This window comes from Musa acuminata, chromosome BXJ3-6 (genome assembly GCF_036884655.1).
Source record: "Musa acuminata AAA Group cultivar baxijiao chromosome BXJ3-6, Cavendish_Baxijiao_AAA, whole genome shotgun sequence".
Taxonomy (NCBI): Eukaryota; Viridiplantae; Streptophyta; class Magnoliopsida; order Zingiberales; family Musaceae; genus Musa; species Musa acuminata.
The window spans coordinates 41054859-41156836 of NC_088354.1; the positions used below are offsets into that span (position 1 = coordinate 41054859).

The 101978-nt window shown below is 40.6% G+C and overlaps 15 protein-coding genes and 1 long non-coding RNA gene across 41 annotated transcripts; 6 read left to right on the top strand and 10 right to left on the bottom strand.

Moving 5' to 3' along the window:
• Positions 1–1729: 1729 nt before the first annotated feature.
• LOC103990242 (putative disease resistance protein RGA3) lies at positions 1730–5125 on the bottom strand. Its single transcript, XM_065156848.1, has one exon. The coding sequence runs from the start codon at positions 5123–5125 to the stop codon at positions 1730–1732; it is 3396 nt and encodes a 1131-aa protein (XP_065012920.1).
• A 1219-nt stretch (positions 5126–6344) lies between these two features.
• Positions 6345–8489, bottom strand: LOC135639650 (plant cysteine oxidase 2-like). The gene is made up of 5 exons (XM_065153502.1): positions 8115–8489; positions 7516–7628; positions 7268–7415; positions 6985–7191; positions 6345–6719 (listed from the first exon to the last, which is right to left on the bottom strand). Exons 1-5 carry the CDS (start codon positions 8344–8346, stop codon positions 6586–6588), a joined length of 834 nt encoding a protein of 277 aa, XP_065009574.1. The 5' UTR covers positions 8347–8489; the 3' UTR covers positions 6345–6585.
• A 3485-nt stretch (positions 8490–11974) lies between these two features.
• On the bottom strand, positions 11975–18077 carry LOC103990009 (V-type proton ATPase subunit d2). The gene is made up of 10 exons (XM_009409015.3): positions 17787–18077; positions 16112–16232; positions 15828–15935; positions 15652–15754; positions 15420–15500; positions 15135–15220; positions 14890–14949; positions 14751–14799; positions 13241–13375; positions 11975–12318 (listed from the first exon to the last, which is right to left on the bottom strand). Exons 1-10 carry the CDS (start codon positions 17965–17967, stop codon positions 12187–12189), a joined length of 1056 nt encoding a protein of 351 aa, XP_009407290.2. The 5' UTR covers positions 17968–18077; the 3' UTR covers positions 11975–12186.
• Positions 18078–18368: 291 nt separating this feature from the next.
• Positions 18369–22283, top strand: LOC135640262 (tRNase Z TRZ1-like). Of its 3 annotated transcripts, XM_065154547.1 has the most exons (10): positions 18392–18498; positions 18645–18682; positions 18783–19077; positions 19587–19749; positions 19822–19892; positions 19973–20068; positions 20232–20345; positions 21269–21337; positions 21432–21506; positions 22032–22283. In XM_065154547.1, exons 3-10 carry the CDS (start codon positions 18835–18837, stop codon positions 22104–22106), a joined length of 906 nt encoding a protein of 301 aa, XP_065010619.1. In that variant the 5' UTR covers positions 18392–18498; positions 18645–18682; positions 18783–18834; the 3' UTR covers positions 22107–22283. The 3 variants fall into 3 exon arrangements, with proteins under 3 accessions (XP_065010618.1, XP_065010621.1, XP_065010619.1); XM_065154546.1 differs by lacking the exon at positions 18645–18682 and having other exon boundaries at positions 18369–18498; XM_065154549.1 differs by lacking the exons at positions 18645–18682; positions 19973–20068 and having other exon boundaries at positions 18369–18498.
• Positions 22284–28884: 6601 nt separating this feature from the next.
• Positions 28885–31361, top strand: LOC135639926 (hypersensitive-induced response protein-like protein 1). Its single transcript, XM_065153947.1, has 5 exons — positions 28885–29042; positions 29944–30144; positions 30369–30489; positions 30566–30754; positions 30820–31361. Exons 2-5 carry the CDS (start codon positions 29956–29958, stop codon positions 31176–31178), a joined length of 858 nt encoding a protein of 285 aa, XP_065010019.1. The 5' UTR covers positions 28885–29042; positions 29944–29955; the 3' UTR covers positions 31179–31361.
• A 1415-nt stretch (positions 31362–32776) lies between these two features.
• On the bottom strand, positions 32777–36753 carry LOC135641827 (hypersensitive-induced response protein 1-like). 2 transcript variants are annotated; one of them, XM_065157582.1, is made up of 6 exons: positions 36516–36753; positions 35369–35559; positions 34829–34949; positions 33715–33806; positions 33549–33645; positions 32777–33427 (listed from the first exon to the last, which is right to left on the bottom strand). In XM_065157582.1, exons 2-6 carry the CDS (start codon positions 35555–35557, stop codon positions 33069–33071), a joined length of 858 nt encoding a protein of 285 aa, XP_065013654.1. In that variant the 5' UTR covers positions 35558–35559; positions 36516–36753; the 3' UTR covers positions 32777–33068. The 2 variants fall into 2 exon arrangements, with proteins under 2 accessions (XP_065013654.1, XP_065013653.1); XM_065157581.1 differs by having other exon boundaries at positions 35369–35563; positions 36516–36749.
• A 157-nt stretch (positions 36754–36910) lies between these two features.
• LOC135581635 (cytokinin riboside 5'-monophosphate phosphoribohydrolase LOG-like) lies at positions 36911–40706 on the bottom strand. Of its 2 annotated transcripts, XM_065157583.1 has the most exons (7): positions 40429–40686; positions 39862–39959; positions 39672–39702; positions 38649–38751; positions 38470–38540; positions 37726–37869; positions 36923–37326 (listed from the first exon to the last, which is right to left on the bottom strand). In XM_065157583.1, the coding sequence occupies exons 1-7, from the start codon at positions 40576–40578 to the stop codon at positions 37252–37254; spliced, it is 672 nt and encodes a 223-aa protein (XP_065013655.1). In that variant the 5' UTR covers positions 40579–40686; the 3' UTR covers positions 36923–37251. The 2 variants fall into 2 exon arrangements, with proteins under 2 accessions (XP_065013656.1, XP_065013655.1); XM_065157584.1 differs by lacking the exons at positions 39672–39702; positions 39862–39959 and having other exon boundaries at positions 36911–37326; positions 40429–40706.
• An 855-nt stretch (positions 40707–41561) lies between these two features.
• LOC103990004 (tryptophan aminotransferase-related protein 4) lies at positions 41562–44120 on the top strand. The gene is made up of 5 exons (XM_009409003.3): positions 41562–42044; positions 42199–42496; positions 42713–42978; positions 43384–43670; positions 43758–44120. Exons 1-5 carry the CDS (start codon positions 41743–41745, stop codon positions 43964–43966), a joined length of 1362 nt encoding a protein of 453 aa, XP_009407278.2. The 5' UTR covers positions 41562–41742; the 3' UTR covers positions 43967–44120.
• On the bottom strand, positions 41928–46080 carry LOC135640228 (uncharacterized). The gene is made up of 5 exons (XR_010497211.1): positions 44277–46080; positions 43415–43970; positions 42777–43149; positions 42191–42505; positions 41928–42065 (listed from the first exon to the last, which is right to left on the bottom strand). It is a non-coding gene; the product is annotated as an uncharacterized LOC135640228 (long non-coding RNA).
• Positions 46081–48825: 2745 nt separating this feature from the next.
• Positions 48826–55065, bottom strand: LOC135641760 (brassinosteroid LRR receptor kinase BRI1-like). 4 transcript variants are annotated; one of them, XM_065157452.1, is made up of 4 exons: positions 51538–55065; positions 49245–49491; positions 49039–49155; positions 48826–48964 (listed from the first exon to the last, which is right to left on the bottom strand). In XM_065157452.1, the coding sequence occupies exon 1, from the start codon at positions 54967–54969 to the stop codon at positions 51598–51600; it is 3372 nt and encodes a 1123-aa protein (XP_065013524.1). In that variant the 5' UTR covers positions 54970–55065; the 3' UTR covers positions 48826–48964; positions 49039–49155; positions 49245–49491; positions 51538–51597. The 4 variants fall into 4 exon arrangements, with proteins under 4 accessions (XP_065013524.1, XP_065013526.1, XP_065013525.1 ...); XM_065157453.1 differs by having other exon boundaries at positions 48875–48953; XM_065157454.1 differs by lacking the exon at positions 49245–49491.
• Positions 55066–56157: 1092 nt separating this feature from the next.
• On the bottom strand, positions 56158–60245 carry LOC135641761 (uncharacterized). Its single transcript, XM_065157456.1, has 3 exons — positions 59921–60245; positions 58473–58553; positions 56158–56806 (listed from the first exon to the last, which is right to left on the bottom strand). The coding sequence occupies exons 1-3, from the start codon at positions 60080–60082 to the stop codon at positions 56411–56413; spliced, it is 639 nt and encodes a 212-aa protein (XP_065013528.1). The 5' UTR covers positions 60083–60245; the 3' UTR covers positions 56158–56410.
• A 10467-nt stretch (positions 60246–70712) lies between these two features.
• Positions 70713–75527, top strand: LOC103990000 (uncharacterized). Of its 7 annotated transcripts, XR_010497407.1 has the most exons (5): positions 70713–70880; positions 72206–72860; positions 74409–74531; positions 75206–75270; positions 75389–75527. XR_010497407.1 is itself a non-coding variant. In XM_009408996.3 (4 exons), exons 3-4 carry the CDS (start codon positions 72325–72327, stop codon positions 74476–74478), a joined length of 606 nt encoding a protein of 201 aa, XP_009407271.2. In that variant the 5' UTR covers positions 70713–70880; positions 70972–71209; positions 72206–72324; the 3' UTR covers positions 74479–74845. The 7 variants fall into 7 exon arrangements, 5 of the variants coding, with proteins under 5 accessions (XP_009407271.2, XP_065011341.1, XP_009407269.2 ...); XR_010497406.1 differs by lacking the exon at positions 75389–75527 and having other exon boundaries at positions 75206–75344; XM_009408996.3 differs by lacking the exons at positions 75206–75270; positions 75389–75527 and adding an exon at positions 70972–71209 and having other exon boundaries at positions 74409–74845.
• A 297-nt stretch (positions 75528–75824) lies between these two features.
• LOC135586143 (light-harvesting complex-like protein OHP2, chloroplastic) lies at positions 75825–77503 on the top strand. 2 transcript variants are annotated; one of them, XM_065155272.1, is made up of 4 exons: positions 75825–76027; positions 76172–76265; positions 77153–77306; positions 77396–77503. In XM_065155272.1, the coding sequence occupies exons 1-3, from the start codon at positions 75897–75899 to the stop codon at positions 77255–77257; spliced, it is 330 nt and encodes a 109-aa protein (XP_065011344.1). In that variant the 5' UTR covers positions 75825–75896; the 3' UTR covers positions 77258–77306; positions 77396–77503. The 2 variants fall into 2 exon arrangements, with proteins under 2 accessions (XP_065011344.1, XP_065011345.1); XM_065155273.1 differs by having other exon boundaries at positions 76172–76256.
• LOC108953177 (squamosa promoter-binding-like protein 12) lies at positions 76566–86791 on the bottom strand. 8 transcript variants are annotated; one of them, XM_065155261.1, is made up of 9 exons: positions 85707–86791; positions 85048–85616; positions 84889–84973; positions 84126–84800; positions 83619–83755; positions 81550–81810; positions 80467–80726; positions 80243–80382; positions 76566–77410 (listed from the first exon to the last, which is right to left on the bottom strand). In XM_065155261.1, the coding sequence occupies exons 4-7, from the start codon at positions 84791–84793 to the stop codon at positions 80476–80478; spliced, it is 1317 nt and encodes a 438-aa protein (XP_065011333.1). In that variant the 5' UTR covers positions 84794–84800; positions 84889–84973; positions 85048–85616; positions 85707–86791; the 3' UTR covers positions 76566–77410; positions 80243–80382; positions 80467–80475. The 8 variants fall into 8 exon arrangements, with proteins under 8 accessions (XP_065011333.1, XP_065011334.1, XP_065011339.1 ...); XM_065155262.1 differs by having other exon boundaries at positions 76566–76819; positions 76930–77410; positions 85048–86791; XM_065155267.1 differs by having other exon boundaries at positions 84126–84555; positions 84640–84700; positions 85048–86790.
• Positions 86792–88075: 1284 nt separating this feature from the next.
• LOC135640619 (4-coumarate--CoA ligase-like 1) lies at positions 88076–90482 on the bottom strand. Its single transcript, XM_065155274.1, has 6 exons — positions 89922–90482; positions 89266–89847; positions 88783–88981; positions 88572–88717; positions 88440–88507; positions 88076–88364 (listed from the first exon to the last, which is right to left on the bottom strand). The coding sequence occupies exons 1-6, from the start codon at positions 90336–90338 to the stop codon at positions 88148–88150; spliced, it is 1629 nt and encodes a 542-aa protein (XP_065011346.1). The 5' UTR covers positions 90339–90482; the 3' UTR covers positions 88076–88147.
• A 1328-nt stretch (positions 90483–91810) lies between these two features.
• LOC103989996 (uncharacterized) lies at positions 91811–101101 on the top strand. Of its 5 annotated transcripts, none has more exons than XM_009408984.3 (4): positions 91811–91950; positions 95356–95512; positions 95837–97663; positions 100738–101101. In XM_009408984.3, the coding sequence occupies exons 3-4, from the start codon at positions 95860–95862 to the stop codon at positions 101025–101027; spliced, it is 2094 nt and encodes a 697-aa protein (XP_009407259.2). In that variant the 5' UTR covers positions 91811–91950; positions 95356–95512; positions 95837–95859; the 3' UTR covers positions 101028–101101. The 5 variants fall into 5 exon arrangements, with proteins under 5 accessions (XP_009407259.2, XP_009407261.2, XP_009407262.2 ...); XM_009408987.3 differs by having other exon boundaries at positions 91814–91950; positions 95414–95512; XM_009408986.3 differs by lacking the exon at positions 95356–95512.
• Positions 101102–101978: the final 877 nt, after the last annotated feature.

Genomic DNA, 101978 nt, shown 5'->3' on the forward strand with positions numbered 1-101978 from the left:
ATGATATCCCCAACCGTTGGTCTGATGTTAAAGAAAGCTAATATATTGGTCTTGACATCCTATTCTATTGATTATTGTACTTGTGCATTCTTTAGTGCAATTGATATTTCTTCCTAGTTATTTTTATTTTTTTAAAAATAAAATTAATTCTCATATGGTAATTTTTTTAGTATTTATTTTTTATTTTTATTTTACTAAAAAAGAAATCTATTATTGCTTCTACAAAAATTGCCCCTAGCATCAAACACATGCCTTCATATACTTGCACCCAACTAAGAATGGGTCACCAGTATCACTTCTAATAACAAAATCAATATTTCTCTCACATTAACTCTTTAATAGAGTCATCACAATTCAACTTAACCACCCCACCTGAGGGCAGGTTCAAGAAATATAATATGAAATTTTTTTTATGCATAATGCAATCAAGTAATTTGACCTCGTCATTAGGGAGGATTGCTGCTATTGTTCTATATAAAATCTTACAAAGAAAGGAGATAACTTAATTAAAAATCATATCATTTCTTACACATCAAATATACCAAAGGCCAATAATCAAAGCATCTATCTAAGCCATCCTCATCAAGCCATTTACGACTCACTCGATCCACACAGAAGGAAAAGTTCACCTCAAATTTGGCTTCAAAGAGATGCCATAAAGAAATAGAGAAGGGACATCGAAAGAAACCATGATGGATGGATTCAACAACAAAATCACAGAAAGGGCAAGAATCATGTATGCAAATATCAAATCGAGATAAAAGATTAAAAAAAAAAAGGTAGTGTAAAAACTTCCGAGTTCAAGTTTTACCGATCATATGGTTTTGATGAAGAGTTTTTTCATGCGATTGTTTGTCTACAATGGAGGTGATTCGACTTGTCTTATGGAGTTCGTTGATATCATAAGCATAATCAATGGAACTAAGCTTGTTAGAGTATGAGATTGAAGGTTGGTGGTGCTCCCTCCACCGTGTGGCTATTTCTGTAAAGCAAAACAAATGTAGAAGGTTTTCGACGATACTACTTAGATGTTTGTCTAAGCTAATTTGAAGTCTTGTAAGCACTACAACTCCAAGATCCCTAGGTGAGAAGGCAGTGAGGGGACTAATTGCGAGAGTCGTATGTGTTGATCACCGTGGGGAGTCATTCTTATAGTGCATCTTGAAAGGAGAGTCAAAGGGGATTCCTTTTTCGTGGCATGACGATCAGGCATCCTCTGATCGCAGGAGGAATGCCTTTCTCCAAGGTTTGTATTGGTGTGATCTGCAGTTTACGTGTGTTGAGTGATCCAATCATATCCCACATTAGATTGTGCCAATTATCCTGTCAAACCGAATCATGACACATGGCCGATCACAAACTTTTGGATCTTGAGAAGCCTACATCGGTGACGGCCGTGCAATCCATCTCTTCGTGGGCGATTTGATTTTGACCGTTGATTGTAAAAAGGTCAATGCAGGGAGAGAGAGAGAGAGTGTGTGTGTGGTTTATTCCACAGGTAATCTACACAAGAAAATAAATTTGAATAGACATTTTAAGGATCTTATCAAGATCCTATTTAAATAAAAATAACATACACTTCCCTAATGCACCTAAACGATGCATTGAGAAAAAAAAATAAAATAACAATCAAATGACTACTCAAATAAGGGTAGCTTTCCACAATCTTAAGAATCTTGAAGGTTGGTTTCGTGGAATCAACAGCACCAGCAGCAACAGCCGGATTAGTTCATCGTCGTTGCAGCAAAGGGCAGCCTTCGATGATTAATTCTAAACGAGACGGTATTCCTCTGGAACGGAGGGAAGGTAGATCTTCCAACCACTTTGGCAGACTCTTCATGTTGCTGCAGCTAATGATCTGTAGGCTTCGAAGGGAACTGAGCTGCTTCATCTCCTCCGGCAAACATGTCAAATTCTGGCATGCGGAGATCTGTAGCTCCTCCAGGGAGGTCAAGCCCCAGAATCCCTGGCACGTCGTCGAGGATGCCCCAAGATCTTGACACAAGGAAACCGAGAGCTTCGTCACATTCCTAGCCATGTTTCTGAGATCTGCTGAGCTGTAGAGCTTCTCGTTGTTCATCCACATTGTCAATGTCGTAATGGATGGGATAGAATAGCTGGGCGGCTCAAGTTTGGGGCACTGTATAAATGTCAAGCGAGCAAGACGAGGGAACAAACCATGTCTGTCTTCCATAGGCATCAGCCATCCCGTCAAGTTTGACATTCGAGAGAGAGTGAGACTCTCCAGCGAGGGAAATGTGCCGGTCTCGCCATAGAAGGAGTCGTCCAGCTCGGCCACCGCATCCATACCACTGATCTTGACTACCTTGAGAAGTGGTAATTGCCCAAGTGGGGGCAGACCACATCTTTTCAGGTTGAATAATCTGATATCCAACAGTGATGTGCGATAAGTCAGTTCGTTAGTCATCCAAGAAGGTAACTGTTTACCCGTGTACAGGATCAACTTCAGTGACCTCAAGCTTGCGTTCGGTCGAAGGGCTTCGAGCACATTCTCCTGCGGCTGCTGCTTCATTTCATCTGGATGTTCTTCTGAATCGAAGCGTTCCCAACGGAGCGTCAATGCCTCAAGTTTCTCTTTTTCCTCTAGCTTTACTTGTCTTGCCACTTCCGGATCCTCCAACTCGTTGAGCTTATCCAACCAAAGCTCACCTTCAAGATCAGAGAGCGGCTGGAGCTCCGTGACGCTTCGCCCGAGCTCATCACTCGCCACGAATCTCGGCAAACTCTTGAGGCTTGACATTCGTCCGATACCGAGAGGCATGCGAGTCAAGGAGGGACAGCGGAGCAGGTTCAAAAGCTTGAGACTCTTCATCACGCTGTCCAGGTTGTCAGGCAACTCCTCCAGGAAATGGCACCCTTCAAGGTCCAGCTTCTCCAAGCACAGGAGCTTTCTGATTGATCCGGGAAGCCTCCGAATTCTCTGACAGTCCGCCAGTACCAAGGCCTTCAACGTCCAAAGCTTGCCTACGGATCCAGGAAGTGACTTCAAGTCGATTTGTGAAAGGTTGAGGTGCTCCAGTCGGAAAAGTTTGCCGACCCATTCCAGCGAACTTCCTGCAAGCAAGGAACAAGCTTCAAGGTCCAACTTCTCCAAGTACCGAAGCCGGGTGATCGATTTGGGAAGTCTGCGGAGCTTCTGGCAGTGAGAGAGCTTCAAGATCCTCAGTTCGGGAAGGTCACCGATCCATTCAGGGAGTGTTTCGGTGTCGCTGTGTGAAACGTTGAGGTAAACCAGATTGCAATGCGCTCCAACCCCACGAAACAATTTTCCGAATGTGATTCCACGTACATGCAACACTCGGAGGAGTGTGAAAGTTGCGAACTCGATACCTTCAGCATCGTCCGTCACCTCGCGCTTCTCATTTGATGATGCAGTTAGTAGCAGCAGTGTGCGCAGCAGCCATGGGGAGCCTTTAAGGAGCACGTCCATCGGAAACTCTGGTGACCTCGGATCACAAACGCATGACAAGTGCTGGCAGATCGAAGGGAAGCCTTTCGTTTCAAAAAGCGTCGAACCAAAGAATTCAGGCGTCAGCGTCGAGTGGACACTGCTGGAACCGACGTGCTGTGCAAAGTAGGGGAGAAGGTCTGGCATTTTGTATGCCACCCTGCGAGGCGTGCTTTCACCGTCATGTTCATCCTGCGGCTCGCAGAGGACGAAGGCGCCTTCCTGCACGAAAGCTTTGACGTAGGTATCGGCTTCATCCAATGATATCGAGTTCTCCGCAGCCCACAGGTCGACCATCTCCTCCCTACGAAAACGGTAATCTTCCGGGAACAGCGACAGGAATGTGAAGCAATCACGGAGTATGTCCGGCGATAGCGGACTACGTGCGCCACCGTGGATCAATCTTTCATACACCTGCTTTATGTCGGAACAAAGTCTAGGAATATCTCCACTAGGTGGAGTGGATGAAGTGTACCAAATACTTTGCGTTGCGGTGCAGCGAATCTTCATAGCTAGGATGATCAATGACAACGGATGCCCACGGCATACGGCGCCGACCCAGGAACGGTGCTCCAGATAATCTGGCAGCATAAAATATGCATGTTCTTGGAACAGCAGCCAACTATCTAAGTGTGACAAGCCACCCAAACTGAAGGAATGATGTTCGATGAGCATGGTCGATTGAAGTGCAGTGTTGGTTGTGGTTATGATCACCGTGCTTCCTCCATGCAGGCACGCCTCCTGTAAGGCCTGCATCAGCCGTTGCCACAAATCCGGACGAGCTATGTTGTTGATGTCAAGTAGAACAATCAAAAATCTCATTCCAATTAGTGATTCCCGGATTCGATGCACTGCCGAATCGAACAGAAATGGTTCCCCATCATCGACCCTATCCGTGATCGGAGGTGCTACCTCTTCTCCTACTATGAGACTTGTTGCGATCTTGAGCTCCGTAACTGGCAGATAGCGAAAACGATTCCAACCATTCGTTGCTGCTTCACAAGAGTAGTATCGGTCTACTAGCATTGCAGCCTCGAAATTTTCCCTCTGACCGTCGTAAATGACTCGGGCCAAGGTCGACTTGCCTGACCCCGCTATGGCAACGATCAGGATGGCAACCAAAGGTCCACCATGATGATCGAGCAGTTCATTGATCTTTGTTTTATCATCCTTTCTTCCGCGAAAGGTTGCAGGCATTGGGAAAGGAACCTCAACGACTTGCGCCGAGTCTACTTCGGAGAACACCTTCCCGGCCAACATGACAAGGTCGTCGAACACCTTCACCGTTGCTCTCAATCTGCGGTCTGCAGCAAAGCGGAACACCGACGTGATGCGGAGCAAGAACTCGCGCGCTGCGTTCGCCACCACCGGTGCCTTCGTCTCCCGTGGCAGCCGCCTAAGCTTCAGCTTGTGCAGCAAGTCCTCCGCACGCAGGATTGCCTCTTGCAGCTTCTTCAGCCACTTCTCCACCTCCTCTTTCTTGTCAGCTGCTTGTTGCTTCTCGGGATAGGCACAGACTCGGTGGATGACGCAGAGGCGTTCCACCAGGGATGACAACCGGCGAGAAAGGCGCAGACGCAGCATCGATTCCGTCGCTGCGAGGGCGGCCGCCTTCGTTTTCAGCCGCCGCAGCTCTGTTGCTAACATTGCCGCCATATGTGGATCTCTCCGTCCTCACAAAGTACGTCCACCACGACGCTCACTATGGCAATTAGGGATGCCGAGATAGATATGGGTAGGGATGATCGGTTTCTCTTTTTCTTGGATCAAGAAAACGATGGAGTAGAGAAGAGGATTTGGAATCCCCTCCTTTGCTTTTCTTCCGACAAAGTGACGAGAATTGCGTGCATCAAAGGAACATCGAGATGTACATAAATATCATCATTCAATTTTATTTGTTTGCATTCAATACTAAAAGAACAATTATCATAGACAAATCACAAGTCAAAAGAACGTGAACATATGTGACCGTAATCATCATCATAAAATGAATCTTAATCCAATTAAGTTGACATAGAAGATTTGTGAAAGTGGACCTATATGATTTGTGAAATTGAGTATTTGGGTTGGTCTGAATCAATAGCTTAAGATAATTAACTCAATTAAACTAATATTTATTGGAATTAAAATCAATTCAATTATGTTCGAATTGGTTAACCGAACCGAAAAATAATAATTTTAGTTGAAATTATTTATAACTTTCGAAGCCAAACCATTTACGAATTGATTTGGACCGAACTAATTTTAGACCAGTTTAGTTCTAGTTTGATTCAATTTGAACACCCTACAAAAGATTTGAGTGGGTTCAATTTCATCCAAGAGAAGAATATTTGCCTAAGAATACCATAACATGAAGGGGCAAAGGCAATGAATTTGAGATTGGGTTTGGGTATACATGTGCAACTTTAACGTGAATTTTGAGAAATAGATTTGAGTGCTTATGCAATTGTCGTAGAATGATACGAGTATTTGATAAATAATAGATAAAAAATTATAAATTTTTATTTTTTAATTTAAATTATATTTAAATTATATTTTTATTTTGATAAAAAAATTATATTTTATTTAAATTAATAAAAAAAATAAATAATAAATAAATAAATGTTATCTTAAAATTTCTTGGTATGGCCATAATCATATAAATGAATATATAATAATTTTTAGAAAATAAATAAATAAAAAATTTATCTTATAAAAAAAAATCATGTTGATTTCTTTCTAAATCATATTGACAATCTTATGATTTTAGACAATATCATAGGATACTTTAAAAACTACATTAGCATCCTACAAATGCTAATACTACAATTAGGTAACATTGGAACATTTATAATGCAACATTCAGGCCAAATATGATTTGAAAAAAAAAATACCAAATATCAATTCACATTTGAAATATACATTGCTTACCCTCTTATCATTTATGTTTATAGCAAGTGAATAAACAAGTTTATATTCATGTTTATGCCTTGAAATCATGTGCTAAATAAAACATTGCTAGATACTTGCTCTTGAGCTTTTTGTTCACATACGTGATGGATTTGCATCGTCAACACATCAATTTGACATCTCAAACACATGATCTTCATCCTCTAGCGAATCTCTCAAATTGCATATCAATAATATCCCACAATTTTGGGACCCTTGTATTCTTCACCACGAACTTTGAAATCATCAGGTTTCCCCTGCCTCTCTTCCAGCCAAGCATACCGATCGTTATCGGCCGGCGCAGCCGATGCTGCTGCATTGCCTGAAATCGAAAAGAACAAACGCATGAAGAACTTGTAAGCGATCACATGTCTTCCAAGTGATTTCATACTTCTTTGGGTAGAAATGGCTTCAAGGATTTCACTATGTTTCAACTCATACAAAAACTTTTGGTTTGAATCTAGTTTGAAGATCTAAGTAGCCTCCAAAGTTGTTCTCGATTTTGTACTCAGATGAGCATGATTCGAATTGTTCTAGATTTTTGAAGTAATATAATTGTTTTTCCGAGGAAAAAATAAAGAACATACCAGGAAAATTCGAGCACAAGACTTCAGTGTAGTACTTGCAATCCCTGCCTTCAGGCCCATTGTAAGGTGGTCCGAGGACATCCAGCACCGCGCAGGGGGTCACTGCAGTGAAACAATGCATGTTACCTCCGGCCGCAGGATAAAGTATGGAGGTCTCACAAGGCGCGTTCATGACGGAATCAGTGTTCAGCTTCGCCAAACAGGCTCCTGGAATGGAAGAAGGAATGATGATTCGACGACGAGCAAGATCAGGCTGCACAGAACACGACCACATCAACCTCACCATTAGATGATCTGATTTGCTTGCTGGAATCGACCCAGTCGTAGGACCTGATGTGCATCGATCCGAAGAGAAGCTTGCTGAAGACAGTCATGCCTGGGTGATTGTGGAGTGGAATGACAGCCGCTTGAGGGAGGCAAAAGATGCCAATCTGCAAAATGCAGTCAAGCATTTGGTCTCAGAAGGCTGCATCTGCAATCCGACGCATTCGTTGATTGCAAGATTTGAAGTTGTTCGTGTTGTCGGGATACCGAAAACTTGGGGCACTGATGAAGGTGCAGATATGTCACCGGAGGAGTTCCCTTGAAGTCCTGGAAAAATGGCAGGTTTGGATGCAGGCCAACATCTGCCGGTTTCATGCCATCTGCATGAGAAGAAGACAACAAGCTCAGCAAGAGGTGTGACCCTGCTAACATATGCTACCTCAGAAGATGCTGCAAGAACAGCCATGACAGCGTTTTAGATTGAATTCCACATTGCCACAGAGGAGAAGAAGAAGAAGGATATGCTTGGCAATCTAAAACGTCTCGAGCTGACAAGCATCTTTACTCTCAAAGTTCCATGAATCATGGACATGAGGAATCTAAGATGCCTGGCGCTTCACCTTGCCATGGCCTGAGCCATCTACTTTGACCATTACAAGAAAGCTGATGGCTCAAGAACTCAAACAGCACATATCTGAAGGTTCAGGAAAGCAAAAGAAGTGATCTTTTTCCCCAAACAAAACTAAGATTCATGGGAATCGCACAGATTAGCATCAGAACAAAAATCCCATGCAGGAAATCCTCTTGAACTCGGTCAGAACACAAATCTCACGCAAGACAACCGAAGCTTGGTGGGGCGGTGGTACCGAGAAAGGACCGGAGGTGCCCTACGTCGCCCGGCAAGGGGACAACCCCCGGCCCGCTGTCGGCGAAGACCTCCTTGCACGTCTCCCACAGCCTCTGCACGACCGTCGGCATCGGCTCCGCCAGGGCCTTCTTCTGCTGCCTCTTGCTCTTCTTCCTGGAACAGCACCTGTTCTTCTCCTTGGCCACTTCGCCGCTGCCCTTCTGCTTCGCCAGTTCGCCGTCAATCCTCATAAAGATTGGAACTTTACGAGAATAGGGATTCCAACAACTTGAGGAATGGGAAAAAGAAGTGATCTTGGCGCAACCAGAGGACAAAGAAACAGAGCAAGACACAGCTGCAGAGTATGTGTTCTAATTTCTATGCAGAACTCAGAGGAGAAATCTTTGTGTTCTCTGTGCTTCCTTCTTGGTGGCTCTTCCACAGGAGGAAGAAGGTGATGGAGATCCAAGAATGGCTTGGTGGTATCAGACGAAGAAGAAGAAGGTAAGAAGAGCTTTTCTTGCATGCTATTATTTTCTGGGTGAGGTATCCAGGGACCTCGACAACAAGGGAGATTCTCCAGTTTCCTGTGGGCTACTCCAAACAGCTATTTGGATTGTTATCCCCTTCTCGTTTGTATTAGTGCCACGATCGTGATGTTGGTGATTGGATGGCAGTGTAGTAGTTGACATCCCTTTACCTCCAACCAAAAATCTTCTTGTTAGCATTCTTGGCAAGCACTCGAAAGAAGGAACAATAGCTCGTAAAAGATGAACAGTATATGGCCAGTTTAATGCTAGCAAATATGATCAATCTGCTGGTCATAGATTTCAAAGAAATACTGCCGCTGAATTATTTGAATGATTTTGTCGATATAATGGATCGATTACTTTTTTGGTCCACCGAGTCAAATTGTTGAATGAAACATAGAATTCAAAATCAAATGTACTATAAAAAATGTTGTATATCCACACCAAATTATTAGAGTCACAAATCAGATTAACAGGTTTATGGGAATGTACGAAAAAGAAATAGATTCCACCACCCTTGTCTGCCAGTTCATCTCAAAGCTACTACCATGGATGACTTGTTCCAGTTGGACTTCCAAGATAGGCCTCATTCATCGACTGAACTAGAAAACAAATGATCCAAAAAGACTCAAAAAGTCACCAATCTTTCGTGTTTGTCTTAGAGATTTGACACCTTAATGTAAGGCAGTGATGCATCCATAAAATATTTGTGCTTGATGCAGCTAAAGCTATCCCTTCTCTGACCAAATCTGGCATGAAAGGAATCTAAATTCCCATTTCCAGATCAGTCAACCAGGTTAGATTTTGCCCCACCTATCATTGCTGCCATTAGGCCTAAGAGCTACCCTATGGCACACAGAAATATGATGCACTTGTTAGGCCTTTGAAGCTAAATGGATAGAGAGAAGTCATATTGGGTCAATCTTTGGCTGTTTGTTGCAATCCTACCAACTCATCGAGAGAGAGAGAGAGAGGAAGGAAGGATGAGTGCACCAAAACAAAAGGTTTCTTCTTGCAGTGTATGGCAGGACAAAATGAACCATAACATACAGCACATACTTGCAGCAACTTCCTACCATAGATGTTTTGAGTGATGACCCAAGTATTGCTACAGCAGGAGAATATGACATCAAGCTAAACCAGAGGCAAAAGGCTCAATAACAGGAGGTGGCTGCTCTCTGCATTATGCTGACCTATCTACAAAGTGCACATTCTCCATTTGAGGATCCTTCTGATTGAGTAATATATTTTGATATGGTAAAATCATAATTGTGATTTCTTAGTACTAATGTTGATTTTGATCTTCTAATGTAAGGATTTAGGTTGTGACTCTTTGTTGAAGGCGATGTGAGTATTACTCGTAAAAAATGCATCAGGATTAAGCTTGGCGAAATCATTTCGATGCTCAAGTTAGTATAGATCCGAGTCGAAGTATGCCCTCCTATAATTGGAGAGGTTCATTGCTTTTATAAGATTATGCTCATAACAGTGAAGAGTTACTGAGAGAGTCAATAAGATCATGGGAGGTGCATCGATTATAATCATCAGGATAACCTGACCTGACCACCAAACTAGTATGCATTTGTTGGATAAAAATCCCTGCAAAGATCTGCACTATTTAGGCTGCAACTCCTCAGTTGGAAACCTCTTTGAGAGTCTGTGGGCATGGCCTGTAGTTTCCTCTCCCTCTCGCATTAGTAACCTTATTCTACGATGCTTCGACTTCGAACAGTGAAAACAGGTCATTCCACTCGACACACACAGAATGAGAATTGCTCGTAAGAGTGTGAAACTTTGCTACGTAACAACGTTTGTTCGCTTATGCTTTCATATAGCAGATAACATTCACAGCTTTTATGGTGTTGACGGGAACATGCCATCATCCAAATGCATGTAAGGAGAGCAAGTGGATCGTAAAGTTCCATGACTTGTACTTGGCAACTTATCAAGCTACCTGCCATTCATGGTAAGGGAATCATTTTCATCGATCGAAATGGAGCCCATCAGCAGTGGATGCAGCAACAGAACAAACACCCCCTGAACAATAGCAGACTGTCCCTTAGCACAAAACCACGACCGAAATGAGTGCGTTTGTACGTGGATAATTTGGATTCCAGTTTGAGAGAAAGTTTGATCTGCTTGTGAGATAAAAACTGTATTTATTGATCTTTCTCGGATCTTACTGCAATAATAGTTTTATTTTTTTTAGGACTTTTGTGAATAATATACATATTGGATGTAATAAGTATGTGCTTAGAAGTAGGATTATTGTGCTTCATCATAGTCCACCTAGGCAGCCATCCTACACATAAGGTCAAAATTTCGATGATCCGAGTCCACGTTTAAAGGCAAGGAGGAAACCCGAACGAAATGATAGAATAAAAATAATTTCTTGATTACCGAGATAACTTTTATTAGATAGTTGAATACCTATGTTCAACGTCTTTTAAAATATGACTGACATAATAGATTGATTGTTTAATTGTCTATCTCCGAGGATTAATTTTGAGTTAAAAGCAAATATATTTAGAAATTTTTTTTGACTTTGGGGTATGGAGATGAATTTCTCCTCAAAGATATTTTGGCATTGGAAGCATTCCTATTTCCATTAGAAATCTTCACAAACTTTTTCAGCCCTCAGACATTTGTCTCCCAACTTGATAGGAAATGGCTGAAGCCTACCATCCTGCTGATTAACTTTTGCACCTCCTTTAGCTAGTGGCCACACGGATCACAAGAAATGTTGGGAATGTAAAGAGGAGACCACCATCTGAAGCTGCACCTCGTGGAGTCTCAGTGCATTCATCTATTTCAATGCTTGCCAGCAGAAAAATGTGATGACAGAAGTAAGAGCAAGAAGGAAATCTTTGATGGAGATTTGGCTCAGTTGCTGCTACAAGTGAAGTTTAGCTTGTCAAATCTCGAGTGTTCAGAATTAGCAGCAGATGAAGAGATTCTGAACCATGACATGCACATCAAAGAGCGGAAAGCAGATTCTCAAAATTTAAGAATCGAAACTACCGATTCCGGAATCGGGATCATGTCTAAGAGTTGATGAGAATGAAGCCTTTGGCTTTCTATCTAATTGCAATGCTAACAAAGAAATCAATAATTTAAAGTTGGAAGTAGAATCGTAGTAAGTGCCTTGAGGTTAATACAGCAGCTACATCATTGTGACAGATGCATCCGCTCAGGACTACTAGCAACCCAGCTGTTATGATTATAATCTGATACCACCATGATGTATGCATCTGCCAAGAAAAGTTTTGTGGGAAAAAGCTTGGAGCTAATGCTGCAGCTACATCATTATTAGCAAGCCAGAATTTTACAAGATTCACTTCACTTGGAATGGAGCAGAACTTCCCATTTCCATTAAGAAGTTTATGACTTACAACTTCTTGTTTGGTTTAATTGGTGCGATCACACATTATTCTGATCATCGATAACATATCATTGTTTAAGGTTACAGGCAAAAGGGAGAACGAGATTATATATCAGAAACAACTGATGAGAGGAACATATCCAGACTTGTGATTGAGTTTCCATTTCAACATGCAGCACTCAGAAAATGAAGACCACACTGTCATGGATTCTGGACTTCTGATTCTGTGCCACACATTCAGAGATCCACATAAGGTTCCGTATCTCCTGCTCCCTCAGTCTCATATAAGCAAAGAAGACAGCATAGTGAAACTGCATCATCATTGCAAGAGTCAGTCAGGGCTTGTCATGGAAGTTTGGAGAATGAACATTGTAAACAGAATAAGCATTAAGCATTCTGCATCTGATGTGATTTTTTGCAAGATACAGAAAGAAAGAAAGAAAACTTAAATTTTCAATTGATGTTGTTAAGGAGAATGCTGTATGGAATGCAGTACTTGCATGCTTCACCACAGGAGTTGAGTTGAGGTTTAAGCAAATAAGATTTCAATAGCTACTACTAAACAAGAAACTGATATGAGAATGGGCAACAAAAGCAGCATTTTTTTCTTTGTAGCAGAAAGATACCGTGACTAAGCTCCAAGACACCATGGTGGCGCTCTAACGACGACATACCGTTCAGAAATTCTTAGATTTGGGAATCCAATAGGGGAGTTGCTAAGCTAAATGTGTCTACACTAGTGGGAGAGCATGCTATTCATTGCAGGTTGAGAAAAAGTAGGTGGTGCCTATTCAAATCTATGCAGTATAATGTCTTGCTGTGAATAAAAAACCATGGGTTTAGCCAAAAAGTATCAGAGGAAACCGACATCCCTTGGTGGTAAGTGAGAAAAAGGAAGTTTTAGGTGAGAATGCAACACATCAGAAGAAAGAGAGCGGAGAAGATTTAAATTGCTAATTATGAATAATAATCATCAGAATTAGGCCATAGTTACAGTTATATTATAGTCAGTTAGCAAAAGAAAAAAAAAAAAAGCAAAGGTCACATATAAGCTACTTTCATCATCTAGCTTCAGCGTACAGAAGTATCACAGTTAAGTTTCTTCAAGCATGGCCCTGGTCTTTTACAATGCACAAACATCTGTTATCAAATGGAACACATACAGCAACTATTACCAATAACAGCTGCAGGAACTGAATGTATCAACACATCAATGAAATTTGTGATCATTACCTGCTGTTCAAAAGCCAAGCAGAGTCTCTTCACTTCCTCTTCATAAAATGCTTTGTCCAGCATCTGGCTTTCTCCATAAGATATCTTGGCAAAAATTGACTGATATGGTGGATATTTCTCCATCACAGCACGGACCTGAACCACCAATAAGAGTATCAACATGTTGTCAGGACAACAAATTACAAACAAAAATTTCTAATTATTCTCTGCAAGATGAGAATCATAACCAAAATCATTGTACCAGTACCATGAAAAAAATATTATGTCATAATAACCTACCAGAACCTTTTGTTTAATTTGGTCTTAGAAATGTGAAGGCATAGAAACAACAATGAAAAAAGAAAACTGAAAAATAAGATAATGGGTCTCTTTTCTTGAACTTTTCTTCAGCCTAATAAAGTACCAAGAGGAATATGGACAAAGAAGAGCTTGAGAGTCAAAGTTCCAACAGTTTGGATTCAGTTGAATGAATCATCTTCCATCATTAAGCTCTACATGGGACAATCTTATTATTAGTAGAACTAGGAGCCATCAAGATTCTTTTAATTTATGTACTAAAGTCTTTTTAGGTTTCCATCTACCTCTCCTAGCATACTAATCTAATCTAAATCTAAACATCCTCATCTTGACAACATCAACTTTTGACTATGTAATTGTCAAACTACCCAACATTCTAGCTCATATAGCAAAACTGAGCATTATAAAATTCTTCCCGAGGGACATGATGATCAAACAATACTGTAGATGCCACTCCAGTTTAGTCAATTAAACAATATCATCATTAATTCCTCTTCTCAGTGAAAAATAGATCCAGAATTATGAAAATTCTAGTTTCTGGGATTTCTTGTTGCTCCATTAACTTGAATTTAACTAAAATTCTAGTTAAATTTTAGACATTTAGTCTTGATCCACTTGGCCTAAACCCCTTTAAAGTCTAAAGATTGTTTTAAACTCCAGTTTAAAGTTTAATCAAACTTATGGTCAAAACAAAACAATACCATAAGCAAACAAAACACACCATAATAGTTCATCCTGAATATGTCCCACTATAGAAAAGCAGGGGTTTGCAGATGTTCCTTGACGCAGCTCTATAGGAATAGGAAACTCATAATGAACCTATCCGTCATGTCTTTAATCACATCAACGTATTGCTAGGAGCCCTTTTCTTATTTCAGGATCACTACCTATAATCAACAAAAGTTGTATGCCAAATTTTCTTCTAGCTACAATTTTTTCATCGATTATCTCAAGAATGAAATAACTCCTAAACTAGCACCCGCTTCAACCATAACCATTTCTAGTTTTCTGTAGACATGGTAGATAAATGGAACAGTCAATTTCTTAAGGACAGACAAGCTACAGGAAAGAAGTGTTCTTTTCGAGTGAAGTAAACTCATGAAAAAACTTGGAAGCATGGAACAACCTTCACAATACAAAAGATAAAATGCTCATGAAGTATGTGGTTCTACTAATGTATGTATGTATGCTGGAAGATATTACACTATCCTACCTGGTCAATATCCTCGCTGATAGCAAGTTCTTCATGACCATAAGGATATCTGTAGAGGAAAAAGCTTACCTATGAGACGAGAGCAAACAGCATTTACAAGCTAAATCTGATTATACAATAAAAGGATGATAAAACATACAACAAGCCAAAGTTTGAATAAAGCTTCCGACGATCATCTCTAGTCAATTCAGTGCCAATGCTGTAAAGCCATGTCATATATTAGTTAAGAAAAAAAAGATATTCTTATGCAAGTTTAGTGCTGTGGAATAAAAAAGTTCTCGAAACATCTTCAAAAAATCACTGATCAAATGAAGCTCAAGACAATCACTGAAATGAACAGTATGTTCAACATTTTAAAAAATCATGAGGTTTTGTTTTGCTCACCTATTTATAGTGATATTGACAGCTCTCCTATCAGCTTCAAAGGCAAGAAGGTCAGACATGATCTCAGCAGTTGCTCCACCTAGTTTCTGTTTCAAAGTGATGCTTTACATCAAGAGCAATAAACAACAATGTTTTTCCATTATTGAGGTTATAGTCAATTGATTAAGCAGGAGAAAGGAAAGAAGGCAACTGAGTTTTTTGTATCATTTTGAGTGTCGCGATAAAATAATTCTTCTAAATACAAAAGAAAAAGGTTGTAGTCACTAGTCAATCACAATTGTTTACCTGGCAGAAGTTGTAAAAATCCTCAAGGTATGCTTTGTATAGGGTATTCCTCATAATTTCAATATTCATGTCATCCAAGTCCTAACAAAAATTGTGAATAGAAAAAAAATGACATAAGAAACTAGTCTTGGTGCATTAGTTAAACCTTTTCCAGTCATCAAAGTTCTCTGGATATTTTCACCTTACAAGAAAACCAAGGTGGACAAAAGAATAATTCTGATAAAATTAGTACCTCTGAGGTGATACACTCTGAGAAATATGGGGCCAATGGTGTATCAACAAGAACCAATCTGTAAAGCTCACGCATATTCTGGGCAACTGCAAGAGTTGCAATACTGTGGAAGAGGTGTAAAAGGTCACCAACACTAAAATTATGATCATCGTTGGATAGAAACAGAGTGGACATACCTGTCAAACATTCCCAATGGATGACATTTCTCCAAAAGTTCCTGAACATCTCTCTCATGCAATGTGCCAGTGACAATAAGAACAACATTATCAATCATATAGCCGTATCTGTGAGGAACAACAGGTGAGTTATTTTTATATCAAGGTCTAAACAATATGGAACCAACACAAAGATAATCTTGCAAAGCAAAAAAAATACAACATTGTCAACAAAGAGGAATGGCAATAAATAAATCTGTCAAAAAAGTGCATAGAGTAAGAAAGTTCTTAAGAGTAACACCTACGTTATATATTCCAAGAAGGTTGACAAGGGCTCTGTTGCTTGACATAGCATGTGCTTGTATTCATCTACCAGCTTAAGAGTACATTTCTCCACAACTGTAGTTGTATGTAAAGGAGATGGCTCTGCAAACAATTGAAGGACCAAATAAGATGATTCAAGTAATATATAGAACTAGTATAAAATATAACTCGGACTTATTTCACTAAATTATGTAGCATGCAAATAGAAGTGTTTGCAGATTTTCGAATAAAAGTCATCAAGGCATTCAGTAAATTTCTTTTTCAACTCAACAAAGGATTGAGGTGTCAAACGTGTCATAAATGCCATTTACCTGCCATCTAAACTGGCCAATACTGCTGTGTATCTATGCCTTGTTGTGTTCTCATGGGTACTGCAGTGTATCAATCAATATCATCCATACCATGATGAATTAAGCCGAAACAATCTGTTTTATTAGATGCAGATTGAACCTGGTAGATAGCTGAAACAATATCATCCTTGTATGTTCTCATATGTTGGTTTTCCTTTATTTTCTTCTTTTTCTTTGTCTTCACTATCATGACCTGACTCAATTAAATAAATCGATCCAAAAATTTAAAGTGTTGACCCACATGGCACAAAATGCTAGCCCAAGTTAATGTAGTCTATCTATCCCTATAAACCATCAAACTAGATGGATCTACTAAAATTATTTTGGGCATAAGCATTCTGCCACATGTTTATAGGCTAAACAAATTAATGGGTCAATTCATCATCAAGTTCGGTTTTGATAAATGATATCAAAATGGACCTAGTAATATGCTTGGTGAATAAGCCTAAGCAATTAACCACTATCCAACGATGAGACTGAAGGAAAATTAAGATATGGAGACACCACAGGACGTCACATATCACCTATATGCATTAAGCTTGGACCTTGATGAGAATTGAAAACATCAGCATTTGAATGGGGGGGGGGGGGGGGGGGGTGTGGGGGGTAGTCCCACATCAAAATTGGGAGAAAATTATGTTGGTTTACAAGGTTAGATGGATCTACCATTACTAACTTAGGCGAAGGGCTTTCTGCTAGATTATGATAGGCTCGTTTAACTAAATATCAAATTTCCCATCAATCTGAATTGTGATGTTACCCTTTTTTTCATACATTCATTACATATCCTACAAAAAAGAATGGTTCTGTTCAATTTTAGTCCATTCTTTAAAAAAGGGAATCAACAAGATTTGCATCTGATGTGCAAAAGTCTCTTCTCATAAATAAAGGGCACACAAAGTCAAAACTCATGCTTTGCATTTCGTCATGCAATAAACACTAGAAACTTTATTAATCACAAGTATTTTAAGAGAAATGTAATCACAAATTAATCAAAAGAAAGAAAAGAAATGACAACAAAGTCAAGTTGTTCCCAATTTCTTATACGAACACACATCAGAGCAGAGATCTGAACCAGATTTGTACGCAGTATTATTCTTCTACCCAGTTACACGGGACCTGTAAACATACCGATCATTTGGTTCAGTTATACCTTCTGGCGACAAGAGGATGAAATCATGTGCAACACTGATCGCCCCTCGTTGCCAAAATTGCAACTTTATAACGGAAACAGCTAAATCAAACAACATAAGAGGAAAACTGCGGTTGAATTGGATCGGGAGAGGAAATGGAAAAGGGATTTCACCGTTCTGGAGGTAGGGACCGTACTCGGTGGCAGAAAGGTGCATCTTTATGTCATCGAGGGTCTCGCACTGGCAGAGGTTGTTGTAGTCAGAGGCGGTGAGGAGGCCCGATCGGTGGCCGCGGACGATGGCCTCCAGGTACCCTCCATGGATGTTGAACGTGAGGGCCTCGAACCCGTACATCGCCCCCTCCCGTCGTTCCGATGGATTCCACCGCCAATTGATCGGATCTCAGACGAGATCGAAGCCGAGAAGAAGACAATTGCGGAGAGAGGAGAGAGGGAGGGCAAAGAAAGGCCGGGTATTATTTTGTCGCGAATGGAACAGGTACGACAAGTGTTACGACTTTTAGCGTGGCACACATCTAGTGGAGCAGTGAGGTATTCGGTGGGGGCGAGTGTTTCGTTGTGCGGACACGTCTAATACTCGTATCTCACAAAACACGACTTAAGTAACATTTCTCTTCGGCACGTGAATTGTGGATTATAAAATAACGACGGAGTCACGTGACTTACGGTTTACAACATTTTTCGGCTAATTTGGACCGGTCCGATCTCTTTGCAAGACACTATGGCCCGGTTCGGCTTATATTACACCAATAACTTTTGTCCTGGCGAGTGTTGAGCTCGGCCTCCTTCAGACTTCCGACATCCCTTTAGTCGCTCCTTGTCTCCGTCCTTCCCTTGGCGACGGCGTCGAGCTCGCTCCCATGAGGTATCTCTCTACTTCTTCGATTCTTCGGTTTCTTCTCCGCTGGACCGTGGTCGAACCATACCTTTCTCTTCTCTTTTTTACATGCGGCGTTGTTAGGGTTATGATTGTTTCTTGAACTATTGAACTTAGTTTTGTTCATCTTCTAGTTGCTGAAGACGATTCTTCCTAAAAATCATCACAAAGGGTAATCTTGGTGTGTCTGGACACCCCGTTTCTTCTTTGTTTACGAAGACACTGGTAAAAATCGCTTTTTTTCTTTCTTTTTTTCTCTTCAAACCTGGCAGAGACGCAAAGAGGATAAAATTTTGGAGCCAATCTGCATAGAGAGAGACTGCGATGGGGAGTCGGAGAAGCACTAAAGAGACTAGCGAAGCAGCTAGTGATCCGGCTTCCTCGGTTTCAAGGGAAAAGAAGTCGATGCTGGTTGAAGGATATCCGGTCGAGGGGCTGTCGATCGGAGGGCAGGAGACTTGCGTCATATTTCCCTCGCTCAAGATAGCGTTTGACATCGGTAGATGCCCGCAGCGAGCAATCTCCCAGGATTTTCTGTTCATTAGCCATGGCCATATGGACCACATCGTAAGCATACAACGGCATTGTGGTGGGTTTGTAGTTATTGGTAGAATGATTATTTGATACTGGTTTCTGTTGTGTCATCATTTGGCATCCCACAAGAAAGCAAATAGCTTGTTGCCTTCACAGAACCTACAGTCTTGCTAACCTTGTCCTGGACAAGATCCCAAATTCACATTAGTGCTTCCTGAGGTCATATTCCATATGCAACAACCAGAACAAGAACTATCACACCCTCCACAAGCTTTTGAACCCTACAGCACCTTCAGTACTCAATTCATGGATTTCTACTTAATTCATGGAATTCCAAATGTGGTCAATCATATACCTGTTGGTGAGGCAGCTACTACCTTGTAAACGATTTTTTCATGTTTTGTATGCTCTTAAGAATACAATTGGGACAAGAATGTTATTCATAAAACCCTTCATTTCATGGACTTTTAATGGATTTAGTTCTATATGGCATTTTGACATTTGCAGATATAACTTTTGTCTAACCATCTTATTTTTATCAGGGAGGACTACCAATGTATGTCGCCACTCGAGGTTTGTATAGTATGAAACCTCCAACTATCTTTGTCCCAAGGTCTATAAAAGAGCATGTGGAAAAACTTTTCGAGGTACACAGGGCAATGGACCAATCGGAACTGAAACACAATCTAATTGGTCTTAATGTGGGTAAGTATCTATCCAGAAACATATCATGTGGAGATGGCTACATTTTTTGTTATAATAAGATTTATCTTGCAGGAGAGGAGTTTCAACTGAGAAACGATCTTAAAGTCAGAGCATTTAAGACTTACCATGTCGTACCTAGCCAGGCTAGAACATCTTGAACTTTTTATTATGCTGTATACAATAAATAAGTAAAAAAAGTATCTTTGTTCTCTAAAATTTGCAGGGATATGTTATCTATTCTTTCAAACGAAAACTTAAGGCAGAATTTTGTGGCCTTTCTGGAGATGAGATTAAGAAATTACGAGTCTCAGGAGTTGAGGTCTGTTTTGGTGGACATCAATAATAATGATTCACATATATTAATAGAATGATAAATAGTGGATGATGCACAACATTTATCATAACTCAAGTTTATTCTGATAATTCTCTCATCATAAGTTTGATTTCGTGATGTTTCTTTTAATATGTTGTATGAAATGCAGATTACTTACCCAATAGCAACTCCTGAAATAGCCTTTACTGGAGATACCATGTCAGATTTTGTTATTGACCCTGATAATGCTGATGTCCTAAAAGCACGGATTCTTGTCATGGAGGTAATAATTCTATGAGTCATGAATGGAATCACTCATCAGAATCACTCTTGCAAGTTTATTTTGAGCTTCCTACATACTAGAAATTAGTGATATGTTTAGGTACTCTATAAGTGCATGTCAGCTATTAACTTTGATTTTTTGAGTATTCTGATAAGTATTTGTTTATAAACATATCCTGTTTAAACAAACAATTCTTTTTACAAAATTTAATTAGGAACAAATTAAGATTTTAATTAATTTTGTTCACTTAAAATTTCAGGTTGGTCATAAGGCTTCTAATGTTATCTTGATATTTTAAAATCATAACCATTTTTGCAACTTTTAAAGGGTGTATTTCTATTTTGCAATCAGTAGCATTTCATAACATCTTTTGAATGCTGCAATAAAAACATATAGCAAGGTGTGGTAGCCTTGTTGGTGTGCAATTGATTTTGCGTCGAATGAATGTACTCTGTTTATCGAACCATAAATATATGAGAAATAAATAAGTAGCAAGGTGCAACTGTGTGTAATCCATGTACAACATAAATACAATTCATATTCAGACCTGAACGTGCACAGACATACACATGTGGAGATTATCATATCGTTTCCATAACAAGCAACTTTTCTGCATAAAGTGCTGCATTGCCTCCTCATTTTGACTAGCTTCCTCTTCAGGGATCTGTTAAAATAATTGTTATTGTTCCATTTCTTCAAGGCAAAACTGTAATACTGAGGAGTTGCGTAATTTTAGTTCCTACGTAAATGTTTCTTCTTTTTTCTGTTTTGTTCATTGTTACTTGTATTTAGGCATCAGTAGTGTATTGCTGACTATTATTTAACTTAAGTACATCTGATGATTATTCCATTCTTATAGACTGAACATACCTACATATGCATAATGAACTTTCACTTGACCCTAATCACTGTGTAATTTCCAGAGTACTTTTGTTGATAACGCAATGCCAGTGCAACATGCTAGGGATTATGGCCACACCCATTTGTCTGAGGTTAGCATAAAACTGTCAAATTTTGTCATATTGAGCATAACCTTTTAGCTTTACATTTTTGGACTTTCCTGTCAATTATTGTGCTGTTTTACAGATTGCAAGTTATGGTGATCGATTCCAGAACAAAGCAATCATTCTCATCCATTTTTCAGCTCGTTATTATAGAGAGGTAAGTGAATCTATTTAAACCTTGCCTGAATCTATCTGCTCAAGGTTAATTCCTTGGTTCCAATGAATGAACTATTGCAGTTTCAGTTCTTAAGATTTTTGATCCAGGTTATCTTAGATTTCTCTACTTTGACCCCTGAAAGTTCAAAACATAAATCCATGCTGTTCATGTATGAATATGCCATAATAGTTCTCCTTATAAGAAAACTATTCTTCATTCTTGCAGCTTCAGATTTTGAGGTGTTCATTCTTAATGTCAGTAACAATGCTGTCTATTGAAATATGTTCTTTAATGATGCATCTTCAAAGCTTATGTTTTTCAATTATATTCATGTCAGTTGTTGACCGTAATGTTCCAAAACCATGATGTTTTGTTCATTGCTTTGACAATCAATTTTGTGCTTCCTTATCTTTCTAATGAAGATATATCATAATCGAATGTTTTCGAGTACAGTGTCTTTGACAATTATAGCTTTGCATGTTTTCCCTCTATGCTTAATATTATTTGTTGATTATGGTTTTTCAGGAGATTGAGGCAGCTATCGCCAAATTGCCTCCATCCTTTGCAGGTCGGGTATTTGCCTTGGCAAATGGGATCTAATTTTCTTTTTAGCAAAGGATTATACATAGCACTTGTAGAATTTGCCTCTAAATCTCTGGAAATTTTCAGATTTTTGTGCTTTTTAACCTTTATAATTCTTTTTGTCCTGTTACACATATGGATAATAAAATGCAAAATGTTATACGTATGGATAATAAAATGCGAAACGTTATCCTTCTTGCTCTTCTTGATAAACTCTGTTTGTACATCATGAACTAATTCTTACGAGTATATATGCGAGAGCGCAACTACTATGACACGTTTATTTTGAGCCAATTATGACATACTCAATGAAATATGTACTGCAGCATCTTCAAACCATTCTTTCATCGAACATTCTTTTGGTATACTATGTGACCATAGGATACGGTATGATCGAGATTATAGATTTATTTTTATTTTATTTAAACTTTATTTCATCATTCATAATAATCATATAAAGGATAAGAAAAAAAAAAGTCTAGTTCTCTTTGCAAAAAAAAGAAGAATATAAATCTAGTTTTTTTGTGCAGATTGATGTTAAGTTTTATGGATTGAATTGCGGAGTACATATAAGTTTTGTGGCGGAGTATATATATTTTGAATGACATCAAAAAGGTATATATAACCTAATCTTGATCTATTTTTATTTGATTTTATATTTTTGATATTAATATTTTTTTTTCATAATAGCATGATTATGATTTTACATTAGCAATTGATATTAGAGCTCATGTTTTGAAATAAAAAACATTGGATTGTAAAAGTATATAGATATGTTTTGTATTAAGCTCTATTTATCTCATCCACTCTAGTTGTTTACTTACGGGCGATGAAGGTCTCATTGTCAACATAGATGAAGTCGCGAATGATAACGTGTTGCTTGGTTTTGGTCGACATGGGCAGTTTGTTGTCGGCAATAATATTATGCAGGTAGTGGAAGGTAGTGGCCCATCATGGTCGTCGACCCTACTATGGGCAATGACTATGCAGGTGGCAACGCTACTATCATTGATAGCTACTGTGTACAATGACGAAGGGGCAACAGTGCTATGGAGGGTAGTGATTTTCCTTTGTTGTCAGTCTTGTCATGGGTAGTGACTCCACAAAGCAATGATGATGTTGCATGTGGTGGTATAGAAGGGTGGCAACTCTGTTAGGCACGGTGACATGCAAGGCTACTCGGTGTCACGGTGGTAGTTTATGACAGTTGAGTATGAGGGTCATTGGGTGTCGTAATAAGAGAAGAGCCATAGCTCTGTTAAGGGCGATGGATGTAAGGCTCGGTGGGGCGAAAGTGTCACTATTGTGGCCTTAAGGGTTGTGGGTTGTAGCTGATAGTGCAGCGTTGGACGTCACGATACGATGCTACAGGCAGCGTCGTCGATAGTACCTCAGGCTTAGGTGCATGGATGGTTGAAGACAATGCCATTGGGCGATAGCGGTACCACGAAGAAGCTGGTAGTCGTATCGGTGAGAGGCAATGTGTGTCGATTGTGAGTAGAGGTGAAGCCATCGTGAGGAAAGCGGGTTTTGGGCAAAGGGATTGGTAAAAAATCAAATTTGACCTAATTTAATTTTGACTTAGTCAACTTTCCTAATTAATTTTGACCTAATCAACTATCCCAATTTAATTTTGACCTGATTAACTGTTCCAATTCAATTTTGATTTGTTTAAAGTTCTATTTTGATCGATCAAACATAAGTTTGACTTGGTCAAATATATAGAAATTGGTTTTGACCCAATTTTAACCTACCTCAATCAAATGCTTGACCAAAAGCTCAATTTTGACCGTGTTTGGGATTTGATCCGGATTTTGATTTTGACTCCCATCAAAATATAATTTTGATCTAAGTCAATCTTAATTTTGATCGAACCCTATTTTGATCAGCTCCCGCTCAATTTGACTGTTTGATTGATTGGGTTAGTTGTTGGGCCTAACTATGGATAGTCCAATTAATTAGGGTTAAAAATATAAATTATATATTTTTTTATTTTTTTATATGAAATATTGATAATTTTTTATTATTTATGATATTTAAATTTAAATTATTATTTTTCGATATTTATTTAGTTATTCTGATGCATATATTTAAAAATTATGTTATAATATTTATTTTTCGTATAAAAGTATGGTTTATGTTTTATCATTATTATAATCATCGTGAGTTTTTTTATGCTAATTAATATTTAATAATTATTATAACTATTATTAAACTATTTTTATATAAATTATATTAATAAAAATATATTGAATATTATTTAACTTATATGCTTAAGTTTTATCTAATCAGTAATTATTAAAGTGGTCTAAGATTATAAGCTTATGAGGTGTGTATTATAATAAATATTTTATCATTTATATGATATTTTAAATTATCTTTTATAATATTGGATTGGTTTTGTAGCTATCAAATGGTCTAAATGACAATAAAAAATATTCATAATAACATAAATAATTACGAGCTTTAGATAATCTTAAAAGAATATCTATTTCGAATAATTATGTGATTAAGTGACATTACATTATTTTAGATATCCTTTTAGTTTAAGATTGTATATCTAAAGATAATAATAATTTTGAATGAAAATTGAATATGTCAATATATCAGCCAAGATGAAATATGGATAATATTAATGGGTTATCATATTTTTAAAACTTAAATTATTAATATTATTTTATATTTTATAGTGGTATCTCCTTTATGCATTCATATACTTTTAATATCTTTGTATTCTTTTGTTAAAATTATTTAGAATGGTTAGAACATAAACAGTTCATATTAAGTGAATTAGATGTTGAAAGACTTCTAGACCTAACTGATGAAAAATATTATGGAATAAATTAATAAAATTAATACTTGAGAAAAATCTAATAAATTCAATCTAATATTTATAAGATTAAACCGATGACCTATCGTCACCGTGTCGAGTGGGGGAGTGACTTGGCCCTCTTCCTCCACATTGATGCGGTGATCAGTTGGCGTACCAGAATATTTCCTATCAAGAAAGATTTTAGAAGTTCTCATCAATCATTCATTGTAAGCGTATTCTATATTGTAGAGTGATAAATAGTTCAAGTCATTGCTGCAGATAAAACGCATACAGCTCGTAAAACCCGACTCATTTGAATCATATCAGGAAATGACGAGTGGAAACGAAGACCACAAGCCATGAACGACGTGGGCGATCAGTTGTGTGATGGGGAATGCATTCTTGGCCCAACGTAATCCACATAAAACCCCGGTTGCCTGGCTTGGAACAGCACCTGATGTCGCCTCATTCTTCACCTCGATGTCTTATGCACCCTCCACATTAACCTTCTCATGAAAACCCTGAACAAGAGATAAAGATTACAGTGAGATGATCCACAAGGTATTGATCTTGTTGCCAGAGTACGATGCAAAGGATTTGCACCAACCACATCGAAGCCATCATCCGAATCTTCTGGGTTGTTTCGTAGATGGCGGCCACCGTGCAATGGGATAGAGAGAGCTAACAGGAGGATGAAGAATACAGCAACAGAAGACATATCTTGCTGCGCTATGTGGGAGAGAGAGAGAGAGAGAGAACTGAAACTATTTGTGGATGATGGCATCAAAAGCAGCCTTGCATGTGGAGCGGAGAGGAGATATGAAGAGTGCACTGCTCTGCCTGGCACTTGGACTACCCTTCTGATGAGAGAACTAGTTTTGCTGATGCCAAACCAGCAAAACGATAACACGAACATGTCTGAGCTGCGACACGAGGAGAGAGAGAGAGAGAGAGAGAGAGAGAGAGACGTTCCGGTGGTTTGCTAACGTCTCTTCTCTCTCTCTCCTCGTGTCGCAGCTCGGACATGTTCGTGTTATCCTTTTGCTGGTTTGGCATCAGCAAAACTAGTTCTCTCATCAGAAGGGTAGTCCAAGTGCCAGGCAGAGCAGTGCACTCTTCATATCTCCTCTCCGCTCCACATGCAAGGCTGCTTTTGATGCCATCATCCACAAATAGTTTCAGTTCTCTCTCCCACATAGCGCAGCAAGATATGTCTTCTGTTGCTGTATTCTTCATCCTCCTGTTAGCTCTCTCTATCCCATTGCACGGTGGCCGCCATCTACGAAACAACCCAGAAGATTCGGATGATGGCTTCGATGTGGTTGGTGCAAATCCTTTGCATCGTACTCTGGCAACAAGATCAATACCTTGTGGATCATCTCACTGTAATCTTTATCTCTTATTCAGGGTTTTCATGAGAAGGTTAATGTGGAGGGTGCACAAGACATCGAGGTGAAGAATGAGGCGACATCAGGTGCTGTTCCAAGCCGGTCGCTCGTCATGGCTTCATGGGATGTGCCTCGTGGTGGTGGACAACCGAGGCAACCGGGGTTTTATGTGGATTATGTTGGGCCAAGAACGCATTCCCCATCCCACAACTGATACGCCCACGTCCTTCATGGCTTGTTGTCTTCGTTTCCACTCGACATTTCCTGATATGATTCAAATGAGTCGGGTTTTACTAGCTGTATGCGTTTTGTCTGCTGCAATGATTTAGAAACTCTTTATCACTCTACAATATAGAGTAATTATTGATAAAGATTTTTTTGGTAACCAGATCAGCCACCAGCTAATCACCATCGAGGCGTTCACATAGAGGATGAGGGCAGAGTCACTCCCCCACTCGACAACAGCGTGAGAGCAATAATGGCCTATTGGCCCTCATGGACAACAAGTGCACGAGAGATTGTTCAGGTTAATCTTAGTGACCTCTATGAATAATGGTTCTCGGATGGTTGTTTAGGCCCGTTCCCTCTTAATCGGCTTTCATTGACAATAATTCGTAGGAGTTTGTTTAGACCTATCGTCCTCATAGATAAAACACCAAAGGCAGGGCATTACAATGGTTACAAACGGTCTCCTCAAATGTCTAGGTTAGCAAGTCCACTTATTGTATTTTTTTAAGAAATAATCTTAATAGTAATAACTCTTATAATCACTTATCCTAGACTCTCTATTTTTTTCTATAAATAAACAGGATTTATCGCTCTTATAGATAAAACATCAAAGGGAGAGCATTATAGACAGTCTCCACAGTCGCCTAGGTTAGGAAGTTCACTTGTTGTATTTTCTTATGAGATAATTTTAATAGGAATAACTATCATAATCATTTATTCTAGATCTTTTATTTTTTTATATAAATAAACAGGACTATATACAATACGATATGATCGAGATTATAAATTTATTATTATTTTTCTTTAATCTCTATTCCACTACTAATAGTAGTATCGTAAAAAATAGAAAGAGATGATAAGAAAAGTTAAGTTTTCTTGATAAAATGATGTACTGCATTTAATGAATGAAGTGCGTTTTACAAATCAAATAAAGATATTATGAATAATAACAAAATGTGCTAATCTTAATATATTATTATTTAATTTTATATTTTAATATTAATTTATTTCATATAATAGTATAATTATAATTTTATTACTAATATCCTCTTTGAAGCTGTTTGCATTAGTCTCTGACTCATTTTCTCATCAATTTGGTTATTCTCTTCCTCGGCATATATTTATTATTAATTTAATTGTTTTGATATGTGTAAATCCATCAAGTGGAGATCTATTTGGAATTTAGCTTTGCATCTTAATCACTTGAATCTTTAATCTTCTCATGTTACCTTTAGTGTTTCGTCGAAATTATCATGCTACTTAATATGCTAAGAATATATATATATATATACACACAGGATGAATCCATGTGTGCTACTCTCTTTGCTGCACGATGAAGAACATGGAACAGGAAAACTAACCGCCCGGGCCAGTAGAAACCGCCTTTTGCCGCTTCCGCTACAGGTGGATGGAGGGTTTCCCTGTTCCCGATCTCGAGCGGAACAGCTCAGCTGCAGTCGTCCCCTCCCCCAACGTTACGTCACCGCTGCTCTTTGAGCTCGTCATTGATATTGGAGTGCTCGGCACGACAACGGGTAAAAGAGAAATAGAAAGATTATAGTAAAAGGTCAATCAGATGAGCCCCTGTTCTACAGTTATCTCCATCTATCTTATATCTAATGTTCTTATATCGGAGAAGATAGTAATGTTATATATAATTTGATACATGAATAATGGAATTGTCATATCATTATCAATCGCTCTATGAGCATGATTGTCAACCGAGTGTACAACGTGATCGACACGATGATGCTAACCACAATGACTAATATTTTGAATGACTTTCTGATGACTCCTCATATTTGGATAATATCTCATAATTCCATGAAATCATCTTACAAAATAACTCTGGACGAAGACCAATCTCTCTTATTCTCTCCTAATCCTCGTTACTATATTTAACTTAAAATGAATGGCTGACAAACTGTTATGAACAGAAAGTGGGGGGAAAAAAATTAATGTAGACATAAAGAAGTTGCAGCGGAATTGTATGGACGTTTCATATGATGCATGCTTGCTTGCGTTGCAAGTGTCAACCGTCTCGGTTGTCATTCTCAATAGAAAATTCTGCGTTCACCAGAGCAACCTCTCATGCTTATCCATTTACATGACCTTCTTCTCGAGTCACGCCCTACCTTAGTGGCAATTATATATATACATATATATATAACGTAATTATCTGATCTGTTGATTCTTTTAATAGAAGAACTCAGTCAGAAGGATTCGATTGGATGGAACAGCCAAAACGTCCATCTCTCTGGTGCAGTTTCTGCGCATTTTCCAGCGTCAAACTCGATAATTCCATGATAGTTTTCTTTGAAGAACTATGCATACAGCTCATCATCCTCTATCCAATATCACATCCAGGTTGACTTGACTTTAGTGCTCTAACAATTGATTCGAAATTGCTACTTGCATCCGCTCTTGCAATCCTCTCATCTATATATCTCTCTGTGTTTGTACGTCTCCCTTGTCAACTGGCGTTCTCTTTGTTCAGTTGTCATCTCCTTGTTGATCGAAGCTGCTGTAAGTTGTGTTTCTTCAATTTCTGATGATGATGAGTTCCAAATTCGATTCCATTAAATTAGAGAAAAGCATGATTTTGTTATATAAAGTGCTAAGATGTATATGGACTTACTTATTTTCCTATGTTTGTGGATCTATAATTTGATTGGGAATCATATATAATAGTAAAATATAATGTTTCTCTGCTAATTCTTTTGAACTCTTTTATTCGAGGTATTCTAACATTTTATGAGAGTATGGAAGATGTTTCTACTCATTTGAGATTTTTAAGTTACCATGAAGATGAGTATATCATTTTTTTTTTCTGTATAAGAGTTGAATCATATTAAAGCATATACATATGAATTTTTGAAAAAAAAGGCACTTTTTTTCTTTTTTTTTTCTAGGAAAATATATATTTTCAAAATTTTCTAGCAATAATTTTTTTCCTAATACTTGGAATACCTTTTTTTTTTCTTTTTCTAATCGATAGACTGTGTGTTATACTGTTATAATATTTTTAGCAATACTAAAAAAATGTAACATAGTGTTTTTGTACTATATTATGGTGTTTTTGATATGTTAAAAAATATAAAAAAATACTATAACATAATGTAAAAATATTATAACCAACTCGATTTACCCTAATGACTGATTAATGCGAAAATAGGTTTCTTTACTTTACTCGAAAAGTAAAAAGAAAAGAGTGTTTTCAGAAATTATAATATATAAATATATATGTATATATATGCATATATATATAAATATATATGTATATATATATATATATATATATATATATATATATATATATATATATATATATATATATATATATGTATATATGTATATATATCTGTATTAAACCATATATTGGAGTCTACTGGAGCTCGGCCCTTAACAGATCACCGTGTGACGGCAGGGGGGATAAGCCATGGGTCAAATGCTTTGCTGCGTTCAAGTAGGGCAATCTACAGTTGCAATCAAGGAATCATTTGGGAAGTATGATGATGTGCTTCAACCAGGATGCCACTGCTTGCCTTGGGTTTTCGGAAAGAGAATAGCCGGCCGGCTGTCACTCCGGATGAAACAGCTGGATGTGAAGTGTGAGACGAAGACAAAGGTTCGTCCTCTCTCTGCTACTGCTATAAGTCCAACCTGCAGGCATGTTGTTTGAAGAAATTCCGCAACGGTTTTTGATGATGGAGATCGTAGGTAACTCTGAGGTTGGAGGTGGCAAAAACCTTCTGAAGTGCCATAGAGATGTGGAATTTAACATGTTCATGTGATTACGGCCTCTTCCTCTCTGTTGGCTTGTTGGTTTCTATGATCATTTTTCCTTTGCAGGACAATGTGTTCGTCAATGTGGTTGCTTCCATCCAATACCGTGCTCTGCCTGACAAAGCAAATGATGCCTTTTACAAGCTTAGCAACACCCAGTCTCAGATCCAAGCTTATGTGTTCGATGGTATGACCTCGGCATCAGCTTCCCTTTCTTAAGCTAAGAGCTACACTTCACAGCCTTCTTCTTGTCATGTCGCCAGTGATCAGAGCCAGCGTGCCGAAGCTCAACCTGGACGACGCTTTCGAGCAGAAGAACGAGATAGCCCGAGCCGTGGAAGAGGAACTCGAGAAGGCCATGTCTGCCTACGGTTTCGAAATCGTGCAGACTCTCATCGTCGACATCGAGCCAGACGAACATGTGAAACGAGCCATGAACGAGATCAACGCAGGTAAGCTCGTTTTTCGGTTCTGCTTTACCTGTTCGATGAAATGCACCACTGAAACGTAACCGCAGCTGCGAGGTTGAGGGTGGCGGCGAACGAGAAGGCCGAAGCCGAGAAGATCGTGCAGATCAAGAGGGCGGAAGGGGAGGCGGAAGCCAAGTACTTGTCGGGGGTAGGTATCGCCCGGCAGCGCCAGGCGATCGTGGACGGGCTGAGAGACAGCGTGCTGGGTTTCTCGGTGAACGTGCCGGGGACGACTCCGAAGGATGTGTTGGACATGGTGCTCATCACGCAGTACTTCGACACCATGAAGGAGATCGGCGCCAGCTCCAAGTCTACGTCTGTGTTCATCCCCCACGGGCCGGGTGCTGTGCGTGACATCGCCGCGCAGGTCCGAGATGGGCTGCTGCAAGCAGCTCCCCTCCAGTGAGCTACCGCTGCCTGCTTGATACTTTGTGATGTGTAGATAAGTACGTGAGAGATGGAGGAATAGTGTTCAGTTCGTCTTTTATCGCCGTGCTGTGTGTGTGCGTTGTTCTTTCAGAACAAGCGATGAACTCAAATAATTTGGAAATACTCGTACTCAAATAATTTGGAAATAATTTCAGAACAAGCGATGTATTAGAAATTGATGGCATAAATGTCGTGATAAATATGGCTTATCAAAATAAATTATGCCTAAATACACTATAATTAACGAGGGTAACTTTTAGGTCCTGCCTTTGCCTCGTCGATCGTTCTTCTCCACCTCATGCATAGTCACCTTGAACTTGATAATCTTGCCCGTCGATCGTAACTCTTGCCTATTGCTCTCCTCCTCTCCTTTTAGTCATCTGTGCATTCGTGCATAGGCTGGTAGGCAACGCTAACACCCTCTCCCTTGTCATCTATGCCTCCGCACATGGGCTAGCTTCGTCAATTATCCTCTTCTTTGGCGGCCTATATCTTTAAGCATGGGTTAGCAACGCTACTTGTACCTTAGCTCATAAGTCAGCATTGTTGGCCACACCTTTTCAAATTCACAACGACGGCCGATGAGTGGGTGAAAGACTATACTTAAACAAAAACAGAATCTACTTGATTAAAATATATCTTTAATAATAGTAATAATAATATTAATGTGAGCGTTAGTTATCTCCCTTAGGCGTTAAAAAAAAAAAAACATGCAACACAGAGCAAAACAAGCTCAAGTTTGTGGACAGCAAATTGCTATCTCCGGGTCTAAAGCCTAGTCATTCTTGCATCTCTCTTGGACAAGCTTGTTTTGCGTAGCGAAGGCTTCATTCCTTCAGCCAAGCAGGAAGAGATAAAGGTCTTCTCTGTGCCTATAAATTGTGCTGGTCTTGGGGTTTGGCTTCATCGAAGAGCTGCAGTTCATCTCCTTGAGATAAAAAGGTCAGTCACCACTTCGCTGACATTGCTTGAGCTACTCCTGGATTTTGCTTGAGACTCGGGAATCTTCCCCATTTTGTTGCAGATGGCAGATCAAGCGGACGTGAATGGACGTGTTGAGGAGCCCGAAAAGAAAGAGAAGGACAAGAAGAAGAAGGATAAAGAAAAGAGTGCTGATTCCAAGGAAAAGACACAAGATCCAGCCAAGCTGAGGATGAAGCTAGAGAAGCTAGATGCCAAGATTGATGCCTTGAAAGCCAAGAAGGAAGAGATCATAAAGCAGCTGTTTGAGCTTGAGGGAGCTGCCAATAACTAGCATGCAAGAACAGTGCATGTCCCACCATGTTGAGGATGGTGGACGGATGTGCAATGTCAACTTTCTATCTAATTGTTTGTGTTGCGTTTCTTTTGTTCTTTGCTTGTGTTGAAACTTCTTTCAAGTGTAAAAAGCCTTCCACAAATGGAATAGGCAAATTTTGGGAACAGGAAGCAAACCTGCCAGTGCAACAGCCCCAGGGTAATATCATAAGAAAACAAGATCACCTCTCCACAGAATTGTTGAACATAATCACCATTAAGGTGGTCATTGTAAACAGTACACATGGCTTCATAAGCAATTGTAATTCAAACAAAATCTTAGAGAAACAAAATCCCTACAAGTAGAGCATTTATATTCAGCAGCAAATTTCTTGGTAGCATAGGTTCACAAAACACTACTTAACCATATACACTAAGAGCACCTACACAACCAAATATTGTTCTTTACAGCAATTCATCTTTTCTGACACCATATCCGACTACTGATACCTGCATATTATACCTTCGATTCCATCTATACCGAATAAGATGCTACTTTAGAAGACAACTGATAATACAAACAATACCAATCTAAACTGCTGACTCCAATGCCATCCCTTATTTCTTCTGTTCAATGGATGGCGCTACCTTGGAGAAGGCCATCTCTAACTTGGGCAGCAATGTCCCTCACAGCCCCAGGACCATGGGGAATGAACACAGAAGAGGATTTCGAGGAGGCCCCGATCTCCTTCATTGTGTCGAAATACTGTGTCACCAGAACCATGTCCATGACATCCTTAGCTGTGGTTCCTGGCACGTTGACAGAGAAGGCAAGCACGCTGTCCCTCAGGCCATCCACAATGGCCTGGCGTTGCCGTGCTATACCCAAGCCAGACAAGTACTTAGATTCTGCTTCTCCTTCAGCCCGCTTAATCTGCAGTATCTTCTCCGCTTCAGCTTTTTCATTTGCTGCAACTCTCATTCTAGAAGCTGTTGCAATGGGTTAAAACATACATGTAAACCAACAGCACTTACTTTGGAAAACTACGAAAGAACGTATTACAATAGGTTCAAAGCATCTATTTTGACTATGATAACAATCTATACTTGCCTGCATTGATCTCATTCATTGCTTTCTTCACATGATTATCAGGCTCGATATCCACGATTAGTGTTTGAACAATTTTGTAACCATATGATGACATTGCCTGGTCACAGAGACAGAATGCTGAAGAAATGGTAAAAACATAGAGTACAGCAGTAGACAAACCAATTACCTTTCCAAGCTCATCTTCAACAGCTCTAGCGATATCATTCTTCTGCTCAAACACATCATCCAAATTCAGCTTTGGAACACTAGCCCTGATGACTGAAGAAGTGGTACAAAATGTCTGTTAGGCACCTGGTATGTATGGTCCTGTGTTTCACTATGCACATGAGAAGCGGGGTCCATGTATCTCCAATAAAACCAGTTCTATGGATGGTCCCAAGTCCAATAATATTACAAGATTCACATTTTAGAGGATCCAAGAGTAGCAGGTAAAAGCAAAGAATAAAGTCCATCTGACTGTAGTAGCAAGAAAATAAAAAATGATTCCAGTTACATGTTTCTGTTTTCTAACAGAGGATTGCAGACATGAATGTCTCGATCTAAGAAAACAAGTATTGGACATTGGAAAAGCAAGAATCAATCAGGTGTAATCCTAGGTAAAGCAGAGCTTTGAAAGCTTCATCTTGTAAGGAACATGACCATTTTAAAATTTAAATTTTTTGTTCAATAACATCCTAATAGAAATTTACCCTTTTCAGTGGTGGCCTTCCGATCAGAATATCAATGAAAAGAGTGGCATGCATAATGTATAGTACTAATATAGGTGGAGAATATTTTTTGAAGGGCCTAGCATCAAGTAATTCAAGATGTGGTCCACCGGCCATCTCAATCTTATACGGAGCTTTGAAAATCACAAAAGCTTTTGTCCAATATTAATATATAAATATGGATGCAACATATTTAGCAACAGCAACAATGCTAAATATTATGGAAACAGCCTCCCTATCTGAACGTCGATCTTCCCTAGACACCACATCGGCAGAGACATTGTGCTTTAAACCACCTTGTTATATGATAAGTGATGCTTTAGACTCTTACATGCACATCACTAGCAATATAAGAATTGTGCATCAGAGCTTCTCTGAGATGAAAATTAAGAATACAATCTCAAGAAAAAAGTAAAGAAATTAAAGAATTCAAGCACGTTTTAAGTCATTTTGCAGAAGACACTAGAAAAGTCCACTCTAGGGTACCACAACGAAATTAACAAGACTGAATGTATCAGAATCTTAGTGAGACTAAAGGATTTGATGCTAAATTGTGAAACCGAATAACATCACCATCAAAAACATAGGATTGGATTTGCTCCTTTGTGTTGCTGAGCCTGTAGAATGCATCAGATGCCTGGTCAGCAAGAGCATTGTATTGGATAGAAGCAACAACCGTAACAAATACATTATCCTGAAACAAGAAGGAAAACCACATTAAGTGGTGTGGTATGTATACTTCATGACTAGCATTTGCAAATTAAAGAATAATAAAAATATAGAACCTACATGCCCCAAGAACGGTAAAAGCTTAAACGTACATTTTGTCTCTATAGAATTTAATTGTTTGGGTGTATGAAAATTCAGACAGGAACTTAACTGATTTCACATTTTTGTCTCTGAAAATGATTACTTGAGTACATCAGAGTTCACACAGGAACTTAACTGATTAAAGATGCTCTCTGTTTGCTATTTGTTGACTTTTCTTTGAACGTTTTAACTTTTAAGCAGTTCCAAATTTTCCGGCTTATACTGTTTGTACATACAGAGGATTTGATGACAACATTCGGAAAAGTGTGCAAAGATGTGATGAAGATGAAAAAGGCTACAAACCTTTGTCTTTGTTTCGCAACGAACATCAAGTTGTTGCACACGGAGTGAAAGATAACCAGCAATCTGTTTCCCCAAACACCATGGCAGGAAGTGGCATCCAGGCTCAAGCACATGATCAAACTTCCCAAAAGTTTCTCTCATGGCCACAGTTGACTGGTCCACTTGAATGCAACAAAATGCCTGGCCCATTGCTGTCTAGATGACATAAAAAGTAGCATGTAGAATTAATTAAACTTAACCAAGACAAATGAGACTCATACACCAGATGGATCTAAAAAAACCAACATCCCAGACTAAGACTGGTGATTACCAAAAGTGACTTCTACATTCAAAGAAAATCCAAATTACAAACTACCACAGTTTGCTAGATCAACTTAATGATAGTAGGAAGCCACCAAACCCAATTACATGTGCAAACCATATGCTCCAAAAAAATTGAATAAAGAACACACCAAGTAAGTCAAATTCTTATCATAAACTATTATTTTAAATTACACTGTATCAGAAAATTGAAATGTTCCCAAAGAAAAGATGCACTCAACTTTAGCAGGATCACATTCTGCCAAAGTAAATCCATCAATGATACTTGATATTCCAAGTTTAAAAAAAAAAGGGGGGGAGGGGAGGGACAAATCTGAAGCCACATCTTCCCCAAAACCCTGCGTAAATTACTTCATTCAATAACCAGGAAGTCTCCTTTGATGGTAACTAAAAGTTCGAAGCAGAAATTTAACAACAAAATAACCAAACCTAGAAAAGTAAATAAACATAACTGCCAAATTATTGTTCACCATGACCCAATTGATCAGCTCGCGGAGTCTACCACAAGCAAAAGATATCATCTTAAGAGTAACCAGGTCAAGATGACGAGAGACAAGTGCTACCAGTTCAGGTTGCAGCACGTCAAGACCATCCTAGCTGGAACGCCAAAAAGAGAACTCTCTTTTCCGGTCTTCGTTTATTCAATTCATGAAGGATACAAAGCCAGCCAAGTACGAGAGGCAGGGGGAATAATAAAAATCGCGACTTTTTTTATTCATGGAGATGCCACATGATAATGTAATGAACATCTTAGACCAAAGGAACGAGAGAACCACCAACAAATTAAAGTAGAGAACGAAGGAGGAGCAGGAAGCTGTCTCCTCACCTGATCGAGTGGTGAAGGGCGAATCAGAGATGGAAGAGGAGGAGGAGGCGATTAGGGTTATTATAAAGAGAGAAAAGGGAATTGTCGCTTTGGTAAAGTGGTGGAGAGGGCGACCGGCGCGGTGGTGGCTTTCCGTTTCGTTTCGAGCGCATTTCTTGATGCCTTCCGAGCAATGACGCTGTGCTTGAATCACACGACACGGGCGGCGGGTGCCAAGCTTCCTGCGAAGCGCCACGGCTACAATATGTTCGGTGGGGCCCCGATTCCCCCACCCCCACCCACACCCCAAACCAAGGGAGAGAACAAAAGGCGGAAGGGGGAGCGGAGATACTTGTTGGGGTGTTTTACGTAAAGGAAAGAAAAGCTACTCGAGGTTTTCCACGTGTCAATTTCTGTCGCGATTTCTCCAAATAACTATCGACTGTTACAAAGAACAAATCCCAACACTCCACGACAGTAAAACATTTTCCATTTAAGTTTATCTTAGATTTATGAGTACGATACTTCATCGGATCTAATGCATCTCTCTCTCTCTCTCTCTCTCTCTCTCTCTCTCTCTATATATATATATATATATATATATATATAGTTTATCCAAAACAAATGTACAAAATAGGTGCAGAACGTAATGGATCATTTGCTCTCCAACCAACAATCATATTTTATTGTTAGTTTCAAAAGCAGGATGAGGTCAAAAAAAAATCTGAGATGTCATCAAGCCATGTCTGTTTCTGGTTCAGAGATGACTGACTTCAAGAGGCTCCTTCTCGGTATCCCACACCAAATTTGTTTCATACTCTGAAACATATTCCTGTAAAACATATTTGAATGTGAAGGATTTTAAGAAGAGAAGTCTCCATAAAACAAAAATATATGAGTTGATATGATACGATATGGTCGATATTCAAAATCAATCAAGACTCGACACATAAAGCCCGGTTCATCAAAATATTTTTATTTTAGGAATATTGCCCTAACTTCGCTGGACTCGTCGTAAAGATGTCATCCTGAAAAGCATCCATCTCTTGGAAGATCGAATTCTCAGGTTCTCCCTGTCAAAATGAAACTGTACCTTTTCTATCGAGTCCCACGAAGATTATTGTTTTAATCAATTGAAGGATGATACATGAATGTTATTAAATCATTGCACCTCATCAGCCAAAGGTTTCACCCAAAAAGAGTTCAAGAAGAAGGATGATGATAAAGTCACCTCAAACTTTCTGATGAGTTCCTTGGCTGATGGTGCAGATATGATGATGTTGCGAGCAGCTCGAGTGATGAACCCTTCGTCGACAGCCATATCGACGAAGAACAAGAGTGAATCGTAAAAACCATCGATGTTTAAGAGCCCAACCTGTTAACCATAGATAGACAACAAGTAAGAAATGAGCAATGACCTTGATTGACTTATAGAGAACTTGAGATTTAGTATTTTTGGATTTAACAAAATTAATGAGCTACTTATTCTATCATGTCCAATCATACAAATATAACTACCTACTCTAGAAAAAATCAATCTTCATCTATTACACACAAAAAAAAAAACAAAGTTAATATGTAATCATATAATAGGGACAAATCATTTATCTTTGACACCGTCTGTCACAAAAAAAAAAGAGTAAGAAACTCATCTCACCTAATAAAGCCGATAGCATTGACAACGACTACTAATGTTGTTGAAGTCATACTCGATTACACCGAATATGATCCACTTAGGGTGCACAAGTAAATTATTATTCGAGTCACATCGCCATGTAAAAAAGCCTTCGATCACAGATTTTGTTATCCGCAAAAGGAAGAAGAACAATTCTCATCATGTGTAACTTTTCCTCATTTTCCGATAAAATCATGTGAAAGCTTTAGTATCTCTTTGGATCATTCTAATCATAATACAAATGAAGTCTTCGATTTGGAACAAAAATACTAATTGCTATTGACTAAAACTTTGCTTTACCGGTTTCTTGTGGATTCCCAGCTGAGCCCATGTAACGACCTCAAGAAGTTCTTCAAGCGTTCCATACCCACCTACGAATTATAAATGCTTGAAATTGAGATGGTGATACGGCTAAAATGGCACATCAAATTGTCATGAGCTCACCTACTCGGAGCTAAAGACGAAGAGATGATAGATACCAGGCAATGCAATGAAGGCATCAGCTCGGCGAGCTGTCTCAGCTTTCCTTTCATGCATGTCGGAAACAATTTGAACTTCTCCGACAGTTTGACCGGTTATGTACTGCAATCAGATCAAGCAGCTAATGTTAACACTACATGTAATTAGCAAAGTAGGAAGGGAAAGTGAAATATCACCCACCCACACCTCAGGTAATAGTGATCGGTTCCAATTTGGTAGGGGTGAGAAGGCTTTCAAACCAAGAGAAAAATCTCGGAGATCATTAATCAAGGAATACATTAAAAGGTCAATATAAAATTTATGTGGTTCGACAACCCTTAGCCATAATATTTTTACTATATGAGAAAAAAATTGAAGAGAATATCTTTCTTTCTTCTCTTGAGTACTTAACCCAAATCCAAAACTCTTGTACTTCTCTTACATAATTCACTTCCCAACCCTCTGATCTGCTAGAGAAATTTGTATGAGCACCCAAAGTGTTGTCTCTTGTGTCTCTCCAAAACTTTGAGATACATAGGATATTTGTAGAAATAAATCATAATTAATTAAGGATTATTTGTTTACTTAAATTTCTAATCATCATCCTAATCCGTAAGTAATTTCGAATCAAATTAGTGCCCTAAAATACACAACAAAATATCACAACATACAACACTGATGTGGTTTTTCACCTTCATTCCTTTTCTTCTGAAAAGGATCTTTGGATATCTATCAAAAAGGTAGGTAGTAATCAAGTTATAAGAATACACGAGAGCACGACATAGATGAGCATATGGTTTGAGAAAGACAAAAGGAAGGAGAGTCCAGAATGCAAACAACTCTACATGCAGTTTCCAGGAACAAGCTACAGTCATGTACTTTCAAAAGCTTGCGAAATCTACTACCGCAAAGAATTCCCTACCAAGCACACGATCTGTCGTCCCCAAAGCACATCAAACCTTGTCATGATGCAGAAGGTATACATAATTAAGATATATCATATATAATTAATTCAGTGGTGCAGACAAGATCAAGGAACTCACCTCTCCTGCCATGGAGGACTTGGTAATGACCCTGTCAAATCACAAGTGGAAACAGACATGAACAAACCAGCAACTTGAGAATAAGAAAGATCCATCCACCGATCCACATGTCATGGACCAAACCATGGGGACAAAAAAAAGGAGGAGAGCGAGCTTCGAGGAAAGAGGATGACTGGGCGTGAGGGAATACCCCAAGACATGGCGGCCTCCTTCATGCACTGCTTGGCAAACGATGCCCATTAATCCTATGCTGCCTCCCCCATACACCAAATCAATGCCACTCTCCACCTATGCAACACCAAATTAACCTGTCGTATATGTATTATGATAGAGGAAAAGGAGGCAGCTGAGTTCTAAGCAAGTACATGGAACCAAGACTTATCTCCGAGAGCAAAAGAAAGGAGATGAGTACTACATGCAAGACCTTAGCTGGGTTCTAAGCAAAGAAAGAACGGCTACCGCTACAGATGATGAAAAGCTCGAGAAGGTAACAAGAATCCAAAGTCATAGTTCTTGGAAGAACATAGACATCTGAATCCTCATAAACCCATCATAAAACGAGGGATTGGAAAGAAAGCAGCCATTTCTCTTGTTTTCTTCTCTTGTTTATATTATATTATATATATATATATATATATATATATATATATATAGAGAGAGAGAGAGAGAGAGAGAGAGAGAGAGAGAGTCACAACTTGGGTTTGTTTAGGGTGTTGCGTGTGGTCTTTGGAAACGGAACAAGGATGGATTGCGTTACCAGCTGCCTTCCGAGCTCGATGGCGGCCTCCTGGTAAATGGCCTTCCGCCCTGGTTGGTTCCCGCAGAAGACGCAGATCTTTCTAAACCTCGATCTCTTCTCTTCCACCACCGCCGTCACCTCAACCTCCTTCCCTTTCTCCCCTTCCATTCCCGTTCTCCTCTCAGCTCTTTCTCTCTATCGTGGGGAGTCTCAAAGCGAGACCATCGTTCTTTATATAGAAGAGGGAGAGGGGGAGTGGGGAGGTGACAAAGCTAGGAAGGAAAATAATGGTGGATTCGACGGCGGATCACGTGTGTTTTGTTGACGATAGTGGAGAGTGGCTGGTGTCCGCCAGTAGAACACCGCGTCTTTTGTGGGCTGCTACAAATGAGAGGGCTACGTATTTGGTATGAATTCCAGATTTGTCATATACAATCGACTGTTCACGTCTCAATGCTACGTAAACCCACCGGAGAAAGAAGTCACATGTATTGTAACCTGACCGCCCCCCCCCCACCCCCTCGCCCGATTGGAGAGGTCAAGGGCCCCATCGGTGGGTCCCACACGTCACTCGCGCCGATTCGCTACTTTCGACAGGCAAGCTTGGCGGCCGTGAATCGCGGAGTTCGAACCGAACCCGGTTCACGAGAGGGCAATCGGCGGTCGACGTCGACGACATCGTTCGGTTCACTGCACCGCCCCCTGTGACTTCGTATGCCGTGGAAGGGTGGCAGCATATGAGAAGCAACAGTGAGTGCTGCAATCATCATGCTGAATTGCGTGAAGGACATGTCATGTCGTGTGTTAAATTCCGGTGCAGAGATAATGCTCTTCCGGAGAGACTCCTTTTTAGCTTCCCGAGAAGAACCAAACCCCATAGCCGCCTGCTGCCGGAGACCCAATTCACTTTGTCTGGATTCGATGGATGGACGGACGGATTGCTACGGATGCAGATTTTTTTTTGGCGGCGTCTGTCCGAGTTCGTTTAAATTAAATTTATGCATCTTTTAATCGGCCTTAATTCACCCAAATAAACGAAAACGTTGACTGTTCTGATTATGATTTATTTATAGGCGAATAATTTACTTTTCGAATAAAGTTATAGGAACTCACCCGCTTCACTGCAATCACATTTCATAAACCGATCAAAAGAGGAAACGGATTCGGACTTCTTTTATAGAATCCGACCCGTTTTAACCATGCCAATTATTACATGGTATATTCCTTAGCGTAATATTCTTTCGAGATTCTCTCTCTCTCGGAATAAACGAGTCGCAGAATCCATACCATCGATGCCGAAGGTGGCGGCGGCTTCCTGCGTGTGCGGTGTGAATGGACGAGGCAAGACGTGGAGGGCGGCGGCGCCCGGGGCTGAAGCTCCTTCTCTTCCTCCACGCTTCCCTCTTCCTCAACGTCTTCTTCTTCTGCTACCTCGTCCTGTCCCGCCACCAGCCGCCGCCTGGGTGGGCTCGCTCCGCCGCCAGGGACGCCGAGGCCGTCGCCGCGATCGACTGCTCTGGCCACGGCCGCGCCTTTCTGGCCGGCGGAGGTCTCCCCGCGTGCGAGTGCAACGCGTGCTACTCCGGCGACGACTGCTCCCAGCTGCTGCTCGACTGCCCCGCCGACGCCGACAGGTGAGATGCCCGTTCCCAATTCTGCATGGTATCAACGTCGCCGACGCGATAATTCAAATCTCGTTAAGAGAAGAACAGAAAGAAGTTCTTGTTTGGCTCAATGGTGTTTGATCAGCTCATGAAACAAGCGAGTGATTCTTGCTTGCCTTCGCAGTGAGGATCCATTGTTTTTGGAGCCATACTGGCAGCAGCATGCATCAACCAGCTCGATCGTCTTGCCAGGATGGCAGTGCATGAGTTCTCAGACCATGGGCGGTGACTTCATTTCCGCCGAGCTCGACAGGCATGTTCGTCTCCTTCACAAAGCTGCGGAGAACGCAATCACGGATGGAAAGTTCATCCTCTTTGGATCAGAGGTAGCCGAGCTCCTCCATGCTCTGGTTCACGCCCTCTCTGCCGACAATGCCTCCTCATCCCCTGCATGTCTCGTTGCATCGGCTCCCCACAACCCAGTAAGTATCCTGCAATTCTCAACAGCTTATTTAGCTTCAAACACATTCATCAGCACACACATCAGTCAAACCTATCAGAAAATGTAATTTGCTGAGCATGAACAACACTGTAACAACACAATTCTAAGATTGGTGTAGTGATCAACCTTTCAATTGCTTATGCAGAGACCATAAAGTTAGTATGAAGTTATACTTTCTTCTGGTATTCATTTGCAGTTTGGAAGAAGACAACATGAATGTATAGGAATTAGATCTAATTATGTGAAAGGATCAGTCTCACCTGCAACAAAGATCATTGAGTATGTCACTTCGCCGAACGATCCAGATGGGCTCTTGCAGCAATCTGTTCTCGGTGCATCGGCAGTGATCCATGATCATGCCTATTTTTGGCCTCACTATTCATCAATACCAGCTCCAGCAGATGAAGATATTATGCTGTTTACCATTTCCAAGATCTCAGGCCATGCTGGTATCAGGCTTTGGTATGTTCCTCCTCATACACTTCAATGCATTTTGTGCCATGAAACTTCCTAGTTTAAAGCAACAGTAACATACTTGCAGCTTCACCTATTGGGCTTGAGTAAGACTTGGAGGACAAGCAGTGATGGAAATCCTAGCTGTGACTGAGTTCTGATAAATTGTTGCTCCATAGCCTACAAACATCAACATTAGAAAGAAACAGAGCAAAAACTTATTGTAACAACAATTGTTTTTCTCTTTTCCTTCAAAGATAATAAATTAATCACCAGCGATCTTGTAGACAAGTTGACAATGTCCTAAAGCCAAAAGCTAATCAGGATTAAATAAATAGCATCATTACACAACAATCTCTTTTATTAGGCAAAAATGATAATATAGTTCTTTGCTGTATTTTCACTCTGATGTAGGTGGGCAGTAATAAAGGATCAGAAAACATACCAGAAAGCTGCAGAATACATGTCTTTGAACACCATGGTTGTTTCTTGTGATGTCCAACTAAGAGTTCTGAAGCTCATCAGAGTGGTGATAGCAGAGATGGGAAAAGGAGGAGGCATTTTCGAATTTGGTTACAAGACACTGAAGACGAGGTGGAGCAAATTGCATAAGCTCATCTCCTCTTCCAATCGTTTCTCTATCCAACCACTCCTTCCTCGTTATTGCAACTACTTCAAAAGGATCCGAGACCCATCTCCAGGTAATAATGAGGAAAAAAAGCTACCATCTTCCCTTAAGAAGGATTACTGAAGCAGTTTTTAGATATTACTAACACTCAATCATTCAGCTTATGCTTGGCTAAAGTGCGAGACGGAGGAAGACAAGGACTGCTATTCTGTGCTTAAGACATCGGGCATCACCTCGCGCTCTGGTACACTCTTTGAAGCCAACAGCCATTACACACGCCTAAGCCTTGTTAAGACAGAAGATGACTTTGATTTGTTGACGATGAGGATGGAGGCTCTCTTATCCAAGGAGTTGATTGCATCCTCGTGAGACCCTGAACAAGCAATCAGGAGTGTCAGTACTTGTATTCATGCATCTTTGTTGTTGTATCGCTTGCTCATATTAGCTAGCAACTATGAGATCCTCGGTTTATCAAACTAGATTGTATCATGCTTGGACAAATAAAAACTGGTTTATTCAGCAATGACTTGTATTTTGTTAACACATTTTATGACACCTATGTGATCAAAGTGAGTGTAAACGGCCATATATGAAGATGTAGGATAACCCAAAAGATTGTTCCACGGAATACCAGCATAATAATTCTCCAGTGACATAAGTACAAGGTTTGTGCACCTACCTCTCCTTCAGGCTTGCTCAACTGAGTCCATTTTGAAGGCTCAATCTCCTTAGATTTGATGTCATTTACGGCATCCTTGTAATAGAACTGGTGAATTGAGCAGAATTACTTTTCAGCATTGATAATTGAATCACACCATTTCAACTTCTGTTCTTCATTCTCATCTCCCAGAGTTGCCCTTCAACATCTTTAGCCTCGAGAGAAGTAATCCATATCACTCTACTGTCTGTATCTCCAATGTAAATATAATGGACCAATCACTGCCAACATCCTTCGATCTGATAGAGTAGTTCTATTTCTTCTGAATCCTTCAAGTCAAAGCAAGTCCAATTTGAGGTACGAGCATTCTGAAACAAAGATCGATCCTTTTCCTTCCCCACCCAAAAGCTTCATTGTCAAAGAATGGATCCGCTTTGTGGCCACTAGAGATCGTAAGCAACCACAAGATTTTAGCACAGTACTACTCAAAGAGATCCCGTAGGGATTCTCGAAGAGCCTCACAACGCGGAGGGGCTCATCGTTCGACGCAGAGCAAGACATCATGGCTGCCCACGAGAACACGTTGCGGTCGCCCGAAGGACTGGAATCAAACAGATACCGCGCTTCCGTAACGCGAATCGACCTCGAGAATCGATCGATCATCGCCGTGTAGGACGTCGCACTCGTCGGAGGCATTTCGGCGAACAACTTCGAGGCAGAATCCAAGCGGCCCGAGTCGAGGAGGACGGACAGCACTGCGTTGCCGGAGACCTGGATTCTTTGGGCCTTCCCTACGTGGCCACTCTTCCAGAACACCATCATCATCTTCGAGGGGAGGAGCGGAGGCGTGGCAACAAGCCCATGTCTCGTGGACGGCGAGCGGATGCATTTCGACCGAGAAATTTCACCACGGTAGAGGTTTATATGTTTCTCGACACGGCCGAGCCGAACCACCCCGCTGCTCGTCGCGGCTGAGGTAGTTAACATAACGAGACCTTTTTAGCTTTAAATGGGCCGGGCTTATTCCCAGAAAACAGCAACGTGATCCAGTGGCCCACAACGAAGGTGTTTGATGAAATGCGCATCCTGAGACATTGTCACCTCCATCAATATGGCCAATGCATCTCCCAATTTGTGCTGGATGATCACCTATCGATCTCTCTTGCGCCCCTTGAAAACCCGTTGAGGAATCCACTGATTTCTTAGTGGGGATTGGCTGCTTCTGAGAGGAAATGACTGTTGTTCCCCATATTGGAGAATCAACTCTTAAAGTCATCTTCCGCTGCAAAACAGCCCAAATTGATAGGGAAGTTCATGATGAAAGCGAATGCTTCCTTTTATTGATAAGAGTTTACACTCCTCATAGACAATAGAAGTTGTCTTGACTTCATAATTTGAATTGAGATGCAGCTTCATAAGTCCCTGTTGTGTTTGGTATATGATTTGATGTAGGATTGACCCATCTTGACCAGTACATCTGATATAGTTTAGGGAGACTTGTTTGATGATCTGGTGCCACATTACATGAAGCTCCAGCTGATGCAACACCTTGGCAGAATCCCAGAATTCAACATCTACCTGCAAGTACAGCGGGAAACATACCCAACAAACTTGTTGTACATATTGATGAGCATTTTGTCAAACACTTGGTTTACTTGCAAACTAGACAATTTACAAGCAACTTGATAATAGGCTAAAGTAATGTGTGTGTGTGTGTGTTGGGGGGAGGGAGGGAGAGAGAGAGAGAGAGAGAGAGAGAGAGAGAGAGAGAGAGAGAGATGGGAGGGAATTCTAACAGTTGTTTCTTTGTTCATTCTGATACATACAGAGACCTTCCATTGATCAAGTAGCAAGTAAGGGTCATGAAGAATTGCTTGGCCATCTTTGTTGGTTGGTTGATATAAAGAATTGATTCTAAATGTCAAGTGGTGGAGAATGTGCATGGAAGATGTGGGTGAGCTTTCTTCTTGGTTGGCACCACACATGACATGCTCCATTATGTCCCACTCCACAGATAAGCCTGAGCTGGATTTTGGAGCCTTGGACTGTCACTTTCAGAAGGAGATCAGAAATGTGTTTATTCAATGAAAAAAAAATGATGAAATATGGAAAGAAATATGATAGCATTTAGCTTCTTCTATGAGAAATTTTAATTTATTTCTCAAATTTCTTCAAAATTGTTATTCTGGTCTCCCTTATGAGGTGCTATCAGGATTTATTAAGGAATGAGAAAAATAGGTTGAACCAAGCAGACTTCTTAGTTCTCAGTAGGACAGGCATTAGGTATCAGAAGCAGAAAAAAAATATAAGACAAAGATTAGGTTTAATGAATGTGACACAGAGTGTTAATCAGCTGTAAACTTGGTGGTTCCATGATCTTAGAGTTGTCTTATGTTAACCATCTTCACAAGTGATCCTCCTTGCTGTGATGAATGAAAAATCACACATTGGAAAGGCTGGGTCAGAAGAGAGACAGGAAAACAAAGAACCCATGATGAATCTAACCAGTCCATGGAACATCTAACTAAAGAGGAAAAGAAAAAAAAAAAGAATTAGTGTTCCATAAAGAAAACAATAAATTATGGATATCAGACTTAGTTTTCCTAGAAGCATTAAATGAGCTAGTTAAAAACTTGGAGAATGCAGTCCTTGGTATTAATTGCAGTTGCAATTGAAAATATTCCAGGCATTACTTGGGCATTAACCATTCATTAACTTTAATTTTGTTTTGAAGTTATTGATTGTTATAATTCCATCTAGAAGCAACTCCATCAAGTATGCAAAAGAAGACAATTTGGTTGGTTCTCTCACAAAGATTCTAATCTTTTACTCATTTTTATCTTCATCTTTAGCAATAAAGCCAGGGGACAGTGGTGGGACCTGTAAAAGGACAGAGCACTAAAAAATACACCAACCAAGATGAAGCAGTAAAGAAGATAAGGACTGACAACTCAAAACATAAAGGCTGTGATAGAAACAGAGGGCCAAAGCACTATAGCAGGTAAAAAAAAAGTTACAGTGCGACAAAAAGACATTTAGTGCACAGGAGCTATCCTTTTTGTACAAGAAAATGAATGATATACCAGAATTAAAGATGTACAGAAATACTTTGTGTCTCCACTCAAGACAACGCACCACACAAGTTTATAAAAGACTACATCCTTATAAAAGAATTTTCCTACTTAAATCTAATAACAGGATAAACTGAGTCACTTGGAATTCAAATTATTGGTTGGATAATGTTTGTTCCTGTAGAATGCATATAATAAGTTTTGGAACTCTGCACAAACACTCAATTTGGCAAGAAAAAGAGTTCATATTACAGAGGTGTCTTCAGCTCCAGCATAAGAAAACCATTTTCTCTCTCTTTTCTAGAAATCCTTTCTCTCTCAGATACACACACACAAACATCGCAGCTATATATTCATCCAATGCCTAATACTATTGCTTTCCTTTTTACACTTGAGAACAATTAGACACCAGCTTGTATTTTGTTATTTCAAGCAAAGCATGCTTAATACTATGCATATAGTAGTACTATGTAGACATGAGTAAGTTGCCAAGGAGCAGAGGCTTTGTTTGTCCTACAGGGTAGAAGATGGCCTTATCAACATCATGTGAGGCTGCACGACCCACGAGCAGATCGTGGTCTACTCCTCTACGGTGTACATGGGCCCGTCCTTGTTGTCCTCCTTTGGGACCCGGCCGGGTTGGACCGGGCCCGGTCCGGACCCACCAACCCACCTAATAATTGTCCTGTGACAGTGAACCCTCAGCCCGTCCGTCTCCATCACCATCATCTCCGAGATGGTGCACGTCATCCTGGGCCCCGTTGCAACCGTCCAAATTTCGGGACTGAACAACCGGCCCAGTCCGGTCCGGGTTCGAACCAAAACCCGACTTATTAGGTCACGGATGATACTGCTCAGGTGGTTCTCTTTTATACTTCTCTCTATAAAGAGAGAAAGGGACGCGGGCTTCCTGCTCCCCCATGCACGTGGGCACAGCCAGCATCCACCTCTCTCTTTCTATATGCCTATTTATCTAAGGGAAGATGATGTACACGTGTGGAACTCCACCACACAAAGTTAATAGGAAGTTGTAGTAGAGAGATGAGAACCAACACCTATTCATTTTTCACAAGAAATTTAACCTTCACTTAACTGTAACTGTATATTGACTTGATCCTCATTCAATCAAAGTTGTATCTGAGCTACCAAGTCAAACATCATTCCAATCCAAAACCTTAGATTGCTTAGTATAATCTACCGGTAAGATTATACTAATCTCTAAACCATCTACTAATTTTGTTTTCCAAAAAAATTATGATAAACAGATATAGGAAATTATACCTCTTCTGCAAATTAGTAAAGGGTAATAACAATCAAATCCAAGTGTAGTTTATTTCAAGAAAAACAAATTACCTCATCGAAATCATTGGGGCCTAAAGATTTAATCACCATGAGACATTTAGGTGATCCATGGCACTCATGAACAAGACTGGAGGCACCAGCTGCCTCCATGAACAAAGAGTTGAAGCAGGATGGTGACGGCCTCCTGCCTGAAGGAGACCCTGCAGGGTTGGTAGGGGGGCAAACCCTCCCCATCAGCACGCCCTTGTGCCGCACCCCGTGCCATGGAAGCGAGCTGTAGGTGCAGCCATTGTTTTATCCACAGTTTTTTATGCTTATCCACTCACTGTGCTCATCCTGGGCATCAGTACATCTCCTCACCTCAAATTTCGATTAGAAGAACGGAGAACTACGGTGATGTTCCAACTTACCATGCAATTTGCTGCTCTTTGCTCCCTCCAGCTCTCAAATCTTGTGCTTTATCTTGGCCTCTCAAAAACTGCTACTTTGTGACTTCCATGAACCTCTGTGTTCTCCCAATGCTTTGCCTGCATAATTTCATTCATAGTCAAGAACAACAATTAACATAAAAGGACTCATTTGATCGATAAGCACGTGATTTTTATCAAAAGAAAACCTCGAATCATGTGCATGAAGTAGAAATTAATCAAATCGATACACTGTAGTTCCGGTTCTATCATCCTCCTTTCGTCTCCATCAAGTAGTTAAGGATGTCTACACCAATTAGCGCACATGAATTTGGCGAGAACAGCCATGGACTCCATGAATAAGCTCAAAATAACTGCCATGATGCATGCATCATCATTTATCTACAAGACAAGGTTCAAAAATCCTTGGTTCCCATGTGTTATGTCTTTTTATTCCTGTAGAAGGCAATGATATCAGCGTCAAGTACTGAGGACAGCCATTATATTAGAAACTCATCAATCATAGTGTCATAAAAGGACATTTTTGAATATAAGTAGCTGCTTTTTGTTCATTCATGATTCATCCTTAGAAGATTAATCTCATGGCCTTCCAGTGCTGCACAGTAGACCATCAAGTGCATTATGATTGAAATGTCCTATGTCTTTCATATCCTTTTATCTGAAGGGGCAATGGTGGTCTTAGAACAACACAATGCTTCCTAGGGCCCAACACATCATGACACTCCTTGTTTGCTAACTACAGGGTGGAACTTTATAGATTGCAAAGATTCACCCTTACACCACAACACCCATGATGATGCAAAGTCTAGTCCCAGATGGGCATCCTCATTCAGAAAAAAGGGTTGCTGCTTCTCATCGTAAATTATTAGCATGTCCCACATTTCAGAATTCTTTTCAGAGAGACTGTGTTTGCATCATCTATGATCTCTATTGAACAACTAATGGAACTCATTACACTCCATTTGGTAAATGGATGGAGCCATGTTTGGCAATGATTGATGTAAAGATTGCTTTAGTGGTCCTTGTTCCTGCAACGTCTTTAACCACCTCAATTAAAACTTTCTTACTTTTGCAGAGGGCCCTCCACTCATGAGTTCATGGTTACAACAACATTTGGATGTTTATATCAATTAGCTTCTCTCCACTTGTCTATCTTATGGAAACTTTTCTCAATAAATATTAACTTTCATTATTCTAGTTGGTCATTCCCAATCAGAGCACAATATTTATGTCACTGTTTCTGAGATCAAACCTCTGAAATCTAACTTGTATATCTAAAGAGGAAAACTTAGGCTTCTTACCTAAATAGTATTCTCTTTTATGTACTCAAATCTCACTTTTTGATCTACCTAAAGTGCATCTTTATCTTCTTCCACTTTATAGCTTAATCTCTGCTGTGCTTTTTCTAGCTTAGTCATCTGCCAAGACCATCCCTAGCGATCATCAACAATCAACAGATCAATGAAGCTCCAATAGATGAGCAAGTAAAATCACAGCAAGAGTGAATCACTACAGCTTGGATCTGTTGATTAAACATTTGTCATAGTTGTGATGCCAGCAGTACTAAATAGCATATCATTCAACAATTTGGTGTGTTTTATTTTATAACTCATTATGGCTTGCAATGTTTAATGGTCACAAGATACTTGGACAATGACAAAATCTTCATATCCCCTAGTGGTTTGATAGAGATAAATGGACAGTGACAAAATCTTTAAACAATCCTTTGACGCATGGCATTTGTAAGTTTTGATTTCCTTAGTTCTTAGGTTTCTGGAGTGAACAAGTGTGAGGCAAAAGCTGGAAGCCAATTTTCTAAAGGAAAAGTGCACATGCTAGACTTAGTGGACTAGCAGTCGAAGCATTTAAAACATACACCATATGGAAAAATATGGTGAATATATGTGGTAGGTAGATGACCTATTTAACAAAAAAAAGAATCCAAAGCGACTGCTAACGACAACAGTCAATTTTGAAATTTTAAACAACTTAGATCAAGTGCCAAAAAGAACCAAAGTACTTTTCTCAAACTAGCTCATAATAGCCATGTTAACAATTATATTCACTACGATGTGTTAATAAGAATTTCAGCTAATTTTACTAGAAAAAGTGAGTCAGTCCAGTCACGGTGTAGTGGTACTCGGTCACTTGTCTCTCGCTCCTCAAACCAATAAAATTGGCAAGGAATGAAGATACACAGATTTGAGTATTCTCACTAGAAGTATTCTGTGATGCAGATGAAGCTAACAGAACTATTGTGTAATCAAATTTCGGACAAAGTAATTCTAGACAAAAAAAAAATTTCACTTTTTATGTACAGAACTTGTGACAAGACTAGAACAACATATATGAACGAAAAGGAAAGGGAGAAAACAACCTTGTTTTATAGATATATAATATGATCTACAGTGAAGCTACAGGGAAAATTTTTCTCATACTGCTGCCAAGGAAAAGGCCAAAATGGTGTTTGGGGAGCCTTACTGAATGAAATCAGCTCCTTCATGTGGGAAGTATATTTCCTTCTTGAATTCATCTCCAGCTCTAATCCTTCTCTTCTTTGCTCTCCTTCAAGCTCATATCCCCCTCATAGAAGCCACCATCCATTGAGGCTGCTGGGGCAGAAGATGTGGCATTCATGGACAAACCTGCCTGTATCTCCTTGAACATTGTCATCACCCTTAGCATGGTTGGTCGACGCAATGGCCGATCATCAAGGCAGGAACAAGCGATCTTAAGATGCTCTAAGAGCTCAAGTTCAAGAGAGGGATCCTCCTTCAATAACTCTGGGTCGAAGACATCACTTATTCTTAGTTTGGAGTGCTGCTTGACCCACCCCACCAAGTTGTTGTCACCAAAGTCCATCGAGTCCGTCGGCCGCCTCCCAGTGAGCAGCTCGAGCAAGACAACACCATAGCTGTAAACATCTCCCTTGGTGGTGCAACGAAAGCTCTGGTAATACTCAGGTGGAACATAGCCAGGGGTGCCTGCTAGTGCAGACACGCTCAGATGCGTGTCCACTGCACTCATCAGTCTTGCCATCCCAAAATCTGAGACTCTAGCTTCTAAATTCTCATCAAGAAGAACATTGCTGGACTTCATATCTCTGTGAATAATGTGAGGAATGCAGTTGTGGTGTAGGAATGCTAAACCTCTAGCTGCCCCCACGGCTATCTTCCTCCTGGCTGCCCAGTTCAGCTTGATTCCAACCTTGTTCCCATCATGCAAGACATCTTCTAGACTCCCAAATTTCATGTACTCGTACACTAAAAGTCGTTCTTCTCCAACTTTGCAGTAGCCCAACAGCGGAACTAGGTTGCGGTGCTTGATCCTTCCAATGGTCTCCATCTCAGCTGTGAACTCACGGTCACCTTGCCCGCTAACATGAATCAGTTTCTTGATGGCAACAACACTGCCATCCTTCAGCTGGGCTTTATAAACATCACCGAATCCACCAGAACCAATTAGGCTATCATTATGGAAGCCATTGGTGGCCTCAACCAGGTCGGCGAAACAGAGCTTTCTGAGAGGCATCTCGAAGGTGGCAAGGTTGATAACCAAGGCATCCTTAGTTGCTGTAAGCTTCCAATTTGAATTGGCAGTGCCAGAGTGAGATCGGCTGTCAAAGTAGATGTCCCGCGAGCAGTTACTGCTATCTTTCTTCTTCTGTCGTTTCTTACTCTCCACTGCGATTATGATCAAACCAAAAATGCAGAACAGAGAGAAGAGCAATCCCATAGCAACACTCCCGGCAAGAGAGGCTTGCCTCCGGTTGGACTTCTGATGTTGGGTGCTCGAATTTGCACCAGCGATGTCCTCGCAAGATGGGAGAGGAAACCCGCAAAGGCCTGAATTGTTCTCATATCGGTACCGTGGAAAGGTTGCCAACTGACCTAGCTCAGGAATCGATCCATTAAGCTCATTGTTCGAGAGATCAATCTCAGCCAACATAGCAAGGCCTGAGAAGGACGAAGGGATTGGTCCCTCAAGAGCATTATGAGAAAGATCCAACACGGCTACATATCGCAGGCTCCCCAAGTCCGTAGGTATCAAACCTGAGAGGAAGTTGTGGCCAAGGTTCAGGATCAGAAGATAGTACATATTGCCGAGCTCCTTGGGAATCTGGCCGGTCAGCTGGTTGAAAGAAAGGTCGAGGAACAGCATCGAGCCATTGTTGTTGAAGGTGTACTGTGTGAGACCCTTGTAAACCCTGGTGAAGTTACAGAACCGCCGGCTAGGCAACCGGTCAAGGTCCTCCGGCCGGATGCCAGCAAACTCAAGGAGATTACCTGTCCCACGGCATCCACTGGTCCCATCGTTCTTCAGGTACACGTACGGCTCGCCGGTGACCAAGCCCACCGCGATTTTGCCGGACTGTTTCGCCAGGGTCGGCGGAATCGATCCACTGAGCTGGTTATTGTTGAGGTCCAGCCATACCAAGCTCTTGCAGTCTCCGAGCTCCGGCGGAATAGGGCCGGAGAAGGAGTTGTTACCGAGCTTGAGAATGGCCAAGTTATGAAGCTGCCCGATCCACGGGGGGATCGTTCCACTCAAGTGATTGCTCGACAAAGAGAGCCAGTTCAAATTGGTGCAGTTGACGAGCCCAGCAGGGATCGAACCGTTAAGGCCATTGTTGTCGAGGATGAGGTTCTCAAGGGATCGGAGGTTGACAAGCTCCGGCGGGATCTCTGCCTCGAGCAAGTTCTGCCACATGATCAGATCACGGAGGGAAGGCAGCGAGCCCAGACCGGAAGGAATGGCTCCGGTGAGGTAGTTGAGGCTGAGATCGAGGGTTACGAGCTTGGTGCAATTTCTCAGAGACTCCGGGATGCCGCCAGTGAGCTGGTTGTTCTGGAGGTCGAGCGTATTCAAGGCGAAGCCCGGGTTCGGGCAAAGCTCCGAGGGGATCGATCCCGACAACCGGTTCGAGCTCAGGTCGAGCACTTCGAGCATCGGCATCCTCGTGATCGAGTCCCCTAGGCTGCCATTGACGTCGTTGAAGGCGAACTCGAGGATCGCGAGGTACGGCATCGAGGTCAGAGTTTCGACGGGTAACTCGCCGGAGAAGTTGTTGTTGGAGAGGCTGAGGGTTCTCAAGGAAGTGCAAGAGGAGAGGTCGGAGGGGAGAGTACCGGTAAAGTGGTTGGAAGAGAGATTCAGGTAGGCCAAGCTTCGGCAGTGGCCGAAGACCCCGTCGCCGATCACGCCGGAGAGGCCGCTGTACGAGAGGTCCAGGTGCTGAAGGTAGGAGCAGTTGGTGATGGCCAGTATCCCGCCGGAGAGGCGGCTTCCGACCAGGTCGAGGCGGCGGAGGGAACCGAGGTTGGAGAGGAGCCACCGGAGGTCGAACTCGCCGGAGATCTTGTTGAAGGAAAGGTCAAGCGTCTCGAGCTGGAACCCGACGGCCGCGGGACCATCTCCCGCGGCCATAGGTGGAACACCAACCGAGTTTCCGGAGAGGTTGAGAGACTTCAACCCGGAGCAAGCCGCGGCGAGAGAGGCCACGTCGGCGATGGAGCCCTGGAGGCTATTGCCGGAAAGATCTAGCTCGGCGAGCCGGCCGCCACAGCGGACCCCAGCGACGTCCCCTGTGAGGTTGACGGCGCGGAGGGAGAGGCTCACGAGGCCTCCCAGGGCCAGGATGGAGGACGACACCGCGCGGAACTCTGCGCCGAGAGGAACGGACTGCAGCGCAATGGCAACGACGCGGCCTCCCGCGCCGCACGTAACGCCGGAGAAGGAGCAGGGACCGCGCAGTGCGTCCCAGCTCGGGAGCAGCTGGGGGTTTGCTACTGCAGTCTTGAACGACATCAGGAGGTCCAAGTCTCCGGCGTCGCTCGATCTGATAGCGACGAGGAGGCTGAGGAAGCAAGCGAGGCGGAGGAAGGAGCGGCGGCGGAGCTCAACACCCCTCATGGCGTCGACTGGGTTCTCCTCAATGTTGGACTTGAGTCATTGGAGAGGGTGTTGGACTCGCGCAGCGGCACAGAGAGAGAGAGAGAGGAAGTTTGGGAGGGAGGAAGGGGACGAGGTGTTTGTACCGATGCTGCCCGACTTGGGATGCGACAACGTTACGACTTAGGTGACGACACATCGGTATCGCTCACCGAGAAGCTCCCCGTCCTCATTTGCCACGTCAGTATTTCCGTCCTTGCAGAAAAATAACAATATTGGCGTATGCTTTGCATCTATCGTTATACATATCGTGTGTGTTTTTTTTCTATCCGTTATATACGTCATGTGAATTAGGAGAATGTGACGGTTTTCTGACCTGTGACAGTGATATAAAGCACTATTCTGAAATATCGCTTCAAATATACTCCATCATACTCTGACAAGCCGACACATCCGTGCAAGTCATATGACACAAGAAACCAACATGTGTGCAGATGCCAGCTGGAGGGCATTCGTGGGGCCTTCCCATAGCCATCATCATTTTTGAACGGCTACGAAAGAAGGCTACCGAGTGATATCATCTTACAACCGCTACATACAATTGTAACGGTTTACACGACTAACTCTATGATATCGGTGGAAGGCTTGCAGTTCACCGTGGCCTCTCAATGTGCTGTTTGAATGATGAGCGTGGAGAAACCGGAGATTGTGCGGTCGTCAGACCATGTCCTGACACAGATGAGTCTATCCGAGTAGTATGGTCCTGTTGAATCCCTCCCATACCTGGCAATAATAATGCAGTCTATATCTCATCAGCATCAGGTTCTGCTGATCTTCAAGTTGTATCGTGCAGGTTCTGAAGCTTATCTTCTGCATGAAGCTGCGGGAGGGAGAAGGATCAACCATCGACCAACCCAATTGCCCTGTAAAAGAAGAGTGACAGAATTAACTGCAAGATGGATGGAAATTGGATCAAAAAGAAGGGAAAATAAATACTTAACTCAATCGGATCTGTTTCTCTGTTCATGGAAATGGTATCAGGCTCTGTCAAGAGATGTAAATTTCAAATCTAATTGCTAGCAAACAAGAGAATAAGTCTTATGAATAAATGGCAAAATAGCAGCATCAATAGCTATTTACATAAAGCGACTCTCAGATCTCAAACGAACATTATGGAAGACATCTTTAGGTCCAACAGCAGAAGACAACTCGAAACAAGAAACTGCAAGTGGTTCCAAACGAAAGAGCCATCACAGCAGTAGCTATTATCAAACATTCAAATCGGTTCCTAAAATAGCCCACCATGAAAGTTATGTACATGCAGACATCTCGACCTTTTTCTTGTTCTTGTCATCCTGACTTGAGGGTGGCGTATGGAGATCTAAACCAGTACTAACCAAGGCTATATAACTATATACATTGATGAATGAAAATAAATTACTGAGAGCTTAGGTAGAGAATTTCATAGATAAGATTCATGTTTTGGACTATCTGGGTTCATATCCATAGAAGAATCATTGAAGCTGAGAGAATGAAGCTCCTGGTTTTGGTTAGGATCATGGCTTCTAGCACCAGCCTCTCCAGTGGATGGACCATTTGTATAATATCCACCTCCCTGAGCAAGGCGATAGTGCGGAAGGCTCCCACAAGCAGAGCTTGAAAGTGCATTTGAGAAAGCAGAGCTTTTTGCATGATCGGAGTCACCGCTGCGAGGGGCGATACCAGTTGAGACCTGGCCAGATAAACCAGGAAATGGTTGGATGCTTGAGTTTGTAAAATGACTTGCGGATTGGGTTTGTTGTTGGAATTCCAACATTGGTGATGTTGACGAATCATCTCCTCCGTAGCCCATCTCATTCTGCATGATGAAAGCAAATTCTCAAATGATAGTTTGCAAATACTAACAAACAAAATCATTAGTATATCAGACAGACTTCTTTTTCTATATTATTTTCCTTTCCGTTACAATAATTTGTGTCTAAGACACTCTTATATGGACCAGAAACTGAAACCTATCAATTGCACAACAATGTGCTAACTACCAAGATGCCTCCCTAGAGACTTCTTGCTACTGCAATAACCAAATAAGAAAGTATGAGAAATGAGCAACAATGTGAAGCACATAACATTCAGAGACTTGGAAAAGTATAGTGATATAGAAACAATGATATGATAACCTCCTCAATCTAATTGGTATCGTCATCAACAAAGGAGATTCACTATTTGTGCAAACCAAGTGGAAGAAACTCCCGAATAAACAAAACCCCAAATATGATATACTTAAATTTGATATAACATTACTAGAAAGACAGCATTTTGTAAGAAAAATACATCTATGTATTCATGCTCCCTGCCACCATAATCAGAGGGCAAGGAGATCTAGTACATGGTCAAGACATGAAGGATGTTGAATTGTGAGTAAATATTCCTTGAAATCATTTTCCTAATGAAGTAGTTACTACTGGAATAAGTTTATTTACAGTAAATAATGAGAAGGCTGCCTACTAAATTCAAAAGCAGAGTAGGTGCTTTTTTTAAGAGATCACATCATTAACAATGAAGTATTATTACACGATCATATCATGAGAAACACAAAACATGATCTTTGGGTCAAGGATTTTTATTTTTTATTTTTTGTATATTAATCCTTGAAAAAAAAAGGTACAAGAGCATGGTTCAAATATGGTGTTATGCATGACTTGGGAACTTTAGACTCAATATCTAGATCTGGGAACTCATCCATTGAAACTAACATGACTATTGTAACTCAATTAGTGATGGAAAACTGCTTAACCTTTGAGGAATTGTATTTGGAGATTAAGCAAACCATTCTCACATGGTCTTGATTCCTAGTAGAAAAATGAAGTCTCTAAACTTTATACTAGCTTAATATCCTTGAAAAATCTTCTCTCTTCCCCTCCCCTATCTCATTTACCTTTCCTTCCCTTTACTTCCCTCCCCTATCCTATCTCATTTCCCTTCCCCTCCCCTTGCTCCCTCCGCTTCCCCTAATGCATTTCAGCTTTTCTTAAATTGAAACGCAATTGACTCTCATCCTCCACTCCCTTTGGGAAGAAAAGAGATTTCAGGATAGGATGTATATGATGTATATCTCTATGCGTAGCTCTATGCATATGATGTATATGATGTATATCCCTCAAGGTTCCTGTTCAGGCCTGAACAAGTACAACAAGTACCTCCAAAGAAGCTAATTGTTATGAAAATTAATCTCTGAGTCCAATTCCAAAAACATAAATAGGTAAAATACTACAAAAATGTTTCTTTAGTAATAAAAGCAGGAAATTGCTGTTGCATACACATGATGGGAAGATGGTCAAAGAATGAATAGATATATATATATATATATATATATATATATATATATATATATATATATATATATATATATATATTGGGACTCATGACTTCTTGACTCTTCTAGTTGTAGCAGTAGAACAAATGAGAAGATAATATAGATGGAGAAGATACAACAAAGTCAACTAAATAGAAATCATTATAGAAACCTGGATATGGGTGACAACATCAGCTACAGTCAACCTCGATTCAACTTCATGTTGTCTCAAGATCCACTGATAGAGCTTCTCCTGTGTTAATGAATAATATGATTAGCTTTGCATATGATAGAGCAATTTGAGACCCACTAGAAAAAGTAATATTTGAGAAGAAAATTCAGATACATAATACACCTGCTGATTGTTGATTATTTAATACATGTTATACCTATACATTGGGAGTGAGAACATAAAAAAAGGCTGTGTTACATACAAGAAATGGCAATTTCGGTAAAGTTAAAGCAATCACATAGAGGCGGAAACCAAACATCCTAGGACCTTATGGGAAACTTCAGTCAGTTAAAGTGATTCCAAGTATAATTTGCAAGGGATGGACTCCATTCAAATCTTTAGAAACTAGTATACAGAGTGATTAGTTTCTTCGTCCTCCTAGTGTTATTACATTTTGAGTTCTCACTTTAGACACAAGTAAGAAGTTGTTCAACAGCATAACACAACATCAAGGTCCTTAAACTAAATTGACTACCAAAACCCACAGAATAACACTTCGAACAACTTCCCTTGATCTAAACCACTCATAGTTCCAAGTTGTGATCTATGAAATCAACAATGTCCCAAACAGAAGCAGAAGACTATGGATTCCATTAGTTCATTGTGATAAACAAAGGGCGTAAAAGAAGAACCATAAGTTAAAAAATTCACAATGTATCTTATGAATCTACAATAGGAAATGTTGCTGCTTTCTTAACTGGTTAAGTAAGAACTCCCCTTTCTAAGGAGGAGTTTGCAGAACTGAGGGGTAGTCATTAGGAGAAAATGCAACTACAATGAACGGTGCAAACAGATCATTCTTACTTATGGAGATTAAATCTAAGTCAAAACAGCGTTAAGTAGATCAGCAATAAAAGGTAGTTCAATTATCAACGCACGTAATTTCCACTTCTGAAGCTTGCAGCATATAACTAAGAGGGTAAAAACTCCAGTGCAAAACGATCATCAATAAGGTTGAACTGATTGTGGAAACCGCTTAATTCATGTAAACGGCGTATCCACACGCAAAATAGCGATGCATCACATGCAACTTGTGGTAGCATTTGATCGCTCCCGAACAATAGAATCAAACCATGATTCACATAGAAAGCAGCATTGAAAAAAATATTGTAGGAAAAACAAAGAAAGAAGATAAGACGCATCCTATGAACAGAATCCAATCAGCCAAGCCTTAAGCACGATCAAAGGAACCAAAAACATATCTTTTGACGCCACAACAATAACAACAACAGCAGACCGAGGGAAACAAAGATCCAAGCGAAATCCCCGCAGGATCGATCATCGCCGATCCGGAGAACAGAGAACCAGGAATCATCGAGGTACGATCGGGGCAAGAACCAAATCATAAGGATGCGGGAGGAAAGAAAAGGAGGGAGGGGAGGATGAACCAGGGCGTGGCGCTCGCCGGCGTCGAAGGAGAGCGTCTGTTGGTGCATGGCCTGGGTGTAGAGCTGGGAAAGGGAGTTGGCGGCGCCGCAGAAGGTAGAGTAAATGGTCCGGTCCGCTTCGTCCATCGGCGCCACCTCCTCTGTCTTCCTTTTCCTCGTCATCACAAATCCCACCGATCTCTTATCACACACGCGATCGGCTGGGCCGAATTGATCAATCGAGACCCAGAGGCGAACGGAACCTTGGAGAGAGAGAGAGAGAGAGAGAGAGAGAGGGCGATATCTTCTTCTTCCTCCCCGTGGAGTCCTAATGCGCTCCAACGACGCCAGATAGCGAGAAGAGGACCGAGGCGAAGGGGTTGCTTTTGTTTTTTGTTTTTAATTGTTGTTTTCTGTTTTGGATTTTGGCGTCTTGTGTGTTGCGGCGTTGGCGAGCGCTGAAGGAAACTGCTGCGTGTTTTGTTTTCGCAGAGGGCCTTCTTTCGGAATATTCGACACGTACCAAACATACGACTACCCAAACTCAACTTCCTACGTGGTTCTCTCGTTAACCCTCCCTGCCATGTGGGTCCCACGTAAGGAAGGGGAGATTCGTGTGTTTTTCCTTTTTTAATTAACATATGGCACGTGCTTAATTTTGTACAACTTTAATATGAACCAATTCGTAAACGTTTCAACCAAAAGTGGCATTAGGTTAGCTGTTCGAATTATAATTTAAATTTAAAATCAAAATGACCAAAATTTTCAATTCGTAAACGTTGCAATCAAAGGTGGAATTTGGTTAGCTGTTGGAATTATAATTTAAATTTAAAATGATCATTTTTTTTTATATGAGTGTAATATGGAATATATTAACGATCAATCATCATCCGACATATAATCACCATGTGGAAACTATCACAAAAGGAAAAGGTTTAGGTCATTCTTTTCGTTTGTTTATGTAGACAGAAGTCCCATATAGGTCATTCAGGGCTATTTCCCACCTATCATCGACATGGAGAAAACGCCAAGAGGGTGATGTTAAGGTTGTTACAGATTATGCCCTCCAAGACCAGGTATAAAAGTTAATCTCTGATGTCACGCCAAGATCTACTCTTTCCGAGAAAAACTCACACCTACTAAAAGACATTATTAGTAACTTGAGCATTAGAGGGACTGGGTTAAGAATTTTCCCCCAACATTGGTCTTAGTCTGTATGATATCTCGAGAGCATGACACTTCCACCTCAAAACCACCTCAGTCACCATGTTGGATACTCCTGTACTCTCGAGTATATATCACATCAAGTTGACTCAGACATCGATGACGAATTCCCTAGTATTTTTGGCACTAGAAGGAGGGTTTGATATCACAGGAATGTTTGTCCATTAATCCTCTCAAGGAAGGCTCCAACGAGGAGGCCCTGCCTCCGACCTATAATACTTTTATTCAAGAGAGGCAATTGTCATCATTTCCTTGATGAATGCATCCACTTTGACATAAACACCGACGCGATACTAGCATTTGTTCAATAACCTAGGCCTCTTACCCCCAGAACAACCTCGGGCCACCTACTTATCCCCTCCAAGGTATTCCTTAACCTTGCCAACAGGTGCAAACGCTAATGGGCATGATTCAAACTGTCGCCCAACTCTTGCCTCGGCTAGCCCAACAAGCAATGCCATCATCTCTGTGATCAATACCTCAACCACCACTAGCACCGATGCCCGTCGGGATCCCCCTACTCGATGCGGTACCAGCATCTCAAGATCACCCAAGGCCTATTGAACTACTGACCAAGGGAGTACCTCGCTTCCCAACTGTGGAATTTAGTGCACCATCATACCACCACTTTGTTTTACTTGAATCTTACTAGTCATAGGTGCCCTGCAAGTCAATCACGTAAGTGATGGCACGTGTGACATGATATGCATTCTTTTTGCTTATTATATTTTGATATTTTATCACTTTATATATATATATATATATATATATGTGTGTGTGTGTGTGTGTGTGTATATATATATATATATATATACATATGTATATGTGAAATAAGATCCTAAATAATCCCGGTCATAAGTTACTCGAAAGGGACATCGAGATAACCGGATAGACTGGTGTGTTTTATACCCGTCCATATGATGGAGGCAGCTTATCTCATAGCTGCTGCTTGTGTGGGGACATTAATGATATAATGCAAGTGTTTATTGGAGAATGTGTTCACTAATTGATCCGCTCATGGAATACTAGATGGTTGATAATGCCTTATTGTTAATTAGTGATTTCGTAGTCCTAGTAGTGTATCTGGTCCTTATAATTGAAACACTAAGGATGTCCTGCATGAGTACTTCACTCTTTGATATCGAATTTATAGGTTTGGAAGTTTCAAATCTAATACAATCGATTATTGAGAGTGATAGCCAACCTTACAAAGGCTATTGAGTGTCGATAGAGGATCATCCGCTCTCGGTATCATGAGAGGAATATCTATGTGTTTTTGCTCAAATAAATTCTTAGCCAAGGTCATTCAAATTGAGAGAGAAAGAGTTCTCTAGGAGAATCCGATTAGAGCGAGACTCGAGGAAAAACCGTATGGGCCTGATGGCACCATACCTGGTATATGATATCTGAGATTTTAGATGGATGAGGGACTATATGTATATGGTAATTAAGGATAAATAGGTCCAAAGGATTGAATTCACTTGTATCATCTAGGGACTACAGCGTAGTGACCTAGTACGTCTATAGTTGATAAGTCGGGTGAATTATTATGTAAATAATAATTCACTAAGTCAAAAGAAGTTCTGATAGGTATGACTTACAGTCAGCTCAATATTGGACCTAGAGGGTCACACACATATGATAGGTGTTACGACGAGTAGAGATTCAGATATGAGATATCCGTTGGAGCCCCTATCTTATTGTATATCCAATAAGCCCATGAATTATTGGATCTCAAGGCTTAGGTAATTGGATGAAGATCTAATACCCAATATTGTATAATCCATTAGGATTAACTAGGGGCCTCTATAAATATGAGGGAACCAAAGACCGGGGCTTCTTAGTTATCATCTTCTATTCTTATCTCCCTTTCTCATCCTTAGAGAGTAGGCCTGGAGATTTAAGGAGCGTCGTTGTAGACCTGCTGTGTGGATCACCGTTAGAGAGGAGGATGTTTGACCTCCTTTATCCACTCTTACAAATCTTTAGGGATTCCGGAATATACGATCTTCCTATGTAACACTACTATCTCACACGTGATTTTCTATTTCGCGGGTTTTGCACACCAATCTACACACGATGACGAACATGTATTGAGAAATTTATGGTTTTTTTTTATGTTCTTCCGTGCGCATTGTCACGACCTTAGCTGATTTTGCCTAAGGCGTGCGGCACCCTTGCGTGTCCGTCCGCAAAGGTCAGCCTCCCCGAAGCCTCCCATCGTCCCTTAGGACCAACAAAAGAGAGAACGGGCTAGAGAAAATGCCTCAATCGGGATCCACAAGCAAACATCTCCGAAAAACACTTCATAGACAATGCAAATTACAAACAGACTTTACAAGCTCTGAACAGTGGCACAACAAAGGGTAAAATGATCCATTACAGACCGAAAAGCTCTGGAGCGTGTCCACATGACACAACCTTTATTTACAAGCCTAAAGAGGCCACCAACCCAACTAAAATGGGACTATTAAGCCTTCGGCCGCCCCTCTACATTCTGTACAAGGCAAGAACATGCCAAGAGACACGGACATACATGAGCATTACATCCAACATCTTGTTTAGAAGTTTGTCCGTGACATTCTCCCCCACTTATCCCTTCGACGTCCTCGTCGAAGCCTTTGTGAACACTGCAACTCTTCGCCTTTGCTGAGTCTTCAATCTTCTGCTCCAACTGCAATGCGCCTCCTGGCTCCCAGCCGCTCTCCGCTGCTGTTTCTGAGTAGTCGAACCTTTGATCCGCCATGCTGCTTCAACTCGCCAATGACTCTGACTCTGGGGTGGGGTTGGCTGAGTTGTGTTGATCCTCGTTGATTCCTGCGGATCCACCAAAATGAAGGAAAAGACCATCCTTACTGCGCCAATCTCTCAAAAATTCCACATGCTGCTTGAACTGGGTGGATGCTTGTTGGAGCTTTAACGAGCATCGCCTCGCAAACTTTTGAAGTTTTGGGTCCTTCCTCCACAACATCTGCTCATTGGCTCTTCTTTCAGTTAGTTGTCATATCCAAGTAGGTTCGCATCACTTCCGCTTTCGATTGGCATTTCGTTGGGAAATGAAGCGGACAATCTACTCTCAGTAGCACTGATCACCGTTGGTGAGGATTTGACAACTGTTGTCTTCCATTCTCTTCGAAGGGTCTTTGAACTTGTGCAGAGCTCCTCTGCTGGATAGATAAGAGGATTGGGGTACTCGGTTTCACCCATTCTCTTAAGAGTTGAGAAGGCAAAGGTTACTTGACTTCGCCCGCCTCCTCGAGGTTGTACTTCATGCATCGAGCTGGTTACTGGCCTTCGCCTGCTCTTTGCTCACACTTCTGAAGCACTTGAAGTGTTTGCACTCCTTGCGTTGAGTTAGCTACTGTGATTCACCCTCTCAATGCCATTGAACTTCTGGAATGCAGGAAGTTTTCACCCCAACTTGGAGTAATTCTCTGATAGATGAGGTCGCCTCTGGGATTGTACCGTCTTCTCCATCAACCCTGCCGCCTACTCCACTGAGTAGCAAAGGTACAGCACCGTGTACTGCTTGCTTCGTTCCTTGGTCGTGCACTCTTGCATGACCCGAAGTCCTTCACTTACGGCTATCTTGATGAGAAACTTGTTGACACCGGTCTTACGAAGTTTCTTGGCCTCTGCCCTTCAGCCTTGTCTTGGTACTTGGAGATTGCCTCTGCATGCTCCACCTCCTCGGCCCCTTTCACGACCAAGCGCTCTCCCTCCATGAGAGCAAGGGATCAATGACTTTCACGGAAGTCCCGCCTCTGCGGTACCATGACGCTGCCATGCCCATGGCCCTACTATCCGTTGCCTCGCATCTGCATCCCTTTTCTTCACGATCAGTAGATATGTCTCCGTGGCACTCCTCTGAGTCCACCTCCATTCTAACTGATGCTTGATTTTGGGTAGCTAAGTCCCTCTGGACTCGTCGTCGCTTCCTCGCCCCTTTCGACCCCCTGCTTCAACACCTCTGTGTTCTCCAAGCAGTCCGTTTGGTCGATGGAAAGACAGACTGCAACTCTCATGCATGGCCTCTGCCATCACGTTGTAGAGTTTGCACCAATTCTGTTCTCCTTAGCTTCCTTGGTAGCAACATCCGCTTACTCGACCTTGTCCTCTGACTTGTCGGGCTCCCTTAAGCGAATATGAGCTCTGGAGCAGTCCAACTCTCCAGCTGCTTCGATCATACCTCTGCATGATCAAGTCCCTCCCATGGGACTCACTGGTACTTGCATTCGAACTCTTCCCTTGGTGGAACACAGCCCCCATATGCTGATGACCAAGGTTTTCATCCGATGCAAAATTCGATGCACACCCGGAAGACCCGCCTCTGCGGTACCATGGCCTTCACTCCTTGAATCCATAGCCCTTCTTGCCGTCGTGTTGTTCACCAAAGCGGAGCTCCCAGTAGCTCCCGATCATACCTCCATATGATCTCATCCCTCACGGGACTATGTCGTGTGTGTCGCATTGCCATGAACTGTTCCACCACGATCCGCTGCACCATGTCGCCTCCTGGTGACATCTCCATTGCATTCTGATCCTTGTGGAATAAACTCGAATTGTGAACCCTCCATGTGTGGCCTCTGCCAATACATCGCAGGATCTCTTCCACCTTCGGTTTTGTTCGCTCCTTTGGCAATCGACCTTCATCCACCCACTCCTGGGTCACACCTAGATGAAGCATCGCTCTAGGACAGTCCGTCGCATAGTAGCTCCCGAAGTCCCCCGACTTCGCTGCAATTAGTGCACTATTGTCTGGATCCTGGGCCTCTGCCCCTACCAGCACAATCTCCGCTGCGCACCGCTTCCTTCATGGCAACTTGAATGGCAACACTGTGGCATATTCTTCAAGAGTACCCGCCTCCGCGTCCTCTTGCCCCGTGCTAAGGCCTTCTGAACCCAACTTCGCCTCCGCAAATTGAGTCGCCTTAGTTCCTCCATCAAATGCTCCTCCGAGATAAGGTGCATGTGCTCCGAAGCTCCCTTCGTCTTTGGCACCATGCAAGATGAGTCCGCTCCGTCAGAATGAAGGACCCATGGAACAACATGATTATACTCCTGCCTCTGTAAGAGTTCATGTCCTTGACCTCTGTCTAGGGAAAGCACTGTGCCTCTGCTCCATGTTCCAACTTCTATGCTGGCTCCCTTCAAGCGGCTTGAGTACTTCGCCAAGTTACACCCAAGTTGCTCCGCTCCTCGTGTTTGCATTGAGTCGATGGTGGCCCTTGCGTCCACCATTCCACGGGTCAGCCCTCCCTTGAGTCCGATCTCCATATCGACTCCAAGTGTGCCTCCATTTGAGTTGCTTTGGGTCGCTCCCCCACTTGATCTCGCAATGCATCCACCAATGCATTCTCTCGAGCGAGATCATGCGACGACTCTTCGCCGCTTGCTCCGTCCATCGAGCTTCGTGGAGTTGTTGTTTGTTGAGGTACTCCTCCTCAACTCGTGAGGTCCGTCTCACATGATTCTCCCTCAGGAGAGCCGGGACTTATCCCTCCTGGATAACTATCCCATTGGAGCAACATCTCTCTTCGTTTCGGAGACCACCATCCCCTTGGACTACTCCGATCTGCTGAACAAACTGTGCATTGTTCTGCTTCCTGCAAATGCACTTGCTAGATTGCACCTCCCTGTCAATACAGCCCCCACTGCGCCCCTCAAGGCCTAGCAACATGCTGAACTCGTTGCATACTTCAGCCTCCTACGGACGTATCCTTCACATGCCGAAGAGAAAGTTTCAATACTCCATGGCGCCGAGTCTCGGTCGCCTTGGGATGGCCACGAACATTCCATCGTCCGCATACAAGCCCATGCATGAGTACCAAATTCTTCGAGTTAGCAATTCCCCTCACCTCTGTGAGCTTTGCATAACTCTTTTGGTCGTTGAGCAACTCATTCCACCTTGCATGGTCTCATTCTTGCCAAGCGCCTCGCTTGCCTAGAGCACCATCAAGTATAGTTGTCAACGTTGAGCCGTAGCTCAAACTCAGCCATCCCAACCTTTGTGCGCTCCAAATTCTTCCAAGCTTGCCTGTTCTCGTGGTGCCTCTTGCGCGAAGGGTTGGCCATTCCTCTGAATGCCAATGTTAGATGCCCGCTCCTCCAAGCGACTCCTTTTCCCTACATCTCCATGCCCGTTTTCCCCCAAACGGTCGCGCATGTGCTGACTGCCCTCAACGCAGCCCCGCTAGGTCCCCCACGTTTGCATGCTAAGTGTTTCTATGAGTGCTTGTCCCGCTCTGATACCACAATGTCACGACCTTAGCTGATTTTGCCTAAGGCGTGCGGCACCCTTGCGTGTCCGTCCGCAAAGGTCAGCCTCCCCGAAGCCACCCATCGTCCCTTAGGACCAACAAAAGAGAGAACGGGCTAGAGAAAATGCCTCAATCGGGATCCACAAGCAAACATCTCCGAAAAACACTTCATAGACAATGCAAATTATAAACAGACTTTACAAGCTCTGAACAGTGGCACAACAAAGGGTAAAATGATCCATTACAGACCGAAAAGCTCTGGAGCGTGTCCACATGACACAACCTTTATTTACAAGCCTAAAGAGGCCACCAACCCAACTAAAATGGGACTATTAAGCCTTCGGCCGCCCCTCTACATTCTGTACAAGGCAAGAACATGCCAAGAGACACGGACATACATGAGCATTACATCCAACATCTTGTTTAGAAGTTTGTCCGTGACAGCATGTGATGTCGCCCCTAGATTTCCTTATAAATATAAGACCTAGTCACCGAATTTAATTGATGACTCCCCGAGGTTCCAACTATGATAAATGCCTATTCACTCATAACTTCCAAGAGAAGCCTGTCTTAATGAACTTTCATCTCGTATCGATAGAGGCCTTTAATAGCAGTACTGATTTGGTAGAGCAGAATCTTGCCTTCCACACCTATATGTCACTATACGATTCACAAACAAGATTTGAGGCATGCAAGAAGCTCATTAGTTACTTATGATATAGGCCTTCGTGATAGATCTCAAGCCCTCTCATTTTTTCAAATTATTAGTAGATAGGTCACCGACGATAGTCTCCGGATGCTTTAGAGAGCTAACCAATATATTACTACGGAAGCAATGGTCTCAAGTAAGTGTAAGGAGATGCACAAAAGGCCAAGACACGAGTGACTACCATCAACCTCAACCTCGAGGTCACTACTATCATGTGTTTAGTTGGTTTTGCTTAAGTCATGCGGCACCCTTGCATGTTCGCAAATGTCAACCTGCCTAAAACCTCCTATGGCTCTTTAAGACCTATAAAAGAGAAAATAAGTTAAAGAAAACGTTTTACTCCGGATCCACAAACAACCATTTTAGTAAATACTTTATAGCCAATGCAAATTACAAACATATACTTTGTAAGCTCTGAACGGTCGTACAACAAAGAGTCCAAAATGGTTCACTACAAATCGAAATATCCACGAGTGCCCACATGACACAACCTTCATTTACAAGCCTAAAACAACCACCAAAGCTAACCAAAATAGGGCTATTAAGCCTACTATTAGTACTCTACATGCTATGCATTACATTACATTAAAAGACATGAATATGCATAAGCATTACATTAAACATCATAATTTTTCATGGCATTCTCCTTTATTTAGCCCTTCTTGCTATCGTGTTATTTACCGATATGGAGCTCTTAACAGCTCTCAATCTTACCGTCATATGACTCAGTCCCTCGTGAGACTTGTCTTGTGTGTGTCGAATTATTTCGAACTGTTTTCACCATGATCCGTTATACCATGTCATCTCATAATGACATCTCTATTGCATTCTAATCATTGTGGGATGAACTCGGACCGCGATCTCTCCATGTGTAGCCTCTACCTACATATCATAGGGCCTTTACCACCTCCGATTATGTTCACTTATTTAGCAATCGACTTTTATCCACTCACTCTCGGATTACACCTAGACGAAGTACAGCTTTAAGATAGTTTGTCACCTAGCAACTCCTGAAGTCTATTAACTTTGCTAAAATTGGTGCACCATTGTCTGGATCCTGAGCTTCTGCCCTCACCAGTATAATCTTTGTGTAGACCGCTTCCTCCATAGCAATTCGAATAGTAACACTATAACATATTTTTCAAGAGTACATGCCACTGCGTCCTCTTACCTCGTGCTACGACCTTCTGACCCCAACTTCACCTCTGCAAGTTAAGTCGCATTAGTTCCTTGGTCAAATGCTTCACCGAGATAATATGCAGAATGACTTGAGAAATGAAACCCCCCCCCCTCTCTAATGGTAAGAAAACTTCATCCCTATTTTCAAGCGTATGGCATACAAGGAATCACCGACTAACCATTCAGATAGGTTCTTTCTCGATTTGACATCTCAAGGTGATTGTTGAGGTGGTCAGTAGAGTTGGACAAATTTGACATTTGCAATATGCTAAAGACTGTTATAAAGGCTAAAGCATTGATAGATTTTATCTCGGAACTAACTCTCTTGCCAATGGCCAAGGTCGATAGTCACACCTCCTCAGCATGGACTCTATTTGTGGATAGTTCTATCACCTCGGAAAGGGATAGCATCATACTTATCCTGAAGGGTCCAAACAAATAGTTGTACGAATGAGCTCTTTTGTTCAAAGATCGAATATGAAGCATTTCTTTTAAGGATCCGACTCATATGAGAGCTTGAGACCTAAGACTTAATCGTGTTTAGTGACTCGCAACTGGTTGTGAGTCAAGTGGAGGGGAGCTATAAAACCCAAGATATGATCACGATGAAGTACCTTGCCAAGATATGAAAATTAGCTAGTAGACTCAACGGGTTCCTCGTATAGAAAATATCTAGGTTAGTATACTTGTCAAGTTAATCTCTACTCAAGCTCCCGAACATTAAAAGGTAACATGAGTCATTGGTTGAGGATGAATAATTGTGCGGAGGCGTGGGAGGACGGGGGAGGGAGCGATAGACACGATGAGAAAGAAAAAAGAGGAGATGGGTGAACCAGAGGATATGGAGAAAGGTAGGAATAAAAAGGGGAGTAGGAGCCGAAGAAGGAGAATGAGAAGACAAATAAACGAGAGGGAGAGACGGACAAAATGGAGACAAAGGAGGAGGTGGTAACTTAGTGATTTGATCGGGAAAACAAAAAACTATTGCAAGAGTCTCATCTGATAAAGAGTCATTATGAGAGGTTTATTTCGTACATTGCCAACTTAAAATTAATGAATTAATTATATCTTAACAACCGGAGTGATCCACTTGTCTAACTCAGCATTCAGCCATCCATGAGTCGGAGTCTGCCTCACGTTACCGTCAACATCGCTTAATCTACCAGCCTTATCTACAATCCCTGATGATTGGAAACCCAACCAACAAATAAACGTGGGTCCCGCAAGTGCCGACTGGGTAGAACCCAAGGGTGGTGAGTTTGAACTTCTCTATATACGATTGTAAATGGGCATTCCACGATGATATCATCCGGGCTTCGACACGTGACGTGTCTCCATCGGACGGCGCATAATCCATTAATCATGGGCTTAGGATAATCGAACGGTGAAGATCGTTCTTCCTTTGTTAAATTAGTCGCCACGCGGAAACGTAAAGACGGTGAATCGAGTCGTGGCACCCAATTTTGCGCTCCCTTCCGAGCCGATTTGGTCGAACGATCAGCGAAGACAAGGCGATCACGGACTCACGGAAAGCCCCGATGGCCATTGCCAAATCTCCGCTGCCGATCTTGTCGTCTTCGGTCGGCCGTGATCCCATTTGAGGTTCGAGGTTCGATGTCTTCCAGATTTGCTTTGATCTTTTTTCCTTTCTTTTTCTGAGACAAGGGCTTCTTTTTAGGCGATGTTGTTGTGCTTTTTAGATGTGAAGTCGGAAACCCTAGATTCGTGGCTGCAGCTAGACATTAGGGTTTCGCATCGAGCATTCTTGTATGCTACCTTTGCTTCCGTAGTCCTACTTTTTTTTACCATATATCGCTTAGATCTGTCGTTGTGGCGACATTCTTGGCGCTCGAGTTATTACAGCTGTGTGGCGGCTCATCTGTTTGGATCTTTGTTGATTTCTGGAGTTCTTTTTGTTCTGCGGGATACACGAGTTAGGTAAATATAGTCAAGGCTTTGGCTTCCTTAACGGTAAACTTATGGATGTTCAGTTCATTTGCTACTTGTAATTAACCATCATAGTATGATGGCTTTAGTAATTATATAGTTTTGTGTCTGAACAATTTGAAGGGGATGATTTTTTGTATTCGATTTGTTTTCCTTCTTCCTCTTAAGCATTTGAAAGAACGGCCTTCAAACACTGGCTTTGACTGGGTGATCAATGCATGAATACTGTACCTATGTACAGTAGTCTCTTAGCATGTTAAGATGTGCCTTATTAAGCCAACTCGCAAATTTCATGAAATTTAACATTTTTCTGAGCAATAAATGGAGGGATCTCATATCAAGGAACATGCAAATTCTACGCATAAGAAATCTCGAGTCAGTACTCACACAGAAACTTAGATCGAAAATTTTCTTTTTTCCCTTTTATTGATAGTAAAATTGAACTTTGGTCAAGTATTAGATAGTTTGAGATACCATTCATTTCATGTTCTTCCATACATCTATTTGTTCTATTAGCTTCTCCACTCAACCTGTTGCTTCTCCTAGTGCTGTCGATGACACACTGGGAATTCTAGATCAATTACTTTAGATTTCATACTATAATAATTTTTTCAGCTTGTGTGTAGAATTTTGTAAAATATCCTGTCAAGGTATTGATAAGTAGCTGTGAATGCAAAACTTTATGTGAGAAAACGGGCATTGCAAGATGGCCATCTTAATTCGAGTTTGATTGTTAATCGGACCATTTAAGCTGATTTCATCCCTAATGCCTATTTGTGATTTATTGATTAGGGGTACAACATACATAATGATTAATGGACTCCATCATTGTTGAAGCTATATTTCTGTATTGAATGGCTTGCAGAGAAGCACCCCTTCTGCCTGTATTAAGCCATTTTTTAAAGTATCGTTTGCATAAAATATTGGTACGTGCTCAACTAATTCTTATTTTGTCTTCTGTGCTTTCTTGAAATTCCTTTATTTCAGCTGCAGTGAGTATATTCATGCATAAAAGGAAGTGTCACTCCAGTTTCAAACAGAAAGACGTCTTTGCATCGATAAACTCGATGAAGCTTCAACTTATTTGGCTTGGGTGAGCTGTTGAAATGCTATTGACTGTGGAAGGAGGAGGATTCTTTTCTTCTTCTGCATCAGGGTATACCAGTGGTCTTGCCCTTCTACTTTTTGGCCGGAGAAATGATGAGCAGCCCATGAAAGTTTCACCATGGACTAACTACCAGTTAGTGGAGCAAGGACTTGAGTCAGAATCTCAGCTGGCTTCTAGGAAAAAGCAAAATTCTCAAGGATGCACTTCCTTCATATGTTTCAGTTGTGCTCAAGACAGACAATTTCCTCACAAACTTGATCTAGCTAACCAGTCTGAAACTTCATCAGATTCATCATCTTCTGATGCGAACAAGGTAACAATCAATGGTGCTGCTACTGTGAGTGAAAGGAAGCCTTGTCTCAAGAGTAATATAAAGAAGCCTTCCAGAAATTGTTCCACAGCATGTGAAGGTGATGATTCCCATGAAGTTTCAGGAGTGGAAAATGAGACATCTTGTTGTACTGTAGGGAGGAAAGTTCAGTGGACTGATAAATGTGGGAAGGAGCTTGTAGAGATAAGAGAATTTGAGCTCAGGTATGTTTCCTTGCAAATATTAGCGAATAATATAAACAGAGTTTGTATGGTGTTGTGCTTCTTAACACTGCATTCCCAACACACACCAGAGACAAGCAGGAGTATTTATGTTTGCTTTTAATTTAGTCCATTTACTATTTGCCTCTGACTTCTGCTTGATCATCATTGTATCTAGTAATCAATGACAGTAAAATATGTAAAATTGCTTAAACTCGATTAAAGTTACTTCTATCTATCTTGAATGGATGTGCTCATTTAGCTGGTTTCATGCCATACCCTAAAGACCCATAATTTCCTAAATGTTTCCCATTGAGTTCTGGTATTGCCAGGAAAAATTGTTAATGATTGTCATGGATCTGATAATCCAGACATCCTTTGTATTTGGTTGGTAAGAGGTTCAGGCACCCAAGATTTCTGCCAATTGTATCGTGTGAAATTTCCTTTTTGAGGTGGCTGATTTTACCTTTAGGATCTATTTTGGTAGTCCTGAAAGTACTATACTTAGAACAGTAACTGCATCTTGGTCAGTAAATATGAAATTGCTTCGATTGACATTACTGTTTCTTGCCCCCCATTCACTTGATTAATTACGAATTTGTTGATGCTTCAAATAATATTTCCAGTATTAGGCAGAAAATGGAGGCAGGATAACAGAATTATGATCCAAGGCATGAGAATTGACACTTTCTGGACCTTATGTATTTAAGAATATAGTGTTGAGGTTGTTGCATGATCTGGGAAATTATACATCATACCAACTGATATTGGTGTGATGGCACTGTGTTACCTAGCTTTATCCGCAATATGCTGATCTTGCAATAGAAGCCTGGTGGCGTTGGGCCTCTTTGAAACGGGTAATACCTTTCAAGATGCCTGGTAGTTCGCTTATCAAGTTACTCTTATGTTTTTGTTCACCAATCACATGTTAATGTTGTATTGCATGAACTAAAACAGTATTATCGGCTTCAATATACACTATGATTTCCTATTTCTTTCTTTCTTTGTTTTTTCCTCCAAGGAGATGATAACTGAAAATCAGTGCAGATAATTTGACCTGTGACGTAAAGTCCAGGATTAGGGCTGATACGTCTGTAAATTTAGGAAAAATCAGTGAGACCAGAAATTAGGATTAGGGCTGATACGTCTATACAAGGGACATCATCAAGTCCTGGATCGGATAAAATACACATGGGATGAAAGCCATAAATGGATTTCTGAGAAGCCAATATAGCAGGGCTTTTGTATTGCTTTTGAATTTTGGTGCTACTCCAAATGATCCTTGCTTTACATAGGCCTGGACTTTGCTTCCTCTAGTAATGTAGTAATTGTTTATCTTCTGGGACTCTCATCATCAGTTGCTGTTCAGCTGGTATCAGTGTTTTTTTTGTCATGAAAGCTTTGGCTTAAATATGACATAAGTCACCTTATTATGTGAAACGAAGCTCACTTAGGTTGAACATGTTTTTTTTTTTACTATAAGAAATAGATATAAATAGCTTTTCCTTGTGCTTACTTTAACATCGCTGATATCGAGTCCATGTTTTGCAGTGATGACAATCCATCGGATGGGGAATTTGAGCATGAAAAATTCAGAAGATGTGAATGTGTAATTCAGTAAATTTAATATATCCATAAATGGATGCAAGGACCCAAGCAGATTGGGAAAGCATGGTAATCCTCTGGCAACTGCAGAAATCTGCATTGTAATTGGCTGTATAAACCAGTCAACTCCATCACAACCAACAAATACGTTTGTTCAAGTATCATGGAGGAGAATGTGGGACAATCACGTACCCTTTTTGTGCCACTTCTATTTTTTATTTGTTGCAGCCAAGTTTCCTTTTCCTGATTGTTTCCACTTTTTTGACTGGCAATCTAGGCTTCATATCCTGTTTGCCTTTTGTATTGTAATATTCATTTAGTGTTTCCTCGCTTAACATTATGTTGTTTATATTACTGTATCAATTAAAATGGCCTTTCTTGCATGTATAAAACTGCTTTGCTTTTGCATCTTTTATTCTTCTTGTATTAATAAATTTCATACTTCAGTAGCCACTCGAAAATCATTTACTTTGTGGCCTAATTTCAGGTCAAATCTTCTGGCTACTGAAGGGAAGGTATTTAAAATCCTATTTTCTAATCATTTTTGGTAGAAAATCTTGTAATGTTTTGGGAATTTTAGTCTTGACTGATTTATCAAGCAAAATATTCACATCGTCAGTGGCATACATCCTGAATCTTGAATCCTGCTTTTTTATATATGAAACAAGTAGCTCTGCTGGATTTCAATCTTGTACTATCAGAGATAATAATAACTGCTGCCAAAACCTTTTTGCTGCATGCAGTGAAAGTGAAGGAGATGCGTCTTTTGAACAACCGGGTCTTCTAATTACAGAGGCAACGATGGAAGGTATGCATGATTGACTCATCATCAATTCATTCGATGGAACACTTCTTTCTTTTTCTTGTGGTGGTGGAATGGAAGCTCTGTTTACTGGTGTGTGATCAACTGAAACCTCGAGTTGCAGTTCCTGTTCCTTCCAAGTAGTTAAAGGTTGGGCTAGAAGGACATCATAAGGAAGACTTGTCTGTAATCTTATCCACACCTCAACCCAACTCTCTTGTTTCTGTTCTTTTGTCCCTCCTTTTCCATCTCTTCCCCACGAGAAACTAGTCCGAAGCCAGAAGAGAGGAGGGAAAAGAGGGTGTCTATGGCTTCCTCAATTCCTTCCATCAAGATTGGAGTCTCTCCTCATCCTTCTCATAGATTGCCTTAGAGGTCATCCACCATCATCAGGAGCTCCAAAGCTGAGGGCCCCCTGAGGAGACCTGCAGCTCCTCTCTGCGCAACCCCGCCCCACCCCCTCTTCTTTCTCCACCGCTTCCTCCATCTCCTCCAAAGCTGAGGGCCCCCTGAGGAGACCTGCATCTCCTCCCCACACCCGTCTTTTTCCTTCACCACCGCTTCCTCCATCTCCTCCTGCCCCAGCACAGTCTACTCCGAGGCCGGTTGAAGCGCCCGCAACCAAGGAGGGGATGGTGACTTTGGAGTACCAGAGGAGGGTGGCAGAGGAGCTGCAGGACTACTTCAAGCAGAAGAAACTGGAGGAGGCAGACCAGGGTCCTTTCTTTGGTTTCTTGGGCAAGAATGAGATAAGCAATGGCAGGTACCAGAGAATTTCTCCATCCAAACTCTCAGTTTTAATAAAAAGGATGCTTCATTTCTTTTATTTATAATTTGCCTTCAGATGAACAATTGATTTCTTATTTCATGGGTTATTTTGGTTTGTGTTTGGGACTTGGGAATACAGGGAAGGCATTTTCAAGATGGAATTAGAGGCGTTCGAGTGTTGTTCCACAATTTTGGATTTAGTTTCCGTCACCCAAGAATGTGATGTATGTCAGGTATTTGTTTCATTCTAATGCTTATCATTAAAATGTAAACAACTTGAGAATAACAAAAAAAAAAAATCACTCCTTGATAAAGATAAATTATATATGGGTATTAGTAAATGCAAGATTGGAAAGTGCTTCAACAGTATATGAAGATCAAATTAAGTCCTAATGCTATGAAACACTTAGTATTTAACCTAGATCTCAAATACAGTAAACTAGAGAAAAGATGAATAGTATTGGAATCCTAAAATTCAAGCTGATTAGAGTTCTCCTAAACGAAGGATAAACAAGACAATATGAGAGAGTATGTAAAAGTTAATGCACCAACAATTAGAATTAAATGGAGATAAGAATGACATTGGTTACAGTTTTAGCTGAAGATGTGATGCCTGATCTGCACACATGTGATTTGGTGAACTGAATTTTCAGGAGAAAAGGTGGTAGTTATCTGTTCATTGTATATATCAAGGTACAGCATAAATGGTGTTAGTCAATTCTTCTACCCTTTCTATCTTCAAAATGAGATTCTTGTGTGCATAAGAAATTTCTAGTATCAACCAGATCTTCTCATCCTCATCAATGTCTACTCTAACCCATTGTGAATAAATGGTGTTAGTCAATTCTTCTACCTTTTCTATCTTCAAAATGAGATTCTTGTGTGTATCAACCAGACGTTCTCATCCTCATCAAAGTCTAACCCACTGATTCACAAGAATTTTCTCTCTAGATGCTGCTCGTCTGTTCATTACAAATCAGAAACTGAATTCATGGTACTCCATCAAAGTTCTCCACTGATGAGAGTTGTTTGTACTGGAGAATGCCTTGGGATGCAAAGTCATCACCTTCTGTCCTATGCAACTTGTTTGTTTTGCTGATTAGCAGAGCGATTCTTGCAGATGAGCGATATTCAGATTTGCAATAGGACTGCTGACAGAGTATGCGACCGGCACGAGCTTCGTTCAACAGCTAAAGATCCTTATCTCCAATTTTGGAATCATTGACTTGGAGTGATACTTCAAGATCCAGCCCCGCATAATTTGAATGAGTCAAGTATGTCTTCTTAATCTGAGTAAAAGCATGAATCTGTATTGGCATTCACTCATACATGCTGAATGTTCCTTCCTTGGTTGTATTATAAGCATGAACAAGTTTTCCTGCAACCAAATTGGTGGCACTAAATGTTGATCAAATCAGCTGAAACAAGAGATACCTCATGCTCATAACTGGCAAATGAAGTTAAAAAAGAAGATGTTTACTGGAGAAAAGAAACAAAAAAGGTACCAAAGCAAATTGTTGAAATGCTAGAGCTCCCTGGAATCAAGGCAATTCTGTAAAGGTTTCAAGCTCCTCTCTAGTGATTTCAATTCCTCAATTCCATGGATATTTCCTTGTCAGAAGATGCTATTGATGAACATGCAAAACTCATCCAGGTTGTAAAATAGCTTGAAGGAAATTATATAGCAATTCTTTTTTCCTTTTAAGTCTAACTTATCAATTCCTAGAAAAAAATAGTGATTGCCCAACGCTATCTAAGAAAGAAAAGAGATTTCGGAGAAAAAAAATAATGGCCTTTTTTTCTGCAATTAGTGCCTTTAAACATACATTAGTTTTGGTTAAAGTTTAATGTTAAAATAAGTTGTGGAGAAGATCATATTGTGTGAATTTAAATACCCAATGTTTGCAAGAAGATAATAAATATGGTGATCGTTTCAACAACATCTAATTGATTGGTGTATTGTTACACAAGTCATAGGTCTTATGTTTGAGTCCACAACGATATATGTTATTTAATATAATAAAAATCTATTTTAATATGTTTTAAAAAATAAATATGGTGGTCACCACCCATCATCTATTATCACTCTTTATTCATTTTATGCTTTCCTAATCCAATTATTGAGGTCTTATTCATATTATTACTTTGTGCTTCCATTTTCTGAACCATTTAGGCACTTTAATTCATAAATAGATAAAGAGGAGGGACAAAAACAAATTACTATTACCCTCTTGTCTAGTCACAGCCGTCCATCTGATCCAATAGAGGCACATCCAAGCCCTTTAATATTCTCAAAGTTATAACTACTCGCTTGCTCGTTATCGAGTCCGCAACTACGTCTCTCCAGATACGAGCCCCACCCTGCATCACCAATTGCTGGGTGGTAATGCGAAGAGTAAAAACCATGCTTGATCCGACTTACCCTCTCGAATCTCGTGGTTTCTCCGCTTCCCGGCAATCCCAAATCCTGAGTCTAGGAATGGCGTCTTGCTTCTTCATCTGAGAGCGCAATCCTTCGTGGATTTGTTGTTAGGGTTTGAAACCCGATCTTTTTGCCAGGCCCGATCCGTTCAGTCTTTTCTTATCTTAATCCGGAATTTGGGTTGCAAAATCAACCATGCTCGGTCGTTTCTCAATTCGGTCATTCGAAGAGAGCACCGAGAGTTCCTCATGGGGTTTGTCTTCGGATCTCGTTCATACGCCCAAGTAACGACATTTTTGGAGCGAAGAAAGAATGCTAGGGTTTTGGCGCAGATCCTCTGCCTTCAGCGCCGCTTTTATCTGACCATCTCGTCTACTTCTTCGATTTCTCTACGCTTAAGGCTTCCACCGTCATTAGATGATGCACGATCGGGTCATTCCTCCTTGGCTCCCTTGATAAGTAAAAACCTCATCTTTCTTATCCTTTGTGGTAGGCCACTGTATTGTCAACTTGTGAAGGAGCTTACATGTAATTCTGAAAATTAGAAATTTGATGAGGTGCCTGACCATTTGAGAACCAGTGCAGGGTCTTACATGTTTGGTTTATAGTTTAATTTTTGTTTCAGTAATTGTTAGAAATTTGGTTTCTAACCAACTTGACCTTTTTTTTTGTGATGCACAAATTTTGAGTTCAAAGGTTAATTTTGGTTTTACAAATTGTCATAAATTTGAGTTTTCACCAGCTTGGCCTTTTTTTTTTTTTGTGATGCACAAAATTTGAGTTCATAGGTTAATTTTTGTTTTACTAATTGTCAGTTTTGTGATGCACAAAATTTGAGTTTATAGGATAATTTTTGTTTTACTAATTATTACAGATTTGGTTTTTCACCAACTTGATTTTTTTTTTTTTTTTGTGATGCACAAATTTTTTTGACTTCACAGGTTAATTTTTGTCTTACTAATTGTTAAACATTTGGGTTTCACCAGCTTGACCCTTTTTTTTTAATTTGTGTTGCACAAAATTCGAGTTTATAGGATTGTTTTTATTTTACTAATTATTACAAATTTGGTTTTTCACCAACTTAACTTTTTTTTTTATATTTGTGATGCACAAATTTTGAGTTCAAATGTCTTCTCCACTGAACCTTGTTCTTTTCTTTGGTTTAAAAAAAAAGTGAGGAAGACGAAATTTAAACCCAATATTTTACGAAGAAATATCAAAATTTTTGCCAACTAATCTACTTAACACCTTCAAGAATCTCATAGTTGATATATTTAGACTCTAAAAATTGTCTGCAGTGATGCTTCTCCCCTGTGGACTTGTGCTCGAATCATGTCACATAAATTGGGCTTTGTACCTGTGCCTTACAACTAGTTCTCATTTTCTACTCATCATAAACAGTTAATTTTCCTTCACCCATTCATCCAATTAACTTGGTTGTGTTGTATTTTGCCTTTTTTTTTAGATTAACCCAGTTGGGTGATCTAACTTAGTGTACAATTAGTGACGTAACCTTATTCATATCTGTATTGAGATTCCAAAGTGATACTTATCAACTAATAGACAAAAAGATAGGAAATGCTCTATTTACTGGTCTAATCACTTTGATCTGTGACACTTTGACGACAACAAATCCAACGATGAGCCGTGTTGCCATCGTCGTCATCGTTGTCGGTGTGCATTGATGATAATAAACCACTTCCTAACTCAGGAGTTTATTTCTAAGCAAGTAACACAGCCATTCTGGCAGAAACAAAAGGAGAAATGGACGTTTCAGAACTCAGTTACCTTAGAGGAGGAGGACGTTGGTGCTCTGAATGCAATCAGATGCCAAGCTTAGCAATTTGGCATAAGAGGGAAACTCAAGATGTAAAATGATGTGAGGACTTATCGAACTTTGTTTATTCTCCAACATGGCAATCCTGAAACTGAAACATCATGGGTTTCATTAAGCATGAGCAGCAAAGGCAGGAAAGAAAAGGAAGGGGAAGAAGGGTATACAAATCAAACACCTGATGATGCTAGCTTAGATGACTGGTGTCAATGAACCCTGTCCCAAAGAACGGCTTGAACAGGAGAGATTCCTGGAGCTGACGGCCACCGTCGCTCCTCGACTCAAATGGAAGCACTTGCAATAAGGGCTGCTCAGGACGAGCAGCGTTCACATACCCTGTGATTGGTGGACTGCGAGATTTGTTGGTTGACAGAAGAGAGAGAGCACGCCAAAGATCCGGTGCTCCATCCGATTGAAAAGTAGCAGTCGCTTCAAGACCTGCAAACGAATCACGGAGATGATCACAACACATCCAACTTATACCATCAAAGCTATGAATCTGCAAAATATAGGCTGTGATAGCATCTCCTCTCAATGTACTCTGGAAGAGCAGTGGTAGAGGATAACAACTAAGCAAAATGTCAACCATGTCTAACTTAGCATGGTCAACTGGTTCAAAAGCATAATAAGTCGTCAACCATGTCTAGCTTGGGATGTGTTGTACTGTGAGTGCTCAAGAACTCAACAGTCCCAACACCTCCACAACCTATGATATGTACAGCAACAGGCTATCAAGTCCTGTATATTTCGGGCTGGCATATACATGTATATTCTCTTTACTAACAATGAACTAAAATACATCCTCTCAATAATATAAAAAAAAAGGTTGCCATTAGTTGATTTACCTTGTACCAATGTCTTTGGAGATACCAATGAACAGGCCAAATGACAAACAATTCAAGTAAAGAAAAAAAAGCTATTGAGCACTATCTTTCCTCTCAATCCCAATTATTTGGGTCGGCTACATTATGTCACCATTGATTTATGTTAAAATCATTATGTTAATTAAATTAAGAATATTTAAATCTTTATTTATAGTTTCTAATAAAGTTATTTTAACTCTCCCTCTACCTCTTCTTTCCTCGTACCATTAATATTCATAATTTCATTATCTTTCCTATCATGCATCACCTAAATAATATTATCGACCAACTATCCATTTGCAAGAAAGCAGCAGATTGGCAATGGAGAACTCAACTGCATTAAATTAATGGAAGCCATTTGCCTTTCTGCAGGGATAAAAGGTGCTCGAAAACATTACCTTGATTGAGGATCTCAGCAGTGGTGCCCTTTAGTGCCAGGAGACTGTCCATATCATGGCCAGTGTAAGCATTATTTAAGTTGGTATTGCTAGGAAAAAGCAGCTGCCCATTAGTACTTCCTGTTTCGCTCGACTTTCTCCAAGATCCTTCACTTTGTGTTAGCTTCAAGCTGCCTGAGCCATCCCATATTGAGCTTGCAATGCTTGTCATCTGATGGAAAGGAGATTGACCAAAAACAAGATTTGCCTGCTGTTTGTCATCTGCATAACACACAAAAAAGGAAATCTAAGAAAATGAACATGAAAGGATACAAATACAAATGATCTATGGCCAATGGAGACAACTCAAAGTTTTAATGCATGAATGCAACATAAAAACCACCACAAATCATGGTCCCAGTGAGAAGCTGGAAAGTAAGTTTACACCACAAATCATGGTCCCAGTGAGAAGCTGGAAAGTAAGTTTACCCAGTGACCGATGACAGAACTCCAAATGCCTAATTAAAAACATTACTCCAAAATATCATATGAACTGGAATACAAACTCCCTGTCAAAATGATTACAAATCATCATCGAATATTTAGCGTGGTAGATGACTTCTTTGGTGCATTTGCATCTCTCACACCATGTCCAGATCAAGAAGGAATTCAATATTGTCCTACAAAGCATGTGTGATGGGTTTGACCATTTGTGTTTGTCGACTTTATTCCCAGAAGTCTTCGAGAGATTGATGCACTAAACCGTACAAACAGTCAAAGTCTGAGACTGACTCACCAAATCATCTTTATGTTATAGCACAAGGAAAATAGAGTAACTAGCCCACAATCAAATAGAATTGACATTTGTTGAATTCGATTCATGGAAAGCTACTTCATGCAACCCTTTCATCTAGGCCATCTAAAATAGATTCTGAATAGATTAAGCAATTCGTAGTTTTCTTTTTAATAATTTGCAAGAAGAAAATCCATTAAGGGGGCATCCGGACTTTCTTAAACTTGATTCTTCCTCAAAACAAGGTTTATCTAATATAGAGGGAATACTGTGAGCCAAAAGAAGTACAATAAATACTCCTAAAACAACAACAAAAGACCGATGATGAAAATGCGTTCAAGAATGAAAAAAGAAAAAAATGGACAGAGGAATACAAGCCAATTTGCCACAGCTTAGATTCACATTAAGAACTAACCAAATCTACAGCAACCTGTTCTGCATCTTGGTTTCAACTAACAGATGCAAACAAAAAGTCATCAAAAAATCACCATTGTCGTCTCAAAAATCATCCTTCATCCTAATCTTCTGGGAACATATAATAAAATACTAGAAAAACAATTAAAGAACAGAATGAAACAACCTTCCTAATTTAAGTTTCCTTAGAACCTAATTCTCTTAACATGTAACACATAATATGTAATGTCCCAGTTTAAGCCCACTTCAGTTGTAAGAGGATATTTGAATTAGTTTATACAGTTAAAATGGATCTACTATCATTAACTTGGATTGAAGTATTTTGGGTCAGGTGGTTCTAAGCTTATCATCAAGTTAACAAGTCAGTTATCTCATCAGATTAGGCCATGACACAATATAGTCATGGGACAACAAAATGAATAAGACATATTAAGGATGACAACAGCGATCTTCCCATACCATTTAGATTCGACAAGGATAATAACACTAGTCAAATTTAGGGACACCAAAATTTTCTCATACCTTCAATAGATCAAAGCACAAATCACTTCTAGTAATATGCAAGGAAGCAACGATCAGTTGTAAGAAACATCTTTACTGTCTAAGCTCTCCAAAGCTTCCTTATTTGTCACTCTCATCTCCTCTATCCATAGCATTGTACAGACCCATAATGACCTACAAAGCATTTATATTTGTGTTTTCACTGGCCACAAGACTACATCTTGTGGATTACAATAAAGAAGTCTGAATTCATATCAAAAGGTATTTAGTCTGCAGGAAAAGACAGCAAATTGTCGACTCAATCATGAAAGAAGTGCATGTATCAGATATTAAGCTATTCATTTCAACAATGAATGGTGAACTATCAAGAATCAACAAATACCATAGTATGATACTGAAAGCTTTGAAGAACTGAATGAGATTGTCTCTAGCTGTGGCTTCCGTCGACGTGCATTATGATCAGATAACCGTCTACGACAGCTTCGCTTTTTCTGATCAAATTCAGACAAATCATGGAACCTGAAAGATGACCAAGAAGGTGATATCTGTTACAAGAAGAATGAGGACTAACTACACAGATTCAGTGGATTGGAATTACAATACCCTAAATCAAGAACAGCTTTATTATCCATACATGTAATCATACTATGGAACTCCTAAAAGAAGCATAACCATATTTAGAAGCAACATGAATGAAAATTGAAGCATGTCAGCATCACACAACTAGGAGTAAAAGCTGAAAATAAAGTACAATACCAACTAACCATATACCTTTAAATTGGGGTGGAGAAGGTTGTGTGTTAAAGGGGGGTGGACCTTAAAAGATCCATGTGGATTAAGTTGATGTTTGAGAGAGAAAATAAAATTTTAAAACTAACAGAAGCATCACCTGCTACACTGTTGGCAAAACCTGCGATCCTGACCAGCAACAACGACCTTGGGTGACTTGGAATGGCTTTCACAAACTTTATGCTTTCGATGATAATCTTTAGATGTGGAGAGGTCGATGTTACAACCTTCCACCTGGCAGTAAGCTCTCAGCAAGTTCTGCTGATATACCCTTGATTTCTTAACCGAAGTAGTTGACAAGGGATTAGAAGCTGGAAAATATGAGCTCTTGATGTTATTCCTCAAGCAAGGATCTTCAAAATATGTTCTTTTTCCAAGCTTTAGAGTAATCACAGGCTCCTTAGTGCCTTCTGCAGACACTACAGCAGGTGAAGTTTCAGAAATGTCCACCCTAGCTAAATCTTTGTTCTTGTTCTGGTTGACAAGAAATCCTCCAACTGATTCAAAGTTCAGCTCCGGTATTTTCCTCACTGCATTTGATGTAGAATCAGATGCTGAAATGGAGCTTTTGAATGAACAGGAACCCACTTTAGAGCTAGAACACATATCCCCACCAGACAATTGCAGAGACCCATTGCCCATTCCTATGCCGCTTCCGATCTTTGATTTAAGTTCCTGTGCAGATTTAGAAATTTCAGTTTCTTCTCCGTTGAGTAGCGCCAAGGTCTCCCAATCAAATGAGAAGGGCATCTTTGAGGTCCAATCCATGGTGAATCTAATGCATAAGGCAAAGATTCAAGAAATTCAATAATTAAAAAAAAATCAAGGGAGCACAAGAAACGAAGTTCAGAAAGAGTTCATACCTAGAAAATTATAGGAACCGGTCCAACTTGTACTGTGCTTTAAAACCACAGCTTGTCAATGCAAACACAATGAGTTCTACAAAAGCTGTTGGAACAAATCAGAAATAACAACAAATCCAATGTGACACCTGAAAAACTAGCAACTAGATGTTTAAGTACATGTTTCTCCTCTTGGAATCAGGAAGCCATCATCTCAGCAAACATACAGTAGAGAAAATCTCCTTTTGTGCTTGCAACACTGATACACATCAACTTCCTACACTGAGCCCTAACCCCCCTAATTCAGGCTAGATTCAACTCCTCTCGAGGAAACGCCCAACCATTTATGCAGGTGGTCATCTCTTTCACTTCCATTGTCTACCATCTGAACAGGAGATGAATCTCACAAGATACAGGAAGATATTCCCATGACGGTGAGGCAATCAATTTTGACATGTATATCATGAAGGCTTGTCCCACCAGATGGTTGATTGACAAATCAGGACAACAAGTTCAATTTTGCTTCCAAAACAGTAACTCAAATTCAAGCGGCCCCTCCATTAAAATCATATTTCTTCCATGTTTTTGTCCTATACAGATACCAAGTCTCTCTCTCTCTCTCTCTCTGTCTCTCTCTCTCTCTCTCTCCATCCAATTTTTCCTTCAAAGTTTACATATCTTATTCAACAGAATACCATCTTATACTGTTTTACCACATGCCAGCCTTTGGGAGAAGATGACCTGATCTCCTATAGGAAATGAACAACAATAGTCTCTTTCATATTCTTGTACAGAAGCTTTTTCATTCTAACAAAAACTCAAACACATAAGCTACAAACCTTCCAGTTTTCCGATTAGTTAGAGGCTTTGAGCACCAGATCAATCTGAAAACAAGCTTCTCAGAGAATCCAGAAGAAGGAAAAACTGGAGATCTTTTACTGCTACAAAATAAGAGACCAGATAATACAGTAAATCAACATGGTAATGAGTCAGGAACACCTTTTCTACTTTCCCTCCCCAGCTGAATCAATAGAACACATGAGTTTCTGACACAGCAGGTCCAGGGGTCGGGGACCAGATTTGTCATTCTACGGGTCCTCCAAGAAACTGCAAATGACTTCAAGAAAGAAGCAACCTTTAGGCTAAAGCCTCTTCCCTTAATCATTTTCATCCTTCAAATTTGCGTCTTGAATCCAACTAGTGAATAAAGGAAAATGATTGAGCGCAAATAATGGAGTTTCTGATCATAAAGGACTCGTTCTTCTTTTGCAACTGCTTGGAGCAAATCCCCAATATGATCACTCCATACAGCCCTTCGCCCTTCCCCCCGCCACTTTTGCTTAGTAAAAAGGGTAGCCCTTCTTCTTCCATGTCGGAGAAGGAAAAGGGCAGATGCAAGATCCAATTTTTTCGCAAACGAGGCGAAAAAGGCCACCGATTTCCACCACAGAAGCAGAACCCCTCTCAAAGGGAATAAGAGAAAATAACAGATAAACCGACAAACTAGTTAGCAAAGGCGGAATCTGAAAACAGGCCAACACCCAGTTAATGCCATCTTTTTCATTTCTCTTCTGCTAGGATTCTGCCATTTATGAATCTGGAAACAGGAGATAGCCGCGGTTTCCAATCCAGCTTACAGGTTTTCTAGGATGCATGTGACATGCGTGCACGAGTCCGAGGACGGAAAGAGAGGCCTTACCCTACCGACCATGTGCGCGAGTTTTGGCCACCCAAGCCCTCGTTTTCTTCGATCTTGTACCGCTTCCGCTGCCGTCTGCCCCACCGTAGTCTCAGCATGGGTGCTTCCAGCGATTGAATTGATGGGATTGAACGCGTCCGTGTCGAAGCCGGGACCAACTGAGAGCGGAGCGGAAGCCCACCTACTCTCTGGTCCCTCTGAACAGGAGCGAGAGGCGCCGTGTGCGCGTTTGTCCGCGCAGACAGACAAGACGGACAGAGAAAGAGAGTGGCAGGAGGGTAATTAGGTGGAGTTGAGGTCCAAATTCATATACATTTGACTTAATATTCCCACAACAATAATAACTTTTAGAACAATCATTAATCATTATTTTTTTTAAAATTGGTATGAATTTACAAATTTACAGATTATGTTTCTTATCGGATGAAGATATTATTTTAATTAATACCAGTCTAATATGGGCACAAATCTTGGAAACTAAATATTTATCAATGCAAAAACTGCAAAAAATGATTTGAATGCTTGGATTTAATTAAAAATATTATTTCATATAGTGTTTAATGGCAATAAAAAAAAATTCAAATGTCAGGACATCATAACCTGTTGTTGCTGGTGTAATCATATGATAATTGTTTTGTCTGATGTATATATTTCTTTTAATTATGAAATTAAAACTCTCTGTTATTATTATTATTATTATTTTTTTTTTTTTTGGGTGGGGTGTTTTGGGGGGGAGGTGGGGAAGGATATATTTTATAATTTTTATCTCATATAAGTGATGGAAAATGTGATTTGAGCCAACAAATTGTGATGAATAGAAGCCATTGGGATTTGTCTAAAGCAAATAGAAACCCTTGTGGTGATTTTATGGTCTATAAATTGTGTGTGGGACCCACACACATCATGGTGAATGGGGAATTGGATGGGAAGGGAAATCAAAGGTGGGCAGTACCATTGATGACACATACATTGGAGCTGATGAACACTAAGTCAGTGTCCTCTTTCATTTGGGAACCTTCCTTTGGTGCCCATTGTCAATTGATGTGATGGTGCAATCAATCATCATGGAGCACACCTACCGTTCTCTATGGTTTTTGCATAGCCAACGATAATTCTTCTGTCTTGTCATGATGTCCAATATGAGGGTCTATCAAAAGTTTTTGGCCCATGATTTCCAAGTCACAAGGAAAAAACAATGTGGACTTTGATCTAACTCTGCCCTCTTCTTTGAAGTTCTGTCCTTCTGCTTTGAAATAATTTTGTTCTTTAGCTTTTGGAAGTGTGCTTCTTAGTCTTCTTTACATGGATTTTATGACTATTTTTCATAATTTCGAATTTATTTTTAACTCTATGTTTTTATAATACCATAGTTTTCTTAATGAAATGGTCTTTCATGTGTTTGGGACCATATCACATCACAGTAGTATCCTGTAGATGCTGTATTTATTCACCAACATCTATAGAAGAAAATCTTGCAATTCTATTAGTATGACAGTTGATGTTGTTGCTCGTAAGTTATATTTCTACTGAGAGATTCTATTGATTTATTAGACTGAGATATCATCACAGTTTCCAAGCTTGTTAGTTCTTGTTGATCATGTTGTCCCTCAGAACCCTTCTCATTATCTTCCCAGAGACTGACTTTGGTATGGAGTCCACAAAGTGCAGCATTCTTACTCTCTTGTATGTTGACACGCTTGAGGCAACATAGCCCATGATATCATCCTCACTCTCCTTGGCGTCTCTCCCCATGACGACACAGGCTGCTGGGATCTCCCCTGCCTCTTCATCTGGCAACCTGCACGCAATGCAGTGCAGAAATCAGCAACATTCTTACGAATCAATGTATGAGTAATCTGTTGATGGTGCCGACGAGAAAACAGCTGCGTCTTCGACTGAAGGATGGCAGACGAGGATGGCTTCTAGCTCAGCCGGAGCCACCTGCACGGCCGTACGAGACCTGAGCTTGTTCTTCTTGGAATCTTTAAGGCATGCACTTTGTTACCTGGAATCCTTTGTACTTGATCAGCTCCTTCATGCGATCTACGATGAACAGATCACCATCGTTGTCCATGTACCCGATGTCACCAGTATGAAGCCACCCTTCTTGATCCAAAGTCCTCTCGGTTTCTTCTTTGTTCTTGTAGTAGCCTATCAGGTCATGCACAGTATCAGAATGATCACATCTACATATCAGACGGGAGAGGAGTACTTACCTTTCATGACACATTGGCTTCTGACACAGACTTCCCCTGGTGTGTTCTTGGGGAGGGATCGACCGGTGTTGGGGTCGACGAACTTGACCTCGATGTTGGGAAGAATGAAGCCAACAGAGTTCTTCTTGGCAATGCCATGACCTTTCCTTGGATCACCATGAGTTAGTGTGATGCAGCTATGCTCTGTCAGCCCATATGCCTAGTTTGCAGCGCAAGAGATCAAAGAGAACATGAGAACAGTGTCAGAGTTATTCTTCACACTTGATCTTGTTCATCAAGTGACCATAGAAGTTGTAGATTTTGAAAGGAGGATTAAACGCACAAATTATATATATATATATATATATATATATATATATATATATATATATATATAACTTATAATATTGTAATCTCCTAGGGAAAGGAATAGACTGCTTAGCCATGTCTGCAATCTGAGACACGTTGTGCTGCTACGGATGGCATGGCATGCAATGCACGTACCTCCTGAACTTGGACGCCGGGGAACTTCGCCTCAAAGGCAGCTCGCAACTCCGGCGCAAGCGGTGCGGCCGCCGTCATCACCGACTTGAGCTTTAGCTTGTCGAGATTGAACTCGTTCGTGATTGGGCTCTTGACCATCGCCAGCATGATGGCCGGGACGATCGGCGCGAAGTCCACTTCGTGGGCGATCAGCGCGTGGAGGAACGCCCGCAGCTCGAAGCGATCCATCGCCACCACCTTCCCCTTGCTCCTGAGGGTGGCGCAGCAGATGCCGGTGATCCCGTAGATGTGGAACAGCGGCACGAGGCCCAGCGTCGTCACCTGGCCTACCATCTCCTCCCCGCAACAGAAGAGGGTGGAGCAGAGGTTGGCCACCAGGTTTCTGTGGGTCAGCATGACCCCCTTGGAGCAACCTGTGGTGCCTGAGGAGTACGGGAGGGCGCACAGGTCTCCTGGGCTCACCTTCTCTCCATGGTGGCTTGTACCTGCACGGTCCGTCGCTTGAAGCAGATCATCCCATGCTACGGCACCCACCACCTGATCTCCTCCAGTTAGTATTACCGGTACCCCAAGATCTTTCACCTGTTGCATGTAGCGTCATCGATCCTGAGCTAAAACACCGGAGGGATCGATTGACAACCTTAAAGAGAACCAACCTTGTCATGAGCGAGCTTGTCGGCAACGATGAGCTTGGCTTCTGAGTTCTCCACTTGCTTCGCTATCTCAGCCGGCATAGCCAGAGGGTTCACTCCTGAGAACACTCCGCCGGCAGCCATAACGCCGAGGGCGACCACCGGATACAGGGCGATGTTGGGGAGGGCCACCACCACCACATTCCCCTTCCTCAGGCCCAGTAACCTCAAGGCCTTGGCAAACCTACTTGTCTCACGTACCACTTCCCGGTACGTGTACGACTTTCCAGTGGACGCCTCCACCACCGCCACTTTGTCAGCATAAGCCTCGGCGTCGCCGAGAACGAACTCCGGCAGTGTCACATGTTCCGGTATCGAGACCGACGAGTACTTGCTGCGAAAGATGAACTGCTCCTCCCCATCGATGCATGTGTCTCCCATGTTGACTTCCTATCGACTGGTGAGGCCATAAGCTGTGGTATGGGGGTTATAAGACGTTGAAGAAGACCTTGTGATGACAGGTTTTAGCTGAGGTCTAGGAGAAGGGAGGGAAAGAAGTGCACTTGGTGTGGCAGAATAGGTTATGATCTGGTGAGGTCTGGTTGAGTCATGAATGCATCGACATCTTGAAGAGCTTCTCACTATATATATATATAATATTTCTTGTTGCACCCTTCAACAAGAAACTATTAAGTAAGAGAATAAATAAATCAATTTATTGTTTCGAAGATTAAGCAATAGCACAAGAGAGTTGAGTTATAATCTCCTTTCAGTATAGTTCGGAAGAGATCTTATATATTTATAGGTAAAGTCTAAGATAAATAATTAGGAGAATTTTTTCACTAAAATAATTTTAATAAAATATTTTACTATAATTAAAAGAATCACATAATTTAATATTTTAAACTCCGAGGAAGAGGGAAGATTAGAAGCACTCCAAGCCGCTTCGGGGGAGTCCGGAGAAGGAAATTGGGGCGATGGGTTTAGGCGATCTGCGTCCCGAAGAGCAGGTCAAGGATATGGCTGGGCTCGTACTGCACCGCGGAGAAGGCCGCGCGCGCCTACGACGCCGCCGTCTACTGCCTCCGGGGCGACATCGGACGGTTCAACTTCACGGTGGAGGGACTCCCTCCTCTATCGGAGGAGCAGCGGCAGGCGCTGACGGACACCGAAGTGAAGGCGATCGCCACGAGGCACGCGTTGTCGCCGCCGTCGAGCTGCGCACTGCCAAACAAGAAGGCGGCGGAGGGATCGACGTCGGAGTCGATGTCTGTGATAAGCGACGTCGTCAGTGCGTGGAAGGCGGATTCCTTGGCGGCCACCGATTGCGCGGGTTGGGACCTCTCGTGCGAGAGCTTCCTGTTGTGGGATGCAGCTGCGAGAGGAGATGTAGTAGTAAGGACGTGGAATTTGCTGCAAGGCGTCGGCTTCACGCAGCACTTCCCCGTTGACTCGTGTTGTTATGGACTAAATTAGAGAGTCTATGCATGAATTATTTTAAATCGACACCACCGAGCATGTGAACCCAACATCAACCAAGCGTGGATCACAAAGCTACTCATATACGGTCCAGATCAACGGATCGTCCGGAAGATCTCAACCCCGAGAGTACACCAATCTCCATCACCCCTTCATCCCGCACGAACAGCCTGCATCGACATCACGGCGCACGAATCTTGACGCAAGTCCAATCTCTCAAAAGTCTCTCGACTCGATATGAACGATGCACGATTCCCCAAGTTTTCAACGGACGGCCTGGATCGACGATCGGCGCTGGAAACACGCATCTTAAGCTCGACGGCTCACTGACATCCCCTCAAATCCATCCTTTCGCATCTCCTCTTTTGTCCAATTTTCGAGTTAATTTTCTGTTTATTATAAGAAAATGAGAAATACAATTAATGGGCTGTCTTCTCCGGCCGGTGGTATTCGCGACTCGGCTATCAATTTGCCGCTGTTAAACCACGACCCGACCACCGTGAAGCCACCAAAAGCCGGCCTGCAGCGGTGCGCCACCTCTCCTCTCATGAGTGACAGACTTCGCCTTGTTCAGGTTGGTGACAGCGTCCCCTCTTCTGCAACTCTGCGGTGTAATGCTACTCCTGGGTCGCATTCTTTTTAGTTTGCGATCAAGAACGCAAGGGTTTCCCCGATAAGTCCTCTTTGCCGCATGAGTTGATGTTGCAGTATTCCTCCACGTTTTGCTTCTTTGAGCGTTGGGTTTTGTTGGGCGATTGCAAATCAGTTTGCAATCAAGAACGCAAGGGTTTCCCCGATAAATCCTCTTTTCCGCTTGAGTTGATGTTGCGGTATTCCTCCACGTTTTGCTTCTTTGAGCGTTGGGTTTTGTTGGGCGATTGCAAGCTTGGAGTTAATATTGCGTTGGTATGGTGGTTTTTTTCTCTTAAAGATCGTTCCTTTTGCTTTTGTGCGAGTTAGCATTGTTGAGCTCTCCTAAAGGGCCTTCTTTACTCGAGGGAAAGAAGGACCTCCTAGGTATAGCTTCAAGTAAGGAAGTAATCTAAGTAGGATAAACTAGGGATATAAGTTATTTCCATTGAATAAGAAGGATTCTGAATTCAAGTCATGCCTCGAGGGTTTACCATCTCCTGTACATAGTTGCAGTTGTAGGAGAAAAGTTAATCACCCAGTCTAATGAAATTTCACTAAATGATGTCACTATAAGTTTTAGAACACAATACCAATGACAAAATAATTTTCTTTACATATATTGTATCGTTATTCGAGGTTTTGGACCTCAGTTGGATTTAAAATTGAACATTTAGATTAATGATTTAATTTTCTAGTTTGATACTCTCTGCAATTAGGTTAACAAGACTGAACTTTGCCAGTGGATACTCCATGTATAAGGCTGATGGACACCTGCTTCCCCATTTTGGTTTGGATTTAATACTACACCCTTCATACCAATTATGTAATTGTTGGTATTTCTGATATGCACACGTGTACCAAGCATCATCTACATACTCTAATTTCTCAAGAACAATACAATTAACTCTCTTGTGTATACCATGTCATTGTATGCCCTCATTATGTACGTGTGCCAATTAATTCAATCAATTGGGCATGGAAACATGACTTAGTAAAATAGTCAGAATTTAAAGAAACATGATTTTAAAATTTAGGAAAAAGATAAAACTTTGTGTTATCTAAGGTGTTTTTAATTAAAAATGGTCTAATAAGGGTTCAAGTTGTAATTTAGGAAAATGACAAACTGCAATGGCAATTCTATTCACAATATGTTATTAATAGAAATAAAAATTGTTAATATTCAGTTGATATGTCAATCTGTTTAATTAAATATCTGACATCATTTATCCATATCCATTGGTGCGTGCATAGTTGGTACTATCCTATCTGTTTTTCATGTGCAGTAAATGAAAGTGGATGCATATATGGATATGCTAATATTCAGTTTGTATAATCCCGTCTTTTCTTTATCTCTTGAGCCATTTTATTTATGAGTTTCCAAGATAAACTATAATTTAGTGTTATAATGTTGGTTACTATCTTAGAATATCATTTTCATGCAACATTATACATTAACTCTATTGATGCCTCTATTGGTTCGTACGACGTTATGATTAATTCTTGATTTGTCCCGATAGATAAACTCTATTCTTTGAGACACTATGATTAACTCTATCTCCATTTGTCAGGTATAACTTTAGAATTCTTACAAATAATTTTATCTATCTTTCTAGTGAGAAAAACATTTATTTAACTACAACTATGACTTCCCTTATAAGTAATTAAATATTCATCTCTCTTTTTAAAGTGAGTATTTATAATTATAAGATCATACAAAATTTGCAAGATCTAAAATTATACTATCATCTTCATTTCTTTCTCTACAACCAAAGCCCTTATGCATCCCTTTATATTCACCATATGTGTATCCTACGTGATCATTCAAATTTCCTTCAATTATAAATTTTTCGATTATAGGTATTTCTTGAATGATTTCATCTAAGCTTTCCCAAAATTCTCGTTTGGTTTAATCATCTAATCCAACTTGAGGAGTATAAGCACTAATGACATTTAAAACATCTCGTCCTTTCATAAATTTTAGATCTACAAATCCTTTTACATTTATAAAATTATTCTTAAAATCCTTATCAATAATAATTTCTACACTATTTCTGTGTTTAACTTTTTCAGTAGACCAAATTTTAAATTCAGTACTATCGATCTCTCTAGATTTATCTTCTACCCATTTAGTCTATTGTAAGAAAATAACATTTATTATTTTTCATATCATATCTTCTACCCATTTAGTCTATTGTAAGAAAATAACATTTATTATTTTTCATATCATAGCGTCTATCGATTCTAATTCTTTCCCTGAAAATGTTCCTATATTTCAAGTTGCTAACCTAACTCTCTGTTCTTGGACGAACTTCTTTACTCTCATTGGTCCAAAACAATGAGAGAACCCTTGCCTACTCGGCACCACATCTGGGCGCCGTTGTGATGGGCCGCTTCCGGGTGTCCTCCTAGCCCACTGTTTGCAATTCGGGACATCTAGGTGGTGAAGGTACCTCACGTCACTTCTGGGTAATTACTTAACTCTATACTGAAATTGGTTAAGATCCATACTCACGAGTTATGACATAGTTTTACGTTGGTTGTCAGTAACCTAACGCAACCCTCCACCTTTTTCATCTAGACTTGGGATCGGCATTGGCGGTGTTTACGTCGTTCACTGTCCATAATATTTTTTCATTTGTATTCTTCTCATGTCCATTGAATAGTAATAGATTATGGTAATAATCAAATGCTCCGCCTTATCTCGAGGCACATCAAACTTGACATCCACGAAGCACAATTCATAAAATTCTACAAGCCATAGATCAAAAGATGACTGAGAGCATCTGAATTTTCTGTGTTCTTATTATATTCATCGAATAAAAATAGTACTGATGTGAATATGGTAATGATCAAATGTTCACCCTTATTTTGAGGCTCATCAAACTTGACATCCACGAAACATGATTCACAAAGTTATTCAAGGGTGTAGATGGAAAGATGATGGGGAGGATCTGAACTGTCAAAGTTTCGTGAGCCTCAGTCCATCCCTGGGCAATATGCCTTTGTGCATGTAACATAAAAAAATAATCTCTTTCTCACTTTCCTCTCAGTCTCTTTCTTGGTTCCCATCAACTCAGAGAGCAAGGGCAGAAAGAAAGTTTTCTGCTGCTGGTGTTTGTAACTCTGCTCTAGCTTTTAGAGATTTGAAGATCGAATTCAACGCATCTTATTTCATCCTCCCTCTCACTGGTAACATGGTTTATCTTTCTTGAGATTGGTGGCTGCTTTCCCTTGCTTTATTTTGTATTATCTTATTCTTCTGTTGTGCTTCCATCTTTCTAGTCCAGAATTAAGATTTGTTGCATGAATTATTATTATAAGTTGCATAATGTTGGGTCTAATGCAGTGCACCAAGTGACAATTCTTGTTCAGAATTTCTTTGACTATATCCCTCCTCAATGAAGGTATTGACTGCCAAAAGATGGACATCTTATGATTGAGATGATAAGTGGGCTGTTGGTATAAAGATCAACTTCTTATCATCAAAATGATGGCACATACTGGTAATCTGGTTTCTGGTGATGTGACCCCTTAATCATGCATTTTTGTGTTTTTCTAAGAACTATAGATGATTGATTTTTCATTCCTTTGCATTGTGCAAAAAAAAATTTTCAATTATGTGCTTCTGAGGTATATTGCTTTTGGATTTTGATTTATGAAAAATTATCATTTCAGTTTGTCTATGTTTCATACAATGTACACATCATGGTTTCAACTTTCAATACACTTGAGTTTTGTATGATATCTGTGACTTGTCCAAATTAAGATTACATGGGAATAATTTATTGTTTATCTCTTGTTTAGAGCTTGATATTGTTATAAATCAGGTGGCGCAGGGAACTCATAAGTTATGAGTACAGTCGCTGTTGAAGATACAATTGAGGAACATGGAACTTCTATTGACGAGGAGAAGAGGAGAGTCCGATGCAAGTACTGCGGAAAGGAGGTGAATGGCTTTAACCGTCTCAAGCACCACCTGGCTGCTGTTGGGAGTGATGTGACTGCATGCATTGAAGTTCCAGCCGTGGTCAAAACTCAGATGAGGGATGCTTTGCTTGGGAAGAAGAAAGAAAGGCTGCTGAAGGAGGTTGGAAGAATAGAACATCCTGAACTTCCTTTGAAAAGGAACTTTTCTCCTGCATCAAGCAAACAGAGATGTTGCCAACTCAAACTAACCCCTGGTATTAATTCAGTTAATAGCTCTGGACCAACAGAGATCAATGTGGGAGAGAGCTCTAGTGTAAATAATTTTTGTCCTAAACAGTCCCTGGTGAAGGAAGTGAACACTTTAGAGCCTCACTCAGCTGAAACTGTAAATTGGTGCAGCCCCAGTCCATTCATTACGAAAAACATGTACAGGATAGTCAAGGAAGAAGTGAAGGATGAATCAGCATGGCATGCAGCAAGGTGTATTGGTAGGTTCTTCTTTGAGGCTGGCATTGATACTGCCAATGTCAAGTTACCTTCTTTTCAGGGAATGATGGATGCTGTTATTGGTTGTGGGTCTGGATACAAGGTACCAACCTATGATGAATTGAAGGGAACAATCCTACATGAAGAGGTAAAAGAAGTTCTTAAGCATGTGGAGGATGTGAAGCAATCTTGGGGCCAAACTGGTTGTAGCATCTTGCTAGATGGTTGGACTGATCCAAGGGGCAGGAGCCTCATAAGTTTTCTAGTGAATTGCCCCCTAGGCACCATATTTTTGAGATCTGTAGATGCATCTGATGCTGTTGATGATGTTGACACACTATTCTTATTAATTTGTAATGTCATTGAGGAGGTAGGTGTTAAGTATGTTGTTCAAGTTGTTGCTCATGACACATCAGACTGCATTGAGGCTGCAGGAAAAAAGATAATGGAGAAATACCGATCTATATTTTGGACGTTATCTGCAGATTATTGTATAAATATCATTTTTGAGAAAATTGAAGCTCAAGATTATGTCAAGAAAGTACTGAGTGATGCTAAGGCCATTACAAAATTTATTTACAGCAATGCCTTAGCTCTAAAACTATTGAGAAAACACGTTCGTGGAGGTGATCTTGTCAGAACCTCCAACTTGAAATCGGTGACACCATTCGTCACATTGCAAAACATGGTATCTGAAAGAGAGAATTTGGTCTACATGTTCAACTCTCCAACATGGACTACCTCAGATTTGGCTTCTAAAATAAAGGGCAAAAGCATTTCTAAGTTGGTGAAAGATTCTTCGTTTTGGGTTGCTGCAGTTGATGTCTTGAAGATCACAAATCCACTACTTGACGTTTTGCACCAGATCAGTGGAACAGATAGGTCTCCAATGGGTTTCTTATATGATTCCATTGATCGTGCGAAGGAAAAGATTAAAAGGAATTTGGGACATGAAGAGGCAAGATATGATCCTATATGGACTCTAGTAGATGATATATGGGACAACCATCTCCACAGCCCTCTTCATTCTGCTGGATACTTTTTGAACCCAAGTCTCTTCTATTCGAGTGATTTCTATATTGATGCTGAAGTCACTAATGGAGTATTGTACTGCATTGTGAAAATGACTGTGGACCAACAGGACCAAGAGCTCATAGTTCTCCAACTTGATGAGTATAGAGAGGCTAAAGGTGTTTTTTCTGGGGATGCAGCAGTTGATCAAAGAAGTAAAATTTCACCAGGTAAGAGAGATATCCTCACTCAAAATTTCTGTCTCAGCTATTGCAATAACTTGTCACAGTTAATCCATGCCTTCAACTGTCATTTTCTTTGTTAATTATGCTATATATAGAACATAGAAAAGCCACTAGCAAGAGCAGATGAGGATGTAGCACTTACTGGAGTGTGGTGCTATTTGCTAAGAATGATTTAAGGTCGAGTTAGTTTTGCTACTCTGCAAAGGGTGCTCCAACTGTTGGTACTTATTTCCTCTTGTATGACTGAAAGACAATGTCCAAGTAAAAGCAAACACATTACTGAAATAGCTCGCAACTCCTTTTGGGTAAGAATTGCAGTTCAATTAATTTCCTAAAATGCATGAACTAAATTTAATGACAGATTTTGATGGTGATAAAAGATCTATGGAGTCGACTCAAAATAATTAAGACTTATGGTTTTGTTGTTATTGTTGTTACATGAACTAAATTTAAATGATTGAATATTGCATTAATAGTTTGTTGATTGAGGTGAGTAAAAAACAATGGTCCCGGATCCGAATTTTAGATGGGTTTGCAATTACATATCCATTCACTTAAAATGTTGATATTGCAAAACATCAAAAGTTGGTATTTGCTCTTTTAACCTTTGAAATAGAAGATATTTGTGATTGCCTTCTTAGTCAATTTACCATCCCAGACTTGAAATGTCACTTATTATTCCTAATTTTTTTGGTAACTAATAAAGGATAGTCTGTGCATGAAACTCCTGCTGATGTGGGGAGGATCAATAAATGCACCTTGTACTGAAGCAGAGAGATTTGAAAGTGGAAGTCCCTATATAAACTGTTAAAGGACAATTGGTTGATGAGGGCGACTTCTAAATAAGCAGAGAGATTTGGTTGTATCGAAAGGTTGGTTGATGAGGGCCACTACTAAATCCAGCTTAGCTTGATAAATTGTTTGAGATGGTAGAGAAAGGCACTAACACAAAAACAAGTTTTCAAAAGTACACAAGAAAATATCAATTTGAAGGGTAGTATGCACAATAGAACTCAAAACTTGAGAAAAATAACAAATCGTGGTTAAGGTATCTGGAGTATCTTTTGAGCCAGAAATTCCTGTGATGTTCTGCTGAAACCAAAGTACTAGATAAAAGCTAATACAGATGCTAATGATTTGTCAAGGTTTCGATAAGCTAGACTTCAATATATTTGCAATTTAACTATATTGATTATGGGTGAAAATTATCTTGGAAAAAGTTTAAGGACAGTCCAATATAACATGAAACTAAAAGATTGTTTGTGACACTTAAATGAAAAGATCTAACAGAAATAGCATGAGAATAAAGAAACTCCAAACGGAGAGAGGAATACATTTTCTTTGTTTACTTTTTTCAGAGGGGAAGACAATGTTGCAAGACTACTATTCATATGCAACAATTAGGGATTACAAAGCAGTTGAAAAATGTAGTCACATCACAAGGAAAGAACAGAATCTAAGGTCTACATGATATATCAAGAACATTAGGCAAAATGTTAGCTGTATGCAACCAAACGGCTTATGAATTATGTTTTAAGAAAATGTACAAGATATTGATACAGTGTACTTTGGGTAGGATATTCTTCAGCTGTTAAAATGTTGATCTACATGTCCAGTACCGTTCTTCTATAGAAGCTAAAAAGTCAAAAGGAAATAAATTGTGTCGCCACAGTTTCCTACCTTTCTTGTATCCTGCAGATATGATGATTTCAGTCAAATTGTTTTTTTGATAGAAAATAACTATGGTAAGACAACAAGAAAATACTAAGAAGCTCACTCTATGAGATGACTTGGTGTGATATTGATCAAATTGTTTTTTTTTTTATAAAAAATAACTATGGTAAGACGAAAAAAGCTAAGAAGCTCATAATTCTTGTGAAGTTTCTAACATAGATACATAGACTCTTTATGAGACTAACTAGGTGTTGACCTTGTGTTATCTAGAGGGATTTTGACTTGTAATGCTGAAGTCTAAAAGAAAAAAGAAAAAGGTTTCTGATCTAGCTTACCTTGTTATATGATGAAAGGACATTTTTACTTTATAACTCTTGTCACGATTAATTTCTGATGGCACCGATACGGTGATATGTTAGTGTTTTAAAAATAGCTACATTTATCCTTTACAGGTTTTAGTGCTTTTGGTAATGTCTTATATGAGATAGAATATAACCATAACAATCAAACCACACTTATATGGTGATATGTTGGTAAATATGCATTTTATCTAGATGTTAAGCAACATCATTAAGGGATGAATTGGTGAAAAGAAGGCATGTGCAACTTTCAGTGAAAATTTAGCTTCAGAATGACTATCGGGCGATGGCATGATAGCAAATAAGCAATGAAAGTAAGTATGATGAGAATTTCTCGATTAGGATCTAGCGTGTGCATATAGATAGCTAAACTCAGCTCAACTCTGTAAATGAAGGTCTTCATCTGACTGTAGGGACAGACTTTATGCCATGTAAAACTGTTTGATATATCTGTGGGAGCATAAGTGGAGTGTATGTTCAAAGCTGTTCCTCAAGATAGCATGTCATGCAGTCATCGAACAGTGCAATCAAAATGGAACTCAAAACCACTACTTAAAAATTATTAGCTCTTAGCCAAGAGTGTTTGGCAGTGATCAAGATTGTTTCAGCTCTGAATTGTCTACTTGTTTACTTTTCAGGAATCACATGGTATATTCAAGATGTTGTGGAGGATAAAAATTTTAGGCTGAACTTTCATTGAACGATGTTTTGCCTAATAATGAAAAGTGCATCACATTCTATCTGTCCTTTTAGTTGGCTAAAACTGTTACCTTCATAATTGTCATTGCTCCAATGACTAATGTTGAGTTCTCATTGTTCAGCAACTCATTCTTTACGACCAAGCTCATTTTGCGTGTTTAGTGATTAATCGTTGACTGGGATGAACTATATAAAGAGATAGACACCTCAAGTTTCACTGATCCATAATGTGATAACCCTGACCTCATTTCTCTTAGGCTGATCCCCGTGCAGATCTCTAATTTTTGTGTAGGATTCTGAGATCAATCTCTTTCTTTCAAATTGCAGATATGTGGTGGTCAATGCACGGAGGGCAATGCCCAGAACTACAAAAGTTTGCCGTCAAAATCCTAAGCCAGGCTTGCAGTGGTGCCTCGAGGTACATGCTAAGGAAGGATCTGTCGGAGCAGTTACTTGCTGAGGGAAGGAACTGCATGGAACAGCAGAGGTCTCGTGATCTCGAGTTTGTCCATTACAACCGTCGCTTGTGGCATTCACCGTCCAGCTTGAAGCAGGAGATCGAGCTCGGCCATGATGACCTTAAGCCCTTGGAAGAATGGATTGTAGATAGAAACTGACAGCTTGTTATATGAACTCTGACGACTTGTAATGCTTTTTTTGAACAATGGTAGTGAGCAACAGCTTCTCCTGATCCCTTTGTGTGTGCCTCCATTTGATTTGTGCTCCGAGTTCGAGATTGATGGCAGATGGCTATACAACATGACTGTTTTTTTTGTTTTTGTTTTTTGGGAAGAGCACAAAACAGAAATTTATTACTTATCAGCAAGTTGGTTGGCACCGAATCGACAATGTTCTATTTTAAACGCATTCAAGGATTTATACAGGGAATAGCAGCAATTCCCCACATAGAATTGCGCGTTACTTAGTACGCCTCAGCTGCTCATGACTGTGATCTTAGCATTCTGTAAAGACAAATTATAAGATGGTAAGTTTTCATGTTGCAATTCCTATAAAGAAAAATTGCTAGCATAATAGTGAGGAATTAAAACAAGAATACAAGATGGTAATAAGAACTTGCCAATTATAAGTAGATTAATCGTGACAAGGAAATAAAGAAACCAACTTTATCCTAAAGCAAAAACAAAAAATAGTATAGGGAGAAATTTGTGACCCGTTCACCACCAAAGCTCGCTAATGTAAAGAAAATACTTGTGTTAGACTTTTATTGTCATTAGATTATATTACATACGGGACATTGTCGTATATAGCTTGGGACCTGATAAGGTCCACACCGGGCAAGCTGTAGGAGCTACGAGGAAGGAATTGTTGTGTCCACCACTCTTTCAATGAGCACAGTTTTATCGCTTGGAAATGTTCTTAGACGACTTCAATTTTGTTCTGGTAAAAGTCATCATCGGATGATCCGTGAGTGATGAGGAATCGATGCGAGATGGACGTCCTACGATTTTGATTTTATCCATTGGAGGGCCCAAACGAAGCACCATCCAATGAGACGTACACGATCAGCATTTCGAGATAGACACCCCCAAAAAAGCCATATCTCTAAA

What these genes read in the sequence shown, in the direction of transcription:
- LOC103990242 (XM_065156848.1), bottom strand. Translation starts at nt 5,125, where the DNA reads ATGGCGGCAATGTTAGCAACAGAGCTGCGGCGGCTGAAAACGAAGGCG.
- LOC135639650 (XM_065153502.1), bottom strand. Translation starts at nt 8,346, where the DNA reads ATGAGGATTGACGGCGAACTGGCGAAGCAGAAGGGCAGCGGCGAAGTG. An exon ending in ATCAGTGCCCCAAGTTTTCG is followed by an intron (nt 7,416 to 7,515) that starts GTATCCCGACAA and finishes TGCATTTTGCAG; the next exon opens with ATTGGCATCTTTTGCCTCCC. An exon ending in CTTGTGCTCGAATTTTCCTG is followed by an intron (nt 6,720 to 6,984) that starts GTATGTTCTTTA and finishes TTTCGATTTCAG; the next exon opens with GCAATGCAGCAGCATCGGCT.
- LOC103990009 (XM_009409015.3), bottom strand. Translation starts at nt 17,967, where the DNA reads ATGTACGGGTTCGAGGCCCTCACGTTCAACATCCATGGAGGGTACCTG. An exon ending in ACCTTCTTGGAATATATAAC is followed by an intron (nt 15,936 to 16,111) that starts GTAGGTGTTACT and finishes TGTTCCTCACAG; the next exon opens with ATACGGCTATATGATTGATA. An exon ending in TCAGCGAGGATATTGACCAG is followed by an intron (nt 13,376 to 14,750) that starts GTAGGATAGTGT and finishes TTGGTGGTTCAG; the next exon opens with GTCCGTGCTGTGATGGAGAA.
- LOC135640262 (XM_065154546.1), top strand. Translation starts at nt 18,835, where the DNA reads ATGGGGAGTCGGAGAAGCACTAAAGAGACTAGCGAAGCAGCTAGTGAT. An exon ending in TACGAGTCTCAGGAGTTGAG is followed by an intron (nt 20,069 to 20,231) that starts GTCTGTTTTGGT and finishes TATGAAATGCAG; the next exon opens with ATTACTTACCCAATAGCAAC. An exon ending in GCCACACCCATTTGTCTGAG is followed by an intron (nt 21,338 to 21,431) that starts GTTAGCATAAAA and finishes GCTGTTTTACAG; the next exon opens with ATTGCAAGTTATGGTGATCG.
- LOC135639926 (XM_065153947.1), top strand. Translation starts at nt 29,956, where the DNA reads ATGGGTCAAATGCTTTGCTGCGTTCAAGTAGGGCAATCTACAGTTGCA. An exon ending in AGTGTGAGACGAAGACAAAG is followed by an intron (nt 30,145 to 30,368) that starts GTTCGTCCTCTC and finishes TTTCCTTTGCAG; the next exon opens with GACAATGTGTTCGTCAATGT. An exon ending in CCAAGCTTATGTGTTCGATG is followed by an intron (nt 30,490 to 30,565) that starts GTATGACCTCGG and finishes TCATGTCGCCAG; the next exon opens with TGATCAGAGCCAGCGTGCCG.
- LOC135641827 (XM_065157582.1), bottom strand. Translation starts at nt 35,557, where the DNA reads ATGGGCCAGGCATTTTGTTGCATTCAAGTGGACCAGTCAACTGTGGCC. An exon ending in TTGAAGATGAGCTTGGAAAG is followed by an intron (nt 33,646 to 33,714) that starts GTAATTGGTTTG and finishes CTCTGTGACCAG; the next exon opens with GCAATGTCATCATATGGTTA. An exon ending in AATGAATGAGATCAATGCAG is followed by an intron (nt 33,428 to 33,548) that starts GCAAGTATAGAT and finishes CCATTGCAACAG; the next exon opens with CTTCTAGAATGAGAGTTGCA.
- LOC135581635 (XM_065157583.1), bottom strand. Translation starts at nt 40,578, where the DNA reads ATGGAAGGGGAGAAAGGGAAGGAGGTTGAGGTGACGGCGGTGGTGGAA. An exon ending in TGGGAATCCACAAGAAACCG is followed by an intron (nt 37,870 to 38,469) that starts GTAAAGCAAAGT and finishes TATGGTTAACAG; the next exon opens with GTTGGGCTCTTAAACATCGA. An exon ending in AACTCATCAGAAAGTTTGAG is followed by an intron (nt 37,327 to 37,725) that starts GTGACTTTATCA and finishes TATGTTTTACAG; the next exon opens with GAATATGTTTCAGAGTATGA.
- LOC103990004 (XM_009409003.3), top strand. Translation starts at nt 41,743, where the DNA reads ATGGACGAGGCAAGACGTGGAGGGCGGCGGCGCCCGGGGCTGAAGCTC. An exon ending in TGCCCCGCCGACGCCGACAG is followed by an intron (nt 42,045 to 42,198) that starts GTGAGATGCCCG and finishes TTGCCTTCGCAG; the next exon opens with TGAGGATCCATTGTTTTTGG. An exon ending in GATCCGAGACCCATCTCCAG is followed by an intron (nt 43,671 to 43,757) that starts GTAATAATGAGG and finishes TCAATCATTCAG; the next exon opens with CTTATGCTTGGCTAAAGTGC.
- LOC135641760 (XM_065157454.1), bottom strand. Translation starts at nt 54,969, where the DNA reads ATGAGGGGTGTTGAGCTCCGCCGCCGCTCCTTCCTCCGCCTCGCTTGC.
- LOC135641761 (XM_065157456.1), bottom strand. Translation starts at nt 60,082, where the DNA reads ATGACGAGGAAAAGGAAGACAGAGGAGGTGGCGCCGATGGACGAAGCG. An exon ending in CCGGCGAGCGCCACGCCCTG is followed by an intron (nt 58,554 to 59,920) that starts GTTCATCCTCCC and finishes TCATTAACACAG; the next exon opens with GAGAAGCTCTATCAGTGGAT. An exon ending in ATGTTGTCACCCATATCCAG is followed by an intron (nt 56,807 to 58,472) that starts GTTTCTATAATG and finishes TTCATCATGCAG; the next exon opens with AATGAGATGGGCTACGGAGG.
- LOC103990000 (XM_009408996.3), top strand. Translation starts at nt 72,325, where the DNA reads ATGCTATTGACTGTGGAAGGAGGAGGATTCTTTTCTTCTTCTGCATCA. An exon ending in ATAAGAGAATTTGAGCTCAG is followed by an intron (nt 72,861 to 74,408) that starts GTATGTTTCCTT and finishes CATGTTTTGCAG; the next exon opens with TGATGACAATCCATCGGATG.
- LOC135586143 (XM_065155272.1), top strand. Translation starts at nt 75,897, where the DNA reads ATGGTGACTTTGGAGTACCAGAGGAGGGTGGCAGAGGAGCTGCAGGAC. An exon ending in AATGAGATAAGCAATGGCAG is followed by an intron (nt 76,028 to 76,171) that starts GTACCAGAGAAT and finishes TTGGGAATACAG; the next exon opens with GGAAGGCATTTTCAAGATGG. An exon ending in AAGAATGTGATGTATGTCAG is followed by an intron (nt 76,266 to 77,152) that starts GTATTTGTTTCA and finishes CGATTCTTGCAG; the next exon opens with ATGAGCGATATTCAGATTTG.
- LOC108953177 (XM_065155261.1), bottom strand. Translation starts at nt 84,793, where the DNA reads ATGGATTGGACCTCAAAGATGCCCTTCTCATTTGATTGGGAGACCTTG. An exon ending in TTTTGCCAACAGTGTAGCAG is followed by an intron (nt 83,756 to 84,125) that starts GTGATGCTTCTG and finishes GTCATCTTTCAG; the next exon opens with GTTCCATGATTTGTCTGAAT. An exon ending in TGCTGAGATCCTCAATCAAG is followed by an intron (nt 80,727 to 81,549) that starts GTAATGTTTTCG and finishes ATTCGTTTGCAG; the next exon opens with GTCTTGAAGCGACTGCTACT.
- LOC135640619 (XM_065155274.1), bottom strand. Translation starts at nt 90,338, where the DNA reads ATGGGAGACACATGCATCGATGGGGAGGAGCAGTTCATCTTTCGCAGC. An exon ending in AAGCCAATGTGTCATGAAAG is followed by an intron (nt 88,718 to 88,782) that starts GTAAGTACTCCT and finishes ATGACCTGATAG; the next exon opens with GCTACTACAAGAACAAAGAA. An exon ending in GAAGACGCAGCTGTTTTCTC is followed by an intron (nt 88,365 to 88,439) that starts GTCGGCACCATC and finishes CATTGCGTGCAG; the next exon opens with GTTGCCAGATGAAGAGGCAG.
- LOC103989996 (XM_009408984.3), top strand. Translation starts at nt 95,860, where the DNA reads ATGAGTACAGTCGCTGTTGAAGATACAATTGAGGAACATGGAACTTCT. An exon ending in AAGAAGTAAAATTTCACCAG is followed by an intron (nt 97,664 to 100,737) that starts GTAAGAGAGATA and finishes TTCAAATTGCAG; the next exon opens with ATATGTGGTGGTCAATGCAC.